Genomic DNA, 143,494 nt, shown 5'->3' with positions numbered 1-143,494 from the left:
AGTGCAAAGCTCCACACTAGAAAAATTGCGCACACACATAAAACCAACTGAAAACCTCCACCCACCTGCAGAAGCTTGGAAGTAAGAAGGGGTGAAAATAATAAAAAAATTTAAATGGTGCAAGATAAGTCTCTTTCCACATAGCCATGCTGTGTTGTCAAGCTGCTCTGCTGGATCCCTGGCAGAAGGAGGGAGATCTTTCTCCCAACACCTGCTGCCAGGTCCTTCAAAATCAGGGTTTCCTAAACTTGGTTCATCAGTTGCTTTTGGACTACAACACCCATCATCCCTAGCTAGCAGGGCCAGTGATCAGGGATAATGGGAATTGTAGTCCAAAAACAGCTGGGGACCCAAGTTTGGGAAGCCCTGCTTTAAAAGGCGAGGCTAGGGACCAAGCCCAGGCCCTTCTACATGCAAGGCATGTGCTCTACTAGTGACCTTAAATCCCTTCCCTTGAGGCCTAAGAACAAAAGGAAGCTGTTTTATACAGGGTCAAACCATTAGGTCCATCAAATTCAGTACTGCCTGCAATGACTGGCAGTGGCTCTCCAGGGTTTTAGGCAGCGAATCTTTCCCAGCCCTACCTGGAAACACCGATGGGTCATTCTGCTTGCAAAGAAGATGCTCTACCACTGAGCTCAGAGCCCTCCTGGGTCCAAACCATCCTAGGCCCAGATTGTGCAAAATGCTACAGCCAAACTGTTGGTAGGGGCTGATGGCTGCCAGAACTTAACTCCGGTGCTTAAAAGCTTGTACCGGCTGCATGACAGCTACTGGTTCAAATTTGAGGTTCTTCTACTAACTTATAAAGCCCTTCACAATTTGGGCCCAATGGGCTGCTTATACCCCTTGTATCCCTGCCTGATTACTGAGCCCTTCCGGGAAGTCACTGTCTGTGGTCCCCCACAAGGCTCAAGATGCATGGCTCACATCTGTGTGTTTGGTTTTGGGAAAACACTTCTGAGGAGCAACCTCCCAGCAGAGATCACACAGACCCGCTCTCCCATTGATCTTCCGACTCCTGATAAAGAACCGTATTATTCCAACAGGCCTTGTGAGTTCCCCGATTTGATGTTTTAAAACAGCATCTTGGGCTGTTTAAAAACACGTTTTTCATCTTTGTCCGGTCCTGGGCAGTATAAACTGCTGAAATCGGCAAGAAGAAATCAGCCCACTCTGAGCGAGCGCAAGCTCTGGTGCGATCTAAAGTACCCCCTTGTGTCAGCAACGGGAAATCCTTTTCAGCCCAGGGGCCACATTGCCTCCTAGACAACCTTTCAGGGGCCACATGCCAGTGGTGGGCAGGACCAGAAGCAAGAGGGGGGCGGAGCCACACGTGGTAAATTTACTCTAGCTTCGCTCCAGGCAAGTGAGAGGCATTATCCATTCAGCAACACATTCTAGCCAGGAGGATGCAAACCAGAGTTGCTGATGGGTGTGGCCTGAGAAGGGGTGTGGCCTAGGGAGAGTTCCGAGGGGGTCTGGAGGGCCACATCCAGCTCCTTGCCCGAGGATCCCCAGCCCTGCCTTACCTGACTTTTGCCAGGATGACACTGGGGTTCAAGGGAGACTGAAGGTTGGAGAGAGCTTCCAGGTAGGTCTCTTGCCGCAAACAGGTGTGCATGAACTCCTTGGTTTGAGGCTTGGGGTTCTTTAGGGCACTTAATTTGACGATGCCATTCAAGGCCTTCATCTTGTTGAGGGCTTCACTCTGAATCGGGAGGCAGGGTGAAAAATTAAATAATCTAAAACACAACCAGAGCCAAGTCAACTCATTTTGTTCTATTCAAAATATTTAAGGCGTCCAAATAAGATCCCGCTGACAGTCCATTTGGACTCTGTATGTGAAATAAACGCACCATTTAATCCGTCGGGGAAGTATTCAGATCTTTAGAGACCCTAAACCAGGCATCCCCAAACTGCGGCCCTCCAGATATTTTGGCCTACAACTCCCATGATCCCTAGCTAACAGGACCAGTGGTCGGGGAAGATGGGAATTGTAGTCCAAAACATCTGGAGGGCCGAAGTTTGGGGATGCCTGCCCTAAAAACACTTAAAAGATTTTGGTACCTTCAATAAATAATTCAAAATATAAACCCACAAAATAAAATTTTATTCTTCGGAATGAAACAAAACCTACAGTAAGAAGGAAAATTATATTTGAATGTTTTTATCCTACTTCTTCTAATCACAACAGGAAATTTCTGTGGTGCCCCTCAGTGTCTGAGGGACAGTGGACCGGCCCCCTGCTGAAAAAGTTTGCTAGCCCCTGTGCCTAAGCACATGCTTATTTTGCTTAATGATTAATTCAGCCCTGGGGCCTGCCCTGTACCAACCTGCTGGGTTGAAAAAAATGCAAGCATCCCCTTTGGACAAGCCAGCTGCTTACCTGCCTCATCAGAGATTTCATGTGGTGAGTGCTCCCTCGGCAATAAGCTTCCAGGATCAGGCCAAACCTTAAGGCCACAGATGGGACGTGCATTTCAGATCTAAGCGGGGATGGTGAGAGGAGGAAATTGACATCTTACGATTATGATGATCTTTTTTAAAAGAAATATCCTTCACCCAAAATGAGTTTCAGGGCAAAGTGTACAACAACAAAATATAATAAAAGCAAAATATCAGAAGACAGGTGTTTTTTTTAAAAAAAAACTAAACTAAGAAAAAACAAACACAAAGCAAGCCACAGACAAAGGTAATCCCTTTAAAATGTTCCCACGGAAATAACTTGTTGCTGAAAATGATAAGAATGTTGGTGCCAGGGATTATGGGGGTGGATATATTCTAAAGTTGGGTGGGAGCCACTACAGAAAAAGTCCCTGCCTATTTGTTCAAGCATATAAACACACCTCAGCAAATGAGGGCCCTCAGAGAAAGGCCTCTGCTGAAAATGCCGGTTAAAAGGCTAACAAAATTACTTCTTGATTAATTATAATTTATTGATAGTTTTATCCATCCTTCACCCAAAAGTCTCAAAGTGGGTTACAGCCACATTAAAAATACAATATTGAAATCAGTTGACACCGTTTGGGTCTTTAGCAACAGCAGCAGCAGCAGCAGCAACAAGCAGGTGGGGAGGAGATTTTCATTGGGACCACAGCTGGCCGGGGTGTGTGTGTGTGAGGAATAAGGAAATAATTAAACTCCGTATTCCTTCCCTGCCGCAGCCCATGCCACGCAGTTAACTTTTAACTGTACACTAAGTACTTCCTTACCTGAGGTGCCAGAACAGGAAGTGCCCTATTTTGCGATTGGATAAGGCCCGGTCCAACAGGAACTTGGTCAATTCGCAGTCTAAATAAGATTTGTACTTCAGCACTTGAACCAGCTGGAGGAGGTACTGGAACAATTCGGCATCTCTGCAGAAGGAGAGGCGGCAGAAGAGGAGTCATTTCCACACCACAAGTGCAGAGGCATCAGTTGACATGCAGCACAAGGCTATTGTAAACCAGCAAACCCACCTCTTCCTCCCTTCATCTATTTATTTTTATTTCCCCGTGGGGATTTTTCTGGGGTGGGTGAGGGAGACAGACGGCTGGGGCAGAAGGCACGGAGCCCGACAGCAGGAGGAGCCAGAGCCAATGACGGGAAAGGGTATGGCTGGCTGGTGTGCCTCGGACAGAAGCGTCCCATGCTGCAACATTCAGTTACAGTTCTCATAGGTTTCAACTTTTATTCCAGCAAATTTGTGGGCACGGCAGAGAGTTATGCAGACAGTTCCATAACCACTCATGACTCTACCCTGGGGTAGGCGTGGGTTAGCTTTCTGCCCTCTTGTTTGCTTGGCCCCAACCCCTTTGCTGGTTCCCACTGGGACTGGTAGGGCAGAAAAATGAGGCAAAGCAAGAATGAGGGCCAGCAGGAACCCACTCATTCTAGTTTTATCCCTATGCACTGGCTCTGCTGTGGCATGCCAGCCTCAGTGGGAGAGATAGGAAACAGAAGGCTCATTTCATCCACTTTGCTGGAGGCCTAGCTCCATCAGGCACCTCCCGTGCCCCCTGAACTGTGCCAACTGCTTAGAAACTGGTGCCTGAGTTTTGATTTTGATATACCCTCCCTCTCTCTTTTGCCTTGCGTGCCATCTTTTTCCAGATTGCAAGCCTGAGGGTAGTGACTGTCTTGTTTTGGTGGTATGTAAGCCACTGTAGGAGCATTTTTGGCTGAGGAAGCAAGGGTACAAATGCTGTCAATAAATAAATAAATGCGAGTGGACACTGGCTACATTCCACCTTTCATGTTATCAAATGGCATATAAATCTAGCCAAATGAGTAACATCAGGCAAACTTTCGTTTTACTCACGTCAACTTTTTCAGCGAGTTGACTGTGAAGGAACCCACGTAGCGATCGGGGAAGTTGAAATCCAGCAGCTCTAAGGCATTGAGAACGGGCAGCTCCGGCCAAGACTGCAACAAGTGGATCATCTGCAAAGTGGACATTTTTTTTTTAAAGACAGGCTGAAAGCAATAACATACTTGGGGTGGGAGGGAAAGAAGAAAGATTGACAAACTGGAACACGTCCAGGGGTTGTTGGAGGGTCCAGAACCTCTTTCTGCCCGAGGGCCGCATTCTATTTTGGGCAACCTCCCGGGGGCCACATGCCAGCAGTTGGCGGAGCCAGGGGAAAGTGGGTGGAGCAAAAATCAAAACTTTTGCCTTTGTACATTAGTTTGTTTGCCACACCAGCTCACAAACCCTTTTCCTCTCTCTAGACAAGCAAGAGGCATTGCTAGACACATTCCAGTCAGGCACAAAAAAAAGTCCTGTGAGGACCAAGTCCTACGAACAACGGTTGAAAGAGATGAGAAAGGAGCAAGGCCTTCTGGGGGGCTGAAAAGGCTGAAGCTGAAGTATCCTTCTAGCTACTGCAGCAGAGCATACCAGCTCAAGCACTCTGCTGGCTACCTTGTGCAGAAGGGGTCACCTTTGTCCCTTTCTCAGAGCTTGGAGGAAGTTGTGGGGAAAGGAAGTTGGTGTCAAAAACTCCACTGCCACAAACAGGAAGGTGGGGGATGCGGGGGGAGGAGGAGGAGGAGGGAGGGTAGCTGATCAAAGAGGATGGAGGGAATAACAGAGTTGCCACCCACCCTTGTGCAAAGGATGGGTTATTTTTAACTTGTTGGCTTTGAAGGAAAAAAAACTGTTTTTCCTAGCATGGCTTCACATATTCTGCTATTCTGTATAATTCTGCATCGTAAAAACATATACACATGCATAGATAGATAGATATTCTACAACCCATGTTTGGCTTGAACATCTGCGTGCAATACCTGAACGTTCCCTCTCTGCCAACTGCTGCCCTGGCTCCCAAGCAAGAACTTCTCACCTGAGCAACATCTTCATGCTTGTTCCATTTGGTTACAACCAGCAGCTTCGCCAGGGCACCCGGGTACTGGTCCCGCATCTGATGCCTCATCTTCCACACAAGGTCTTTCTCGTGCTCGTAGAGTTCGGTGTGAGATCGGCGCTCCAGAATCTCTTTCAGCTGTTGTTTCTGAACCGTTGGGATTGGTACACTATTGACTTAGCACATTTATGCCCTACTTTTCCCTTGGGGAGCTCCTCCTCCCTCCTCATCTTATCTTCGCGGCAACCCCGTGAGACAGGTTAGGCTGAGAGAGAGTGAATGGTCACACCCAGTGAGCTTTGTGGATGATTGAGGGATTCAAACTGTGGTCTCCAGGGTCCTAGGCCGACACTCTAACCCCTACACCACACTGCCTTCGCCTCCATGAATTTGTCTAATCCTCTTTTAAAGCCATTTGTGAGGGGGATAGCACGGTGTTGTGCATGCAGGCAACTGAAAATGCACTAGTTACAGGTAGGTAGCCGTGTTGGTCTGACGTAGTCGAAACAAAATTTAAAAATTCCTTCCAGCAGCACCTTAAAGACCAACTAAGTTTTTTATTTTGGTATGAGCTTCTGTGTGCATGCACACTTCTTCAGATACCTTCAGATATCTGAAGAAGTGTGCATGCACACGAAAGCTCATACCAAAATAAAAAACTTAGTTGGTCTTTAAGGTGCTGCTGGAAGGAATTTTTTTATTTTGAAAATGCACTGTTATGGAAACAGAGGTCTGGGCTGTATTAGTTGGGAACCTACTTGTTTTTTCATGCTCCAACACCCTAACCGACACGCCATCCAGTTTTAAAAAATAATATTGAAGATAATGTCTATCCTCAGGTTTTTGCAGTGTATCCAAGTCAGTTCTACTCAAGGCAGGCCCACAGAAATTAGTGGACCTAAATTAATCTTCCATTCACTTCAATGGGTCTACAAGCTTTGTTTTTTCTTTTGACGTGGCCTCACTCAGCCTCATTGGACAGCACTGAGCAAGTCTCCCTCTTTCACCCTAACCTACCTCACAGGGCCGTTGGGAAGATCAAACAGGATAACCCAATGGACACACTTGCCACAAGGAAGGGGATGTGCTGGCATTTCATTAATAAATCAGCAAAACACCAGCTAAACTGTATCCTGCACCCCAGATGATCCCAAGCGATTGAGATTCAAACAGGCTCCTATTTGCATAGCCCCACCCCCGGCTCCTGTTCCTTGGTCACGCTGGGGTGTGACGGAATGTTGAACTGGTTTTGAAAATGGATGCGCGGGAAGATGTGCTCACCTCTTCTGGGTCCTCCGACATGTACCGGGGGCACTGCCCATTCCTTCCATGCTCCATGATCTGAAACGCAAAGATAAAACAGAATGTATACGATGACATTTAAACACTGTGGTGATTATTATTACTGTAACGGCTCCATCATCATATTCATCATTTGCACATATTGGTCTTTTCCCCTCTACGAAAAGTAAACGCCACGTGATTTACAATAATGTATGGAACTATTATGTACAAAGGTTTATATGACTAATATATATACGGTATAAATATTTGTACTGTTACATTCTGCCCCAATCTCCAAGCGATGAGAGAATCCAGGGGTCCCAGATGCTTACATTGGAATTTAGCCCAGCAGAGACTGTGATGTCTTTAGGATATTTGGTTTTATTTACACATATATACAACCTGAGCGTAAGATGGAGGGGTTCGTAGCATTAACAGGATCTTGCCTCTCCATCAGGCACACAGCAAGCATGCCTCTGTCTCTCTAGCTCCCAGCCTGTTTCCAGCCCAGATCACACACAGTTTATTGCTGATTTTTATCTCTTTCAGTGTTTTAAAGAGTTATTTTTACTGATGTTATTGTTTTATTCCCACTGTAAGCTGCCCAGTCAAGCAGTGGGTAAATATTATGAAACAAACAAACAAACAAAATGCAAGCCTAATAAATCAGTCGAACTGGCAGCCCTATATGAAAATGGGATTCCACACTCAGTAATGAGAGGCGCACCCCTCTTAAAACTGAATGGAAGTGACCCACTTTTCCCACTGACTCAGAAAGCAGACTAGACTGGCCAGGGGCAGGGGTGCAAACTGACACCTTCTTACCTGTTCAAAGGACGGATAGTAGACCGGGTACAGCGAAATGCCAGGGAAGCGGATGACCAAGGCCGCGGCACTTTCCGTATTGGGGTTAGTCCGGACGGTGCCCGTTGGGTTCAGCAGCTCTCCTTTCTCATCTGGAAAGCAAGCAGGGTGAGGCTCCCTAAGAAACGTGGCGCCACCTAGTGGCCAATGATTTGGCAAGAACGGAACATGAATGCCATGCATTGTGATACTCGGCTAAGTCACACTCAGAGGAACCTAGGAAGCTGCCTCTTTCTTTTTTTTAAGTGTGGCAGCACCTACACTTTGGAACTCCCTGCCTATTGATCTCAGGCACAAGTACCTCTTTTCAGAGTCTGCTAAAAAAGTTTTTTAATTCTGTTTTTAGCTTACTGTTATTTTAGCTTTTCAGATGTCTTAAAAATATTGTTATTTTTTCGTATGGGCAATTTCATCACTTTATCTGTTTTCGTAAACCGCTTTCAGGTGGTGGTTGTCTTTTACAATCATGCGGTGTGTAAGTTTTATGAAATAAAGTAAATAATTTTCAGCCCAACTGGTCCATTGAACTAAGCCAAGCATCCCCAAACTGTGGCCCTCCAGATGTTTTGGCCTACAATTCCCATGATCCCTAGCTAACAGGACCAGTGGTCAGGGATGATGGGAATTGTAGTCCGAAACATCTGGATGGCCGAAGTTTGGGGATGCCTGAACTAAGCATTGTCTGCACTGATTAGCAGCAGCTCTCCAGGGTTTTACCCCCTGCTCTCTCTCACACACAGAGAGAGGTTTTTCCCTGAGACCAAACCTGAAGCTACCATGGGGGACTGAACCTGGGACCCTCTGCATTCCAAGCTGATGTTCTATCTTTGAGTTACGTCCCTTTCCCATATATTCTATCACCCAGGATGAAAACAACAGTGATATTAGGGAGCTGCCTTATGTACCTGGAAACGATGACCACATTGGCAGGCAGCACTCTCCAGTTTTCAACTGGTCTTGATAGTCAAACAGCATGATGTTCACCCAGGCAATTGGGCAATCCTGCAGGGAGGGTGAAGAAGATTTAGCGGGTCAGGTTCATGCAGCAGGAATAACATTCAATGACTCTGATCAAGCCACGCCTGCTGGCCATATACCCTTGCAGGCACCAGGGCTGAAGATAAGCTCATCTCCAGCACTTGCAAAAATCTCTGCAGTGCTTTAGAGACATTAGGTGACCTGCTTTCCGGGTGGCGCTGTAGTCTAAACTACTGAGCCTCTTGGGCCTGCTGATCGGAAGGTTGGCGGTTCAAATTTGCATGACGGGGTGAGCTCCTGTTGCTCTGTCCCAGTTTCTGTGAACCTAGTAGTTCGAAAGCATACCAGTGCAAGTAGATAAATAGGTACCGCTGCGGCGGGAAGGTAAGTGGCATTTCCATGTGCTCTGGCACTCGTCACGGTGTCCCGTTGTGCCAGAAGTGGTTTAGTCATGCTGGCCACATGACACAGAAAGCTACCTGTGGACAAACACTGGCTCCCTTGGCCTGAAGCGAGATGAGCGCCATACCCCACAGTCACCTTTGATTGGACTTAACTGTCCAGGGGTCCTTTACCTTTTACCTTTATTAGGTGACATATTTTCCTGGTGCAATGCTGCTTTGAAGGCCTGGCAATCAGCTGATAGTCGGGCCTTCAAAGCAGCGTGCACCAGGAAAACATGTCACCTGATGCTACTGTGACATCAGGTGATGGACAAGTGGGTTGTCCTGCCCACCCATCAAACATGGCCTGTAAGAAGGGGAGATAAGGAATGGGCCCACTGATCAGATCCAATTACCCACTCCACCCTTTTTTAAAGCTGCTTTTTTTGGCTCTGGTATGCTACTGGGTCTTCAACTTGTCTGCTTTCTTTTTTTTAAATGCACACAGAGAAAAAAATTCAAAACCCAGAGCCCAAAGCGGCTTTTTAAAAAATGAAAACAAACAAGTTCAAGAGTCAGAAGCAGAGCCAAAGCAGCTTTTAAAAACCCAGAAGAAAAACAAAGGCACTTCAGCTACTGATTTATTTTTTAGTTGTACAGTGTTTTATATATTTATATTTTCTTCAAGGGCGGGGTTGGTTTTTGTAGGAGTTGGTAAGCTGCCCATACAATGCATTCATTGAAAAGCAGGGCCCACATTTTCACATCAACTCAGAACGGCTACTGGGTCTTGAACTTGTTTGTTTAGATTCCCTCTGACTCTGGTGTGCTTTTGTCATTAGAAATTTGCAGCTCAGTCCCTTAACCTTGGAATGGGGGGGGGCAGTTAGAACTGTCAACTGGTCCAACTGGTCTTTTTTAAAAAACAACAACAACAAGCAAACACACACACACCCAAAAAAAGAAATTGCACAGTAAACAGGGACGAGGGATTAATCTGGCTGAAAACACCCTCCTCCGTTTTCTTTCGCAATGCTCGCTTCCAGCACATATCCAAGAAAATAAATACCCGGAAATATTGCTTCACCTCTCTACTTCGAACTGCCTCCCTTCTTTCAACTTCTAAGCCTTCTTAAGAGCCACCCAGCCAAAACAGCAGAAGGCCTGGCTCCTGACCAAGCTCGAAATGATGAGATCTTTGGTGGAGATGGTCCAAGAAGTGAATGACTCGGCATCTTCCGAGGAAGCAACAGAGAATAGCTGCAGCATGACTCAGCAGAGCATGATGCAGTCCAAGGGCTCAAGCCCAGTTCCTGTAAGCTTGTTCTCGCTGGATTTTTGTACATAAGGAATTTGCAACTCTCAAAAAACCTACACACTTTTTCATTTAAGGTTGTGTACACAGTTCTGTTCACTCTCCATCCAGTGCTGCTCCTATTGGTTTGTAAATGCCCCGATCCACATCTGTCCTGTTAGTTCCTTGAGAAACGTGGTCTTTGAAAATGGAAGCCATATGGACATCCACACACCTTCTCCAACCACTGGTGTGGATGGGAAGTGGCAACTTGGAAAGATATCCCACTGCACTGATGTATATAACAGAATGCAAGTGTGATTTGAAGCAGTGGGGGGTGAGGACTGACCTTGCTGCATTTTAAGCCTGCATTGTGAACCTAGATGTGGCACCAATAAGGCTACCTATCTTATCTATCTTGCGCCCTAACATGCTTTCTATCTGTCTGCTAACTAGCCAGTTTTCCACCTAGGGAGTTAACTTTCTATATTGCTTCCTAGCTAGCTAGCTTTCTTTGTATAGCTATCTTGTTCTCTATCTTTCTTGCTACCTAGCTAACCTTCTGTCTATCTAGCTGTCTTGCTAAATAAGATAGTTAACTTTCTATCTATCATCTAGCTAGCTACCCTGTTAGCTATCTGACTAACTTCCTAGCTATCTTGTTATCTAACTAAGTACAGTGGTACCTCGGTTTAAGTACACAATTGGTTCCGGAAGTCTGTACTTAACCTGAAGCGTACTTAACCTGAAGCGAACTTTCCCATTGAAAGTAATGGAAAGCGGATTAATCCGTTCCAGACGGGTCCGCGGAGTACTTAAACTGAAAGTACTCAAACCGAAGCGTACTGAAACCGAAGTATGACTGTATCTATCTTGCTAACTACCTATGGGCAATCATTTAGATCAAGGATATGGAACCTATGGTCCTCCAAACATTAGACCAGGATTTCAGACCAGGCTTGTAAGCCCGGGTTTTAAAGATGGAGGTAAAGGAGTGCAGAGAGAGAAGCAGGAGGGGGTGGGGGAGGGGGGAACTCAGTGAAAGGCAGCAAGAAACGTCCACTGAATCACCTCCTGCCCTTATACAACTACTCAGCTCCACCCAGCCACATCCTTTGCGGGATGCTATCACACTTTAAAGTGATCGCTGTGTCCTAACATAGATAACAGACTCAGGTTGTAAACAACCAGAGCCACACTTTGGAGAAATTGACCTGCTTCACCCTCATCTCCCGCATCCACATGGTTTGTGGCGCCCCAATTCTAAGACCTCCACGGAATGGAAGTGGAAAGAATCTTGAAGAAGAGGAAGAAGAAGAGGAAGAGGAAGAAGAAGAAGAGGAGGAGGAGGAGTTTGGATTTGATATCCCGCTTTATCACTACCCTAAGAAGTCTCAAAGCGGCTAACATTCTCCTTTCTCTTCCTCCCCCACAACAAACACTCTGTGAGGTGAGTGAGGCTGAGAGACTTCAGAGAAGTGTGACTAGCCCAAGGTCACCCAGCAGCTGCATTTGGAGGAGCGGAGACGCGAACCCGGTTCTCCAGATTACGAGTCTACCACTCTTAACTACACCACACTGCCCCACACTGGCTATGAAGACATAGCATAGAATTAACAGCTTCAGACAGTGCCTGAAGGAAGAAATACACCATTTGGGGAAGGTTCTTACATTTAAAAAATATATATCTCCTGCAAGAAGAAAGCGAATTCACCAGGGAAACAGGTTTCAGCCCTCTCCCCTGCTGATCTAGTTTTCTATTTGCAGGGTGTTTTTAAGAGGAGGAAACTCTCTCACACACAACCAGCAGTGTAGTAGTGGTACATTCCACCCTGCCACTGCAAGACTGCACCACCTCGTTTGGTTGTGTGGGGTGGATCCAGACCAGTGCAGTGAACCCTAGGAGGGACTTACAGCTTTCTTTGACTTCTTCTTGGTAGACCTTGCCTTCTTGGCTTTCTCCACCACGGCGTAGAGCGCCAGGCACAGCCGGGCCATGCGAGGTAGGTCACAGACGTTAATCTCAAATTCAAGCCTCTGCCCCCACACGGGCTCTGAGCAGACGTTGACTTCAGAGCTGGACACCATCTTGCAGAGCATCTCGTGGCCGTGGTACAGGCCCGCCTGGACCACCAGCTGAGAAAGGGAGATGTAGGAGAAGGGTGAGCCAAGCCATCCAACCTCACAGCTCTGTGCATGCGTGCGCCATGCGCTCAGCCCATGTGCGCTTCAAAAGGTAACAGGTAGAGAAAAGAGTGGACAAAGGAAAATGACACAAATCCGTCTCTGTTGCTTAGTAAACAAGGCAGGGGGAGATACTTCATCGGCCTGCATTCCAGCTGAGTTGCTGCTGGCAAAACTCAATAAACATACAGTGGTGCCTCGCTTAACGAATGCCCTGCTTAACGAAATTTCTGCTTAACGAAAGGATTTTTTTGAGCGGAGGTTGCCTCGCTAGACGAATTCGTTTTATGAAAAATTCGTCTAGCGAATCGCGGTTTCCCATAGGAATGCATTGAAATTCAATTAATGCGTTCCTCTGGGCAAAAGAAAATTCAAAAAAAATTCAATGCATTCCTATGGGATTCGCTAGACGAATTTTTCGTTATAAGAAAAGACCCGTGGAACGAATTAAATTCGTCTAGCGAGGCACCACTGTATTGCTCTATAGTGGTGATAACTGCCAGTCAATGGCATCAGGTCGGGCTCCCAGCAGAAATACAAAGCACCCCAAGGGTCATGTAGTCCAACATGCTACAACGCAGGAATCACTGCTACAGTATGTTATATGATTATGTTTCGATTGTTAATCACTTCAACTTGGGGACAGACCATAGTAGCTCAGTGCGTAGAGCATCTGCTTACATGCAGAAGGTCCCAAGTTCAGTCCCCAGCATCTCCATGGAGAGCTGCTGCCAGCCAGTGTAGACAGCACTGAGCTAGATGAACTAATGGCCTGATTCCGGACAAGGCAGCTGCCTATGTTTTATAGAAATGGAAATAAATAAGTAACAACCGGTTGTGTCCAGTGCTCGTCCAACTCAAAGCCGATCCAATTACATTAATGGCCATGGCGAACTTTGGCACATGGGTCTACTCTAACTTAAGCTGAACAAAACCCGACATAAATAAACAATAGTACTCTTTGTAAAGTACTCTTTGCAGGCAATGCTGATCAACGGGCAAACTGGGTTTTAACTACTGGTTTTAAGAGGTGTTCTGATATATTTTTAATTAATGTTTTCAGCCAGCTAGTTTGGTTTTATTCCTTTGTATTGTATAATGTCATTTTAAATGTTGGTAGCCACTTTGAATCCCAGCCTTGGAGGAAGATGGGTAATAAATACATTAAATAATCACCATCATAATACGGTAATGCCATTTTTGACTGCTCTTCAACCTAATAAAAAGAACTACAACCCTCCCTGCTAGCAGAAAGGTAGCACCTTCAAGAAGCAAAGTTCCAGCCTCCCCTGCACCTTGCAGAGCCAATTTTCTACATCTATGAAGGTGTCAGCATTTGTGGGTTGCTTTCTTTGGTCTTTTTTTTTTTGGCTTTGTATCATGCAGGAGCACATTTTTTTAAAAAACAAACAAACACCCAAAAACCAGTGATCTCCCACGCAGCCAGAAATTTCTAAGAACTCTCCTTCTGCAGAATGCTGATCAGCAACCCTCCCCTTTCCTGTAGTGGGAAGCCACTGACACCGTCTGAAGAGCTGAATGAAAAAGTCTCATGTAGGCTGGTGGTGGCTGAGAGGAGAAGTCAGCACATGACTTCTGCCTTTTGATCTCAGCATTTTTAAAACAACAAGCAGTAAACAACAAGGCAGGAAGAGGAAAAAGCAGTCACAGAAAGTCTAGCAGAAAGAAAGAGGGGGAGAGTACCTTCATCCGTTCATCAGCATTCACCTTACTGCCCTGCACCAAGTCGATATAGTAAGGCTGCTCAAGTGACCACAGAGAGATGGAGTTGGGCTAGCATGTGGGGTTGGGGAGGGGGGAGAAAAGGGAGAGAGGTAAACATCACCACTAAAGCATAGGAGGCAACTATCAGCCAATTTATTTAGCTAAGCTGGGAAAGCTATACACCAAGCATTGAGATATATTTAATTTCTGTTATTCTGTCCAGACTTTATTACTCTGATCGCTACCCCAACCCTTCCGTCGAGCTATCACGGGATGGCTTACAGGAGGCGGTGGGGAAACTTTTGCTGTCCAGGGGCCACATTCTCCTGGGCAAGTATCTGTGGGCCACATGCCAGTGGTGGGCGGGGCCTGAGGCAAAAGTGGGTGGAGCAACAACTGTGAATTTTACTTTTCTGGATTCGGCTGGTTTCTGCACACATCCCACTCTGGCCTCCCATCAAGGCAAGAAAGAGGCATTGTCAGAGTCCAAGAACTGACTCCAGGTATACCCAAGAGAGATGCGGGCAAGGAGGGAGGTGTGGCCTGGGAAGAGGTCTGAGGGCCACAGGCTGAGGCATGGAGGGCCACATCCAACACCCAAGACTGAACTTCGCCACTCCTAGCTTACAATGATTTTCTTTAACCTAACAACTACCCTGTGAGGTAGGTCAAAGCTTCAAAACTTCCTGCAAACGCTGCATCATTTCCACGAGTAAAAAATTAAACCCAGGTAATCCAGGCCAGTGAAAATGTCATATGGACTACAAACTTCGCATGTTCCGTTTCAAAGACGGGAAAACCACAGTGTCTGGACATGCCTTTCTCGCTTGTTTGTTTATTACGGCTTACAGCGGGTGGCGCTGTGGGTTAAACCACAGAGCCTAGAGCTTGCTGATCAGAAGGTCGGCAGTTCGAATCCCCGTGACGAGGTGAGCTCCCATTGCTCGGTTCCTGCCCCTGCCAACCTAGCAGTTTGAAAGCACGTCAAGTGCAAGTAGATAAATAGGTACCGCTCCAGTGGGAAGGTAAACAGCGTTTCCGTGTGCTGCTCTGGTTCGCCAGAAGCGGCTTAGTCATGCTGGCCACATGACCTGGAAGCTGTACGCCGGCTCCCTCGGCCAATAACGCGAGATGAGCGCCACAACCCCAGAGTCGGTCACGACTGACCCTAATGGTCTGGGGTCCCTTTACCTTTTTCTTGGGGACCGGAGGAGGTTTGGGGGACGCTTTTGAGGGATGAGTGATCCCATTGGTTTGTTCTTCGCACAGAGCCATGATGGAAGCGGAGTGCACCATTGTGAGATGTGGCAGGAGGCCACGGTGCAAACAGTCACGGATGTACTGCGGGAATGGATCAAAGGAGATTAGCATATATACGTAGCAGGAGCTCAAAACGCTAAATGTATGAGAGGAGAAAAGGAGTTGCAAGGCTACAGGAATTGGGAACGGCGGCCAAGTCAGGGTGGGAGGCCCAGATTATGTTCTCAGAGAAAAGATATAGTAATTACAGAATCCTGAGAATCTCATTTTTTAAATAAAAAACAACAACCACATTTCTAGCCCATATGAGAAAAATGCTGAATTCCAATCCACTACCCCCCCCCCTGAAATGACAGAATGGTGGGTACCTGTGCACAGGTATCCCTAGCACAGAAAGAGCTTGCACTCCTCTCTATGGTCTCCTTCCCAGTGTCCCCCAGTGAACTAAATGGTTCTCCTTGTGATCACTTTGGTGCACATGTCAAAATAAATAATGTCAAAATAAAATAAAATAAATTTTTAAAATAGATAGAGTATAGGAATAAATCAGAGGCTTGCCTTGCTATAAAAATAAAATAAACTGGACATGTATATTTTTAAAGGCAGGCCAAGTGGAGCTGGGAAAGATTCCTATATTAAATCTGAGAGAGCTGCTGCCAGTCCGTGCAAACTGCACTGAGCTCAATGGTCTGAGTCAGTAAAAGGCAGCTTCCTGGGTCTTAAGATAGGGGTTGTAGCTTAGGGATACAGCATCTGCCTTGTGTGCAAGATGTCCTCGGTTCAATCCCTGGAATCGCCAGATAGGGCTGGGAAAGTATGGAGAGTCTCTGTACACAGTACAGAGCTAGATAAACCACTGGTCTGGCCCAGTGGCTTCCCAAACAGGGTCCTCCCAGAAAGCGAAAAGCCCATTCTGCTCAGGGAACTAATATCCTTTGCCTTCTCTGCCCTTTCCCAGCTAGTCAGTGAGACAAAAGGTAGGGGAGGGGAGCACACACCTGGAACTGGTAGAGAGGGTAGTTCCCGTACAGATATTCACATTTCCCGTTAACCTGCAGGGTGTATTCCTCCGGGCTATTCATTCTTTGGTGCCGAAAAATTGTGGCTTGCTTCTTGACAGCATAGCTCATCAGTGTCACGGGGAATTCCTTGGGAGAGATCTGGAAGGTGAAACTTTCCTGCAGGGAAGGAAATATAATGAGCAAAACACAGGAAGCTGCTCTACCAGGGAGTTATGGCCTATTCCCCTGCAAAAAAAAAAATTATGACTCTAGTCCTCATGGTTCTCAGTAAAATTCCAGAATTAAATAGTATATTAGTAGTAATATTAATTAAATTTGTATACTGCCCTTCATCCATAGATCTCAAGGCAGTTCAGAACATAAAATTACAATATAAAAAACACAAAATACGTAATAAAAATAAGTACAAAACGAAACCAATAATCTTATGATTTGTCAGTATATAGACAGCACTATCAATCCATATTTTATACATTGTTTTATATTTTTTATTTTTTATTGTTATTTGCTGGTGCATTTTATAATGCTAAGTTGCTCTGAGAGGCTTTTTTTCTTTGTAAAGTTACTAACAAATAAATATGATAATAAAAAAACTGTTGTCTATATGCTTATCTATAGATTCCACACAGGGAGTCTCTCCCAGCCCGACCTGGAGATGCTGGGGATTGAACCTGGGACCTTCTGCATGCAAAAGCAGATGCCTGACCACTTATGACATAGGAAGCTGCCTTATGCCGCACATTTTCCTCACTGTTTAGGCCCTGCTTCCCCCTCTCTGTTTCCCCTTATGCCAAATCTTATATTGTAAGCTCTTTGCGGGCAGAGATCTGTTCTCGTGCAAACTGCAAAAGCTGCATGCATTCCACATTAAATAAATACGAGTATTATTTTTTTTATTAAAAAAAGTTGCTAAGATTGAAAAGGCTTGTGGATTTACCCCTCCGGACTCAAACTTGACGTTGACAAAGATGTTCTTGTTGGGGACTTGGAGGGGGCTCTTTCTTCCGAGACTGCTAGACGAGGGTTCCAGTTGCACGGGGAAGCTGTACTCCATCCAGGCTTTCCAGCTCAGCAGCTGCCGCCTGGTCACTCTCTCCTCACAGAACTGGTGCATTTTGGTGCGGAAGTCGTTCACTTCCGGGTCAGACAAGGCGTCAAACTCATGCAGGCCTGACAATAGTAAATCCCCAAGAATTTTTTTTAATAATAACAACAACAACAAAAATAATAATAATAATAATAGTTTTTTGAATGTGAGGGGTGCCATCTGTGATGTAGAACCAGGCAATGCCATCACTCTAATATAATGGCATCTTTTAAATATTTCCCAACTTTTAAGTTTCCAGTCCTTATGAAAGCATTTGGGGGGTGTTGCTTAAAAATGGATGGGCAGCACCCATAGAAGAGTCATAAACTGAAATGATTTTGCAATTGGGATTCTTAGAGTTCTAAGTTGTTATTCTTGTAAATATTTTTTTCATAATGTATATAAAACAGAGCGACCAATTATAACAACACATGAAAAATAAAAGAGGAAAACAAACTACAAAGCAGGCATGCAGAATGAGTTTAATATGTTGTTTTTAAGCTTCACAGGGGTTCTGCTTCCACTGCCGTAACCCCACTATTTTCAGACAAATCATAGAATTGGAAAAAGGTTCGGAAAGGGGCAACCAAAACAATGGATGGGATTGAGCAACTTTTGAAAGTGCTCTCACATCAGTGTCTCCGTCCTAACACTCAGCCATACAGCTCTTGGCCTGAACTCCCTCACAGGGTTGTTGTGAATATTAAACTATACTGGAGTTCCTTGGAGGAAAGGTAGGATATAAGTATGACAACAACACCAGGGGCTGATGGGAGTCAATAGTCCAAACCACCTGGAAGGCGGCAAGCAGGGCAAGGCTGGGTTACTTCAACCCAAGTTACCACCCCTCGAGGTTGGGCCTCACCTTTGCCAATGAGGAGGCTGATCTGAGAGTTGATCAGCTTCTTAACTCGGTCGCCTTCACGGGCCACAAGCCGCAGGACCGGCAGGAAGGGTTGGACATCGCAGAGCCTCCGCTGTTCGTCCTCCAACTCCTGCTGCTCGGCTGTCTGGTTGACGCAGGTGAAGACGTAGGACTCTGGGCCACTGAGCATGTGGAAGAGGGGCTCAAACTGAGCATGGTGCCAGACCATCTGAAACACAGGGAGAGGAGGAGAAGGTGCCTTATTCTGGGATCAGAATATTTGACCCTCTAGAGCCAGGACTCCCCACACCAACCTGCTGCCCTCACCAACATTCCTATTCCTGCTTTACAAACTTTTTTTAAAAAAAGAAAAGAAATAGTTCCCGTTTCTTTGCACTGGGTTGTATTGAACATTAGTCCTACTCAAAGGAGAACCATTGAAATTAATGGGCATGACTAACTTAATCTCAATAGACTTACTCTGAATAGGACGAACACTGGATCCAGCCCTTTATTTCCATTTTTTTTTCTTTTTCTTTTTTAAAAAAGCAATTGTTAGGCTGCTTCTGGTGTTCACACACATAAAACGAATCATCAGCAGGTTTGATATTTAGGCTATCCACAAAAAATAAAGCAATTTTTTGCACATCTAAGGAAGGAAATGCTTTAAAAATGCTAATGTGACTGATCAATTAAACAACGATAAGTCTCTATGTCTGGGGGGAAAGAAATCTGTTCTCAGCCGTTAAAACGGATCAAATCACTTCCAGCCTCACTTCTTTCTATCATGACCACAATCTAACCTAATTAAGAGCTGCCATCCCATTTTTATTTTCAAAAACCTTAGTCATGTTTGTAGCTTATTTGTGCCTCTCTGTACAGATGCTGTGTTTCGTTGTTTGCTCTTCATTTTTGTATTGCAAAGACCTTTGGATCTGAGCAGTAGAGTTTGTATGGAAAAGCAGTTGGCAATTTGTACTCAGATCCTAGGTATTCAAAGTCCACTGAAGTTAGAATTCTTTTGACACTACGGCGCTTTTCTCTGGGCTGACACAGGGGTACACATACCCCCTAAACATTTTGTGAATCTAAGTTTGGCATCATTGAGGGGCAGTATTTCAATACGAGTAGGAAAATGAGAGAAATGAGAGTACCCCTAAAAAAAAAATTTAAGAAAAAAAGCACTGTATACACCTTATTCCCTCCCCCCTCTCCCTCCCTTGCTCCCATCCCCACTATACATTTAAAGCACTATGACACCACTTTAAACACTCATGGCTTCCCCAAAGAATACTGGGAGCTGTAGTTTGTTAAGGGTACTGAGAGTTGGGAAGAGAGACCCCCCCTATTCCCGTCACAGAGTGGCTTAACAACCTATACTCCTTTCCCAGGGAACCCTGGGAACTGCTGCTCTATGAGGGGAATGGGACCTCCTAACAAATCTCAGCACCCTTAACAAACTACAGTTCCCAGGATTCTTTGTGGAGGAAGCCATGGCTGTTTGGAGTAGTATGCTGCTGCTTCAAATGCACAGTGAAGATGAGCCCCTCGTATGAGTTGCCCCATCAACATCTGAACAGGTGCTTTCCCTAAGATGGGAGTCCAATCAAGGTAGCTAGCCGAGTTCAAGTTTGTTCACAGGGTGAATTCTGGGGAAAGGGATTGGAAACACTTAAATAATGAACTAGGAATCCTCTGTGTTTAGCAGGTGTTCTACCGGCGAGACTTCCCCTTATGATATACGAAGTTGCCTTATATCAGGCTTCCTCAACCTCGGCCCTCCAGATGTTTTTGAGACTACAATTCCCATCATCCCTGACCCCTGGTCCTGCTAGCTAGGGATCATGGGAGTTGTAGGCCAAAAACATCTGGAGGGCCAAGGTTGAGGAAGCCTGCCTTATATTGAGCCAACAGTTAAGACCCACAGGTGCATACTGTAAATATACTTGAAATGTGCTTTTAAAAAAAACCCATAAAAATAAAGCAATGAAGAATGACTACGGAATGACTACTTTTTACGTTGTTCATATTTTGAAGTACATTACAGATCACAGAATCATAGGGTTGGAAGGTTGGAAGGGATCCCCAAGGGTCATCTAGTCCAACCCCCTGCAATGCAAGAATCTTTTGCCTAGCATGGGGTTCAAACCCACAACCCTGTGATTAAGTGACTCATGCTCTACCAGCTCATTCATCTATCTATCTATCTATCTATCTATCTATCTATCTATCTATCTATCTATCTATCACTATACATTATATACATTGTAAATATGTTGATATTTTTATATAATTTATATTTCTGTGGGTCTTATTCCTGGTTGTGTTTGTTACATAAGGAACATTACAACACATATTGTACATTATACCAAGTAGGACCATTTATCTGTCTAGCTCACTACCGTCTACACTGGCTGCTCTCTGGGGTTTCAGACACCAGACACTCCCAGACACCAGGGATAGAACCTCAGACCTTCTATGTGCAAAGCAGATGCACTGACTCTGAGCTGAAACCTTTCCCTTAAGACACAGAAAGCTGTCTTATACTGAGTTCGACAACTGGTCCCTTGAGCTCAATATTACCCACACTGGCTGGCAGCAGTTCTCCAGGATTTCAGGCACAAGGACTTCCCAGCCCCACTTAGAGATGCTGGTGAATATAAGCTGGGGCGTTTTACGTACTGTTCATCCAGACTTCTCCATCCCATTACTCTACATGCATGCACATGGGGGTTCTTAAAACATCCTAGCATTTTCACGTTTGCAAAATAAATGCATTGCTTTCCATTTCTCTGGTGTGCCTTATATCATTCCTGTAATCTGCTTTGATTGTGTATGGTTGGGGTTATTTTATTTTGTTTATTTTGTCATATTGTATTGCGTAAAACCAGTGGCACGAGGAAAGAAACAATTCCTCTCCATTCAAACAATGCCAAGTGTTCTTTCTCCTGCACAGAACGTTGTTCACGAAACATACCTTCGGACAATGCCCAGATTCTGGGAAAGAACTGCTTGTGTTGTTTTGTTTGCAGGTGGTTCTGAAAACAACAGATGTATAAACATAGGAAGCCTTATGACTTCCAGAGCTTTGCGTCATGTGACAGTGGACCTTTGCTGTGGTTTTAATTTTGTTAGCTTAACCAATAACTTCAGGACCGGGGGGGGGGGGGGGGAGCCGGCCCTCAAAGCCTCTCTTATCTGGCCCTCAGAACTCTCTCCAAACCACACTCCCTCTCCCGAGGCCACACCTTCCCTGGTCCTTCTTTACTGCACTCTGAGCATCTTGCTAGCCTGGAATGTGTCCTTGGAATATGGTAAAGTTAAGCCAAATCGCCACCAAGTTGCTTTAATTTGTCCCCTGAGTAAGTTGGAGTTTTGTGGTAATTTTCCACCATGGCAACATGACACATTTCATGATAACAATGCTCAATGGTGCTCCCACCCCATGGATCTTTCTGGTGCCTCACCATAGCTAGCCAGGCCACTGGTACCCAAAATCAGGATCATACTCCTGAAATTTTTGCCCTGTCCTGTAAACTAATTCAAATGCGCTAACTGAGGTATCACAGCAAGTTTTTGACATAAAAGTCCTGGGGGCGAAGGAATCAAATTAACTGCTTGGATTGTTTTTTAACGACAGAGAAACAGGTAGGTAAGTAAAACTAAATGTGGGCATTTTCTGAAATACCGGTAGATGAGGTCTTAGACGCACCTGCAAAGGTGCAATCTTGGATCTTTTAAGAAGGGGAAGTGCAATCTCACCTCGAACAGGTTGACTGCCACTTCCTTTATTTGATAAACAGAGAGTGACTTTCTGCTTTGTCTGGGTTGCACTTCAGCTCCTGTAACAAAACAGCTGGCTTCTAAACTCCAAGGCTGGGGAAATACAAGGATTTCTGCCTTTGATGCTGGCTGCTGGGAGGGTCTGAAAGGTGCATACAGTTCTCTGCAAGGGCCAGAAGGTGGACCGGAAACCATTCTCAAATAAAGCACCACATTCCTTTCTGGGCAGCTTTCCAGGGGCCGCAATCCGATGGTGGGAGGGGCCAGAGGGGAAAGTAGGTGGGGCAATGAATGCAAATTTCATCTCTGTATAGTAGACTACAGACAGAGAGATCTGTCTCTGTCCTTCGTCCAGGAAAGCAAGCAAGAGGTTCAATGACCTATCCTAGCTGGGAATAATAAATAATAATAATAATAATAATAATAATAATAATAATAATAATAATAATAATTTTAGTAGTAGTAGCAGCAGCAGCAGTAGTACCCTGCCCATCTGACTAGGTGAGGCGGGAGTAGGGCAGGGCTGTTGAGAGGTGTGTCTTGGGAGAGAGTCCAGGGTGCCAAACGGAGAAGCTTAGAGGGCCACATTTGGCCCTTGGGTGAATACGTTGTTAGTTCTTTTCACTAACAACATTTTAGCTTCATGGAATTTTTCCAGCCCTGGCTTGGGATGCATCAGAGAACCTCAGGACCTTGCACAATCTCTTGCTTACAGAAAACATGTGGAATGAGTTTGGCAACTCCGTTGCGATGGAGAAAGATAAAAAGAGAAAGAGCCGAGTACCTGTTTGATGGTGTTAAGACTTGCATTGCAGGAAATGGAGAGGGTCAAGTAAATGCCAGTGGGTAAGAGGAAGTCGACTTGAATGCTCTGGTTCGCTTCTTTGGACCAAAATTCTACGGGGCAAGCAATCCCAGGGGGCATCCTGCTCCGGTCTCAGCTACAACCTGCCACCAAGGAGAAGCAGAGAGGACAAGTTAAACTTACGTATCTGTAAGGTCTCAAGACAGAAAGAAATGCGATGGTTTTCAGTTTTGCCCCCAAACAGGCCGCACTAGCCAGGAGTTTATAAACAAAGAATTTAGCACCTGGATCATATTTTCGTCTTTCCTGACAAACAAGTTTGCGGTCCTTATGAGAAGGAACGTAATCCTAAGGACTAGAAACTTAACCAAAAAAAAGAGAGAGCAAAAAAATACCAAGAAGTTTGGGAGGATGGATTCGCTACCTGATCATTAGTCAAAATTAATGTTAATAAAAATATCACCAGGATTGTGGCAGTTGTCGGGAGATGTCCTATTTTTTTCTGGACACATAAGTAGTAAAGGGAAGTCATTAGTTGCCTAGCACACCCAAATTCAAACTTCCACCTCCACCCCACCATAATTATTGGAAAGAGGTCTCCCTTTCAATTGGACTGGGATGGGATGGATGTAATAATAATTATGCCTCTCTGCAAGTTTCCAATGCTTAATTCTGAAAGGTAATAATAAATAAAAAAGATTAGCCATGTTTCACCCTTTCCCAAGAGAGCTACCGTGTTTCTCATATTATAAGTCATGTCTTATATTTTTTTTTACTCAAGAAAATAAGCCTATGGCTTATTTTCGGGGGCGTCTTATTTTTTGCCGAGCCCCGACTGAGCGGGAGCTGGCAAAGGCAGCAGCCCGCCGCCGGCTTGGAGCTCGAGCCGGCAAAGGCAGCAGTGGCGCTTTGCCGAGCTCCACCGAATCAGGTGAGAATTGCGTTCGTACCCCTGCCTTGCAGCCTCCGACCCTTCACCCAGGACGTTCACACATGCATCCCCACCCCCGACCCGTGTCCTCGTCTACCGGTACCTGAAAGCTGCGCACGCGGCATTCCAGCACAAAGCCGCCAGCCAGCGTCGGAAGAGGAGAAGGAGGTGTCGCCGAGAAACCCAGAAAGGGGAGGCGCAGTGGGAAGGAGGAGGAGACCGGCGGGGAGGGATCCGGAAAGTTGCGAGCGACTTCCTGCTCCCCCCCCAACGGAGCGGAAAGCAGCAAAGGCAGCAGCCCGCCGCCGGCTTGGAGCTCGGCAAAGTTTCTCGGCGACACCTCCTTCTCCTCTTCCGACGCTGGCTGGCGGCTTTGTGCTGGAATGCCGCGTGCGCAGCTTTCAGGTACCGGTAGACGAGGACGCGGGTCGGGGGTGGGGATGCATGTGTGAACGCCCTGGGTGAAGGGTCGGAGGCTGCAAGGCAGGGGTACGAACGCAATTCTCACCCGATTCGGTGGAGCTCGGCAAAGCGCCGCTGCTGCCTTTGCCGGCTCGAGCTCCAAGCCGGCGGCGGGCTGCTGCCTTTGCCAGCTCCCGCTCAGTCGGGGCTCGGCAAAGCGCGCACTGCTGCCCTTGCTGGGTCCCGCTGGGTCGGGACTTGGCGCGGCGTGCCCTGCCATACCGTACCAGCATGTCTTATTTTCAGGGTATGCCTTATATTTCACCAGGTCTGGAAAATCCTGCCATGCCTTATTTTTTAGGGATGCCTTAAAATATGAGAAACACGGTACACAAGAGGCAGAGATTCAACAGGTGAGGTTTCTTCCCAGTGCAGCATCTCCAGGTAAATCCTGACAGTGCCAGGTGCCGACTTGCTAACCACAATACACCTGCTAAAGGACTAGGAGGCACCAGAACCTTCTGGGAAAGAGGGTGTGTGTGTGTGTGTGTGAAGCAACAACCCACCCTACCCCAAATAATGCAGCTTGCAGGACCCTTGGGTGCCATTTGTCAATCTTCACCACTTTTGCATGCCAGCCCCTCAGAGTGTGCATGCCATGTCCTCATCTGTTGCTAAGCTGGGTGCAAAAATTCCCAGAAATGCAGTCTGTGGTTCTTGCTTAAAAAAAAAAGAGAGAGAAAGAAATATTATCTGTTGAGCCCTTTTGGTATCGCTTCAGGTCCAGATGCAGCCACCACAAACCACACATTCAACTTCCTAGGAAGGGAAGGAAATATAAGCACGGGGGTGGGGGTGGGGGGCTGAGGGGGGGGGCTCAGTAGAGGAAATATAAAAGAGGTTTCACTGACACCCTCCCTGTCCTCTGCAGCCGGGACACACACATCAAACCCCAGACATGTTTACAAGATGAGCTTTGGCATGCCAGAAGCATTTATGACTGTTGCTTGTTTTGAGTTACAGATGCAAAAGCTGAGCCAGGGATGACTCGGCGGGGGTGAGCGGTCGGGGGACAGGGGACGGGGGACGGGACACACACACATTTGGTGCCACCCCATGAGACTCCAGCTGTATTTGAAATATATTAGCGCAGGGTGAGAGTTAGCAATTCCTGCTCACATCACATCACCTGAAATGACTACAAATCCCTTAAGGTACATGATACTCCCCCCAACAAAGAAGAATCCTGGGAACTGTTGTTTGCTCCCACACAGAGCTACAATTCCCAGCCCTTTTAATAAACTGTGGTTCCCATGATTCTTTGGGAACTACTTTACACATACCCCCACAGAGCTACAATTCTGAGAACCTTTAACAAACGAAGGTAGCCAGGATTCTTTGGGGAAACCGTTCTTGGGAACTGTAGCTTACTTCTATGGAACTACAATTCCCACCACCCTTAGCAAACCGCAGTTCCCAGGGTTATTTTGAGGGGAGTCATGTGCTTTCATTGTGCATTAAATGTGGTTTTAAATGTGGATGCCAACTAAGCATGGTCACTGATCTATCTACCCTGGATTCGCCTGCTCTGACTGGCAGCAAATTTCCAGAGTCTCATACAGAGAGGAGTTTTTACCTGTCACCTGTCAACAAAATGATACTTTTATTTTTCACATTTTCTATCCCATCTGTCCTCCAAAGAGCTCAAGGCTTCTAGATGAAGTACTGTACCTGATTCTCTTCCTCTCTCCCACCCCCACCCCCATCCACTGCATTTCACAAATTTCACAACAGCCTTGTGAGGTAGGTAAGAAGCCCAAGAGATAGCAGAGTGGTAGATTTTGAACTTGGAAGTTCTCTCACTGCTGCACCACACTTCTAAGCAGAGATGGCAGGCTAGGAAGGCTTTGCTGGACTCCAGCACCCATTAGCCGCAACCAGCAGGGCCAGCAGTCAGAGATGGTAGGGTTGCAGTCCAGCAACATTTAGAGGAAGGCAGAGTTGAGGCTGGATAGCTCAGTCGGTAGAGCAGGAGACTCAAACTCAGGGTCATGGGTTCGAGTCCCACATTGGGTGAAAGATTCCTGCATTGCAGGGGGGTTGGAGTAGATAACCATTGTGCTCCTTTCCAACTCTACAATTCTATGATTCAAACGCAGGGCAGTGAAGTCAAGTGATGGAGGCAGGTAGGGGCAGTAAAGGAAAGTGGCAGTCTAGTTCCGGGATGGGGAACTTGCGACCCTCTAGGTGTAGTTGGGCTCCCAACTCCCACCATCCAATGGTTAGAGATGGTTAGAGCAAACTGAAAACATCTAGAGCAGTGTTTCCCAACCTTGTGCCTCCAGCTGTTTTCGGACTACAATTCCCATCATCCCTGACCACTGGTCTTGCTAGCTAGGGATGATGGGAATTGTAGTCTCAAAACATCTGGAGGCACAAGGTTGGGAAACACTGATGTAGAGGACCACTGGTTCCTCACCCCTTTGATAAGGACTGGATTTGGGACCTCCCACATGCTCCCCAAACATGCCCATCACTCAACTCAGGTGGAACAGCACTACACGTAGGTGGAACAATGGCAAGGCAGCTTCCTAGGTTCCTAACTCAGAATATTATCTTAAAAATGTTACAGCTCAATGCTGACAAAACATCCAAAGGCAGCCAATGGCACGGAAAATACTGCAGAATGAAAATTCAAAATAGCTCTGCTTTGGAGCATGCCATCCAAATGATTTTTTTGGGGGGGAGGACACAGATTGCTGCGGAATCAGATGTTCCCTCCTGACAGTAGTGTTTGTGCTGAACACTGAGTAACAAGCAGAACGCAATGCTGTTTGGGGTCACTTGAGATTTTTTTTAAATAAAAAAAAACAGACCAGGTCGTTTCCAAGCAGAGTCCACAGCCATCAATAAAATCAGTCCAGACAGTGCCTGTTCTCAGTTACGTTCCAGTTTCCCAGCACAGGCAAGATTGCCAACAACAGTTGCTGAGAAACAGGAGTTCTTGACACAGCAAGCAAATACTTTCCTCTTCCTCCCCCCCCCCCCCCGCAGGGAAGAGATGTTTTGTTCTAGCAGCACATGGAGCTAAAGGCCAGTGCCGGTGATGTCATAGCTGTGACATCATGAGTCCATGGCTGCTGACCTCCCATTCCATTTCTGGAATCTTATGCCACCTTCCTGCATTTTCCTCTTCGGCCTTCAGAGGGGGTGTGCTCAAGTGCTTCAGCGCTTAGGTGCTTGGGCGCATGAGTGCATGGCTCAATGGGGTGCGTATAGAATCCAGCTTACCCCACACACAACGGACCCCAGGAACAAAGCTAGTTTACCAGCCAGCCCTGTCCATCTACAGGTCACAGAGGCAGAAATATTACTCGGCTAGCTAAGAGAGCGAATTATTATTCCCCTTGATAACGCAGTAGCCCTACACTAAGTGCTTCGTTATTATAAATCTGACTTGCCAGGCACTTAGATGCCAGGCAAACTTGCACTTACGATAACAAAACAACATGAAAGAAAAACCTCTACAGGCCACACTGGGGGGTGGGGGGTGGGGGGAGACATCTGCAAAGATGATGCATTTATTTGCTAGGGGTATTTTCAAAGCATAACAGGAAGAGGATGACTTATTCCGGAGAGTGATAATAAAGCTGGGAGGAGACCAATACAATGCATGTTTGTATATACCGATACATAATTCAAAGGAAGATTAAACCTTTCCCAGCAGCCAAATGCTGCCCATATGTTTCACAAGCTTTCCCCACCCCCCTGTAACAATGAGGACTAGAATATTAGAAATGCAAGCCCTCTTATAAATGAATGCATACTGAAATTCTCAGAATACTGAGTCTTGCACAGGAGCTTTGTCAAGCTTCTCTCTATAGCTATGAGGACTAAAGTCTTAAAAATGCATGCCCCTTTAAAATAAAGAAAGAAATGAGAAGATCTTGCACCAAAACAGGGATTAGCTTCAAGGCTGAGATAAACAAACCAGTACAGACTCCACCCGTGGTGTTATTTATTTCTTGCCTGGGTTAAAACTGAAGAGCGTGGCATATAATACTTCTGCTTTTTTTTGTAAAAATCAAAGTAAAACTATTTTCAGAACATACCATACTTCAAAAGGTTGAGGAGAAAGAAGCAAACAGTTGGCCCCACAATGAATATTAGCAACCCCATAGCTCTTGAGCTGCAGAGAACTCAGCATCCTTAAAAAAAAAAATCAAGTCTGCTCCATACAAAGACATACACCCCCCCAGTAAGACCACTCCTCCCCTCTCCCCATAACACTGAAGCAACAATATCTACCACCCCAACTGCAAAATTGACATCCTTTATTTCAGACCTCTAAGCCCCAATTTTAACATTTTATATACTTTGCAACAGTCCTCCAGCTTTTCAGATCAAGGCCAAACCTTTAGCCCAAACATGATTTTGGGGATCCACTTTTTAATCCAATAATGTAAGTGTGTCTGCTGTGGTGACCCACCTTAGGTCAGGATGCTGAGAGGCAGGCAAATATTATTATCATTAATTTGTTTTTATTGAAAGATTCTCATGGATAACAAAGGCACATATAATGTCACAACCTTCTGACATAGACCCCTTGCATCTCTCATGGCCAAATCTGAAATGTTTAATGTCTCACAGAAACAGAAGGTCCCCACCATGACCTGCAGTTAAAATAAATCAGGCAGCATCTGCTGGGAAAGTCCTCTGCCGGAACACCAGGCTGAATGAACAGTTTGAGTTGGTGGAAGACAGTGTTCTAAGGGCACTCTGAACATGCTCAGAGGCACTGCGCTCAAGGTCTTATACGTGCACATAGCAACCGTTAGAAACTAATATAGATTCCCATTCACCTCCATTTCACATTTACCTCTCTGGGTCACAGGACTGGAATTCAGCCCAGAGAAGTCCCGTCCCCCCTCCACCTCTTCAAAAAAAAAAAGGAAAAGAAAGAGAATCACAGAGAAAAACAAGCATCATTCATGTGCTCCTAAATTGGGAGGACTGGAATGGGGTGGAATTCAAAGTCAGGATAAAAGTCAGAGGATTGCATCCCTGCTAGGTTTTACTCACAAGTACACCCATTCAAAAGTATTGCGCCTGGGCTAGCCTTGCCCATTAATCTCAACGGGTCTACTCTGAGTAAGGGCTGGATACAACCCAGAATAAACCAAGCGTTGCCGCCTGCTACGATCCATCTCAGAGTAAGGAAATTCAGGAGCCTAAACGAGCCGAGCCCATTAACTTCAATGGGTCTACTCCGAGTAGGGCCAGCTGCTGGAGAAGACTGAATTCCTGGGAGGGCAGAGGCTGAAATACAGTGTCAAATCTTTATTCATGATGCGCCCACCACCCCTTCTACTGACCTGGAGGTAGCATCCATGATCCCTTCGCCAGCAGGAAAGCAAGCGGATCTCTTAACCGGCGCCGACTGAAAATGAAAATAAAAATAAAAATAAAAATGAACTGAACTGAAAATAAAATAAAATAAACCTTGCCACCGAGAATCTGGAGAACGCCGGCCTAGGAAGTCTTCGGCACCCCCCTCCTTCCCGAAGGCTGGGCTTGGCGCTTTCCAAGGGACCGTTTGCAAAGTCTCTGCGGCAACAGGAAGCGTTTGCAGACAACTTTTTCTCGCAGGCAACACGCACAAAAGCAACACGTTAGGGTCAGCCTTCCTCAACCGGCTACCTTCCAGATGGTTCTGGACTACAACTCCCATCAGCCCTCAAGCCCAGGCAACCATCCCGGCCGGAACAGCCTCCAAGGGCAGCCCCACACAGGATGCCCTGCGGCATTGCCATTGCTTCTTGAATTTGCACCCTGCCTCCCCCCCTCGAGGAGCGCAGGGCGGCAAAGAGATGGAACGTCTGAAAACGGAAGCAAAGTCCTAAAACGGTTAAAACATTAGGAAAACCATTACGTATTAAACTTAAAAAACGTATTTCACTTAAAAACATTCTTCCAGCTGTTTTATCCAGAGTGTGGAGTGATTCGAGATGTCTGAAAAGTCCATTTAAACATCTGACTTTTCTCGGCCAATATTTGGGTTTTTTTTAAAAAAAGAAAAGTTAATGCACAATTTTAGCTGTTAAACATGTTCAATGCAGCACAATGAGCATCGGTGGCCTTTTAGATATATCTAGTAGGGCCTTTAACAAAATATTGCAATGCGGAGTCCTCTTGTTCATGGTGCCAGCTGGACAACACCACCTACTTCAGAATACTCCATTCCATCTCCCATACGAGGGGTTGCCAGTTCAGTGCCTATTACCACCATGGGGCCCACAAGGTGTCCCAGACAGACACTCAGATTTCACTGGGAAACAAAAAAGATCCATAATCACGACCCACAGAACATACCCTCAGGTATCTCTAATACCAGTGTGGTAAGAGAGCTAGTATGGTGTAGTGGTTAAGAGCGGTAGACTCGTAATCTGGGGAACCGGGTTCGCGTCTCCGCTCCTCCACATGCAGCTGCTGGGTGACCTTGGGCTAGTCACACTTCTTTGAAGTCTCTCAGCCCCACTCACCTCACAGAGTGTTTGTTGCGGGAGAGGAAGGGAAAGGAGAATGTTAGCCGCTTCGAGACTCCTTCAGGTAGTCATAAAGCGGGATATCAAATCCAAAACTCTTCTCTTCCTCTCCCATGCTCCTGTGTTATTCCCATCAGGGTGGTGGCTTTGATTCGACTTCCTGTGATTGATCCACGTACACGGCTTTGTGTTTCCATCTCAAGACCCATTGAAGAACATTCCATCCAGTTCATCTTTGATAAGCGGCTTTGAAACATTTTTCATATTCTCCTTTGTGCTACCCTCTCCGTTGTCGTGGCACGGAGTTGCCGTTCCGTTGGACTCACGCCACATGTTGAACAGGTCACTAATCCAGTCTATATAACATTTACTGTTACTAGCCTATCTCTATTCTAGCTATTAATCCTGTATTAAACCTGAAGGAGCGTCTCCACCCCCATCATTCTGCCCGGACACTGAGGTCCAGTACTGAGGGCCTTCTGGCGGTTCCCTCGTTGCGAGAAGCCAAGTTGCAGGGAACCAGGCAGAGGGCCTTCTCGGTGGTGGCGCCCGCCCTGTGGAACGCCCTCCCATCAGATGTCAAAGAGAAAAACAGCTACCAGATTTTTAGAAGACACCTGAAGGCAGCCCTGTTTAGGAAGGCTTTTAATGTTTAATAGATTATTTTATTTCATTTTTCTGTTGGAAGCCGCCCAGAGTGGCTGGGGAAATCCAGCCAGATGGGCGGGGTATAAATAATAAATTGTTGTTGTTGTTGTTGTTGTTGTTGTTGTGTATATTTGGTTTTATATTAACTAGCCAGTTTGTGGTGTTGTTGTTTTGTTTTGTTGTACTATTATTACTGTCACCACATTTGATACTTTGTGTATATAGTTCCAGGACTGTCCCTGTAAAATAGGGACACTTGGAGAGTATGCTACTGAGACCTCCCCACTCTTCCTTGGTACAGCATGGAAGATCCCCTCACTGAAAATGACCTCGCTGTAAGAATGCAGAACTGAAAAAAGGTGTAAGGCAGTGTTTAAGAAATGAAAGATTCTATTCCTTGCCAGGAGGAAATACCATTTCTGCTAGCAGGTTTCTCTTTCAGTCGGGCTGGCATTACATACGTCTGAATGAAAATAGCCTCCATTTTTATTTTTATTTCAAATGAAACTCTGTGCAATTAGCTGTTTGCCAACCAGTCCAACTTTTGCTGCCCCTCCAGGTGCTTTGGACTTGGCGAGGCTGATGAACGTTCAATGCACCTGGTGTGCACTACATTGGCACTACATTGGCAGATGCCATGCTAATCTACAGCTATAGCTGATGCATCCACTTAGTAGACCAATATAAGCTTTCGGCTCTAATCTATCCACAGTGTACAGTGGTAGCGTGGTTTTTGAATGTAATCCGTTCTGAAACGTTTCAAAACCGAAACCTCAGTAGCCGACACCTACGCCTCCAGATCTTGAAGTCGCGTAGCGTGTTCAACTTCCCGAGGCTTGTTCGAAAACCAAAGCATTTATTTCCGGGTTTTTCGGCATTCAAAAACAGAAACGTCCAACTTCCAGGACGTTCGAAAACCACTGTACAAAAATCTAACAAATCACTACATATGTATCCATGAAGAACACATTGGACTGTAAAAAAATACAATCCCCTTTCATGGTTTTATTGTCTTATGTTTTTAAGATTGCACTTGCAATCTGCTTTACTATTCCATATTCCCTTCAATCTTTGGAAGCTGCAGACAAGCAGAAAATGCCTTTAATAAGGGAATAATTGTTAGCCATCACAAACCTCTCTACAGAGCTTCTCTGAGGTGGTGGTGGTGGTGGTGGTGGTTGTATCCTGCCTTGCTATATGTGGAGATATTTCTGTAAGTCACTGTTTACCGGATGACAACTTCTGCTTATTTGAAGAAGTGTCACTTTTTCTTTTTTAGAAAAATCTCTGCGACAATTATGGCCAATTAGGCAATTTAAAAAGCTCATTGTGCATCACCCATTCCTCCTCTTTTCAACACCCTAATACCGTAGGCGAACGGGACAAAGTAAAATGTTTTTGAAGGCTGCCTGCTTAATTGCAACCACAAGACAAACAGGAAGGCTGGTTAGTCTTTGGAGACTGCCATCTTCCACAGCTGGACAGCTGTTTTCAGCACCACCTGCAACTCCTGCCTTTGTGCTACAGTTTATTAAAGGTGCACATGGGTGCATGGGTGCAGAACCAGGCCTTTCTTAAATGCTCGGCCCCATGAACCATATATAACAAGCTTATATCCCATTTAAAAAGCAAAAGCAAAATGAACATGATAAACTAATGAAAACAACACGCCCGTCCATGTAAATAACAAACAATTAGCAATGCATTTAGCAACCCGCCAAAATTACCGAGTTTAAACTAATGAAAAATTCATGGAAATCCATACAAATAGTAAACAATTAGCAATGCACCCAATAGACCAGGGATTAAAATAAAATCTGTGTCCAGGTCTTGTTAGCAGTGCCTGCCTTGATCACCCGTAATCTTAGGAACAGCTTCCCATTACACCAGAATACATCACTGTAATAAAGGCAGTGGTGGCTGGTGGCTATTGAGACTCAGCCACATTAGGAAAGAAACGACTATTTGAATGCGCTATAAACATGCAACACCAATAACGTAAAGCAGGAAGTTTTAATATGCATTTTCCCACAGGGGTTTTAAAATTTCGTTATAACGATCTAATTTCTGACTTATTTATAGCGGTTATTTCATGTGTGTAGATCCACCTTTGCAGTTGGCAGGGCAGAAGGCAGCTAAGAAGATGTAGAATGGGGCAATATTAAAGGTAAAGGTAAAGGGACCCCTGACCATTAGGTCCAGTCGTGACCGACTCTGGGGTTGCGCGCTCATCTCGCATTATTGGCCGAGGCGTATAGCTTCCAGGTCATGTGGCCAGCATGACAAAGCCGCTTCAGGCAAACCAGAGCAGCACATGGAAACACCGTTTACCTTCCCGCTGTAGCGGTTCCTATTTATCTACTTGCATTTTTGACGTGCTTTCGAACTGCTAGGTTGGCAGGGCAATATTAGGTGGTGCTAAAAGTATAGCACTGCAAGGTTACACAGCCACATGATCACACACAGGCTGTGTACACACCATCAATTTAAAATTGTTTAAAATTAAGAATCCTGAGAACTGTGGCTCGTTAACAGTGCTGGGAATCATAGCTCTGTAAGAGGTAAACTACAGTTCCCAAGATTCTTTGAGGACACCGTGTATTTTAAACATGTCGGGATGCGTTATGTAGTCTTTTTGCTAAGTAAAATGCATAGGATTGTTTCAGTAAAAGCACAGGGACTATTTATATGCTTAAGGACAAACTGGGCAATTCACTTCTCCTTGTAATTGAATTTTTACCTTCAGCGTTTTAATTAAATTTACTTTAAGCCTGATTAAAATGTTACCAGTTTTCAACAACCACCTGGGTTGTGGAGGAGAGGAAACATTTAACTCTGCAGCTATTTTCCCCCTGCAATCTAACACATTTTTTCTTTGCAGAAAAACTCAAACCTCCTTCTAGAAGGTGAGTCATTTTATTCATTGCCCTTTCCCCCAACTTAGCCTAAAACGTCTTTTGCATGTTGCAGCGAAGCCACAGAAATTATCAGGGTTGTTGTTTTTCTGCAACCAAGGTGTAATTTAGAGAGCCTTTGTGCAGCATAATCCAATTTTAGGAAGGTCTACTCACATGGGATTTACTCCTGGGTTAGTGAGCATCTCTGGGAGCAAGCCTCATTCAATAACCTGGGATTTACTTCTGCATAAAGTTGTGCAGAATTCTGCTGTTAGATAGCAGATAAAAATGCAATGTGAATTTTAACTGGTAGATCAAGCATCCCCAAACTTCGGCCCTCCAGATGTTTTGGACTACAATTACCATCTTCCCCAACCACTGGTCCTGTTAGCTAGGGGTCATGGGAGTTGTAGGCCAATAATCTGGAGGGCCGCAGTTTGGGGATGCCTGTGGTAGATTAATCAACTAACTACTGTACTGGACGATTGCTCTTGAACTGGTAGAGGCTGGTGGACTCTGCCAGCTCTGCATTTAGGGCAGGGCAGGGCAGGTGGTCCCCCAAGGGGGCACAAAATTGATAAGATCCGTTTGGGGGAGCCAAATTTTGGCCTTACACAGGGCGTCGTATTATGAAAGATTACCAAAGTCTACCCCTGACTGCTTGCCATCCCCACTAAATAGCTTTCCTGACCGCCATGCTCACTTGCCTGCTTGCCGTACCACTGGAGTCGATGTGGCCATCTGTTGGCAGCCATGCAAACTACAGCGTGACAACAGTCTTGCATTTTTATGTAAATAGGAAGATTATTCATTCTGATGCCAATGGCATTATTTGCATGCACTACAATCACTGTTACTTTTCAAGAAAAAGAGGTGCCCGAGCTCACCATGAACTTCTCCCTTGTTCTCTTCGAATGGCAATGGTATCCACCTGAGAGGTGCCAGAGCTGAGCTCTGGTGAGCTCCAGCAAAAGAAAAGCCCCGGCTACTGTATTAGCTAACTCTGAGGGCTCATACGCATCAGAAAAACTGAATGCAATCACCATAAATAAGTAAAATTAAGTTGCATTGATTTATTTCAAACCTTTCTATGCTGCCCTCCAGTTAAAAACTTCCAGAGTGATTTACAATAACTCATAAAATAAAATAGCAATAATCATTAAAATAGTTAAAAGGTAGCACCAAAGCCAACAAATCAGCAGCAGCAGCAGCATGATATAGGCTGATATTATGCAAAAGTCAGTCCAGTTTGGCTTCCCCTCCCAATTAAAATGTGCACTGTAATGTGATGCTTTCCTATATAAGTTTGAAAAATAAATAAATAAGTAAATGAATAAATACACAAGAGTTGGCTGACTTAGCTCTATAGTCCTAAAAGTTATGACAACACTTTGGTATTAGTGCATCCTGTGTTGATAATGCTTTATAATTTATGCTGTGGGTCACAGGTCCAGGTTTTGACATTTCCCATTGGCTGGGGCACGTAGCAGAGATACCCATGGTCTCTCCTGCTTTTTGCCCTGGCCATAAAACCTGGCCATGGAGCTTTGGCACTAAAAGCAGATGATGATATAAAAGGTTTTGAATTATTTGGAAAAACCCATCTTATCAATATTTTGTAGACGAAGCTGCGCTATTCCTTTCTGATCCTGAAACTTCATTACCTGCTGTTATGCACCAGCTTGCTATATATGGCACGATATCTGGGTTAACTGTTAACTTCACCTAATCTGAGTTGGTGTGTATAAACACCCGTGCCAGACCTACAACTGCATTGGCACAAAACAACTGTCCTGAAACTCTGTAATATACCTAAGAATCTTATCTAAACTAGAAGAACTGAAATTTACTCCCTTGCAAAATATTTAACAAATTTAAGCTCAAAAATTGATCAAAGCTAGCATTGTAATGGTTGGGGGAGAGTTATTCTGAGTCTTACCAATAAACATACCTAATTTTCATGTTAATAATTGGCAAAAAATATATACTAACAAGAGACCACGGCTACCTTTATAGGGTCAAGAAAGGAGATATAGCGATGCCTATGCTAAAATGATATACTGTAAAGACTCCGCTCACTTATACAATATACTTTTGATTTTACAAGGCTCAGACCAGGTCACATGGTTAAAAATGGAGGCTAATAGGGGCCAAGACTTTATGTGTTCACTCTCTTATCGGAAAATGGACAAGACATTGTTAACCTCTTTCTAAAATCAGATTTGATTGAAACATTTAACTTTTGATTCCACTTTAGTCCCAATAACTCAACACTCCTCCTTTTGCGCAGCAGCCAAATCAGGCTCATTAATCAAATGATGGGACAATCGTTACGACCAGACCCAAAATTAGCACTACTCAGGAGTACCATTTGCGGGTGCCATAGGGCCAAAGCAAACCCCCCCCCCCAATATTCAAGGAGGGTGCTGGGCCCCCTCAATATTCTTCAGCCTACGGCAGGCCCTAGTGGGCCTTCTTGCAGCCGCAACGGGTCACATCAATTATTGTCACTTTAAATTAAAAACCTGTTTTTAAAAAAGTTATAAAACCAGTGGCATTCTGAAAAACTCGAGTTTTGGAAAAACCCACAGCAAAACAGATAACAAACAAACAAACAAACAAGGTTTACTCAGGAAAATAAGAAGAATGTAAATCTAAAAGAAGAAAAAACACATTAGCTTTACAAAAATGCTGGAGTTCCCTACAGGTGGATAAACATTAACCTCAAACAATTTCCTTACCAAAAACCAGACGTCCAGACAGACTAGTCACAATATTGCAGCTCAGGTAGTTTAGATGCAGCTGCTACCGCTGACTAAAAAGCAGAGGATTCTGCTAGTATATTTATATTACATTACTATGCTTTTTGGAAAGTGGTGATTTAGGCAAAAATCTGCCTTTATTCCCTTATTGGGTTCTCCATCGGTTGGAGAATATAACAGAGGCCAACCAGAGAAGTTTGAGAAGCAAAGCCTTTATTTTCGCTGTTGCAACAGGGTCCTTCCTCTCACACAGGAGAACAAGGAAGGAACCCCAAACAAAGATGTCTTGCCCTTAAAAAGAGATTTGAAATTGGTTTCAGCCCACCCCCCAGAAGCATCATCCATATGTCACAGAAGGGGTGTAGCCCAAGACCCCCCCTCCCTAGATTCATCATAGGTACATCATGAAAGGGGAGGTCTGGTGGCAGTAATCTGAGCACCCTGGACCCTGCCCCCTGCCCCCAAAACCTAATCAACAAAATTGAGAGATATTTACATTTCCCTGTTTCCCAGCCAAGTTAATCACACCCTTTTGTCTGGCAGTCAGGTATCAGGATGCCAGGGATTATCACTTTAATTCCTGAGACAATGAGAAGGTTCCCCCCACCCCACTTCTTCCTTGCAGAGGAACACCTGGTCAGAGAGAGTCAAAATGGTGTCAGTCAGGCCTGTTCTCCTGTGCTGCTTCAGACATGTTTCTGTACATTCATGTACATGTTTTATGAACAATTATTATATATATATATATGACCTCAAAATTCTTATAACAATATCCCCCATTTGGGGCTATAATTTTTCTTAAAAATTGTTGCCCCACAAAAGAATAACCAGATGTGTTGTTTCAGTACTTTGGGAGAAGCATTTCTCAAAAATGGTCTATGTATTACACTTAACAGGATGGTCCACCAATATTGACTGGAAAGTGCAGTTTGTTACTAAAATTACTTGTGACATTCTAGCACTTTGTGATAAGCATTTTCTCGGTAGTGGTTTATGCTTTAGAGTTATGAGGAAGGTTCAGCAAAGACTGAAAAATACATTCTGCTTTGTTTCTGTCTTTTTTGTGTGTGTCTCAGGTGTCAAAAGCTAGCTCTCCTCTGGTTGCACACCTCCATCGTGGCACAACAGCAACAATCCCTGGTGAATCCCCTTAGGGCTTTCATATTGACCATGTCGCCTGGCACCCCCCATAGCTGCCACAGGTTTGGACATGTCATGAGAGAGATGCCTTTGCCTTGGGCTTCCTATGGGCCTTTTTATAGGCTCTGGCCTTGCACTGTAGGGAGTTGCCCAGTTGCTCTTAAAGGAAGAAAGCTACTTGCACCTTGGATACACTTGCCCAATTAGAACTGAAGCCAAATTAAAATTTATACAGCCCCATAAAACATGTCCAAATTAGTCAAATTTAACTCTAAAAGGGATCATTCCTGTTAAATCAAGACATAAATACCTTCATTTATCTGGTGTTTCATGGATCTTGGAGCTTATTCTTGGTAAAATGAGTAAAAACAATTTTAAAAAATGTGTAGAGAAGGTTGGCACACTGCAGAGTGCCAGGTGGGACAAGAAAACATGGTCATAAGTTGATCTAATCTAAATACTGGACTATGCAATATCCTGATCCTTTAAAAGGCATACAATGCATGGCAATAATACAAAAAAAACATTGGGACACTATACATTAAACATAAAAACAATTAAACACAAAATTGGGTCACACACCCCCTCCTTGTGGAAATAACATACTGTCAGACATAGTTAAATGTTTCTGTCGAATATCACACAACATAAAACATAATCATATATCAGTTGCGTATCTTGAGGCCAATTCTTAATAGGGCACAGAGTTTGAAGTCAAAAGAGAGCGTATGTCCTTGCAATTCACTTTCCCTTGCCCCTCTTCAGTCTGTTTCCTTTGGAAGGAGATTTTGAAGATGCTGTGGCTACTTTGGAAAATCTGATGTCTGTTGTTGTTGCAGATAATAAACAGTCTTATAGTCAAAATCCTTAAAACTTTTCAACAATAGTTCCCCCCTTTCTCCCCCCTCCCTTAAGTCCCAAAAAGTCCCAAAAAAGTCATTTATGGAAACAATGGCTGTGGGCTTTCTCATGCTGTTCAGCTGCTGTAGGTTCATTATTCAGTCTTCAGAAATACAGTCTGCAGAGGGACAGGAGTGCTTGGAACTAAAAGACAGTTACGTAGGAAGGAAGGAGTGGGAAAACAAAAGGGGAGAATATCCTACAGTATTTCTAAAAAAATTGTCGGGAAGCTGTAAATGATACACATCCTTTTGAAAATAGGCCTGCAGGGGGTTGGGGCCTGAAGATATAATTAGTTAAAAAATAATAATGATAAATAGTATAATAATGATCAATAGTCAAGAAGGGGGAGAATATTCTAGAAATTTCTTCTTGGGAAGCTGCAAAGAATATAAGATCATAGTTATTTAATTACTGCTGTTATTGTCTACTCAGTCTGTTTAATTTACTTCACCTAGTTTGGCTGTGGAGGAAACAAAGGACAAAAATTTTGTTAATTAGGACCCAATCGATAAGTTATTAACATTTTCCTTATGTGGTTCTGAATTCTCTTTGAGGTTCACGTATCTTGTTTGAAAGGGATTAATATTATTATTATTTACAGGAAAGAATGACTTAGATGCTACATTTGTATGTACAGAAAGAAAAAGTAGAAATACCAAAAAAGATACAAAAATAAAATAATAAAATTTAGATTACCACTCACACAACAATTTTTACCTGGTTATTGTTAGAATAATTTCATAGACATAATGGAAAAACTGATATAATAAATGGAAGCAGATTATTTATAAGCTAAAGAGAAGCGCCAAAGAGAAATGAAATTACTGTTTGTATCTCCTCGCTCCTCACTTTTTTTTTTTTGCTGTGGAAGAAAAGAATTGGCAAAACACTCAATCATTGCTACATTAGAAAAGGGAGGGTTATATTAACATAGGGTAATGCTTCGGGGTGAAATGCAAATGAGAGATAAGTATCCATCCTGAGTACCTGCTAGGAAAGAAATGGAGCCTTTTGTTTGCATAGTCTGTCAACTGGTTGGATCAGACCAAAGGTACACATCAGGGCAGTATGAAGAGAAGACCGCAATTTCCTATGAATTTCCAAGTGTGGGGGGGCTTGTTTAGGTGGCGTCTGCCCCCCCCCATTGGGAGATAATTTTGCATTAAGGTTCTGAAAGAATTTCTCCACACCCTGAATCTCAGTATTCTGCTGGAAAGGGAAAATTATTTCATGTGAAAATCAGTCAGGAAATGTTCCTAAAATGTACAGAGTTTTGCATGTTGAACTGGAATTGGCAGCTTCTAAACAGTTGATGGTTCTCAATGGTTCTTTATTTATTTATTTATTTATTTTTACATAAGGAAATTTAAATTTAAGTTTCATGTGCAAAGCATAACCTTGAACCTCTTAATTTATAAACTACTCAAGAGACAGACTTATAGTAGTACTCTGTTATTTATACCTGTGGAAAGAATCTGGCATGTTAAGATTTTGAAACTTGGCAACCATTTAACTTTGATGGACCAGTAACATACATGAGGTTGTTTTCCCTCAGTGGTTCAAAGCTTTACATTAAGAAATTTGAATAATATTTCATGAGCAGATTATAACCTTTTCGCCCCTTAGTTAAAACCTCCTTTTTCTCCTCTATTTTCCTCTTCAAGCTGACATAGCCTCTGTGCATGTACAGAGTTCATGATTCGGCAGTCTATTGTACCATTTTTTAAAGTGCTGCACCTCTTGACAAAATTACCATCTGAATAAAGGAGGGGAAGGGGAAAGAGTAGATTTTAAAATAGGGTTAGATTTTACACAGAAACCCAGCAATTTACACTTCCACCAAACCAGCAACAAAAGTGGTGAAATTAAATTCTTTGGTCAGTTTAAATCCATTTCTTTAGCTTTTGTGTCCTGAGATATTTCTGACACCTCTTATTTCCTGTTCCTTGCTGCTTAGGAAGCAGGCTTATAAATCTTAAACTTTAAATATATAAAACTTCAATATCCAGGCAACCCAATATTTTTACCAGAAAGCTGCAAGAAAAGTTTGGTCAAATTAAACTCCTTAATGAAGTCATGGCACTAATTAGCCATGTTTACTGTACTATATAAACATCTCATACCCCAGGCAAAATAAATCTTGATTTGCCCCCTTTATCTACAGGGTTCGGGGTGAATTCGTAATTGCAAATGTTTTCGTTTGTTTGTTTGTTTTTAATTAATTTATTACAGCCATGGCAGACTAAATTCTCTGCCCCCTTATCTATGGGTAATATGGTCATAGAGCCAGAATTCATAAAATCCTTTGCATTCTCATTGATTTTCAGCCTTACCAATTCCAGACAAAATTTTCTGGCCCTTTATTTACAGGGATGGTCAAGGCTCATTCTGCTTGATTATGAATTTGTATGTGCTTGAACTGTTGGCTGGAGTTTTGCAGTTAAAAAAAATAGCTGACAATATGGTGGAAAAAATAACACCAGACATTCATTTTCAATGCATGATATACCATCTCTACCTCTTTCTGAATGGCACCTCAAACTCTTCATGCCAAACTTTAAAAATCTATCTTTCCATCCTTCTCCACCAAAGAGTAATGCTTGACTGAATTCAGGCCATTTCACTATACCACCAGGGTTTAAACTCACTTTTCAGTGCTTACAAACACATTTTCTCTCCCTCCTTTTTGCAAGTTTGGAAAGGGTTGGAAGGGATCTTGAGTAATCTAGTCCACCCCTTCTGAAATATGGGGATCTCAACACTATCACTGCCCTTAGGATACACATACATTTGAGTACAGACGCCTGACTGGGAAGGAAACACAGGCTATGCCCTATCACGGAAGCACATGTGTGTACTAAGGGAAAAATAAGGAAGGGGAAGATTAAAAGTACCAACGTTATATAGAAGCCTTTAGCAAACCTTAAGATTGGATAAAGATTGGGAAATGTTCAAGACTTTCATATGTGCTTAAGCTTTAACCCTTAATAGACAAAGTGATAAAAACTTATATAATCACTCCATATAAAAACAACAATGACACTCTTGTTCCAACTCTGAAAACCAATAATCTTTCCTTGCCAGAAAGCAGAGCTGGGCTGAATTTCAACCCATCACCACATCAGACACATTGCCTTTCACATAGCTCTAAAATGGGAGTTAGAAGGGACCCTGAGGTCATTTAGTCTAACCCTCTAAGATACAGGATTCACAAGATTTGAATGAAAATACCAACTTTATACAGAACCCTTGAGCAGATGAGTTGTTTTTTTCTTAAGAGACTGATATGGGGAGCCCAACAATAACCCTTCTGTCCAACACAATTGAAGTTAAAACTAGACTCAGATAGACAATTCCTGGCTATGAAAGCTCTACTTTTGACAAACAAATCACCTTTATTGGAATAGCTGTTCAATTTTCCTTTAGTCAATATTCATCTAGTCACTTGGAGAAAGACTCCCCTTTGGAGCCTCTCTCAATAACAAACATTTGCACACCTCATTCTCATATTTATAATGTTTAAGATTGATCGGTTCAACATTGTTTCTATACTAGAAATTTAAAGAAGTTGGCAGTTTTAACTATGCACACTTAAGAAGGCAGTCTATGGATGTTGTAGCCAATTTAAACACACCCCATAACATTCTAAACCTTGAGCACATCTCTTATCCACTTATAGCTGGAGTTTATGAAGTGAACATTTTCAAGTTTAAAATATTTTCAAGGCATTGAGCAAGCATTTATTTTCCTTCATCCTGCCCCCTCTTTTTACTTTTGGAAAGGAAAAAATGGCCTTCTACAGCCTCTTTAAAACAAACCTTTACACACTATCTATAGCAGACACAAGGAACAGACGCACATACACGTAACAGACAACACAGACAACATGTAACATGCAAACATTCTGAGGGGGGTACTGGTCTTCCAGGGTCAATTTTAAAGTGGAGATTCTCTGTATGTTAAAGGAACCTCCTGGTAGCCATTTCCCCTCATCTGGGTGGTCCATGGTAAAGCAGACCCAGTGTTTTTTTGCAAAGTTTTTGCAAGCGATTTCTGTCTAGCTTGTCCGCTCCAGGGATATCACTCCAACTTTGGAGGACAAATTGTAAAGGGGTTTCTCCCTCAAAGTCCCTACCAGAGCCAAGCTTCCACTGTGCTTTGCTCCGGTTGGGAGTTTGGGGTAGGAATTCCTTAGAAGATTGGGCGCCCATGTTTAACTCTCTGGCCTATTTATACTGCAGTGCGGGTAGAAGACCCTCCAATCCGGGACACTCTATACCTTAAACTCCTGAGTCTAAGACTCACTCAACAGACGATACCGTCTCCTGCCTACCTGTTGCGTGCACTTGCTAACTAGGTGGCTGGTGTGGCTAGATACCTAAGGACCCCCTCCTGGTCATTAATTGCCTAGGGTCCTGCAGCAACTTTCCTGCCTCTTACACACTAGGCTCAGATCCTACTGAACGCTTGCCTACGCAATGTCAGGTCGGAACTGAGGAATACAGAGTAGGAAAGGAACAGGCGCACTTGCATTCCCTGGTCACGGGTCCTACCCAACAAGGGTCGCCGTGGCAGGGGGGCGTCTTCACCTGAAGATTAAGAGCAGAGGAATACGGAATAAGGTTGGGTAGATTGCTCAGAACTCCTGCGCAGATTGGCAGGAGCGAGCTGGGTCCGTCCTTCTAGGGATTTCGTTTTAACGAAAGGACGGATCCCAAAAGGCTCCAATTCTTCTTTATCCCTTATGCCTTTACAGCTTAGCTGCAACTGGAGCCCAAGATAAGAAACAGAAAAGGAGAGAACAGTGAAGAGTGAAGTTTTAGATTTTTAGTTGCTGCAGTAATAGCCCACCTGAGTGTCCCTATTAACCTATTAATACTATACTCACTTCCGCCATCACACTCTGTTTCTGATGATTCCTTCTTGATTCTTGATTCCTTCTTGATTGGTTGTTTTAAGGCCGGCCTGATAAAACTTTGCTTCCTCTGGTTAGCCCCGCCAGAACTCCAGTTATTTCCAGACCCTGGGATCGCTGCAGGAGTGCTGCTCCTCCTGGCAAAATGCCTGGTGCGCGCTGGAGCATCATTCCCTCCTCGCCCCCAGAATCCGGGTAACCGAAAAGTCCCTCAAGTGGTCGCCATCTGATTTAGGCAAAAATCTGCCTTTATTCCCTTATTGGGTTCTCCATCGGTTGGAGAATATAACAGAGGCCAACCAGAGAAGTTTGAGAAGCAAAGCCTTTATTTTCGCTGTTGCAACAGGGTCCTTCCTCTCACACAGGAGAACAAGGAAGGAACCCCAAACAAAGATGTCTTGCCCTTAAAAAGAGATTTGAAATTGGTTTCAGCCCACCCCCCAGAAGCATCATCCATATGTCACAGAAGGGGTGTAGCCCAAGACCCCCCCTCCCTAGATTCATCATAGGTACATCATGAAAGGGGAGGTCTGGTGGCAGTAATCTGAGCACCCTGGACCCTGCCCCCTGCCCCCAAAACCTAATCAACAAAATTGAGAGATATTTACATTTCCCTGTTTCCCAGCCAAGTTAATCACACCCTTTTGTCTGGCAGTCAGGTATCAGGATGCCAGGGATTATCACTTTAATTCCTGAGACAATGAGAAGGTTCCCCCCACCCCACTTCTTCCTTGCAGAGGAACACCTGGTCAGAGAGAGTCAAAATGGTGTCAGTCAGGCCTGTTCTCCTGTGCTGCTTCAGACATGTTTCTGTACATTCATGTACATGTTTTATGAACAACTAGTGTATTTCAGCCCGTTCAATAACGGGCGCTAGAACATCCTGGGGTTTGGAGAAGCGCTTGCGCAGCGCTTCTCCGAACCCTGGGACCTGTCCTTACTGTCGGCGGCAGGGGGACAGGAACGGAGGAGGAGAAAGCGCTGCTTTCTCCTCCTCCGTTCCTCTCTCCCAGCCGCCGACAGCAAGGAGACATCCTGGGGTTTGGAGAAGCGCTTGTGCAGCGCTTCTCCGAACCCTGGGACCTGTCCTTGCTGTCGGCGGCAGGGGGACAGGAACGGAGGAGGAGAAAGCGCTGCTTTCTCCTCCTCCGTTCCTCTCTCCCAGCCGCCGACAGCAAGGAGACATCCTGGGGTTTGGAGAAGCGCTTGCGCAGCGCTTCTCCGAACCCTGGGACCTGTCCTTACTGTCGGCGGCAGGGGGACAGGAACGGAGGAGGAGAAAGCGCTGCTTTCTCCTCCTCCGTTCCTCTCTCCCAGCCGCCGACAGCAAGGAGACATCCTGGGGTTTGGAGAAGCGCTTGTGCAGCGCTTCTCCGAACCCTGGGACCTGTCCTTGCTGTCGGCGGCAGGGGGACAGGAACGGAGGAGGAGAAAGCGCTGCTTTCTCCTCCTCCGTTCCTCTCTCCCAGCCGCCGACAGCAAGGAGACATCCTGGGGTTTGGAGAAGCGCTTGCGCAGCGCTTCTCCGAACCCTGGGACCTGTCCTTACTGTCGGCGGCAGGGGGACAGGAACGGAGGAGGAGAAAGCGCTGCTTTCTCCTCCTCCGTTCCTCTCTCCCAGCCGCCGACAGGAAGCAGACATCCCGGGGTTCGGAGAAGCGCTTGCGCAGCGCTTCTCCGAACCCTGGGACCTGTCCTTGCTGTCGGCGGCAGGGGGACAGGAACGGAGGAGGAGAAAGCGCTGCTTTCTCCTCCTCCGTTCCTCTCTCCCAGCCGCCGACAGCAAGGAGACATCCTGGGGTTTGGAGAAGCGCTTGCGCAGCGCTTCTCCGAACCCTGGGACCTGTCCTTACTGTCGGCGGCAGGGGGACAGGAACGGAGGAGGAGAAAGCGCTGCTTTCTCCTCCTCCGTTCCTCTCTCCCAGCCGCCGACAGCAAGGAGACATCCTGGGGTTTGGAGAAGCGCTTGTGCAGCGCTTCTCCGAACCCTGGGACCTGTCCTTGCTGTCGGCGGCAGGGGGACAGGAACGGAGGAGGAGAAAGCGCTGCTTTCTCCTCCTCCGTTCCTCTCTCCCAGCCGCCGACAGCAAGGAGACATCCTGGGGTTTGGAGAAGCGCTTGCGCAGCGCTTCTCCGAACCCTGGGACCTGTCCTTACTGTCGGCGGCAGGGGGACAGGAACGGAGGAGGAGAAAGCGCTGCTTTCTCCTCCTCCGTTCCTCTCTCCCAGCCGCCGACAGCAAGGAGACATCCTGGGGTTTGGAGAAGCGCTTGTGCAGCGCTTCTCCGAACCCTGGGACCTGTCCTTGCTGTCGGCGGCAGGGGGACAGGAACGGAGGAGGAGAAAGCGCTGCTTTCTCCTCCTCCGTTCCTCTCTCCCAGCCGCCGACAGCAAGGAGACATCCTGGGGTTTGGAGAAGCGCTTGCGCAGCGCTTCTCCGAACCCTGGGACCTGTCCTTACTGTCGGCGGCAGGGGGACAGGAACGGAGGAGGAGAAAGCGCTGCTTTCTCCTCCTCCGTTCCTCTCTCCCAGCCGCCGACAGGAAGCAGACATCCCGGGGTTCGGAGAAGCGCTTGCGCAGCGCTTCTCCGAACCCTGGGACCTGTCCTTGCTGTCGGCGGCAGGGGGACAGGAACGGAGGAGGAGAAAGCGCTGCTTTCTCCTCCTCCGTTCCTCTCTCCCAGCCGCCGACAGCAAGGAGACATCCTGGGGTTTGGAGAAGCGCTTGCGCAGCGCTTCTCCGAACCCTGGGACCTGTCCTTACTGTCGGCGGCAGGGGGACAGGAACGGAGGAGGAGAAAGCGCTGCTTTCTCCTCCTCCGTTCCTCTCTCCCAGCCGCCGACAGCAAGGAGACATCCTGGGGTTTGGAGAAGCGCTTGTGCAGCGCTTCTCCGAACCCTGGGACCTGTCCTTGCTGTCGGCGGCAGGGGGACAGGAACGGAGGAGGAGAAAGCGCTGCTTTCTCCTCCTCCGTTCCTCTCTCCCAGCCGCCGACAGCAAGGAGACATCCTGGGGTTTGGAGAAGCGCTTGCGCAGCGCTTCTCCGAACCCTGGGACCTGTCCTTACTGTCGGCGGCAGGGGGACAGGAACGGAGGAGGAGAAAGCGCTGCTTTCTCCTCCTCCGTTCCTCTCTCCCAGCCGCCGACAGGAAGCAGACATCCCGGGGTTCGGAGAAGCGCTTGCGCAGCGCTTCTCCGAACCCTGGGACCCGTCCTTACTGTCGGCGGCAGGGGGACAGGAACGGAGGAGGAGAAAGCGCTGCTTTCTCCTCCTCCGTTCCTCTCTCCCAGCCGCCGACAGGAAGCAGACATCCCGGGGTTCGGAGAAGCGCTTGCGCAGCGCTTCTCCGAACCCTGGGACCCGTCCTTACTGTCGGCGGCAGGGGGACAGGAACGGAGGAGGAGAAAGCGGCGCTTTCTCCTCCTTCCTTCCTCTCCCCCAGCCGCCGACAGGAAGGACGCGCGCACTCTCCCCCCCCCCGCCTCCTCCAACCGCCGCTCCTCACGGCCAGGGAGGGTTGTGAGGAGGCCTTCGCCGGCCTCCACCCCGGCGGGAGCGGCGGTTGGAGGAGGCAGAGTGGGGGGAGAGTGCGCGCGCGCGCAGTCTCTGCTGTCCAATCCCTGTATCCCTGGGGCACATGCGCAGTGACCCAGGGACACACGGGACATCTGGACGCAGGGACAACATGGACATTATTATATAGGATTATTATATATATATATATGACCTCAAAATTCTTATAACAGTGGTTTGTCTGTTTCCTATGCATTTTGTCACCTCTTATCACCTCCAAATTTTGCACGATGGTTGCTGAGATGAAGGAGAAGTTTTTTTGTCTATGTTTGGATACAGTTGGACACCATTTTGAACAAAGATGGCGGACTACCCCCTTGAAACGCACTGATTTTCACCAAATTTTGGGTAACATTTTTTTACCAAAATTTTAATCAAATTTAGCGGAATGGTTCCTGAGATCAAGGATAAGCTTTTCGCCTATATTTGGATACAGTTGACCAACATGTTGATGCAAAATTGCACCGATTTTAACCATTATTTCAAATCTGCCTTTTGATTTTTGTTTGCTTCGTTTTTTTTATAATAATCAATGCCTGGTGTGAGGAGAATAAAGCTCTCGGTTACAAGTTTAGGGTGCAGCAATATCCCTACTTACCTGGGACTGGAGTAAGCCTCACTGAATTCAGCAGCACTTGCTTCTGAGTAGACACAATCAGGAATGCACCGTTAAGTGAGATTTCCAATGATCCGGAATTTTAACCAAACTCACTTTTTCCAGTTATATTTCCAATGGTTGTAAGGGATGACCAAGGAAAGAGGCTAATCCAAAGTGAGTATAGACTACGGTCAACAGGGCCGGCCCTCTCCTTAGCCAGAGCGAGGCAGCCACCTCAGGCAGCCGATTTGAGATGTCGTGAGAGGGCAGCAAAATATTTAGTCCATTATTATTGTACTTTTATAGTTGGGGAGAGGTTATTGTGGGGTTTTCTATGCACTCTGACTTGTCAGGTGTTATTTACTGGTCCGCCTCAGGCAACAGATTGTATTGACCTACCAATTGTTGAGCTCTTCACATCCTGCATGCTGGGTTTCTTCTAAGGCAACTTTTAAACCATATCCTTCTGTCCCTCAAAGAATTTTGGCCAATGTCGTTTTACCCAGTGTTGTTTTTGTTTCTTTCTAGAAAAAGAAGTTCCGGGGGGAAATCACTAGGAACACCTTCCTCGTTCTCTTAGAATGGCAATGGCACCCCCCAGCGAGGTGCCAGAACAGAGTTCCGGCAAGTTATGGCCGAGAAACAGTTCCAATTTCACGTTACCCTTAAACTACAGTTCCCAGAATTCTTTGAGGGAAAGTATGTGCTCCAAATATAATCTAAAGCTACAGTGTGTGCACGGCCTAAAAGTGGGCCTGGGGGGGGGGCTTTTTCTTCCACCCAGGAGCCGCATTCCCTCACATTCAAAAGTGGGTGGTGCAAATGATGTGACCTTTATGTGCAGTAGGGGTCAGACATGCAGCTATCATAAGGTTGTGTTTGTTTGGTTTTACACACATCCACCCAGGAAAGCAAGAGGCGTTACCACCATTCAAAAGGGCACCTGCCAGCCACTCAAAAGCATGCAAGGAAGGGTCCTGAGAGGAGGGGTGAGAGAACCACAGGAAGGCTTACCAGAGGACTAGGGGGTCACAATGGATAGATTAGAGCCGAAAGCTTATATTGGTCTACTAAGTGGGTGCATCAGCTATAGCTGTAGATTAGCATGGCATCTGCCAATGTAGTGCCCACCAGGTGCATGAAACTTTCATCAGCCTCACCAAGTCCAAAACACCTGGAGGGGCAGCAAAAGTTGGACTGGTTGGCAGACAGCTAATTGCACAGAGTTTCATTTGAAATAAAAATAAAAATGGAGGCTATTTTCATTCAGGCGTATGTAATGCCAGCCCGACTGAAAGAGAAACCTGCTAGCAGAAATGGTGTTTCCTCCTGACAAGGAATAGAATCTTTCATTTCTTAAACACTGCCTTACACCTTTTTTCAGTTCTGCATTCTTACAGCGAGGTCATTTTCAGTGAGGGGATCTTCCATGCTGTACCAAGGAAGAGTGGGGAGGTCTCAGTAGCATACTCTCCAAGTGTCCCTATTTTCCAGGGACAGTCCTGTAATTATAGAAGCCATCCCAGTTTCTGATTTGACCCCAAAATGTCCCACTTTTCCTTCGGACATCCTTATTTTCATCGGAGAAATATTAGACAGTATGGAGTTATATGCGACGCCGAAGCCAAACAAATAAGTACCGGTAACTATACAGTATAACCTTTAGAAGACATCTGAAGGCAGCCCTGTATAGTTTTATTATGTTTTCATATGCATTGGAAGCCACTCAGAGTGGCTGGGGCAACCCAGTCGGATGGGTGCGGTATAAATAATAGTAATAATAATTTTATTATTATGGAGTAGGACATCCCTATTTTCATTGGAGAAAAGTTGGAAGGTTTGGAATTAGGCCCCTGCCTGAGCGTCCTCACCAAAGGTCGCTGGGACCCCTGCCCACCCACCGAGAAGTTTCTCAACTGGTGCACAGCTGACCTGAGAATAATCTACCCCTTCATACCCTCCATCCAGGCCAGCAAAAGACATTATTGGACATATTCCAGCCAGGCAAAGAAAAGTTAGTGATGAGTGTGGCCTGAGCAGGTGTGTCCCTATGGAGCAGATGCTTTACCAGGTGAACCTCCGCCTGCCACAAGTCAGTGGCACACTTTTCTGCCAAGGAGGAAATTGAAGTTAAGAAGTGAAGAGGCAAATAAGGAACCCTGACTAAGTGGATGCAAAATAACCAGTTGAGCCGTGGGAGGGAGGGCACTTCAATCCTGATGCGCAAGGGGAAATGTTCAGAGGCGCAAATGCTCCTGCAGGTCTGGTGAGAAGAAGACATCTTCGCCCACCCACTTCCTTTGCAACTGATCAGCCTGGGTATGGCGGAGAGAGCTGCCTTATCTCTGCTTTGCTCTGCCCTCTTGTCGATTTGGAAAGGCAGAGCTGATGAGTCCCCCCGCCCCATCCTTTTTAGAAGTATAAAAGGAAGTTAGACAAGTGAGGAAGAGAGAGAGAAAATAGCATCTTCCCCCCCCCCACATATTACCACAAGCCTCAGGGGGTGGGGGGGTGGAGAGAAATTAACCAGCCCTGCTGGGAAACAGTCAGCCAAAGAAACCCCAAAGAGAGGGAAACCAGCAGCTTGAGAGGAAACGGCTGCTCACCACCAGCACAAAATGAGGTTTCAGGGTTTTGTTCTGAGTTTTCAGCATGATAAACAAGTCAAAGCGGGTGCCACAGGGCCTTTGAGGTCAGGGCTACATGGTGTGTACATGTACCCCCCCCCCATATCATGCTATGCTACTTATCACCCAGCAATCGCAATGCTCTGAGAATCTCAGCCGTTTCTTACAAAGAAAAAAGGTTGCTAGTCCTCAAGGCGTTAAAAAAATAAAAAAATAAATGGCAAGTCCTCAGGGCTGAAAACACACTACTTATATAAAGCAGTCCTCAACCATTTTTTTGTGGGCAGGGGGATGCTGAGGACATAACCAGAATCACAGAATTGTAGAGTAGGCAGGGACCACCCAGGGCAACTCCCTGCAATGCAGGAATCCTTTGCCGAACATGCAGCTCAAACTCACAACCATGAGATTAAGATAAAAAAAATCCTTCAGTAGCACCTTAAAGACCAACTAAGTTTTTATTTTGGTATGAGCTTTCGTGTGCATGCACACTTCTTCAGATACACTTATTCTATCTGAAGAAGTGTGCATGCACACGAAAGCTCATACCAAAATAAAAACTTAGTTGGTCTTTAAGGTGCTACTGAAGGAATTTTTTTATTTTGCTACGACTCAGACCAACACGGCTACCTACCTGTAATGAGATTAAGAGTCTCCTACTTTGCTAAGTGAGCTATCCAGCAACTAACCTAATAAACGTTTGCTTCAGGGGCTATTTTATTTTATATTATTACACTTGTATCCCAACTTTTCCCCAAAGAATTCAAGGTGGCATACATACTTCTCTCCCTCTCCGATTCCTCCTGACAACAACCTTGTGAGGTAGGCTAGGCTGAGAAACAGTGACTGACACAAAGTCACCCAGTGAGCTTCATGGCTGAGTGAGGATTTGAGCCCTGGACTCCCAAGGTCTTGGCTATGACTCAAACCAATACTCCACACTGGCTCCCTATGTACATTAGTAGTAGCTTGAAATGCAGTGAGGTGTTATGCTACTTATCAGCTGGCAATCACAATGGTGTGAGAATCTCAGCTTTTAAAAATACAGTACAATGACTCACTGGAGGGGGGAAAATGTGCTTTAATGCAAGAGTTCTCTGGCACTGGAAGCAAATTGCACTTGGAGAGGGTGGGGAGAGGAGAGAATAGTAGAATTTTAGAGTTGGAAGTGACCCAAAGGGTCATCTGTGCAATGAAGGAATATGTGGTGCAACTATTGTGATTTAAAGGCATTTGCAAAAGTGTTCCTATGGGCTGATCCACACATGCACACATTCATCGCCCAAGAACTACAAGCTGAGTGTAGTGACGAAGCTTGATCTCAGATCTAAAAAACACTGAATTTTTTTCTCTCTCCAAAGGTTTCTGCAATTGGAGGGGTAGGTGGGGCTTGTCAACCTAGGAAGGCAGCCAGGAGGGAAAACTCTTGATCCTAAACTTCCGCTGCCTTGCAGGGTATAGCTTCCAGGAGCTATTGGGGGTGTGGCACGGATGTGACAATTTGCAAGTGGCCAGTGTTTCACGGGAGACTGACCAAGAGGAGGAATAAATGGCTTTGATTTAGGAATCAAGCCCTGGGTGATTCGTTGGCGCCACCTGGTGGTGACAGAAGGCAAAATAAGAAAAGGCATTCATGTAGGGTTCTCAAAGAGGGTGTTCCTAACAGTGAACTGGTATCTTCTTCAGAACCCACCGTAAACCGTGTGACAGTGATTTGCTTTAAATATTGAATTTTAATTTGTTGTAGTCTCGGACTAGGACCTGGGATACCATGGCTCAAACCCCACCCCCCACCCCAAATCCAGAAAACTCACTAAATGACCTTGGGGGAGACACTGCCTCTCAGCCAAACCTACCTCACAGGGTTGTTGTGAGGATTACATGAGAAGAACCAAGTATGCTACCTTGAACAGCTTGCAGAAATCAGTCAACAGTGAAGGGCAGGTAATTAATTGATTTATAATAGTACCGTAACTAGCTGGCCCTGCCACGCGTTGCTGTGGCTAATCCCTGTGACTGCCCCCACCCTGTCCCGATCCATGACATATCCCGCCCCCTCCTCCCCCACCCCCAGCTTATCCCTGCGATTCCCCCCACCCTGTCCCGACCCATTGTATCGCACCCCCTCTTCCCCCCCCCCTCGGCTCATGCCTGTGACTGGTTCCACCGTGTCCTGACTTATCCCCTCCCCTCCTCCCCCCAACCCCCACCCAGGCAAGTCAGTACCTCCATTCGGCCTAGTATGTAAACGGGAGCTGAGATGCTGTTGAGAGGGAAGGTTCTATAGGTGTAGTACCAGTGTAGCCGCCGGTAGAGGGCACTGGTTTGCAACCTGGTTCTTTTCCCAGAATGCATTTTCATCTGAGTAGTGTGTTTTGAAACACAGGGTTTTTACCAGGGACAGGTGTGACATCTGTCTTTGAAAACAGTATGGGCTTGCTCTCATATTCACATGCGGCATTGTGTCAAAATTTGAACGCAATCGGTCAAGAGGTTTTGGTGAAACATGGATACTAACGGACATGGCCAGTTTACATTTATATATATAGATAGTCAGTGCTTTCTTTTCCTAAAAAAAAGTTTAGGGGTACTATCATTTTCCTACTCATATTAAAATACTGCCCCCATGAGGCCAAAATTAGATTCACAAAAATGTTTCGGGGTATGCGTCCCCCTGTGTCCCCCCCGGGGGGGGGGGGGAAGCACTGGTAATAGTAATAATTATTATCTGTGTATTCATTCTTACGGAACCAAATAGCAACATGTATAAATAAGCTTCAGCCAGCTTGGGGAAAACAGAAATGCAAAATATGGTATTTAGGAAAATAAATCTGAGGAGTGACTCCCACCCACCCCACCACAATAAGAACACAACACTAGAGGTTTTGAAACACAGGCTGGATGTTTAACTGCTAGTGATTCTTCAGCTGTGAATCCTGCATTGCAGGGGGTTGGGCTAGATGAACCTTGGGGGTCCCCTTACAATTCCATGATTCCATGATAAATGGGCAGAGAATGCTAACAGAGGGGCGGAACAAGGGGGAACTGAGGAATGGAATGGAGAATCCAGTAAATTGGTTCTACTTGCTATTCCCAGTTGCTCAGTACATGGGCTCTTTGATACCAGAAATGGGAACCAGTTTCAAAGCTGTCTTAATTAAGAGTAAGCCCATCAAAACCCAGTGGGTAAGACCTGCATAGGAGACTGGGAGCTCTGATCTGAGGTGACAATGGTGAAAATTGAAGCAGCTTAATGTTTATTCCTGGTTGGTTAATCCAGTGCATGGGTCTCTGGCTCCACCCACTATTGGCAAGTGGCCCCTCAAGTGATTTCCTCTGATGGAATGTGGCCCTCAGACAGAAAAATAGCAGCCCAGCCCTGCATTAAAAGGACATCACTTGCTATTAAATTTTTTTATTGTCCAGTAACCATTAAAAAACCAATAGTTCCAGTGTAACCAAACCAGAAAACTTAAACGCAAAAGGGAGGTCCATTCACATCCCTGCTCCAACAAACACTTAATTCTTCCCAGGGAAAAATGGTCTCTGATTTCTTTTAGGGTGGGTGACACATTTCCAACACTTCTTGCATTTCAAATACTGTTTTGAACACAGTAAGTGACATAAAAACAACTTTTTAAACTTTTGCACAATTTAGCTTTACAAGCAGAATTAATCCAACAATCTGAGCTGCAGAAATAAGCAAAGGGGGCCCCTTTTAACAGGATGGATGGAGATTAGTATGATCCCACCAAGACAATGTTTGCAGGATCAACCTTTTGTTAAAGGTAGAGGAGCATGAGCCAGCACAAGATGTTGGCAACCTCTTTTTCAAAAGCAAATTAGCCGCCCTTGCCTTGCAATGTTCAGACATGTCCAGGCTGGAAAAATCAGTTCTTTAGGCTCTGTCCTTCACTTTCCAACATTGCAGCAAGGATCAGTAAGTCCTAAATGTAACCAGGTGAAATGCTTTCTACTCACCAATGACCCAATAACCCCAGCACAAAAGGGGAGGGGGGAGAGAAGACACTTCAATAATCCCTCAAAGCCACAAATGTCATATGCCTGATAATAATAATAGTAATAATAATAAACAATTGGAAAAACTTTTACCAAACCCTTTCAAACTAAGAATCTAAACTTCCAAATGCTGGTCCCTGCCCCACCTAAAAGAAGTAAATACTCTTGGCAGCATTTAGCTGCTACTCAGAATAAACACATTAAAATTAATTTCAATGGCTGTACTCTGCGTAGATTAAACATTTGCTAGAACTCTATTTTAGGGGGGAAAGTGGTTACCATGCTTTGTGGAAATAGAGTCATTGTTAGGATATAGGAACCACAGACACTTTTAAATCCAAAAATCATTTACTTTAAAGTAATTTTATTCAAGTTAACAGAACTTCCCTGGAGTGTGTGTAACGAACTAAATCTGGAGTGTCCTACTTGAAAAGTAACCTAGGGAGGAGTTTCAAGATTTCTCCTCCCAAGCATTTTAAACACATGCAATATCTTGTCAATTTCTTCTGCGGGCTATTTATGCTGCCTTTGGAAACAGCTAATTCCCACATTTGAAATCATTACACAACTCCCAACTAGAAACAAAAAACAAGATCCTTCTTCTGTTTCACAAGCTGAAAATCTCCACACTTTAGTCAAACTAGGTGGTACTTTGGCCCTGAGCATTGAGCAGTGCTTGACACCAATTTTAAATGCAACATTTCACCTGTAACAACCTTTCACCTGTAACAACTTCCAGTTGATTACAAATCACCATGTCTACATGGGCCACTTACTTAGGAAGCAAGTCCCAATGCGCTAAATTGAACTTACTTCCATTTAAGTGTAATAGGACTATAATGGCCATTGCTGCCTGCCAATTTTGTTACTTTCAATTGGGCAGGGGAGATTTTAACTTCATCTAGGCAACGGTTGCCAACTTTTAAGCCTGTCCCCAGTGCTGTGCCTTGAAAAGTAGCCTGACTGTCAGGTACTGACAAATTTAGAGTTCATAGAGTAGATAAAAAGCATCGGCATCTTCTAATCCCTGCAGATCAGACTATTTTTTGAGGCACAAGCAGCAGGGACTGGTTTAAAAGTTGGCGACTGCCTTGGTAACGCCTCCCGACCTCCCTCAAAACCCAGCCAATAAAATAAAAATAAAAATGGCTGGGTTCTTCAAGGGGGTGGGGGTGGCGTGGAGAGGAAGGGACCTGATATCTCTCACCAAGGCTTTATTCTAAAGGAGTCCAAGCACAATTGCCAGCTAACCAGTTTACCTACTCCTGCTCTTTCCACAAAACATTCAGCTGCAGAAATCAGCAACTACGTCCCCCGCCCCGCATTTTCAACCAGGTGTGGTTGAAAACCACTGGAGCAGACCTGGTGTAAATATGTCGGCAGCTCTCTTTTCAGATTCGAAATAATCGTGCCCCGTTGCTTTTCAAATACCAAGCTGCTTCCCCCCCCCCAATCCTGCCCGTCCCCCACAAGCGCTGAGACCTTAAGAGGTAGCGGGTAGTTTCCTTAAGCAGGACTAGAACCTTGAGACACAACCGAGGTTGTCCATAGGTGCTGCTCCGAATCAAGTCGTCCTCTCTTTAGAAGTCCGTGCGGGCGCAGGGGATCCTCTCTTGCCAACCGCTCCAAAGGGACAGGTCGGGGGACGACTGGAAAGGAGCGACGGGCCCCCCTGCAACCGGGCTCGGCGGCTGCTGGGCCGCCCCGCCGGGAAGCAGGAATCTGGGGTAGGGTCCGTAGCCGCCGACGGGACCCATACCTGGGAGGCAGCCGCTCACCGGGTAAGTCTGGAAGGGCTGCGCCACACCTGATCCGCCCAAAAGATAGGCAGGAGGCGGAAGCGGACTCTGAGGATATGGGTGATAAGGTCGGTAAGCGGGCGCAGGTGTCTCCGGGCAGGTGAAATAAGGCGCCGTCGGCGGAGGCGCGGGGGCGAGATCCCGCGAGCGCTTCCGGGCGCACCTCCGGCGCAGGTAATTCCCCGGCTCAAACATGCCTTCGAAGGCTGGATCCAGCATCCAGTCGTTGCCCGTGAGCCCGGCTCCCTCCCGGGACACCTTCAGGAAACACTCGTTGAGGCTGAGGTTGTGCCGGATGCTGTTCTGCCAGCTCTTTTGGCTCAAATTGTAGTAAGGGAACCGCTGGGAGATGTACCGGTAAATGTCGCGCAGGGGCAAGCGCTGTTCGGGGCTGTCTCGGATGGCCATGGTGATCAGAGCGATGTAGGAATACGGGGGCTTTTGGAGAGGAGCAGGCGGCGCGGCAGCGTTGCACTCTTCGTCTGCGAGCTGCTCCTTCTTTGTCCCAGAGATCGCCTCGACGGCTCCGGCGCTCGCAGCTTCCTCCATGGAGCTTCTGCCTGAAGGACAGAGGTGGTGGCAGTGGATCGAGCCTTTTGCAATTTCGAAAATCCCATTCCCCCACCCCTGGTTGCCACCCCCAATCTGCCAAGCGCTGAGTGCGCCCCGCTCCTACCTTTCTCCAGGTTGCCGGTGCGCTTGCCTTACCTCTCCAAAAGCGCGCCTGGAGCTCCGTGCGTAATCTTCTGCCTCTCCCTCCGAAAACCAAAATTGCGCCCAAGTTTAGCGGGCAAAAAACAAATGGGAGTTTCGCAAACACTTTTGTAAGACCAAATGTGTTAGTTCATTCTCTTTTTGTTTTGACTGGAGACGGGAGTTGGATATTTGAAGTTTGCTACAATTTTTTGTGACCTGCGTGTGAACCCCGAAGAGGGCGGTAACGGCTGCCCGGGACTTGGGTGCATTTGGGCGCTGTGCCAGATTTGGCCAACAGACCCATTTTCTTGCGCGGAGCCAAAAATCCAAGAATCAAGAGGAGCGAGGGGGAGGAAATAATTCCAATACTCCCATGATTTGTGATTTGCTGATGAGAGACTGCGGAGAAGCAAGAGTCGCTCTCCAATTAGGATCATTTCAATTAAACTCTTGCTATTTTTAATGGATTTCTTCTTTTTATGACGTTGCTTTGCCTAAAAGTGCCAAGGATCCTGACTCTCCGTCCAAAATAAGTTTTTACCCATTACAGAACTCCTATGGCTTGGATGCTAATTTGTTTCCCTGCTCCGCTGGCAATTCCACTTTGTGGAAAAGCTTTAAACTTTGGTTCCAGCGCACGCGAAACAAAGGCAAAACGGCAGAACTTGATTAGAACCCGGAGCTGAGCCTAGGGTTGTTTCCATCCAAGTTCTACTCAGAGTAGAGCCCTTGAAGTGAGTGGAGCTAGGTTAGCCATGCCCATTCATTTCAATGGGTCTGCTGCTGCTCTGAGTAGGATGAATGTTGGGCTGCAACACTTTGCTTCAGGCTCTCTGTCCCCTGAGCAGCGGTTCCAGCATGCAAAGCAATAACCAAGAGAACATGTGCAGAGAGTGCTTTCCCTTTCATCTAGTCCAGTCCCCTGCAATGCAGGAATCCCAACTAGATCATACATGTCAGATGGCCATCCAACCTCTGCTCATCAACCTTTGATGAAGGAGAGCCCACCACATTTCATAAGTAGACCATTCCACAGTCAATAGCTCTTACTGTCAGAAAAGTTATTCCTGATGTTAACCAGAATCTCCTTTCTTGTAACTTGAAGGCACTGGTTCGGATCCCACCCTCTGGAGCGGGAGAAAACAAGCTTGCTCTGTCTTCTGTGTGAGAGCCCTTTCAGTGAACAGAACTGCCATTAATAAAAACATGGAACATAAAAAAATGCAGCTTCATCCTTTTCTCTATTATAATCACCGTCGTTTTAAAATAAATAAATGCATCTCCATTTGTACAAAGAGGACCAACACACAGCATACAATTTGATCCAAGTAACTCAAAATAGGCAGGTGCATTCATTTGCAGTTGTGCTTGCAGCCTAGCAGTCAGGCAAAGGTGGGATCAGAAAATGCTATGGGGAAGGGCCATAGTTCGGTGGAAGAGCACCTGCTTGGCATGCAGAAGGTCCTAGGTTCAGCCCCTAGTATCTCCAGGTAGGGCTGGGAGAGACTTCCTACCTGTTGTCCTGGAGAGCTGCTGCCAGTCAGTGCAGAAAATACTAAGCTAAATGGACCAGTGGTCTGACTCTGTATAAGACAGCATCCTATGTCCCTATATCTGGGTGGGGGAGACAGAAGACAACGAAAGGGGCAAAGTTCAGATTAGGGGGAGTGCAAACTTTGGTCCAAATATTAAAGATTCACATTAATTCCCCTGCCCTAAGCTTGGACAGGCTCTTCAGAATAGCAGGCTTGTTTTCATTGCCATTTTCATTACTATATTTTGTATGTGAAAAATGCCTTCATGTCTGCATAAAGGGCCAGAGATGTTTTTTTGTGTTGGATGTAGTGGGGTGAGCGGAGAAATTGCTCCCCCTGCCCCTATATCCCTAAGGAATGTGATGCTTTGTGAACCTTTTAAATGTGGAGATAAAAAAACAACCCCAGGTTTTTTAGCCCTTATGATTTCCACAATATGAGTAAATTCCCACTTTAACATCAAAGAACCAGTGTAGAGCAGTGGTTAGAGTGCTGGACCTGGGAGACCCATGTTCGCATCCCCACTCAGCCATGAAGCCCCTTGGGTGACTTTGGGCCAGTCACCATCTCTCAGCCTAATGCAGAGAAGTTTGCATGTGACCAGATGGCTATACCTGCACCTAGCAGAATTAAACAAGTTATGAAGTACGTAAACAAGCAGGATCACTTTACAAGTGCAAGCTGCATGCAGATGACAATTCAGCTTTATTTTTTTGGCATAGATTATGGGGAGCTTTTATTTGTTAGGAGCACAGAGTACGTACAAGCTTTGCCTACCATCCAAAATATCTCTTTCATGCACTGGCAGGATTAGGCCACTACCAAAAAGTGTATTAGTCAAATGGGTAATTAAGAGCACGTAGAACGGTGGGAGGAGGCTGTCCAACAGGTTTGCCTCTCCTAAGCATAGTGGCAAGGAGAACTTACGTTTTCTGCTTGGTACATTTCTGGAGGCATTCTAAGAAGCCAAGAGTGCTGTCTGTTAGCCGATATTACAGCTAACAGCTAACTTGTGCCCCCGCCTCCAAATGCTGCTGGAACTACAAGCCCCATTAGCCATGACCGAGGCTGATGGGAGGGTCAAAGGTTCTCCCACCCGTTTCCAATCTGTCTTAACAAAAGCTAGAGCAGCCACTCATGCAGAGTTGCAGCAGGGAGCCTCCTTCCTGGATGGGACTTCTGGTTCCCAGGGTTGGGAAACACGCATCATGCTCTGCATGGCCCTGACCGAGGGCACCTTCTTTTGTTTCTATACTCTGTTCAAGCACTTGTTATGTGGCCCTTCCAATTAAAAGGATCTCCAGGTCGCAGAGGAGAGTAAAGGCGTTCTTGCTTCAGACCCTGGAGAATTGCTGCCGGTCAGAGTAGACAATATTGGCCTATAAAAACAATCTGGCCTAAGGTAGCTACTGTGTTCCAGCTCCATACAGACTCCATTTTCACCCCTTGAACCACATTTATTTTTTTAAAAATACCCAATAGGAGAGGTTAGAACAGCAATAAACATCAACAAACATCACCATGAGCTTACCTGGCAAGGATGATCAAAAGAGCTTGGGCAACTGAATCCTCAACACACCTTATGGAACAATAAAGCAAATTGTATCTGTGACATCTATCAACAGAAAGGAGGTCTGACACAACCACACAACCCAAGAAGCAGAACCCGTATGTTTGTGTGCAAGTTGGAAGGTGGATCCCGCAAAGCTTGCTTGCGTCACCCTGGCTGATACAAAATGAGACTAACGTGCCAGGCCAAAGGATTCTCTCTCAGCGCCAAAACCAGAGCTGGTTTAGTTCACAAAGGTGGTAAACCTGTGACAAGCTGCAGGCAGGGTCCCATGACCTGTTAAAGCAATACCCTTCAACACAGTATGTCGAGAAATATTCTTGCACAGATGTTAGTTTGAACATAACATCAACCCATGGTTATTAAGCTACCGTAGGTTTAAAATTTTTTAAAAAAACATAGTTCAGCATTACAGAAGCTTAACTATGGACATATTAACTATGGTTACAAACTTGTTAACCAGAGTTTGTAGTTGGTTTTCATCTACAATACTGTCTTACTTATAGTACAGTACATTGATTATTGCCTTCATTTTATCAATGGTCTCGTTAGACAGTAAAATTTGTGTTAAATTGCTGTTTTAGGGGGTGTTTTTCATCATCTGGAACGGATTAATCCACTTTCCATTACTTTCAATGGGAAAGTTCGCTTCAGGTTAAGTACGCTTCAGGTTAAGTACGGACTTCCAGAACCAATTAAATACTTAACCTGAGGTACCACTGTATAGGTGTTTGTCGCCCTGTTTGCCTTGGGGGATAAAGGGTGGGATATAAATTCAATAAACAATAAATAAAATTGTATCTCGAACCTGCATCAAACATTAGCCTGGGACAAGAGATCTGGGTTCAAATCCCCATTTGGACTGCTCCGTTTAACTTTAATCTAATTTGCAGGGTTGTTTTGTGAGGATGATATGTCAACCATGAGCTACTTGGACGGGATAGATTTCCTCCCTTGCCTACCTGTCTAAGTTACGAAAGGAATAGAAAGTTGTTTGCAAAATGATCAAAGGGGTGAGTCGGTTTGAAATTGAACGTAAAAGCTACACCGCTTTTGCAGTTTTTCCTTCCCATTTAAGAAAGTGATGGGACAAGATGCTCAAGATTCAATTTCACTTTTATTCTCCACTTTTATAATGAAAAATAATCTCTCAAACACAGAACATAAACTCCCTGGAGGAATGGCAGGGGTGGGGGGCAAGAAGAGGGAAAAGAACAAACCCCTCGCATCCAAACCCCCAAACTAAAGACACAAATTTCTCACCGAACTGTACAAAGTTAACCCCACCCCACAGTCATATTAAGTACAAAATGTACAACTTTTCTCAGTGAAGGAAAATAAAAACCAGGACTCTGCCATTTTTCTTCTCTTATGACTCCCACCCACCAAATCCCCACCCAACCCCAAAAATTCAAGCCTCTCAGGAACACAGTGTATTTCGATAGTAAGAGTTAACTCCTGAAGGCAGTTGCTTTTACATTCACCAGGGAACTAGTCCTCATGAGGCTTCTGGACAAGCTGCTCAAAGGATGCATTCTATATGTACAGAACTATCACCACGTGCCTATAACCCCATCAGAAAAACAGTGTCAGTGGCCAATCCCCTCTCCGTCTGTTGCAAACAATGTACATGTGTGTTTTTAAATGTTTTACTGGACACGGAAGGCTGGTGGGCAAACAATAGCTATCCCCCACCCTTTGCTCCCATAAAGAAATTGGCCACTTAAACCCAGGTTCTTAGTTGAGAATTGATAGTTATTTAAACGCAGGTGACTGTGCTGCATTCAAGTTCAATAAAAGAGTGAAATGGTGGGTTTTTTTGTTTTTGCTGCCAACAGACAGGGCTCTATATATAAACATTGGCATCATCAAGCGATTTCCCCACACACCAATACTTTGTGCAAGGGGAAAGGACAATAGCAAGACAAAGAAACACATCAATTGCATTAAGGCGGAAAGGAATTAAGACACAGACGTGGTGCTTTCAAGACACCTTTACCCCATTTTAGTTGGGCGCGCTGCGATTTGAAGAATTTGCACCAGAGTGATTGCGATTGAGTGTGTTTTAGCACCATATGCAAAGGATTCTGCCTCCCTCCTCCCTTCTTAGGCAGAGAGAGCAGAATGATCGCTCCCCACCTGCCCCACAGGGAGCCAAAGGTGGTTTGAAAGATGGAAAGATATTTACAGTGTGGTGTGTAACCAGTGGCCTTCTCTTCAGATGTTGCTGGAATAGAGGACTATGAAGAAATACAGCCTGCTTACAAACAACGCCCCCCCCCCACCAGGTAAGGTCTAAGATCACAGGCTTAATTTCACTGCTAGTGAGCAGTCAGTCGCGGCACAGAATTACACACCTCAAGCCTGAAATATTTTCTGCAACAAAAAAAAGCTGAGCTATTTGGCAATGGGCACATTTTCCTGGGCTGCGGCAGAAGCACTTAACTTTTGGGAATACCCCGAGGAAAGAGAAGCAATTTACTGAGAGGAATTAAATTTCGAGTTTCTGCCCATGTTAACTGGCAGTGCTTGGATGCCCACCCAAAAATACAGCATGTAGAATGTAGGACTGGATACCTGTGAAGCGAGACGTTTTGGAATTACTCTTAGGAGAGGGATAATTTTTTGGACCTAGCACCTGTGATCTGGTTCTCTAAAACAGATGACGAGCAGGAAGTGGTTGACGTGTGACTAGACTCTACCACCAGACAGCAGGTGGCAACATAATACCTGATTGATTTATATAAAAAATAAAAATAAAATAAAATCCCTGCACACAGATAACTAGTGTGTCAGTTCAAACTTCCCTGATTTGCTAGCTTTTTAAGTGCAGGGATTTACTTGTTTGTTGCTCAGAGGTACAGTCACACAAGTCGTTCCACCTAACAGTTTTTATGCATACAATCCAAGCACAGAGTCTGACTGATATAGCAAGCACCAATTTCATTTTTGAGTTTTGCAGCACAGGGCAGAATTTCTTAACCTGACCTACTTCAGCTTTTGGCTAGTTAAGAAGATATATATAAGTTTTGAACAAAGAAATCCACACGTCACAGATGCAGTGGGAGACAGACCTCTGAAGCTGCAAACAGTGGCCAGTTTCTACAACTCCCTGCCTCCCAGTTCTGGCATTTCTAGTACGTCACATTGAGAGCAAATTTCTCAAAAATCCAACTCAGAAACACCCAGCAAACACCCTGGCCATCGAGAGCCAGAGTGTATATCAGTGACATCAGAACGTCTTGTTACAGTAGAAGTGGTGCCTGTACGTGAGGCAAAAATGGAGTTACGATACTGGATACTGACTTTAAAAAAAACAAAAGCTAAACAAAACCCCCACAATCCATCAATCTGCAAAACATTGCAAACAAGTACAAACAGATACGATGGCAGCACCAATAAATGAACTGCAGCTGAGTGGCAAGTGGTTAAGGAACTAAGGTGAAAAAGAACGCCACAGAATGAGTTAATGTGCTGGTCCTCTCCCCCTCCTTCTCACTAGAGAGGGAAACTGAGAGAAAGTCTTGTTAGGGATAACGAGGCCAACGAAGCAGCGAAACGTCATGGAACTACTGGAGAGCAAAACGGCATGTTTCCCGGTCCTTTGGCAAACGAGAAGTCAGCAACGCTAACGTTTCATCGTTAAACAAGGGGAGGAAGAAAGTCCCTTGGCCATGGCCACTCCATCAACGTGCCACCCCCGTAAAACAAGAACAACCCAGCATCTTCAAGCTCATCCTGATAAACCGGTTCTGTACAGAGAAAGGTGCAAAGTAACTGGAGAAGCCCAACACTGGCTGAAACAGCCCCGCCATCGCCCAGCATGGGTCACAAAAGTTCCCTAAAAAGAGAAAGTGTTCTGCTTATAGGCGAGGTCAGCAGCGATTGATTGGTGTGTGTGTGTGTTCTCTTGCGGTCAGCAGTTTGCGGCTGGCCAAGAGGCAGATATGACGACAGAAGGGCTGCACAATGGTTGGGTCCTCCTCATCCTAGAATCGCCACCCCCCCTTCTCTCTCTCTTTGGAAGGAGTGCGGCGACAAAGAGGAAGTGGCGGTGGTGGTTTGGCCATCACTCCCCAGCAACGTGGCTCAGCGCAGGTTTTGGTAGAGGTAGGCTGATGTGAAGATGGCGTTGACGGTCAGGCTCACGGCAAGGAGACCTCGGAGCACCGAGCTGCCAAGGCGGCCTGATTGGAAAAAGAAAGGAGTCCGGAGAAGGAAGAGGATTAGCAGCATGAACCAACCAGTCGGCTCATAATTATCTGCCACAGGAGGGTGGCAACAAAAGAGCAGGGGCTTTTCGGTGGTGGCACCCTGCTTGTGGAATGTTTTCCCCAGGGAAGCTCGCCTGGTGCCATTGTTACATTAATCAGGTGCCAGGCAAAAAGGTAACTTTCTAACCAGGTCTTTGACTTTAAATCAGGGCCGTCTTAAACGCCCCTGCCGCTGTGGTGCGCCGGATCTCTCTGGCGCCCTCCCGCCCCGTTTCCCAGCGCGGTGGGCGGGTGGGCGCAGCTGCGTGGTGGACCGGCGGATCGGCCGGCCAGCGGGCGGGCGCAGCTCGCGGCGCCTTTCTGGCGGGCCGGCGCCATGGTGCCCTGCGCCACCGGGGGTCTACCTAGAGCCGGGCCTGCTTTAAATGATGGCTTTTAATTTTGTGGGGTGGGGAAGGGATATTTTAATGTTCTGGTAGTTATTTTTTAAAATAAAATAAAATATTTGTTTCTTTTTTATGCTGTTTTTCTTTGCATGTCTGTTTTTGTTTTTATCTATTATCTAGGTAATGTTTTTCAATTGCTTTCATATTTTAATTATTATTAATTATATTTATTAGACACATTCTTGCCATGGCAAACCATGTTTTAAGCAAAAAAAACCACAACCCAAACCCTGCACAACACTCACCCCTCCATCCTGTTAGTTCCTCGCCTTTCGTTGTGGTGTCCACCACGCAGCTCGATGAGTGCGACGAATTCTCTCCTTTCTTGACAGTGCCGTCGCTGCAGATGCTCCCGGCTTCCGTTATGGCTCTCATATCTTAAAAAAGGAGGACAAGGCAGGGAGATAAGGGTTTGCAGAAAACGTTTCTTCTGGTCGCTGTGTGGGTTTTGGCTTTCCTCCCTCTCGCAGAACACTAGAAGTCAAAAGGTGTCAAATGAAGCTGGAAGATTCAGGGCAGATAAACAGAATGGACTTCTTTACATGGCACATGGTTAGAAAATGGAACTCACTCCCACAGGAGGCAGAGATGGTCACCAAGCTAGATGGCTTTAAGAAGAGGATTAGGACAGGCATCCCCAAACTGCGGCCCTCCAGATGTTTTGGCCTACACTCCCATGATCCCTAGCTAACAGGACCAGTGGTTGGGGAAGATGGGAACTGTAGTCCAAAACATCTGGAGGGCCGCAGTTTGGGGATGCCTGGATTAGGAAAATTCATGGAGGAGATGGCTCTCAAGAGCTACTAGTTGTGATGGCTATGCTCTAAACAACAAACATCAACAACAACAACAACAACAACATTTATATGCAACACATCTTGTTGCCCCAGCTATACTGGGCAACTCCTAACAGAATATTAAAAACACAATAAAAGTATTTAAAAAACAATAAAACATCAAACATTAAAAACTTCCCTAAACAGGGCTGCCTTCAGATGTCTTCTAAAAGAAAGATAGCTGTTTATTTCCTTGACATCTGATGGGAAGGTGTTCCACTGGGTGGGCACCACTACCGAGAAGGCCCTCTGCCTGGTTTCTCTTAACTTCACTTCCCGCAGTGAGGGAACTGCCAGAAGGCCCTTGGAGCTGGACCTCAGTGTCCGGGCTGAATGATGCAGGCCTGAGGCTGTTTAGGACCTCTTTTTCTACTTAAGAGTGGCATGCTGGATCACACCAGATCAGAAGCATTGCTGCCTCAAAGTGTGGAGGCAGAGCCAGCGGCGGAGAAAGGCTCTTGGGCAGTGGGCCGACGTGCCCAGGGGTGGGGCGGGGCACGCAATGCCCATAGGGACGGCATGGGGCACGCCATGGCAACCATAGGGACAAAACAGGGAGCGTGGCACCCATAGGGACAGGCACGTAGCCTAAGCCACCCTACAGCGGGGGGGGGGGGAGGCAGTGGGCAGACAGCACGGAGCTTGTGGGCGCTGAGACGTGTGGCTCATGCATGCTGCAGGCCCCGCAGTGATGAGTGCCGCCCGCCATTTTATCACCACCCATCAGGGTGACACCCGGGGCAGACCGCACCCCCCTTTGTATGTTCTTGGGCAGAGCACAGCCACCCTGGCTAGGGTAAATAGCTGAGGCATTAGCATTCCTGAACGCCAGTGGCTGGAAACCTCTGGTACTCAGGGCCTGTTTGTGGGATCTGGGTGGCCGCCGTGAGAACAGGATCCTGGACTTAGATGGGACCCCTCTGGCCTGATCCAGCAGGTTCTTCCTCTGCTGAAAAACAAACAGAGTTGGCTGGAACCAGCAGCACTTTGCCAATAGCTCCAGGGAGTTTTACTCTATTCCAGCTTTACCCAAGTCACTAGGGTACTGTTATGCTCAGGTCCTGCCCGCACCTGGTTGGCTACTGTGTGGACAGGATGCTGGACTAGACGGGCGCAATGCGAGCCCATCATGGCAGCCACTGTTGCACACTTCGTGCCCGAAGGGACTGCTCAGTTTTCCAGGCACAGCCACCGGTGCCTCAACTAGGATAAACCGCAACCTTGGCACAGACGATTCAAGTCCCACCTCCTGGTTGCGTACGTACCATGCAGTCCCCGCTCGCTTAGGTTCCTTTTTGGGAAGGCGGGCTGCTCCGTGGCGAAAATGTTGCTCTCTGAGTGGGCCAGGTCCTCCTGCTGCTGGGCCTCGCTGTGAGCTGAGAACAGCATCAGCCGCTGGCCCTTCAGGTTGAGTCGGGCAGGGCTGATGAGGGGCCGCCGGTAACGCAGGGAGCCAGAGCTGGAAGCCACGGAGCCAGCCACGGATGGTGCCGGCGAAGGGACAGGGGAGGAGACACAGCTCCCCGAGAGGAGGGAAAAATATTCTGAGAGGGGAAATGGGAGTAGGAAACAGAGAGAGAGAGGGAGGGAGGGACAGCGTTTCAGTATATGTAGAAATCAGGAAATGGGGATTTTGGGTGCGTAGGCGCCAAACTGTTTGTTAAAAGATTTGTTTATATATAGTGAAGTCATACAAATATATATTGAAGAGGTTTACATCAAAAAGATGAAAACCATGCATGAAGCAATTAAAAGCAAATTCGAGAGCAAAGAAGTTAAAAGCAAGCAGCACTAAACCACTGTGGAAGGACAAAGCATGTTCCCTTCCCCTGAAAAGAAAGAAACCCTGGGAACTGCAGTTTGTTCAATGGCGCTGGGAATTGTAGCTCTGCAAGGAGTAAACCACTGTTCCCAGGTTTCATTAGGTGAAGCTGTGTGCTTTGAATGTAATGGTGTGTATGCAGCCTTTATTTATGATATTATTATTATTATTAGTAGTAGTAGTAGTAGTAAATCTAGATAGATGCCCTTTAATAATTATTCCTTGTGCGGCTTACAACAAAACAGTATCAAAGGTAATGTAATATATGATAAATTAGAATCAGTAACAGACATAAAGGACAGATAATAAATAATAATAATAATAATATTTATACCCCACCCATCTGGCTGGGTTTCCCCAGCCACTCTGGGCGGCTTCCAACCAAATATTAAAAACAGTACAGCATCAAACATTAAAAACTTCCCTAAACAGGGCCGCCTTCAGTTGTCTTCTGAAAGTAGAATAGTTACTTATTGCCTTCACATGTGATGGGAGGGCGTTCCACAGGGCGGGTGCCACTACCGAGAAGGCCCTCTGTCTGGTTCCCTGTAACCTCACTTCTCGCAATGAGGGAACCGCCAGAAGGCCCTCGGTGCTGGATCCCAGTGTCTAGATCAAAAACGAACTTATTTGTTGCAAACCACCCTGGGACCCTGCTGCTATAATTTTTTAATTCTGAATTTTAAAATTGTTGCAACCTGTGCTAGGATTTGCTAGTGAAATCCTATAAATTTAATCATAAATGATAATATTACATGATAAGCTGCTTTAAAACGTATTAAAATGTAATTCTGGTCACATCTACACTGGACCTTGAAAGCACATGACTTCCCCCAAAGGATCCTGGGAACTGTAGTTTGTTAAGTGTGCTAACCCTGCAAGGAGGAACTGCGGTTCCCAGGATTTTTCGGGATGGGGCGGATATGGTGCTGCTAGTAATAGAAGTCTTGGCACTCTTCAGCCACGTTGCTCAGAATGTTGTTCTGTGTGGGTTATCTGAAGAGGCGATAGCAAAACCGGTTTAGAACCAGTGCAGATCTGTTCCTTTGGTGGCTCCTGCCACCGAAGCGTTTCCAAATTCGGCAGGTCACAATAGCTTGCTCACACTGGTGACCTGTCTGTCACCCTTCTGAACCCTGTCCGGTTCTCTTCCCCACCAGACAGGGTTCAGAAGGGTGACAGACAGGTCACTGGTGTGAGCAAGCTATTGTGACCTGCCGAATTTGGAAACGCTGTTGCAATATAGGACCACAAAGGTTTCTCCCTCTGTCTTTCGTGTGTGTGATTTGTTCAAAAAAGAGATCAGTTTCTCTGCTCGTTCTGGAACTTCCTCGCAAGTTCAAGCACCCCAGAACAATGTCCTGGCCCTTCTCACCTGATGTAGGAGACTCTTTGGAGTGAGAGGTCTGGGATGGTGGCCGGCTCCCGCTGAAGAGGTAGCCAGAATCTAAAAAAATAAAAATAAAATGAAATTACATGCAGCTACAGCAATCCCCAACGACATAGGAGAATGCTAAATGAATGATAAGTGCCAAATAATGCATTTCTGAGGGTCTGGAGGTCCAAGGCTGTCGTGAGAATTATAGGTAGGTAAAGGGACCCCTGACAGTTAGGTCCAGTCGTGACTGACTCTGGGGTTGCGGCACTCATCTCGCTCTATAGGCCGAGGGAGCCGGCATTTGTCTGCAGACAGCTTCCGGGTCATCTGGCCAGCATGACAAAGCTGCTTCTGGCGAACCAGAGCAGCGCACGGAAAGGCCATTTACCTTCCCGCCGGAGCGGTCCCTATTTATCTACTTGCACTTTGACGTGCTTTCGAACTGCTAGGTGGGCAGGAGCAGGGACCGAGCAACGGGAGCTCACCCCGTCGCAGGGATTCGAACCGCCGACCTTCTGATCAGCAAGCCCTAGGCTCTGTGGTTTAGCCCACAGCGCCACCTGCATCCCGGGTGCTAAAATAACAAGGAAGCTGCTTTATAATTAAAGTTATTTCCATGGTCCACCTTGCTCAATACTGTCTACACCGATGGGCAGCAGCTCTCCGAGATTTCAGGGAAGGTTCTCTCCAGGCCCAAGTGCAGATGCCACTGGCCTATGCCCCTTCCCACTATAGGAAAGTAAGAGTCCTGTTGGGCTGGCTCAAAAGCCCATCTCAGTCTAGGATCCCATCTCCTGCATGGCCAGAAAGCCCCAAATCAGGATAGGAAGGCATCTGGCACTTTGTCTCCCCAGTTCCTAGTGCTGAGGTAGACTGCGCCTGAAAATGGAAGTTCAACTTAAGATGACATAGCTGTTCTGCAGACCCCACCCAATGAAGTTGGGTCTTTCCAGACAGGGATGAGATGACTGTATCGATTTTATCCAGAGAAGCTTTCCGCAGAGGGTGGTTGTGCAGTATACACACACACACACACACACACACACACACACACACACACACGTTGAGAGAAGATGTTGCGTCAAGCCAGGAGTAAGAAAATCAAACCCAGCAACTACGAAAAGGAATCCCATTAAGCTGCCGGTTTCCGAAAAGCGTTAGGAGCGCTTCTCGTTCCGTATCCATCTTGCATTTCTCCCTCGGCCCACCCCCAGCTCCCTCCTGTTTTTCTCCTAAAGCCCTTTTGCTCAAAAGATCCTTCTGTTTTCCTTCTCCTACCCACAGCCCCGAAGCTTGTCCCAAGCTGCCAGGAAAACATTACAGGATTATAGAACGTTAAAAGTTGGAAGGGACCACAAGGATAATCTGGCCCAACCCCTTACAATGCAGGAACCGCAGCTAAAGAGCATGTCGAAGGTGCCCATCCCTTTGTGGATCTGCATCTGTACTGTCATGCACCGAGCAGACGTCTTCTGACACACACCTGCAGCTGCATCAGTCCTGTGGTCTCTGTAGTCAGTTATTAGCTAGCAGGGCAATCTCAAGGTTCTGGTGCACAAACCCCTTATGCAACTCAAGACCAGGATACCCGAAAGATCCTCTCACCCCTTTATATGCCTAGCCGATGATAGAACTCTGCAGGCGAGGGCGTCCTGCAGATACGGTACCACCTTATGAGGAGTCCCGTTCTGCACAAAGTAGGAAGCAGGCCTTTAGTGTGGAGGCTTCTGCCATCTGGAATCTCCTCCCCTTGAATATTAGACAAGTGCCATCTCTTAGGCCCTATGAAAAGCCTTCCTCTTCTTCCAGCAAGGTTTTTAAGGTGGAAGATCTTTCCCGGTTTGCATCTGTCTTGGAACTGCCTTGAAAGATATTTTGGGGGGGGCAATGTTTTACTCATTTTTGAAGCTGTTGTTAATGATCTGCGGGGGCTGCCTTGGGCTCAACTTCCATCGCTGCAAAAGTGGGGTGCAACTGCGAAATCAAATAAAGAAATGCTTTGGCTTGTGGCTATTGCCTTGCCTCTTTTATGATCTTACCGGTTCGGGCCAGAGAAGGGATGGTGCCCAGAGATAGGGCCCGGTTCAGCCTTCCAGGGAGAGAGGAAGAGGAAGTTCGGCGCGGTGAGCGGAACAGTGCCTGGCTGGTCAGTGGAAGCATGCTGGGAGGAGTCGGGATGAAGATGGAGGGAGAAGAAGGAGGTGACGGAAAGCCAAGATCAACGCCGTATGGAAATGGAGAGAAACCATCCCCAGAGAGGTACCTGTGGACGAGAGACCCGAAAGGGCTATTCACTTGGTAGGCTCAGTCCACTGCAAAACCATTTTCACAGAGCAGTTTAGTACACAGTTGAAATTATTGCCATGTCAGTATATTATCAGCCCACAGAGACAGTATTCTGAAGAACTAGGGTCATAATCCAACAAAGGTATCCTCGGCGCAGGTTCAATGAAACTGATGAACTGAAGTCAGCTATGCCTATTGGCTTCATTGGGTCTACTCTTGAGTAGGGACACATTCACAGCATACTATTTAAAGCTGTATGGTACCACTTTAAATAGCCGTGGCTTCCCCCAAAAGAATCCTGGGAGCTGTAGTTTGTTTTAAGGGCGCTGTGGTGTTAGGATATACTGCAATTCCCTGCACTGTTACAATTCCCAGAGATCCCTGGGATTGAGTGTGAAGCTACTTGGGGGGGGGTCTCTCACCAGCTTTCAGCATACACAACAAATGGTAGCTCCCAGAATTCTTTGAGGGAAGCCAGGACTGTTTAAAGTGGTAACATGATGCTTGAACATGGTATAGGTGGAATATAGAGTACAAGCCTGTCAGCGACAATAGAAACTTCAGGATACAACCCTAGTCACTGTAGTTCTTCAGAGTAATGGAAGTCAGAACAGACACTCATGCAGAGACACAACATGGAGCCTTCTTTCTGGGTGGTGCTTTCAGCTCCTAGGACCCTTTAATCCAAGGATGGAGAGCCTGTGACGCTGGGGCTGATGTCCTTTAGATGGTTTTCATCACCACCATTATGTCTTTTAATCGTAAAGGGTTTCAAAAAATTGTTACGACAATGCTGGGTGGTAGGTCTGATGAGAAGCTGAGATGATTAACGGCTTGCCCAAGACCACCTTGTTAATTCTAACAAGAGATTTCCTGATTCACAACTCGAGCATTTAGCAACACCAGACCACAAAGAAACATGAGAGTTGGAAGGGACCACAAGAGTCATCTAGTCCAAGCCCCTGCAACGTAGGAATCTTTCACCCAACGTGGCTAAAACACACAACCCTGAGATTAGAGTCTCATTTTCTTACCAGCAGCTATCCCGCTGTGCTGTCATACACTTATGAAAATGGTTTGTGAAGGTGTAGAAGACAATGTTCCCAATACTGTGATCAGGAAATTTCATTTAAAGAAAGCAAATCAACACACTTAGAGGGTAAATCCTATTGGGATATTTACCTGTGTGGCACCATGAATGCCCTACTCTTATGTTAAGATCAATGCCCCTGTTAAGACCTGTCCCAGCTGCATTGAATGGTTTGAAAACAACTAGAGATTGGGAGAAAGAGGTCTAAATGTCAATACTCTCCATGCTGCTGAAAATATCAACAGAAAAGCTGCCTGATTCTAGTCTGAGAGGACTCAAAAATCTCTATCTTCCATTCTTTTAAAAGAGAGGAACATGTTGCATGTTTTTCCTAATATAATTATAGAGGTCCTAACTTCCAGAAGGCTAAATTATTAAAATGCGCACACACACACACACACGCAAATGCTTCTAGTCCTCATTATTTTGTTTTTCAAAGCTTTTAAAGTTCTTGCCCCTACACACATACATCCCCACAGTGAATGCAAAGACACTTCCTCCTCCTCTTGCCTTGATCAAAAAGTGGCTAAATAACTGAGAGTGCAGCTACTTGCAATCCTGGGGTGGGGGTGGGGGGGTGGAGTATAATGGTTGCTCCACAGCAGGGCTGGAAGACAAAATGATCCCTATTGATTTCAAGAGGCCAACAGCACCTGAGACAAAGTTCTAGATGGGGTAGAAAGGGAAAAGTTGCCATAGCAGGGTTGAAATTCAGCAAAACCACACTGAGGAGGCATTGTTGCAGGTGAGATTATTTGCCTATTAATATTTTGGGAACTGAGCCTGTGCCAACGAATCTAAGAATGTGCACCCCCTCCCGGACTCCGGCTATTGCCCTGCCTCCAATGTCAGTATGCCCCTGGATATCAGTTGCTGGGAGTCACAAGTGGGGAAGAGATCCTGTTGCACCCAGGACCTGCTTTCAGGCTTCCTATTTGGGCCATTGGCCTGATCCAGCAACCAGGCTCCTCTTAAGTTCTCAAAGTACCCTGTCATCTGTAATAGGCTCAGCAAGTGCAGCACATGCAACGGGTTCCGGGTTCAATTTCTGGCAAATGTTGCCTGGGAGAGATGCTCTGCCTGAAATCCCGGAGAGCTACTTCCGGTCTGTGAGGACAATACTGAGCTAGATGGAATCAAAGGCAATTTCCTGTGTCCCTACACTTTCAGGGAAGGTCCACAGCTCAGTGGTAGAAAACTTGCTTTGCCTTCAGAAGGTACTAGGTTCAGTCTCCTGCACAAACTCCTGCCTAAAACCCTGGAGAGTAGATAGCGGTCCATGAAGACATTACTGTACTGAGCTAGCAATGGACGGATGCTCTGACTTAGTATAAGGCAGTTTCTTATGTTCTTATACATGTGCATGCAGTATAAGAAGTTACATCATTTGCTAAGGGCTGATACAGGTAACTGAAAGCCCTCCATCACCTACCTTGTCTTTGGGGATCTCAATCATCCATCCATCCATCTGTCCAAATCCCAGACAAAGAACTACACCCACGTCCTGCAGTGTGTGCATTTCTCATGCCACAGTTCCTCCTAAAATCCCGGTGGCTCATGGGCGCTCATCGTAAGATTTCCCCTTCCCATTAATTAAAGCTTCGTGGTTACAAGGCAAAATGGCTATGACAACAAGGCATTTTTGTTGTGCTCTTCAGCTGAAAAAGGCTCCCAAATACCCACGACAGGACAGCCCTTGTGTCCCTCAGGCTCACAACCTAAGAGACATGGCACAAAAGGAAAAAAACCGACCTAGGCGCGAAGAGGGAGCCTAGGCACAGATTTTGTCTCAGTTGCATCTGCAGCAGCTAAAAATGTGTTAAAACCTAGTCAAAAATCCCAGAGCTGAACAGAGGCATCGAGCAAACTTTTTAGGATATAAAGAACTACTCTGGGAACTCTTCTCTGTAGGAGAAGATTCTTGGCTAGAATGTCTACTGCAAACGTTGGAAGCCTAAAACCAGGAAAAACTCCACTCTGCCATGAAGCTCACTGGGTGATCTTAGGCTCGTTGCATTCTTCGCACAGTCATTGGGAAGATAAAACGGAGAGGTGGAGTAGAAGAGCCACCATTTATAAGGCTGAGCCATGGGGATTGAAAAACAGTTGGGGAATTTCATCAGAATGGCTTCAAAAACAAAGCCATTACCTGCTGCTACGTATCAAAAGGATGTGTGCCAAAGAGGACTTAAAGTAATTTTATTCCCCCCCCCCCCCCCGAAAACCAAGGGTTCTTTTCATGCATGAAAAGCATTTGACTTCACATATGTGGCTTATAGATGGGTGCACCTCTGCAAATAGACTGTGACAGTAAGGTTAACATACTGTTTTGTTTTTTTAATTCTTTTTATAATTAAAGATTTTCTTGATTTACAAAAATATGTGCAATGTCTCTCGTAACATTTTTACAAATCAGGTTAACATACTGTTGGAAACTACAAGCAAATGCCCATTTACTTTGAAGTAAGTCATGCTGAATTCAATAGGATTTGCTTACCAGAAAACCTAAACAGAACTGGGTTGCCTCTATTTGTGCTTACTTCACATCAGCTCCAGTGTGGATGGTAGCTCAATCTTATCAGGACTTTAAAAAGAGAGATGAGAGCTGCCTCATATATTTTTAACAAATGCACTTTTAAATGCTGCAAAATGCTCTACTTCTCCCCCTCCCTACTCGCCAACTTGCAAGACTCTTATGACCTGCTTTGCATTCCAATTCCGGCATCATGGATAGGCCAGTCATCAGGGCTCATCTGCATGCCTCGCGGCCATTGGCTAAGAGGATCCTGGCAGGGAGGGGGGGGCGCCATTCAAAGCTGTAGAACACAGAAAGCAGCCCAGACTGTCTCCTGCTGTTGGATGCAGAAGAGAAACGTTTATGGCAATAATAGAGGTGGACTCCCCCCCCCCTTTCAGAAAGAATGTAGAAGAGACCTTATTAATCTTGAGGGATGGAGAACCATGGTTGATGAAGCCATCGCCTGTTGGGATTTCACAGGAGATAATTTGGATCATGGAAGCTGGGAAAAAGTAAATTAAGCGTGCAGAAGATTTTCTCTCTCTCTTTGGCCTTGAAAGAACTGCACCCCCCCCTAAGATTCTCAGATTCTGTGAGTCCCATATATATTCAAAGAAGGCAAAAGTGAAGTGTTTGTTAATGCCAGCCATGGATATTGGGCTGTGGGAGGATGCTTTAGTTGGGATTCCAGCATTACAGGGGTCGGACTAGATGACCCTTGGGGTCCCTTCCAACTCTTCAATTCTACGATTCGGTTGGAAGGATCATGGCCCTTCTCTTGCACACAAAAACACTCATCCTTTGCCAGACCTAGGTTTTGCAATTTGAATTCCTCTTTCTGTGTCTCATCCATGAGACTCTGGAATCCAGGGGCCCTCCAGATGTTTGGGTACTACAGCTCCCATCAGTCACAGATGGCTGATGGGAGTTGTAGTCCAAAACATCCAGAAGGTACCAGATAGACGAAGGATTGCAGCAGAACCACAAACCTCCTTGTTTAACATGCTGTGTGCACGATGCTCTGAAGGGCAGAGAAGACCGTATACAAACATTTTTTAGAGATGCAAGCATTGCCCTGAGTCAGCTCTTCCACCAGCCAGGAATCTGTAACAGCAGCTAAGCTTGGGAGGGGTTCTTAAGAAGGCAGAATATCACAAGAATGGCAAGATGGGTGGAATAAGAGGCAAGGACTAGTCAAAGCACATGTTGCAGTGACCCACAGAAGGCCATGGGCTCAGCAACAGCTACAGACATTTGGTTAAAGCAGGTCTCAAGATTCACTGCTAGGCAAATGGATCTCTCAGGGGAATCTTGAGCTTTTGGGCCTGAGAGGTTGTTTCTGGATACAAAAGTTTCTTCTTTTGAAGGGTGGAATATCTAGTACCAAGAAAAGACTTTTAACAAAACGTAAGTTTTAAGGAGCAAATTGAAGTATACCACTAAAAAAAAGCCAAATCATCCATAATGCAGATGCTAATTCTTGTCTGAAGGATGGAGCTGGATAGCTCAGTTGGTTAGAGCATGGTGCTGATAATGCCAAGGTTGCAGTTTCGATCCCCGTATGGGACAACTGCATATTCCTGCACTGCAGGTGCTGGACAAGATAATACTCAGGGTCCCTTAAAACTTCACAATTCTATGGTTCTATGAATATACAAAAAGGAGGTGGTCTTGGGTAGCCTCTGAGGGGGTTGAGGGATCCCTCAGGCTTCTTGGTCAAAAAGATTCCTTTCAAATCCCAAGAGCTTTCACTTTGGAACAAGTTGGGGAGACATTCAAATCCGAGATCAGCTAGAATGAGCAGAGGCGGAAAGAGGCAAATCTTTGGCTGAGGTTGGCCTTCGCCAGGACACCAGGGGCAAATCCAAAAGACTGATGTTTTGTGGAAGTGGGAGTTGTACCCGTTCCAAACTCCCTTCAGCTCAGTCATGTGACCTAGCAACACAGAAGTTGCACCAGAAAAAAAAGGTGGAAGAAGTCAAACTTTATTTTAAAGGCTTCCCCCCACCCTTCTGCCAGGCTTGGGCCAGCTCGGCTGCCAGTAGCTCCACTCCTGAACAGAATTTGGAACAGGCATAAAATAGACCAGCATAATTTACCTTGACGCAGATTACGCTGGCTTCCTATTGTCTGGCTTGCTCTCTGTTACTAGTCCTCATGGTGCATTGGGGGCTGGGTTTCAAGATTCATTGATTCTGTACTACAATTTCTCTGTTGGCGATTAGAACAAATTGCCCCACCTGCAGTACTGGCAGCCAAGAAAAACGGGAAAGAAGCCCTTTAAAACATCCCTGAACTCAGCAACGCAAAACTGCCAAGGAGTGGGAGCAGTGAAAGGAAGGCAACAAACAAAAAAGAAGGATGTGGAGTCAAAAGCGCTTTTTGAAAAGGTTTATGGCTAAGGAGCCCTTTATTTTTCAAAACTTGGCAGTTCAAGTAGTGTTTACAACAATGATAAGTGTGTTACTGAACAATGAGGCACAGTTATGCTACATAAAATATGAGATTTTTAAAAAAGCTAATAATAATAATAATAATAATAATAATAATAATAATAATAAAGACACATCAAGTTGATCATGGGACAGTGTACAGTGCTGAGTGAGGTATATGCTATGTGCTCACAAATCTTCTGGGTTTGCAGAGGAAGGGGAGAAAAGGAAAGCTAAACTCACACCGAAGGGGACACATGCACCTTGAGGCACAAATCAGTGTGGGGCAGCAGAATTGCACCTTTTTAGCCCAAAGGGAATCCGGACCAAATTGAGAAAGGGGAAGGAAGAAGAGAAAGACCACCCCCCGGCACCTGGCTGAGGTGTGGAAACTTTGGATGAATGGAAGTAATGTGAGTTTATATCCCCATTCCAAATCATGCAAAAAATGTCTCTGGATCATAGGTGACGCAGGATCACTCCAATACCATTCACCCGGAGAGTATCCATTTTACATTTTCTCATGTGCAAGCCTGCTCATTCTTCCCTTCCCACGATTTGATCAGTCAGGTGTGCAGAACCTTTGATCCTCCAGATATTGTTGGGTCTACAGATGTAGTTAGGAACTACGGTATAACTCCCATTCTTCCAGGCCACTGACCATACTTGCTGGTCCAGCTGATGAGGAGTTGAGAGTTCAGCTACATCTGGAGGCCCACACCTGACCTTTGCCCATAGTTATCTGGGCGAGATAACTATGTACCTTTGAAGCAAGCCAAGCTGTGAAAAACAACTTCAAGCCATGGCTTAAATATCCTTGGCTTATATTGAAGCGGGTAACCACGGTTTCCTGGTTCGAAAGGAAAAAGAAAACTAGGAAACTGTGGCTAGTAAGAGGCTTCTGACTGTGGTTTTGCTGCAGCAAAAGAGAGGAGTGAAAAGGAAGAGAGCCTGGTCAGACTTAAGAAGCCGAGGTATGGATTGTTTGAACGCTGCCACCTTCTCGGTCAGGGCCACCATGCAGCAGGTTCTCATGCCCTTCCCGGCAGCCACCAGGAAATCAGAACCTTCCAGTGTGATGGCTCAGATCCACTTGGCGAGTATAACTCAAGGAAGCCTGTTTTTCAGTTGTTTTCCTGCAACATTCACAATGTATTAAAGAGCAACTTTTAATGCACACGCGCACGCACCCACACAGACACAGGTTTTAGGGATGGGGAACCTGTGGCCCTCTTGATGTTGTTGGACTCCAACTCCCATCAGCCCCAGCAAGCACAGCCAATGGTTGAAAGCGATGAGAGCTGAAGTCCAACGACACCTGGTAGGTCTACAGCTTTCCCATAACCTCTTTTAGGGTTAGACACCACATTGCAACAGAGGTTTATGGGTGCATTCTCTTTTTTAAAAAGAGAATCTGATCACAGCAGTGAGGGGCTCCAATCCAGAATCATGTGGCACAGGAGGAGGAGAGTATTAATTCTTCCTCCTTGTGCTGTTCTCCCGATGAAACCCGCCGCTGCCCCCTCCCCCCCACCTGCTGCTTGTCCTGGTAACAAAGGTACATTTATGTCTTTGCTACTGCAGAATGTTTTTCCTTTGTGTCGGGTAAGGCTGGGGGAGAGATAAATAGCTCCCTCACTCCATGCCACAGTCCCAGGTCCATATCAGAAACCCACTTGCCTACCAGAAAGGAATTTCGAAAGAGACTGGGATGCATTCGCACATATCCACCACAAGGTGTCATTTCGTATTGCTTTGATAGCGTTCCTAGTGATAGGGCTAGCAGTCCTCCAAACAGGCCGAACCATTTTCCTGAATGGATATGCTCCTGTAAATATATCCTCAAAATACAAGGGTGACATATGCCTTCTGTCACTCAACCTGCGCTGGGGAGCCAGGAAGGAAGGGGCTGGAGTGATGTTCCTGTCCTACGTGAAGCAATGACATCTAATTTGCATAAGGACCTGCCCAGTGGAGCAAGTGGGAGAGGTAACCATTCAAGGATGCCCTCCTCTCTTCAGGCAAAGTGATAGAATTGTAGAGTTGGGAGGAATCCCCAAGGGTCATCTAGTCCAACCCCACAGCTACATTAAACAGGGCTGCTTTCCAAGAGTATGAAACACGCTAGAAGGCTTGAGCCAGCCCATAATTCACATTTCACGTTTCCATTGAAGTTTAGACCATACTAGAACTCCCCTGCTGAGGTTACTCAGAGGGCTGCAACACATGTTCAACAGCAAGAACACATTAAGACCACAGAAAGCATGTGGCTAGCATGCCCTTTTTAGCCTTAGGTCTTCTCATCTCAGTAATGGATTGCAGGATGCTCTTTATCAGTCATGGGCCAGGGAGCTTGATGATGGTTTAGCAGGGCTCTGAATGGACACTTTGCAATGTCCTGGCAGCCCAGAACTGCAAACCATGATTTGCCATAGCTCAGCGGTAAAGAATCTGCTTTGCATGCAGAAGGTCCCGTGTTCAATCCCTGGATCAAGGGTCTGACTCTGTATAAGGCAGCTTCCTTTGCAATTACTGAAAGAAAAATGCACACACCGGGGTCCCCATTCCATCATAAAGGGACCCCTGTCCATTACGTCCAGTCGCGGATGACTCTGGGGTTGCGGCGCTCATCTCGCTTTACTGGCCGAGGGAGCCAGCGTACAGCTTCCGGCTCATGTAGCCAGCATGATTAAGCCGCTTCCGGCGAACCAGAGCAGTGCATGGAAACGCCGTTTACCTTCCCGCCAGTGGTACCTATTTAACTACTTGGACTTTGATGTGCTTTCGAACTGCTAGGTTGGCAGGAGCTGGGACCGAGCAACGGGAACTCACCCCGTCGTAGGGATTCGAACTGCCGACCTTCTGATTGGCAAGCCCTAGGCTCAGTGGTTTAACCCATAGTGCCATTCCATCATAGAACCTAGCGAATTTCACAGAAGACAGATTGATATTCACACATATACACCCTTCAGAACTAGACACTGTTCCTTCAAAGTCAGGTTTTATCAAGCTTTTTTTTTCCAGGGGGAACAAGGCAATAACGGCTACACTTTTCCTTACCGTAAGTAGTATTCAGAGAAGGAAAAACTGTTTATATGACACACACCCCATTCCCCTATAACCTACCTTCTATTTTTGTGACTTTAAAAAAAGAAGAGCTTTTAAAAGAAAGGAAGCTATTTGCCTCTGTTAAATACGCTTTTAATATAATAATATTAGAGAATAAATAATCATGTTGGCTAATGAGGCTAAATTCAATCGCCAGCCTTCATGCAATGGCAAAAGAAATAAAAAAATGTTTCCTGTTTGCAAAAGCAGGCTATTTTTAAAAAAACACAACAACCAAAGTTAAAGCGGTTTTTAAAAAGCAAAGGGAAGCACCATCCATTGAGCCACAAATACACACTGCCGGAAAGAAGGGAGAGAAAGAAAGTAGAGATAGAGGATAACGTGTTTAGGGTAAAGTATAATAGCAGCCCCCACACCAACCACACACATGAAAAAAAGAGGAACATGCAAAGGTTAAAGAACAGCAATAAAGAATAAAATTCATCATGCTAGGAATAATAGCTTGAGCCCAGGCTACCTGAAAGATCCTATTTCCTTATACAAACCTGCCCAATGCTAAAATACTCAGGTGAGTGCCTTCTCTCAGACCCATCAACATCAGAAGTACGAGAAAGAGAGGGAGCCTTTCCGGTGGCTGCTTCTACAATGCAGAATTCCCTCCCAAGAGAGGTTAGCCTGGCTCCCTCTTTGTTATCATTCTGCTGGCAGGCTAAGATCCTCCTGTTCAAACAGGTCTTTGGAAGCTAAGTGCAGGGGATCCTGCTGTCAGGGCAAACTAGATTTCAGTGCATGGTGCTAAAAGTGTTCTGATGTATTTTGATTATTGTTTTTCAATAGTGGAAGACAAGCTTCCCTCTAGGATGGCCACTCCAATCTATTACCCCTTCTTCCCTTGCAACACGAAGCCATGGAGAATGGTGTTAAGTCTCATGCAATCACAGCACAGCTGGCGTAAAGAAGCCCTAACCGGCTCCCGCCTCAATGAATGGTGTGCGCATATCGCAGAATATTTTCTATGATCCCCTGCAGCCAGCCACAGACAAACGAGATTGCTTAGAAGACAAATTTCAGATTTGGAACAAGTCTGGAAATCTCTGCCTTAAGCGTGTTCTGTGGAAGGTAAACAACACGCCTGAGTTCTGTGGCAGATAAAAAGGGGAACACTGTGTGAGTGTTCCTTCAAGGGAGAAAGCTAAAATATTATAAATAGAAAGACTGTAAAACGCGTGCAGAGCCTTCCCACTCAAGCTGTGAACCAATCTGGTAATAAACAACCACAAATACGACATTAAAGGTCATCAGTCTATCGAGGGCGCGGTCCACAATTAAAAATAAAAACCCTGGAAGGTTTTCAGAACAAGCACTGCAGCAACTTCATACAGAGTTGCAATGGGCACTTTCCTCGCTTTCAGCGTAGGCCGACAATGCACCTCCTCACCCTGGCCTCTGACACCAGATACTATTTGGAAGAAATATAGCAATTAAAGCATCAAATGGCACTTCAGACAAGTTTGTCCTGGTGGGATGCAGCTAGTCACTGAAACTACACATCTATTATAGTGACAGAAAAACCCAGAAACCTTACATTCTAATAGCAAATGAAGGCCTTCTGAGCATTCTATCTTCAAGGCTCTGTAGCCACCACCTTTGGAAATAGCATCACTTATCAGAGCAACTGATGGGAAGGAGAAAGCTGAAATAGTCTACTGTAAGAATTTAAAACTTGTTCTGTAAGTTGCTGCAACAAATATATATTTAGGGTCCACACTCTCTTTCCGACTGTAAATTATTTCAACCAATTTCAATCTTGTTATTTTAAAAAAACAATTGTTTTAACCCCACCTGGGGTCACCTTACGGTGAAGGAATCAAATAACAATGATAATAAACATCCCTAGAGATCCTTCTTTGTTGTCTTACAGGATTAGGAACATCACTACTTTAGCAGGAAAAGCTGCCAAGAGACAACTCATGAGGGTCACAGGAGTGCTCTGATGTAGCTTTGCTAAAGGCAAACAGCAGAGGGCTGATCAAGCCCTTGGATTGGGTGGGTGCCACAGAGACTCCATCCCTGGGAGTTTGTGTGTGATGTGTGCTGTAAAGTATAGTTTTTTTAAAAGCAAGGTTATATTTAAAAATGCCAGTGCAGAACTGGCACTGCTCCAGGTGCCACATAATACCCGTTCTGTATTTGCAAGAAACTCATCTTTTAGTTTCGCGGCACCCACTTTGGAACTCCCTGCCTATTGACACCAAACAGACGCCTTCGCTGCAGTCTTTTCAGCACTTGTTAAACATGTTTCTATTTAGACAAGCCTACCCAGATTGCTGCCAGGTGTTTAATCTGTTTTTAGCTCATCACTGATTATTTCGTAGGTTTTAAATAGTTTTAACTCTTTTTACCTTTTTGTAAGCTGTTTTGAGCCTTTTTATTTTACAATCAGGCAGTGTATAAACGTTATGAAATAAAAAATATATATTTAAAAAAGAATGACGTACAACTCCATACCAGCAAATAAGGCAGAGATATGTTCAATAAAGAGACGCAGGACTTTCAGTGAATGGAAGAGACTCAGCCAGGCACCCTATTGTTTGAGCACTGAATTCTTGGCAGACATCATTGTAGACGGGAATAAGAAGCAGAAAGGAAGGGTTCTTGGCTCATTTCGGCTGGCTCAGCGTACAGGAAGCTGCCAACATCACTGCGCCCTTTCCCCCTTTAAAAATCAGCATCACAGTGTGGCTGATGTCACTGTCTTTGACAGAACGACAAGCATCCTGATCCACTTTGGATCCCAGGATGGCTGGAACTAAGGCTTAAGGGCAGGGCTTTTCGGGGGGGGAGGGGAGAAGACTGGGGGGGGGGAGAGAGGCTAAAGTGGCCATGCATTAAACAAATATTAGCACAACGCAACTTGAACTGAAATCAAAAGAGGGTGTTTTGTTGCTGTTTGCTAATTAAGTCACACACGCCCCATTATCTCAGAAATTAAAAAGACACAAGCAGCAACATGCTGTTAATTGAGAATAAGGAAGGCGGGGGGAGTCCAGTTTAGAGCCACTTCAAGTCCACTCCACTATTTATGTAGCATTGTTATGTAAATGTACATCAGTATAAAAATTAGAAACTCCAAAACACCAAGCAGACCTAACCCCTTAAAGCATGCCTACACTATACATTTAAACTAGTTTCAATCAAGTTGGAACCATCACAGCTCCCAACCAAACAAGGAATCCTGGGAAATACGATTTGGTTCTAAAGGGTCGCCAACTACTGATTCTCGACACTCGCAAAAATTTCAAAAAGAAAATGCATGTGCACACAAAATTCTTCAGAGTATTGAGGGAAGACATAACAGCAAAACCCATTTCAAACTGGTTTAGAGTCTGCAGCACTGATGGCAAGTAAGTTGAGTTGAGATAACACACGGGGATTCTCACTGTGAATAGCTGGTGGTACACACACCACAAAAAAGGAAATAAGAGAGCCTTCCCACCTCCAAATAAAAACAAAAACCAAGATGGACGACATGTTATGGGGCAATTCACACAGAGCGGAGCAATTCACAGAGTGTGATTTGTTTTGGAAGCGTCTGGGATTTAGATGGAGGAGGATGAAGGAGTACTGGTGCAACTGGGAGAGGTCTGCAATTGTGCTAAAGCCAGCTGGGAGAAGGAAGACGCTTCACAGTTTCTTAAAGGTATAATAAGAAAGGAGGGAAGAAAGTGTGTGGGGGAGAGAAGCAACCTAAAACAAAATTAAAAGGGGGTGGGGAGGAAGAGAGAGGAAGGGAGAGAAAAGAGGAGCGCCAGCAGCAGTGAATTTGAAGGCTTGGATTTTTCAGGGTATTTGTCCCACCCCCGACAGTCACTGTTCTGGCTCTGACCTTCGGGGCCGGGGTCTCCGCTGGCCCGTTGGTTTCCGGGTGGCCACAGCAGCCGCAAAGCCCACCAGGCAGCACAGCGAGGTGGTGCCGAACTTGGCTGTGTCGAGCCAGCTGGGGGTGTCTGCCTGCAGGTAGCGCTCTGCCAAGTGGAAGCCCATCACCAGGAGCCACAGGATGGAGGCAAAGGCATCGATCCGGCGAAGCCTGAAACATTGGGGGGGGGGAAAGAGTTTAAAAACCAGCCTCCATTGGCTACAACATGCAGTAAGAACCAAGGTTGGAAGGAGGGGGAAGAGACCATTCAGGCCTACTCCATAGCAACTCGGAGCAGGACCTTCTGGGTGGCTGCCCCAATCTGTGGAACAGCACCTGTTGAGATACAGCAGGCACCCCTTTATCTGTACATTTCAGAAACAATAACACTTCTGTTTCTACAAGCTTTTCCAGCTGCATGCAGTGTGCAAAATTAGGCAAGAGCCAAGCACATTTTGCACCTGTCTTTTGACCTCTTGTGACCACTTGAAGATAACTGGGTGCCAGGATGGAGCCTGAAATCCACTGTCTGGGGATCATTGAATCTGGACTGTTTTCACACGTTAATGCCCCATCCTGTAGAATTCTATCAGTTATGTTTTATCTGTACAATCAGAATGAATTTCTGGAACCAAAATGCTTTTTCTAGGCAGCCTGAGCAGGAGCAGTCACCATTAAGAAAAAGAGGTTGGAACAGGCCAATATATATGTGGGCTGTCCCTGGATCAAGTGACTTTTCTTTACATTCTCAAAGCTCTTAATCTAGCTGAAGATTGCCATCTGAACTAGCCAGATGTTTAACTGAGAATCAATCAGAGCCAGTTCATTGTTTGAAAAATAAGACTTCAGAGCCGCCTTACCCCAAAATGGAAACTAGACATTCCATTTTGGCGACTGTTACCATGGTTTAAGGACCTATTTGGCGCCTAGATTATATATCTGAGTTTCGTACTCAAGCTGTTTTTTTAAGTTGTTCCTTTAGCTGTTTTTGGTTTAAGTCAACTTGAAACATATGTGAAAGGCAACCCGTAAATTAATACATCATATAATACACACATATATTGAACAGAAACACTCACAGGGAGGTGCTGGATTGTATCCAACACTGGTCCTACTCAAAGACCCACTAAAATCAACGGCCGTGGCTAAGGTCCATGCATTTCAATGGGTCCACTCTGAGCAGGTAGAGTGTTGGCCACAATCCTAAGACTCCACCATCCTTTTAGAAGTGGGGTGGGGAACCTGTGCCCCCTAGATGTTGCTGGTCTCCCAATTCCCATGGTGGGGGAAGGGTTCCTTTAACCAGCAGCCCCCTTTCTTTTGCTTTCTAAATCCCCAGTGTTTGATTAACAGATGGGTTTCCTCTTTTGAACGTAATTAACATGCCAACTAAATGCAAAAGTCAGTTTTGACTGCAGCTGCAAAGACACACAGCCAGGTAGAAAATCTAGTAAAAAAGGACTGTACAAGCTGCAATGCAGAGAAGAAAATAAACCTGTTTCCAATTAAAAAAGTTAAGGATCTTCAGGAAATGTGACTGTCTTACTCCAGCAAGGATTTTAAAAGGTGAGCATTTTATGGTTTTTATGGTGATTTTGTTATCGTTGCTTTCTTCTCTGTATGGCTTCTACATACAATGCTTAGAAACGTTAATAATTTATTTCATAAAGTTTACACACACCGCTTACAAAACCGTCAAACCGGTTTATGAAGAGAATAAAACAATAAAATTATCAGTAAAGAAAACAATTTGAAAATATTCAAAAGATAAAAACCGGCAATAAACTTTTTAAAAAAGATTAAAACACACATCAACAGTCTACATGTCTGGGACATTTTTATTTCATAAAATGTATAATTCATAATTAAGCAGTACATAAGTGCCACGAATAAAATAATTAACCCCCCCAAATCCCCCATACCTAATCCGTCCTGCCAGCAGCATGGCTAAGGAGCACGTCAGAAGCCCAAGGACGACCACCGCGATCTGGTGGTTCTTCCCGTAAGACCAAGCCACTCTCAGAGTCTCCACGACTTGCTCTGGCAACAGCCGGGTCACTTCCTGCCAGCTGAGGACTTCCAGGAGAGTGCCGTTGCCCGGTGGCGGCACTGCTGGTGGCGATGAGCCAGTGTCGTTCCTCACTGGCCCGGGGCTTGCCGGAGCAGGAGTTGTTGCATGCTCAGGGGAGAACGGGTTGCCCGACCCGTACAAGGCCATCATGACGAGAACAACACAGCTGAGGAAGGCCAGGAACCGGAGAGCAATCACTTGGGCCGGCGTGGTTGTGGCTGTGGTGGTGGATGAAGCCGCAGCATAAAAACTCTGCAGGGGAAGAGAAGAACCTTCAGAATCACAAGATTACAGCACAGGCTGTGTGAGTCGTCTTTATACCTACATGGAAGGGAACGCAACTGTGCGGGATCAAGCTGGTTCTCTTGGCAACTTCTGAGCTAACAGGCAAGAAATGCTTGCATTCTAGGTAGGCTTCTAAACCACTGGAAAGGTGATGTGACCCAAGTCGCATGTAATGCTAAACTGTGATGTACCATATGACCCAGGTCCCATGTAACACTGAACTGTGGCATAGCATAGGAAACAGGTCACATATGACCCTAAAATGTGATGTAGCGTAATGGTTGGCAACTTGCAGCCTCACCCCTAATTTCATGCAGCCCTTGGTCCAATTTTCACATGGGTGGCAAAATAAGCGCAAGAGAAAATTCAGTGGCAGAAAAATGGGGAGAAGAGAGAAGGCCTGGTGTAAAGAAACAGAGAATGAGAAAAGTGTGCTGGATCGGAAAGCCCTACTTAAGAGAAAATATGACGATTTAAAAATAAATGCATGATTCAGATTCCACCATCGCTGTGTTTCCATCCTCTTCTGGGTTCAAACATGATGCCCTGCCCAATGAACAGCTGTCACTTCCTGCCCAAGTGCTGTGCCCCGCCCACCCCCAATCAACAGACGTTCCTTCATGTTCCTTCTCCCTCACCTGCATGTAGGTCTTGTCTGTCTTCCGGTGGCTGAAGTGGTGCCGAAGCAGCAGGGCGCGGAGCTGCCGGTTCTGGTGCTTGATGTAGTACTCCACTGCGGCCTGGCAAGGGCGGCAGAGCTTGTAGGTCTGCTCCAGGTGATGCTTGTACACCTCAATCTCCTCGTCGTACTTGCCCTGCCCGGAAGAAGGAGCAGAAGCTTAGCTGGGACAGGAGATGCTCTGCAAGCGGAGACACTTCCGGCTTCAATCCCCACCAGAAAAAGAGCACCCTACACATGCTCCCATTTCAGGAGTTATCTCTGCTACCTCATTGTTAGAGAAGAAGCAGAAGAGAGGAACATAGGTACCAGGCAGAAAACATCATCACCAGTACTATTTTTCTAGAACAAGAGGTGCCGGAACTCACCACGAACGCCTCCCTTGTTCTCTTATAATGGCAATGGTGAGTTCCAACTGGGGGAAAAAGCCTTGATCCCCACCATCTCAGGCTTTTAAAACTCCTATGCCAGTGGTTCTCAAAAGGTGTGGCACACCACATTGGTGTGGGCAGGGAGATTCAAAGACACTCAAGGAAACATTTAAACATTTCAGTGTAGTGAAGTATGGTATAGTATAAAAATATTATTTTCTTGCAGAAAAGGGATAGCTATCTTTTCAAAAAGAAAGCAAGAGTATCAAGTGAAACTGAAGGACATTCAAGTGAAACTGAGGACATTCCTTAGTGGTGATCCAGAACATGACTAAATAAGTATGAATTTCATGTATACATTATTATGATACATGTGTAAGAGGCTCATTTAAAATTATATTTTGGGAATAATCCATATTCTTATTTAGCTGCATTAATTTATATTTTCTGGGTGTTCCGTGTTATTAATCAATCAGTGCTAAGAGTTGTTTCTTTTCGTTTTCCAATGTATTTCTTATCAATAAAAAAATTCAGTGTGGTACGAGCAAATTTTTATTCTGAAAGTGTGGCCCAGAGAAAAAGTTTGTGAACCACTGTCCTGGGCCATTTTAAATTTCACTGATGGATCAATATTTTTCTGCTGGGTCTTATTGTATACAACACAGGGAACAACATCCTACCAAGTCAGAGCATGACCACATTCAGACCACACATTTAAACCACTATGATACCACTTGAAACAGCCAAGGTTTCTCCCAAAGAATTATGGGAGCTGTTGCTTATTAAAGAGTTCTGAGAGATGTTAAGAGACTCCTGTCCCGCTCCCAGAGGGACAATTCCCAGAATGGCTTAACAATAAAACCCTCTTCCTGAGGAACTCTGGGAATTTTTGCTCTGTGAGGGGAACGGGGGTCTCCTAACAACTCTCAACTCCCTTAACAAATGGATTCTTTGGATTCAGCTGTTTAAAGCGGCATAATAGTGCTTTAAAATGTGTTGTGTGAATGTGGCCTAAGAACTACCAGCATTAGATTCAATTCCCTCTCAATCATACGTCCCCCAGAAACTCAACTAAGGGGAAAAAGGTTCCCCATGCGCTTAGCCATGCAAGCCCACTTTCCCCGCAAGGCACCCTCCAACCAGACAAAAAGCTTCTTGTGTTAAGTCGTGGATGGGGAAAGCCTGCCCGTGTCTTGCCATTGCTACCCTGGTTGCCATGGCACCTGAAATAAGTGGGGCAGGCATTTTCAAAGATGTCACCACCTGGAGTTTACTGGCTGGAGTGGGGAAGGCAGTGACACATGAAAGCAGGGGGGGGGGGAAGGTAAGAGAGACAAAGGGGGTAGGACGAGAAGGCAGCAGCAGAAGATACTTCCAGGGCATTCCAAATTCAGACTGTGGCTGTATACACACACCATGCATTTAAAGAACATGGCTTCCTCCCTCCCCAAGAGTCCTGGTCTTGGGAACTGTAGTTCAAGCATGCAGGGAGTCGCAGCTCTGATAGGAAGAACACATTCCCTAAGATTTTTTATATGATTTTTTTTAGGGTTGGTGCTGGCCTTTAAAGCCCTTAATGGCCTCGGTCCTGTATACCTGAAGGTGCGTCTCCACCCCCATTGTTCAGCCGAGGGCCTTCTGGCGGTTCCCTCGCTGCAAAAAGTGAGGTTAGTACAGGGAACCAGACAAGAGGGCCTTCTCGGTAGTGGCGCCCGCCCTGTGGAACACCCTCCCATCAGATGTCAAGGAAATAAGCAGCTATCCTATTTTTAAAAGACATCTGAAGGCAGCCCTGTTTAGGAAAGTTTTTAATATTTAATGCTGTATTGTTTTCAACACTCGATTGGGAGTCGCCTAGAGTGGTGGGGGAAACTCAGCCAGATGAGCGGGGTATAAATAATACCGGTAAATAATAATAATAATAATAATAATAATAATAATAATAATAATAATAATATTTTTGGGTGGGGAAGCTTGAAATGTATGGTGCAGATGTATGCAGTCAGAGTTTAGATTCATAAACTAAAATTCATTTTAGATAAAATGATAACTGTCACAGAGGTGCGCTGCGACTACTCTAAAGTAACCCCCTCACAATAACAATATTCAAAAGCCTCCTGTGAAATGGGCTACTCTTTGTTCTTAATAACTTTTCAACTTCAAGTGAGAATACCGTAAGACATTGAGGACAACATCTTGATAGTTATTAACAAAGCAAATCTTTAGGAAAAAAGAAAAGCAAGGAAAGGGCATGTTGCTACCTCCACCCCAATATCCATAATAATTATTTTTCCGAGGGAGTGTGAATGCAGCAATGTAAAGCTGCATCCTTTTGTGTGTAATTTTAATGCAACTGTATTGTTTCCTCTTTATTTTAATCGGTCGCTGAATTATAAGTTTTCCATGAAAGAAATCACACACAAACTACAGCTCCCACAATTTTTGGTGGGGATGTTAAATGTATACAGTACATTTAAAAGTATGGTGTGTGCATGAAATAGAACAATGTGAACAACCACAAAGGATCCAGAGCAGGCATCCCCAAACTGCGGCCCTCCAGATGTTTTGGCCTACAACTCCCTAGCTAACAGGACCAGTGGTCAGGGAAGATGGGAATTGTAGTCCAAAACATCTGGAGGGCCGAAGTTTGGGGATGCCTGATCCATAGGGTTGCATTTGTCTCCTGGGTTGAGCTTCCCCTTTTGTGGGTTTATGGCCTTAAAGAAGGTTAAGTACCAGAATCTTAAAATGAAGGGCTGCTTTGAGTCCCGAGATCAGTTCATACCTCCTCCCTGGGAGTGAAGGACGCCAGCTGCTTAATCTTCATGGTCTGATGGTTGTTGCACTTCCTACAGAGAAGGACCTGGCTGCTCACCCACTGCTGGGGCTTGGTGGGGTCGTAGAAGGCGCCGGCCCCAGAGACAACGTGGTTCAGATGCTCCATGTACTGAGCTGGGATCGGCTTGTTGTAATCTCCATTCTGCCAAGAGGGATCAAAAGGGAAGGCATTGGTTACTCCAGTCTCCTTCCTGCTGCTCTACAACATTTTTATTTTATTTATTCATAAAAATATATACACACTGCGATTCATTATTTTTTTTAAAAAATGGAGCTGCTCACAACAATTGTACACTGTTTAAATTTTTATTACCTTCAGCCTGTGGTTCCAGGGCAGGTTACATTAACACCCAACATTAGAGCACAATATTACAAACACTTTAAAACAACTAAGGTGGCGCCTAAAAATTTACACCTCAAATGTCAAAAGCTGTATAATGAAGGTGACAGGTGCACCTCTGTGGGGTAGGAGCTCCACAGTTTAGGGGCTGCTACAGAGAAGACCCTTTTTGTGGGCGGCCATACAATAAAAAAACATATTAAAGAGTTAAAATCAGAAATCAGCTACGGTACTGTGAGGGACAAGGGATACAGGGAAGTCCCTCCCATCTTAAGTTCCAGCCCATCCCCAAGCGCTGGAGAGAGTAGGGAGAGCTCTGCCTCTAGCGGAGAGTCAGGAAGTGGGGTCCGAGGCTCAGGCAAGGTTGCGGAGCCCATGCACCAGGTGGGACAGGAAGTGGGGGGCCCGGGGGGAAGGCCAATCCCCCCAACTCCCGAATTGCGACGCAAACGTAGGGGGAAGAGGTTGGGTCTCCCAAAGCTTCTGTGCTGGAAGAAAACGCGCCAATCGCCATTCGGAGGTTCTGACACCTCACCTTAAGGATGCATATTTACCGCTCTGAACACTGTAAATAATCAGCACTTAATAAAAGCCTAAAAAGACCATGCTGGAGTCGTTACTCTAGAGTAGCCATATCAGGCCCCCTGACAGGTACCTACAATGAAAAGATGCATTCTTAACTGCCTGCATAAGCCTAATAGAATATAAGTTATTAATATCATTTCAAATTATTGTTTTAAGTTTATAACCCGCCCTTCTTCTTTGCTCCTCTTGCTGGTGTGAGCCAAGAAACAGTTGGGCTTAGCATCACGGCCAAACCCAGGCTTGTGGTTTGGAAAACCCACAAGTGGTATGCCACAAAACAAACCTTAATTAAAGTCCTACCAACTCTCACTGCTAGGGTTATTGGTGGTTACTTGCCATGACAGCTGTGTACTACCCTCCAGGGCATAGCTGTCAACGTTTCCCTTTTCTCGCGAGGAATCCTATTCGGAAGAATTCCCCCTTTAAAAAGGGGGAAAGTTGACAGCTATGCTCCAGGGTTAGAGGCTGTATACTTCTGAAAACCAGTTGCTGTGGTTCTCAAGTGGGGAGAGCACCTCTGCACTAATGCCTTGCTTGTGGGCTTTCCATAGGCACATGGTTGGCCACTTTGAGGATGCTGGACTAGATGGGCCTTCTGATCTGAAGATCCAGTAGGGATCTTTCAAAGTCAATTCATAAGAATAACTGGGGCATTTGGTTTCATGAGTCTCACCAACCGGAGGACCTACGGGAAAACTGGTGATATCCAATTAAGGCAGAACTGAGTGAGAGGGCAACAGTCCGCTTCTCTTGTACGGAAGATGGATAAAAATTGTACCAGAGTTTATTTGAGGAACCAATTCACAGTAAAGTGTGAAGTACGGATGGATTTTATTTCATAAAATGTATATTATACCACTTGATTGTAAAAAAACACACCCAGAGATTCAAAGTGGTTTACAAAATGAATAACACAATGAAATGATCCATCAAAAGCAACTATTTAAAATCTTCAAAAATAATTATCTTCTGCCTCCTCCGGTGTGTGGCAACACGAGAATGGGCCTTCTCTGCAGTGGCTCCCCGTCTGTGGAATGCTCTCCCCAGGGAAGTTCGCCTGGCGCCTTCATTATACACCTTTAGGCACCAGGCAAAAACATTCCTTTTTAATCAGGCCTTTGGTTGATCTGATTTACATCCTATGCCCTTTTAAAATGTGTTTTTTGTGTGTGTCAGGAGGGGCTTTTGGGTTGTTGGTTTTATTTTTATTATGTATTTTGTGGTTTTATATCTTGATTTTGTTCTGTAAACCGCCCTGGGACCCCCAGGTATAAGGAGGTATATAAATTCAATAAAGAATAATAATTAAAATCAATGATAACCTAACATCCAGGAAGGTAAAATCATGTATGGGTAGGCTGGCCTAAACAAAAACAATTTTAGCAGGCACCTAAAAGAGTGCAGTGAAGGCGGCTCCCTGGTTTCAAAAGGCAGGAAGTTCCAAAGTGTGGGTGTTGTCAAGCTAAAGGATGGATTCCTTATAAATGCAGAATGAGTACTATGTGGTGCATTGTAACATTCTGCAGAATGAAGAGGCGGAGCGAGCATATACGTACGGGGTCAGGTGAACTCACAGGTAAACTCATCTGAAGCTGTCAAGTTACCTTCTAAGCCCACTGCCATCCGATTCTCATTCAATGCTCACTCCAAATCTACCCCACTTACCTTAACATTCCACACCCCAAAACAATCTCCTCCCTTCAATCCCAAAGGTGGTTCACTCGTTACACCAAATTTTGCTTTAAAGCTCCCACCCTCGACCTCTGCCAGTAAATTCTACCAACAGGGACCCCAAAAAATAAAAAAAAATCACCCCAAAAAATCAGAAGCCCACACCATAACAACTTGGAAGCAGGGCCTTTGTTGTGGCTGCCCCTGTTCTGTGGAGCAGCAGCCCTGCTGAGATACAGCAGGCACCCACAATCTGCACTTCCCAGAAACAACCCAATTACATTTTTGCTTTGACAAGCTTTTCCAGCTGGGTGAAAAGGTCTCTTGCCTTAAGGTGTTCAAACTGTATTGCGTATCTTCAGTGCCAGTTGCTACCCGTCAGCCTTGCCTACCTCACAGGGATGCTGTGAGGATGAAACGGAGACGGGGTGTGTGTGCACCACCTTGAGCTCCTCTCGGGAGAAAAAAGGTGGGATATAAATGTAATGAAATTCAGATAGATACATGATAGATCGATGTAAAAGGGAATTCATAAATTAATACACACCAATATCGAACAGACACATGCACATGGGTTGGCACCAGGTTTGTACCCAAGGCTAGCCCTACTCAAGAGCAGACCCACGGAAAGCAATGACCATGACTAACTTAGGTCCATTCATTTCCATGGGTCTACTCTAGAGCAAAACTTAGGCCACATTCACACCATATATTTAAAGCACTATTACTGCACTTTAACAGTGATGCCCCCCCCCCAGGCAAAGAATCCTGGGAACTGTAGTTTGTTAAAGGTAAAGGGTGTTTAAGAGACCCTATTTTCCTCAAAGTTATAATTCCCAGAATGCTGGGAATTGTAGCTCCATGAGGGGAACAGGAAACCTCCTAACAGCTCTCAGCACATTTAACAAACTACAGTCATACCTCGGGTTATAGCCAATTCAGGTTGCGTCTTTTTGGGTTGCGCTCTGCGCCAAACCTACAAGTACCGGAACGGGTTACTTCTGGGTTTTGGCGCATGCGCAGAAGTGCTAAATCGCGCTTTGCGCATAAGCGCCGAATCGCAACCCGCGCGTGCACAGACACGGGTTGCGAACATGCCTCCCGCACGCATCACGTCCACAACCCGAGCATCCACTGTATATAAAAAAAATTGGGGAGGGGAAGCCATGACGGTTTAAAGTGGCATCATAGCGCTTTAAACACATGTGAATGTGGCCTTAGTTGGAGGCAACCCAGCTTGCTTTGGGAGAAGCACTGGCCCTTGACCGCCATTTCATCTCGCCATAGAGGCTTTACGAGGTGCCCCCCTTGAAACATACCTCTTGGAAGCCATTGTACTGCTCGCAGTTGGGGCAATCCCAACAGTTCCGGTTGCCGTACGGAACCACGGTGTCCTGGTTGCAGAACCAGCAATTCACGGTCATGTGGGTGGGTTTCTTCCTGTGGGGAACAGCATTTTAAAAAAGCATACATCACACTGGGCCATGGGAGGAGGCGGCCCAATGTGACACATTCCAGTCAGGCAAAAACACAGCAAGGAAGTTATGAAGCAGGGCCGGGGAGGGTTGCGGAGAGATTTCCGAGGGCCAGACAAGAGCAGCCTGGAGGGCCACATTAGTCTCCTTGGCCTAAGATTCCCCACCCCAGGCTTAGAGAATCGTACAATAATACCTGTGGTTTGATATACCCTTTTATACGCTTGTTTATATGCAAATTAGGCCACACACAACTACATTCTCCACAAACGGACCTAAAGTTACTCATGGCCATTAACCAAAAGCTTGTCCTCCTCAGAGTAGACCCATCTAAAGTTAACAGGCATGACTAACTTGGGTTCCTTATTTTCAAATGGGCCTACTCTGAGTAGGACCTAGTTAAGATACAAGCTCTTAATTCCTGCTCAAAGGTACACTGTTGGTGTTTTGCTTTTTTTAACAGCGGGAATTGCTTTAGGCCCACCTGGTGGGGGAAGAAAGTGAGATTCAAAGATTTTTAAATAAAATAAAATAATAATAATAATAATAATAGTTGTCTAGCAACCGCAAGACACTGCCTTCCAATCACTTCCTGCAGGCTTTCAAAGGTCATGCCCTGTGGTTGCTAGGCAACCTCAATTTGCTTCAACTTCCACCATGGTACACGGCAAACACAGGGCATCCCGCTTGAGCATCTGCAGCAAGCAGTCAAAGGCCTCAACTTCGGTTACCGAAGCAAGCACCTTGCGGTTGCTTGGCATACCCCCAGAAACGCTTGAAGGTTGACCTGGAAGCAATTCGGGACAGTACTGCAACCACAAGATCCTCCCACCTCTCTTTACCAGGCAACAGACCAAAATTTCCCCTTTCCCGCCAAAAAGGAAAAATAAGATGGGAGACCCAGAAAATGGACAAGCCAGAGATGTCCAATCCAGGGAGCAATGGGGCCCATGGCTGGGATTCTCCCATATTTTTCTGGGAAGGGAAGAATTCGTTGCCCGAAGCCAGAGAGCTTAACGGGGCAGCTGTAAACAGTAAAAGTGCAGAGCCACAAGTGAAAAGCAGAACTTCAATAGAAAAAGGTTGCCTGTCTATGCACTGGAATGAAACACTTCCCATCAAAATGAGCAGCTGTTGGGGCTTAACCCTTCTGGACAGAGGGAGATTCATTTGCCTTGTGTTTTTTTTTTAATAAAAAAGATAAGCAACAGTCTAAGAACAGGCTTTTGAAGACAGACTTGTTCATACAGACATTCCCTTGCTCCCTCAACCTGTTTTAATTGCTGTGTTGTTTCAAAATGACTTTTAAACTGCATAAGTTTACCCTGGATTGTCATATATAATGGAATTTTTAAATTGCATATCTTAACTGCGAGTTTATATTTTAAATGGGACTGTTTTAAGTGTTTATTTTAATTAGGTGCATTTATATTTTCATGTTTTAATGGGATTTCTTTTATTAAACTTTGGGCCATGGTGCCTTGGTGCTTGAAAAGTGCGCTTAGAAGCCTAGCTTGTGTGTGTATATAATAATGATAAAGGTTTTTTTATTTCACAGCAGCTACAGAAATGGGTGACTTGCCTCATGTGAACAAGCCATCTCAGACAGGAGCACAAGAAATTGTATTACATTGAGTCAGACTGCACTGACTAGCAGCAACTCCCAAGGATTTCACCACCCCTACCTGAAGACGCCAAGGATTGAACCTGGGACTTTCTGCATGCAAAGGAGATACTCTACCACTGGCGACCAACTAACCATCAAAGACCTGACCTGGGATGAAAGCTACCTCCCCCCCCCCCCAGTTTAAGTAGGGGGCATGTGTTTTGTATTTGGGTATGTGCATATGCAGAGCCAAAGCTGTGCAAAATAAAAATAAAAATTATGGGTGACCCAAATGCCAGTTAGTTATTGCATGAGCACAGCTTTCCTCTCTATAAACTCAAAGTGCTGCTAATGACTTATAAAGCCCAACACAGTTTAGGCCCAGTCTATAAGGACGATCATATTCTCCCATATGAACCTGCCTGGGCTGTGTGATCTTCAGTGCCATTGCCACCACCCTTATGTGCACACTTGGTATTGATGTGGAAAAGGGCCTTCTTGGTGGCTGCTCCCAGACTTTGGAACCTCCTTCCTAGAGAAGCTCGACTGGCTCCCTCCTTGTTGTCCTTCGACTGGCAGATAAAGACTGCCTTTGGGAATTGACTGGTTTTTAAGGAAAGGGCCTTTAATAGGGCTGTGCTGTTTTAATTGTATTTTAATAGATTTGTTTTCTTTAAAAAAAATTTAAATTTTTTATTAGAGATCAATTACTTTTATCTTTTATATGTTTCTAGCTTTCTGTTTTGACCTCTCATGAAGAGGAGCCTCAGATTATGATTGCAGGGTCCAGGTCAGTTCATAATCTTGTGTTTAAAGTATAATACATTTTCTAAAAAGCTGCCATCTAGCTGCTTCCACCCAAAGTGTGTCAGCGGCCAAGGTATTTCCCAAAGCATCTTTGATACGTTTCATTAGCTGCCAGGCAAAAAAATTCCTTTTCTCCTAGGCCTTTGGCTAATTAAACAATCTATGGCTTTTTAAACTGTGTGTGCAGGATGGGATGGTATTGTTTTTGGGATGTTATATATTTTTGTGTTTTTACATTGTAAAGCACCCTGCGATCCTCAGATGAAGGGCGGTGCAGAATAATAATAATTATTATTATCATCATCATCATCTCCATGTTGTTTTATTCTGTGTCAGTCGCCTTGACTTCCAATCTGGGTGGAAAGTGGGATACAAATAAATACAGCAACAGTAGTAGTACCGGTAGCAGCAATACTATAGTGCCAGGTATTGTTCCAGGCAAAACAAGACTTCAAATTCCGCCAAGCACAGCTGCCCAAGATGGGAATTCCGCTCTCCTTACCCAACACACCTCTCCACCATCTGTTTCCACATGACTTCAGCACAAGGGCTCCTTTGAACTACAGCTGTCGGAAGCACCACGGAGCACAAAGGCCCAGCTGATGCAAACAGGAGCCAAAGGAACGTTTGGGACATCCATCTGCTGCAATGCAAGCCAAGCATACCTCCTGCCTGGGCTCATGTCTTCAACTAGCAGGCTTAGGCCTCACAAACCCTTCTGTCTTGAATTAACAAACTATTTTCATTAGGGCGCACAGAATTGTAGAGTAGGGAGGGATCCCAAGGGTCATCTAGTCCAACTCCCAGCAATGCAGGAGTCACAAATAAGGAATCCCTTTTTGCCACCACAGGCATTGTTTTAGAAGAGGTATTCTTCTTCCTCTCCCTGAGACTCAGAGGAGGGAACACCCGTGTGTGTGTGTGTGTGTGTGTGTGTCTGTCTGTCTGTCTGTCTGTCTGTCATACACACTCTCTCTTAACTTTTCTTTCAAATCTGGCAACTAATCTATCAGAAGGGGGCACCTTTTAGCATCAGTAACAATCAACTTAATTTACCTGAACTATTTTTAAAACTTATTTTAAGAAGGGCTAAACAGTGTATGTGTGTATATAAAGGTAAAGGGGCCCCTGACCATCAGGTCCAGTTGTGTCCGACTCTGGGGTTGCGGCACTCATCTCGCTCTATAGGCCGAGGGAGCCAGCGTTTGTCCGCAGACAGCTTCCGGGTCATCTGGCCAGCATGACAAAGCTGTTTCTGGCGAACCAGAGCAGCGCACGGAAACGCCATTTACCTTCCCACCGGAGCGGTCCCTATTTATCTACAGTGGTACCTCTACTTACGAATTAAATGTGTTCCAAACACACATTTGTAAGTAGAAAAAATTTGCAAGTCGAATCTCATAGGAATGCATTGGGAGAAAAAATTCGTAAGTAGAAAAAATCCTATCTAAAAATTCGTAAGTAGAAAAAATCCTATCTAAACCGCATCCAAGATGGCGGACGGAGCTCCATTCGTAAGTAGAGGTACCACTGTACTTGCACTTTGATGTGCTTTCGAACTGCTAGGTTGGCAGGAGCTGGGACCGAGCAACGGGAGCTCACCCTGTTGCAGGGATTCGAACCGCCGACCTTCTGATCAGCAAGCCCTAGACTCTGTGGTTTAACTCACAGCACCACCTGGGTCTCTATGTGTGTATATATATGTGTGTGTATATAACTGTATACACACCTCTTAACCCTGAGCTTTTGACACGTGACTTCCACTTTTAGGACCCACCTTATTTTTGCAATCGCAAGTTGTTTTTAACATTGTGTTTAAATTGGGACTTTAGGGCACTTAATGAATATTATATATACACTGCTGGACTCCAATGCTTATCAGCTCCAGCCAGCATGGAGAGTGGTCAGGGCCAGCGTTCTAAATTCGCCCAGCACACTTTGCACCTGGCTACCAGGTGCCAGGATGGCACCTGATGTCTCCCCCACCTGGAGGTGCATGCCTGGGGATCCTTGCAGCGTGACTATTTTCAGACACATCCTGTGGAATTCTATCCATTATATTTTATCTGCACAATCAGAATAAACTTCATGAACCCCAAAGCGCATGGGGGGAAAATGACTTTCGAGCTGTCTGGCCCCAAACGGGCAACTAGGCATTCTATTTTGGTTGACTGTAACCCTGGTTTAAGTAGCCATTTGATGCCTAGCTTATATATCTGAGTTTCTACACTGCTCAGGGCTGATGCAGTCATGCAGTCTGACAACATCCAGAAGGCACCGCAACAGCAAAACCAGGACAGCGGTAGCCAATCTTACTGGATTCTACATGAAAGCTGTCCAGGAGATGGCTTTTCTTCCTCACAAATAGCAGAGAGCAACAAACAGGTCCAAGCAAGAGTTTCCACCGAGGTCAAGCCTTATCAGCCATTCAGGCTCCAGATGCCTCTACAGTACTCAGCTCTCTTCTGCCTTCTGCTTCCTCAAATTAAGGGTGTATGGCAAGCCTTTCATTTCAGTCAAATTGGGAGCAGCGTGGAGATTTCCTCAGCTTGTGCCTTTCTCAGACGAAGAAGCGATAATCTCGTGGCACCATTTCCATGATCCTACTCTATCTGGGGGCCACAGACGCATTAAGAACAAAAACAATGATGTTTTAGAATGCAGAAGAGGGTGGCTGGTCTGGACAAGATGGAGATTAGCAGGCAAATCACAGGCCCTGCAAATCTGTCTGCTCAAGCATTGTGTCCAGGAGAGGGCGTGAAATTCAGGAGCATTGCATACTCTCCTACACTCCTTTACTACACTCCTGCATCTGTTATCAGCATATGGGGTTCTGAGGTATGCTGCCTCTGTATATGGAGGTTCTATTTCATCAATATAATCAATAGCCATTGATAGACTGATGCCTCACATTATTATTTTCTTTAAAGCTGAAGTTAGCGCCCCCTCCCCATGTGCAATGAACCCCCAGCGAACCACATATCTTAGAACTAGGAAGGGGAAACTTTTTTCCAGCCCGAGGGCCACAATCCCTTGTTAGTAACCTTCTGGGGGCCACATGCCAGTGATGAGCACAGCCAGAGGCAGAGGTGGGCAGTTAAGGGATGTGATTCTTCCCTTTGCAAAGTAAGCTTATATTCCAGTCATGCAAAAGCCAGAGCTACACACCCACCCATTTTTATAACCAGAAAAGCAATGAGTTTTATCACAATTCAAGGACACACTGTAGAAAGGCAAAGGCGCTGATAAAAGACACATTAAACTCTTATCTGGGAAAAAGCTGCTTGCCCTACAAACGGCATTCCAGTTACTCAAAACTACGAAGGTTGGGCCTGATTCCTGGGCCACAAAGCTGAAGCAGGGAGCCAAAATTTAACGACCAGAACATAGTTCAACGAAAACCCTACTAACTTGCAGGCAGCGCAGATGATGTACGCTGATGATGTACAAGGTCAGACATATCCTGGATAAGGCAAATACACTGCAGAGCCATGAAGTTCAATGGGGGGGGGTGTCATTGGACAAATCAGACTGTCACTTAGCCTACCTGAAAAGGCTGTTGGGAGGGTAACCCTTCCTTGCCAGAATCAGCTACACCCAGATGAGAGTATCCACTGCACCTCTGCGTGACCAAAATAACAATTCATGGAGAAATACACGGAAACATATTTTTCCAGATTTAAGAGGCAAGAGTAACATGATTCCAGAAGTGGTTTGGTTTTTTTAAAAATCGGGGGTGGGGTGCATTTTAAGGATTAAAACTTTGGGGGCCACTGTTGCAGTGCAAGAAAGCAGTCATTAACTTGTCACAAAAAAGGCAGTGTACATTTTAAAATGTTCTTCCCAAGTTCTGCTCAGGCAGTGTCCGGCCACCATGACCCCTTGAGGAAGATTGAGAAAAGCGGCCTTACAAGAAAGACCTCCCCCCCAAAACGAAATGCATTCCTCACATTCCAACAGAGACATTCTCAAGGCTGATCCTTTGCCTGTAATGAATAAAAAAACCATTCACTCTTTTTTTGCCTGTCTCCTCTAATCATTCTCCCTAGGGAATTTTAACGCTCAATTGCAGCATCTGCTTAGACTGAAAACAGATTAAGCTCTGCTTTGCTAGAATTTTTTGAAATTCCCACGCAAGCCTCTGAGAGCCCAGGTTGGTGGCTAGTCCAGCATCATGTTCTCACAGCGGCCAACCAGGTGCCTGTGGGAAACCAGCAAAAGCAGGACCCTAGCACAAGAGCCCTCTCCCCTCCAGTTTCTAGCAACTGGCATTCAGAAGCATTGCTACTTCTGACTGTGGAGCCATCATGACTATCAACGGACCTCCTTTTGAGTAGACAGAAGGAGAACCTCATTCAAACCTCGCCACTTCCCTGGCTTGACTAAAGTCACCGCTCTCCCTTTCAGCCTCCAACCTACCTATGCTACCATCCCGCCTTGCAGGGCTGTTGTAAAGCTTGTAATTATCATGTATGTAAAGGGTGGCCCTCCAGGTTGCATGATTTGGTCCTTAGAAAACCCCCTCCCCAAAGTCAGAATCCTCATGAGCCTTGCTCTGCACCCTCGAGTGTTCTTGCCTGGCTGGAATGTGGCCTTGAATTCTTGATTTTGCCTGCCTGGATGGAGGATCGGGAGAGGTGTGTTTATAGAAACAAGCCTGCTGGATGAAAGGGGAGGAAATTACATTACTTGCCCTGCCCACTTTTGCCTCTAGCTCCACCCATACCAGGATGCGGCCCTCAGAAGGGAATATGGCCCTTGGGAACGTAAGGAAATAATTATTATCTTATATTTACTAGCTTCCTCGAGTCCGGACACCTCCACCATGGGAAGCAATGACAGGTGAATTAGCACAGAACCAACGCAGGTCTATAACAATAAAAATTTAAAAATGCACAGACCCAAATTGTTCTCAGGGGGCACTTTATTCAATTAGAAACATGCAACAGCAGAGGACGTGGCTTTCAATAACGTGTTTCCACACAGAGAGAATGCAAACCAGTGGAACGGACTCCCTCGGAAGGTGGTGGACTCTCCCTCAGTGGAGGCTTTTAAACAGAGGTCGGATAGATTCTTTAGCTGCGATTTCTGCATTGCAAGGGATGAACCTTGGGGTACACCTTCCAACTCTACAATCTATAAAAAACAAAACCTGACTTGGTTCCATTGAGAACGTCTTACTCTTCCTAAACCTCTGGCAGCAAAGGAACTATTATAACTGGAAAGCACATTTCAATCTTACACATCGGGTGTGTGTGTGGAAAAAGTGTTCTATTTTCCTCCCAGCACCCCATGCTTCTGTATACACTGCTCACCTTGGGATTCTAGGACTGGAAGGAGGCAAGCCCAGAACAGCAACTCATACAGAAGCACAACCCTATAAGCAAGGACACTTTGCCATGGCTCTGCAACTGGGAGTGACTGACTGACTGAAGCCTATCTAGTTCAGAAACAGCAGAATTACCAAGTCAGTTTTCACTGGAGTTCAAAGCAGGCCCCTCTAGACTGTTTTACAGTGGTGCCTCGCTAGACGAATTTAATTCGTTTCACGGGTCTTTTCTTATAACGAAAAATTCATCTAGCGAATCCCGTAGGAATGCATTGAATTTTTTTTGCCCATAGGAACGCATTAATTGAATTTCAATGCATTCCTATGGGAAACAGCGATTCGCTAGACGAATTTTTTGTAAAACGAATTCGTCTAGCGAGGCAACCTCCGCTAGAAAAAACCTTTCGTTAAGCGTAAATTTCGTTAAGCAGGGCATTCGTTAAGCGAGGCACCACTGTATTTATTTACAACATTTGTATGTCACCCCATAATGTGAAGTTCTTTAGGAAACTTTCAAGGGCATATTACTCATTTCAGGCTCATCAACTTCTTTCTCAAGGCACAGTTTGAGAATCACAGTCCTTATGGGATCAGCAAGCTTGTGTCCACCTGGACAGTTTCTTATGTCCACAGTGACCCACAGAAGCAAAATGTTACCCAAAGCATCCAACGGTTGGGCCGGGCTTTCGCCAACCTGACACCCTCCAGTGTTAGAAATTAGCCAGGCACCAGGTGTGTTTTGCTGCTGGGTCCAATTGTGACCATGTGGAGACAGATGTCTGGATGCCAGGTTGGCGACTAACACCATCTAGCTGGCCTCTCCAACTTTTTAAAGCAGGTAAGCAGAAGCACTTATTTACTGCAACTATATCCCACCTTTTTCTCCAAGGATTACATGGTCCACGCTTCTCTTCACTTAATCCCTACAACGGCCCTGTAAAGTAGGTTAAGAGGCCATGACTGACCCAAGGTCACCCAGTGAGCTTTACGGCCGAGGAGGGATTTGAACCTCCCAGGTCCTAGTCTGACATTCTAACCCAGGGGTAGGCAACCTAAGGCCCGTGGGACGGATGCGGTCCAATCGCCTTCTCAATCCAGCCCACAGACTGTCTGGGAATCAGCGTGTTTTTACACGAGTAGAATGTGTCCTTTTATATAAAATGCATCTCTGGGTTATTTGTGGCACCTGCCTGGTATTTTTACATGAGTAGAATGTGTGCTTTTATTTAAAATCCATCTCTGGGTTATTTGTGGGGTATAGGAATTTGTTCATTTCCTGCCTGCCCAAAAAATATAGTCCGGCCCACCACATGGTCTGAGGGACGGTGGACCGGCCCATGGCTGAAAAAGGTTGCTGACTCCTGCTCTAACCACTACACCACACTGGCTTCCTAGAGTCCTGCTGCTATGTGACAGGACAGCTCTATAAATTACGTAGGTAAATAAATACAGTATGGGGAAAGCAAAATGTCACCTAGAGAAGGATCTGAAATATTTTCCCGAAAGCTTGAATTTGTTTCAGTCTGGATTGTTTGGTTTGATGTTTTAATGTGTTGCAAACCACCTTGAGATTGTTTTCTAAGATGCAAAGCGGCATAGAAATGAAATTAATAAATTTTAATAACAATTCACTGGAAAAAGGTGCCCAGACATTACATTGTGGTGACCGCAACCCAGGTTTAAGGTGCTATTTGGTGATTACCTTATGTATCTGAGTTCCTAAGACTGCCTCCAGCCGCAGCCAGCATCGCCCACAGGCTGGGATGATGAGATTTGTAGTCCCATGCATCTCAAGGGCCACAGAAGGTTGGTTTAGACCCAACTTTTAAGCAGGCTTTCAAGATGCACAGCCAAGCTTATATATCTGAGTTTCTAACACTGTATTGGACATGGAACAAAGATGAGAGAACAGGGATACTGCAAGGGCACTTCTTGTGCACAACCACCCCTTATATGCTTATCCGCTCACAACTCCGGTTTAAATCCACTGAGCAACACAGGACCGTGTAAATTTCAATATACAATCAGTATGGCTAGGAAGGGCTGAAACCCTAGAAAGCTGCTTGGAATCACTGTAGAAGATTACTGAGCGAGACAGACAAAGGGTCTGACTCAAGGCAGCTTTTATGCAGCACCACGAAGACTAGAATCTTGGCTCTATTTGGGGGGGGGGGCTAGAGCACAGTGGTAAGAGCATCAGCTTTGCACGCAGAAGATCCCATGTTTAATCCCCAACGGATTCTCCAGGTAGAGCGTGGAGACACACCTGTCAGGCCGTGCTGACAACACTGAGATAGGTAGGTTGTCAGTTCCGCCTCAATTAAAAGACAGCTTCCGTCTTTCATCACTGTAAAACTTTTGTGGTCATTTTTTAATAAAGCTAACTCAGCATTCATTGAAACGCGTTCGGATTGCACCCTTTTCTACAAGCGGTTCCTGACTCCGGAAGGGGGCGGGACTTCACCTCCCCCTTCCCGAAAAAAACCCCGGACATTTAAAAATATATTCCTCTCTCCCAAAAAGAAACAAGAGAAGCAAAGAGGCGGGAGGAAAGACTCGCCCTCCCGCAGGAAGATCCCGGCATTTCAAATCAAAGGGAGGAGAGTCTCAAGCATGGTCGCTCCCCTTCCGAAGGCTTAAGGCGGCAACCCCGCCCAGCTTGCCTCGCTGGGCCTCCCAAAGCATGCTCGCCTCCTGGAGGCAGCTTAATCCGCGGTGGATCTTTTATATATATTATAATTACTATTACTGCCTCGATCGCAATTTCGTGGGACACGCTTACGTTTAAAATAATGCAAAGCTTACCTCCGAGCGATTTTGTACAGGAGGACTCCGCCGGCGGCGGCGCACACCGTCACCCCCAGGCCCCCGGCCAGGCCGGCGGTGGGGCAGCCGGCCAGCAGCGCGCCGACTCCTTCCATGGCCGCTGGGCTCTGCGGGAAAAAAGGCTTAGGGAGGAGGAGGGAAAGGGAACTGAAAAGGGAGCGGGGGGGGGGGACGGAATTGCAACGACCGCTGCTCGGATCCCTCGTGCGAGGGGGCGGTCGCGAAAGGAGAAGGGGAAAAAAATAAAAGGCTGTTTCTACCGCGCGCTCAGCAAAGAAAGAACGGCGCCTCCTCTTAGAACGCGTCGAGGGGGGGCGTTCTTAGAACGTTCAGTTGCAGCTTTCAGAGCGCGAGGAGGAGGAGGAGGAGGAGGAGAGAAGCGCCGGATGCGGATTGGAATGCTCGGCCGAGCCTTTCGGAACGCTGAGTAACGAGCAGCCGCTTTAGAACGCGGAGTGTCCAATCGCGCGCCCGGCTCCCTTCTCACCTCCACGCCTCACTCCCCCGCCGCGCGCGGCGCCCTCTGCTCCAAATGTTCCAACGCTTTGAACAATTAGAAGAAAGCGAGCCCGCGCGCGCGTCGTGTATAACACAGCAAATCCATAAAAAGCGCCAAAGGCGGAACGCGTTGATCAAGAGCGTTACCCCCCGCCCGGTTCAGTAGAAACAGCGGGAAATTGGAGCGGCTCCTTTTCTCCTCCCCTCTTTCTATAAAGCGGTATGACCTTCCCTCCACTGCCGCCGCCGCCGCTCCTCCTCTTCCAGGAGGCACCGATCCGCCCCCTTCTCGCATATACCCGCCGCTGGCTGCCTCGCCTCCAATCACCGGCACGAGGCGCGGCTAAGCATGGCTGGAGGCGGCGCGGGGAAAGAAAAAGGAATCCGAGGTGGCGATTCTTTTACGCAGCACGTGGAAGTGGGAGATTTGCACACGCGCGCACATCCAAACGATTCAGGGTACGGAGCACTGCTCACCCCATGGTGGAATAATGACGAAAATAAGCAAACCTTTTATGTGTGTTCACCCAGAGTGGCGTCAAAAATCAAGCGGATCGCCCTTTATTTATCTTTAAAAAAAAAACTTGAGCAGCTCAGTCTAATAAATTTTAAAAGGAAGCAAGAGACTTCCACGCCCCCGGCTGGCAAATCGAAAATATCCGTCACGACTCACACCTTTGAAATGCGTGATCCGTGCTTGTGGCAGGACCTTGGAGGAAGCAAGACCGTTTTTAAAGCTGGCTTTTCGTGCTTGGACAAACTCCCCTCCTCTCAAAAGCTGATTCACGCGCGCAGACTGGCACGATGCTGGCCTTTCACGCGGCGGCAGCAGAGGCGAGCACGAACACTCCCCCCCCCCCCGGTCGCCCACCTTTTCAGTCCACGACTCCCTCTCGGTGGTAACGCGGAGTCGAGGCAACCGGGAAGGAGAGAAAAAAGGAGATCGTGGGAATGACTCATAGAGGTTGTTGGCTCCCCGCACACTCAGGAGGAAGGAAATGATGTGGGCTGCATCCATTTAAGTCCTACTCAGATGAGACCCATTGAAATGAATGGACCCAGTTAGTCATGCGCATTAACTTTAGTGGGTCTACTCTGAGAAAAAGTTACTTGGGCCGTTTTGTATACAGTATATATTTACTTTATTTTTCCTGCCTTATAATGAACTGAAAGGGGGATGCATTTCCACATGGGGAAGCTTTCAAGGGCCGGCACACCAGGCATGAGGTAGAGCAACTGCACAGAGGAGGGTGGGTAGGTCAAGAAAAATTAGATGCCCCTGTCGCAACCTGACCCCCACCCAATTGACTAATTCATTCAGAATGTGTGACTAGAACCCTGACCAATGGATTCAAGTAACAAGAGATTCTGACTGGACATCAGAAAGAATTTTCTGACAGTAAGAGCTGTTTGACAGTGGAACAGACTCCCACAAGATGTGGTGGACTCTCCTTCCTTGGACGTTTTTAAGCAGAGGTTGGGTGGTCATCTGTCATGTATGCTCGTGTTGAGATTCCTGCATTGCAGGGGGTTAGACTAGAATGATTCTGTGGATGTACACCTGTTCACTCACCCAGAGACCCATCTTGTCTAGCACCTTGTTCCCACTAGCACATATGGGTGCCACTGGGAGAAGCCCCGCAAGCAGGACCTCACCCCAACCAGCAACTCTTCCCACCTGTGGTTCTCAGCCACTGGTATTCAGAAGCATTTGCTGCCTCTGGCAGTGGAGGTGGACCGTAGCCACCAGGGTGAGTAGCCATTGATATCCTCCATGAATTCATTCAATCTTCTTTCAAAGCCGTCCAAGTGGGGCACCTAGAAAACCCACAAGAAAGGGATGGAGGCAACAGTCTGCTGTAAGCTCTTAGGCAAGAGGATTTTATCCATTCTCCCCAACCCCAAACAGAATATATATTCCGTGCAGTTCGGAATAAATGAATGAAAAGTTGGGTGTGGGGAACTTTTGGCTCTTGCTGAGCTACAACTCCCATCAGCCCTGGCCAGCAAGGATGATGGGATTTTCAGTTCCACGACACCCAGAGAGCATAGCTGCCAAGTTTTCCCTTTTCTCGCGAGGAAGCCTATTCAGCATAAGGGAAAATCCCTTTAAAAAAGGGATAACTTGGCAGCTATGCCAGAGAGGTATATATTATATCTGTTAAGTGATTGGTGGGCTGCTGAGCTCGCTCAGTCCTCGCCAAGCCATTTCTGTACGCTTTTGAGTCTTCTACCCCCAATATTTTTTGGACTTTTGCAAACTAATGTCTCCTTGTTTCCCAGCCAGCCCTGTTTTGACTATAAACCAGTCCAGCTGACTTTGCTATTAGATGGGAGCGATGATGAAAATAACCCTGAACATGGGAGGGTTCCATTTAGCCATTACAAACACTATGGTGTCATAAAACGTTCCCTCCAGATGTTCTAGGATTCCAGATCCCATCTCAGCCAGCAAGGCCAATGGTCAGGGACGATGGGAATTGTATTCCAGCAACACCCACAGCTTCCCCATCCCTGCTCAATATGTTGGACTACAATGGCCAGAGATGACCTGGAGTTCCTAATCTAGGCCAGCAATATCTGGAGGGCCACAGGGTCCCCATAACGGCTTAAAGCTAATATTATTACCGTAAACATCAGGTCTAGAGACTTGATTTTTGTTTTTTAAAAAAGCAAACCCAAGACTCTCTCTGTGTGAAATCATACTAGGCACCAATTTCTATGTTTGTGAAGCCTCTTCTGAGATTACAAAATACTATTCTTCCAAGGTTCGACAAGGTTGTATATTGTCTCCCTGCTTATTTAACTTATATGCAGAATTCATCATGCGAAAGGCTGGACTAGATGAATTCCAAGCAGGAATTAAGATTGCCGGAAGAAATATCAACAACCTCAGATATGCAGATGACACAACCTTGATGGCAGAAAGCGAGGAGGAATTAAAGAACCTTTTAATGAGGGTGAAAGAGGAGAGCGCAAAATATGGTCTGAAGCTCAACATCAAAAAAACCAAGATCATGGCCACTGGTCCCATCACCTCCTGGCAAATAGAAAGGGAAGAAATGGAGGCAGTGAGAGATTTTACTTTCTTGGGCTCCTTGATCACTGCAGATGGTGACAGCAGTCACGAAATTAAAAGACGCCTGCTTCTTGGGAGAAAAGCAATGACAAACCTAGACAGCATCTTAAAAAGCAGAGACATCACCTTGCCGACAAAGGTCCGTATAGTTAAAGCTATGGTTTTCCCAGTAGTGATGTATGGAAGTGAGAGCTGGACCATAAAGAAGGCTGATCGCCGAAGAATTGATGCTTTTGAATTATGGTGCTGGAGGAGACTCTTGAGAGTCCCATGGACTGCTAGAAGATCAAACCTATCCATTCTTAAGAAAATCAGCCCTGAGTGCTCCCTGGAAGGACAGATCGTGAAGCTGAGGCTCCAATACTTTGGCCACCTCATGAGAAGAAAAGAATCCTTGGAAAAGACCCTGATGTTGGGAAAGATTGAGGGCACTAGGAGAAGGGGACGACAGAGGACGAGATGGTTGGACAGTGTTCTCGAAGCTACGACATGAGTTTGACCAAACTGCGGGAGGCAGTGCAAGACAGGAGTGCCTGGCGTGCTCTGGTCCATGGGGTCACGAAGAGTCGGACACGACTAAACGACTAAACAACAACAACAATTCTTCCAAACATCCCATCCAACAAGTTTTGCTTCATTGGGGTGGGGGGTGGAGGTAATAGATGAACGACCCAAGGTGTGTTATGTAAATTAAATAGTGATTTTAATTTAGTTTTGTCGTTTTTAATTTCTGAACCTCGTCTCTTTTAAGTTAAAAAAATGTAATAATTAACTATTAACATTTAAACATCAACACCTTTCAGAAAGCATGAATCCCCTAAGGAGGAAAATAAAGAAAGAGAGCAGAAAATAAAATTTTTAAAAGAGAGCGCGTTATCAAGCAAAATGATCCATGATTTTTCCAACTCTCCAGTCCTGTCCGACTGTTTGAAACGGCTCTTTGAGAAGAAACTGGCCTGTGGAAGTTTTAACAGTTTTTTGTTTGTTTGTCTGAGTGCTTTTTTAATTCAAGTCTTGGTCGGCTACTTAACTCGGTCTTCTAACAGGTACACTATTAACTCGTAGGTAGACAGGACAATAGCCGTGTTTGGGATCTGCCGCATGAGCTGGGCAAAGAGTCCTCTGTAGAAGGCCAAGTAGCCCTCTTCCTGAAACACCAGCCGCGCTGTCTGGACAAACGTCTTGTACTTGGTGCCTTCCTCCCGTAGTCTTGTCCGTATAACCTCTAGGGTAGGAAAGAGAGACAAATTAAAGCTGTTGGAATAACAGGAATTGAAGAGTTGGAAGGGACCTCAAGGGTCATCTAGCCCATACCCCTGCAATGCCCATTTCAAGTTTTCCTCAGAGAGTTAGCTGCTGGTATAGTGTAGTGGCAAACTGTTTTGCTTGTAAGAAACAAGTTTAGAATATGAACTTTCTGTATTTGCATAGGCTGCTGTTTTTGCAGAATTTTGTTTTGCAAGAGGGGACAAGGGCACACCTACCAAACAACCAGGTATCACGCATCCTCTTTTCTAGCATACCTCCCAGCAGGCGTTGGGAACCATTTTAGCTCCACGGGCTAGATCCTTATCAAAACTGGCAATTCCACAATAATATCTGGTGCAAGGTGCTTTCAAGTCCTGAACATGGGTCTCAAGGCAATGCTAAAACCGAGTTGGCCCCCATTGCTTTTAGGAGGGGGTTCCATGCAAACCATTTCCCAAATCAGGAAGGGGGTTGCAAGAAATTCAGCTGATCCGAAAAGGATTTAACACCCCCCATCAGTGAATAAGTGTTTGTGTGCAAGGGGTGTGTGTGTTAAATCCCACTCAGTTTTGTTCCCTGCTGTGGTTTAAATCCTGCTTAAATCCTAGGGTTAAATCCTGCTCAGTTTGGATGCCAGCCCACCCGCTCTGAGAACAGATGTTCACAGCAAATGCAGGATTCAACCCTGCCCTTCCACCGACCAAATGTCACAAGCGACATCAGCTGACAGGCAGATGGGCGTGGTTTGGGGGAAATGGCCCTGCAGTCAGTTTTGGACCCTGGCAGGCACCAGGCCTGGACCAGATTCCTCATCCCTGTTGTACAACCAACCATAAGGGCTAGCAACTTGAATATGAATGAATGAATGGGAATAAATAAATAGCTTAGGGAATCTCAGGAAGATGAACTGAAGGAGGTCAGTGCCTGGATGGAAGCCAGTCCAGCAAAGGGTGCAGCTCACGTACCATGTGGGTAAGCAATGCACGATGCGCAGCCTTTAGAAATGGCAGCAGCAACCATCAATCCGAAGAAATTTGTGGAGTTCCGCTCTGTCCCGCCAGCGGGAGAAGGGGCCAACCGGACCTCGCTCACGTGCTTCTTCAGACTCTCATAAATTGCAAAGCAGATGATGGTCTCAGAGATCCCAGCGTAGGAGGCAGTCAGGCCCCGATAGAAGCCGCGGACTCCTTCTGTCTGGTAGACATAGCGAGCACATTGCAGCGCGTTCATCTGCTTCGAACCTCTGACTCTGGAATGCAAAAAGGCAGGTGGGGTGGAGAGAGACAGCAATCAGTACCTTACGTGAATCAACATACGTGACCGATGGTCTATAGGTGTTCTAGTCCTACTCCACGAGGACTAGACTCCGAAGCCAGTCATGAATTTACTCTTGTAGAACCAGCATTAGCTGCAACCCAGAATTTCTCCCATCACCCTCCATCCCGAAAAATGAATAACCATCCATTTATTCCAATTTTAAAAGGCACTTTATATTTCTTTATTTATTTAGAGGATTTGCACCCTACTCTTCGGTCAAAACGGTTCCTAGGGTGGCTGATGCACTGTCGAAACAAGACAGTCCCCTTACTTGCAGGCTCTCAATCTTAAAAAACAAACAATCACACACAGCACACAAGGGAAAGTGGACAGGGAGGGAAGAGGAAAACCAAAATCCAAACTGTTTCTAAACAGTTTTTCCCATAAAGACCAGCTGACACCGTTCAAAGGCAAGGAGGTGATGAAAGAAGTCTTCTCCTGCCTATCTCTCCTGCTGAGGCAGCTTGGTGGAGTGGCTGCCCCTAGGTGACACAGCTGAGGGAGACAGCGGCCCAGGATGAGATGCAGCCCCCAAGCAGAAAAGCCCCCCCCCAAGCTATGCCTGTCTTTCAGAGCAACCTTTGCAAATACACCTTCCTTTCCCTTAGGTGCTGTTTTCACCAGCTCAGCCCCTGGGATTACCTCCTTTCCAGCTGCATCCTGGTTTTCACCATCCATATGGGGTTCATCAGCGAGTTTGTGATAAAGGCTGCAAAACAGATGAGGGAGAAGGAAATTGGTTAACTTGTCAAAGCACTGAGAAAAAGGAAAGGACAGCCGGGAAAAAGGCAGCCTGGTGACAGGGCACTTGCAGAAAGTCCCGGGCACATTGTCAGTTAAAGCAGATTGGTTAGCAATGAGTGGAAAGATCTCTCCCTGTCCGTGTAAGATGCCAGACACAAGTAGATGATATTGGACCAAATCAGGGACAGGGAAACTCGTTATGAGCCCCAGCTATCATGGCCAAGGTCAGAGATGTAGTTCAGAGTTGTAGTCCAGGAAAGCCCAGAGGGCCACAGGGGCCCCATCCTAGCTCTATGTACTTTGGACTACAACTCCCATTAGGTCAATGGTCAGGGATGATGGGAGTTGTAGTTCAGAAACATCCAGAGGGCCACAGCATCCCCAACCCTGGACTAAAGGCTCCTAGGACCACTATGCAGGAAGCACAAGTATCTGCTCTGGCTTTTATTTAGACTATTTAGAAATGGGAAGGGGAACCTGTGGCCCACCAGATATTGCCAGACTCCCAACTCCCATCAGCTCCAGTCAGTGCAGCTTGGGACTCAAGAGATGATGGGGGCTGCACTCCCACCACCTGGAGGGCACAGCATTGACCAACCTGGGACTACATGCACCGATGGTACAAACCTGGTTGTATATGACAGCTTACAGTGTTCCTAAGCAGATTTCTTTGTGCAAACAAAACTATTAAATATTAAATAAAAAGGGCTGTCATCGACTGCACTGACTGCCAATTACTGTAGTTTCTGGGCCCGAGTCAAAGTGCTGGTTTTGACCTATAAAGCCTTAAACGGCTCAGGATCGCAAGACCTCAGGGTCTCTGTATGAACCTACCCAGACCCTGAGATCATCCCCTGAGTTCCTTTTTTGTGTGCCTCCTCTACAAGCGGTGTCAACACAAGATGGGGCCTTTTCTGCAGCAGCAGTTTGTGCAATGCTCTCCCCAGGGAGGTTCGGCTGGCACTTTCATTACACACCTTTAGGCACCAGGCTGATTGACATCCAGTGCCCTTTTAAATGTGTTGTGGGAGGGGGGATTATGGGTTTGTTTTTGTTCTTATTTTTATTATGCATTTTGCGTGTTTTATCTACAAATAAAGGGAGGTATACAAATCTTCACAACAACAACAACACCACCAACAACAACAACACTGTAGTCTGCAAGAAGTTTGTATATGGATAAGAAGCATCAAGAAGCATCTTGGTTTTTAAGATGTGTGCCTTTTCTGCTGCAGCAGGTACCTTGCAGGAGGTACCACCTCACGTATTTCAAGTATGTATTAAATGTATTTCAAGTATGTATTAAATATGCATACTGCCCTTCATCCAAAGATCTCAGGGTGGTTCACAGCATAAAAATACAAGATAAAACACAAAATACATAGTAAGGACAAAACAAACCAATAACTACAAAGATTTAGAAAGGTTTTTATTCCGCTTAATCACAAAGCGCACGTAATAAAACTGTAGATCAGGCATCCCCAGACTTCGGCCCTCCAGATGTTTTGGACTACCAATTCCCATCTTCCCCGACCACTGGTCCTGTTAGCTAGGGATCATGGGAGTTGTAGGCCAAAACATCTGGAGGGCCGCAGTTTGGGGATGCTTGCTGTAGATAATATACAGCTCTAACTTGAGAAGAAGCATCTCTTGCACATCCAAGGAACATCACTTACAAGTAGCTCAGTGGCAAAGCCTCTGCTTTGCATGCAAAAAGATCCCAGGTAGGGCTCGGAAAGACTCCCTGCCTGAAACCCTGGAGAGGTGCTGCAAGCCAGTGCAGACAGCACTGAGCTAGATGGAGCAACAGCCTGACAGAAGCTTCCATTTTTCAAAGACGAATAACCTCCTGCAGTCCTTGTATGGAAAATAGTTTATTTAATGTTGTTTCTTTCATCTCTGCTGGGGACAGTTTTTTGAAAACCAGTTTAAAAGTAGGTATCCAAATGTCTTTGTGCGTGTGTGCTCAGCACTAAACACAAATCTAAATCCACCCTTCCAATTTTTTAAAGCACCCATTGTCATTTCCTGATTTCCTGTAGGTTTCAGTTGTGTCCAGGACAGGTGGAACATCTCAAGCTGCCATTACAAATTCAGATAACATCTATACATGAAAGTGTGTGTACCACCTATGCAGGAGCTCTAGGTGGCATTGTTGAGCCATCTGTCCACTTCTGGATGTGATCAACAGAGGTGGCTTTGGGGCAGAGGAAAAAGGGTGGGCGATAATACCTTAGATCACCTGTCCATTGGCCCATCAGGTATAACATTATCAACTCTGACTTTAGTCTGACCCAAACAATTACCGCCCAGTCAGCCTGACATCAATACCAGGAAAGATTCTAGAGCAGATCATTGAGCAAACGGTCTGTGAGCACCTAGAAAGGAACGCTGTGATCACTAAAAGTCAGCATGGGTTTCTGAAAAATAAGTCATGTCAGACTAATCTGATCTCATTTTTTGACAGAATTACAAGCCTGGTAGATGAAGGAAATGCTGTCGATATAGCCTATCTTGATTTCAGCAAGGCCTTTGACAAGGTGTCCCATGATATTCTTGTAAAGAAGCTGGTAAAATGTGGGCTAGACAATGCTACCATTCAGTGGATTTGTAACTGGCTGGCTGACCGAACCCAAAGGGTGATCATCAATGGCTCCTCTTCATCCTGGAGAGTAGTGACTAGTGGGGTGCCACAGGGTTCTGTCTTGGGCCCAGTCTTATTCAACATCTTTATCAATGACTTGGATGATGGGCTTGAGGGCATCCTGAGCAAGTTTGCAGATGACACCAATTGGGAGGGGTGGCTAATACCCCAGAGGACAGAATCACACTTCAGAATGACCTTAACAGATTAGACAACTGGGCCAAAGCAAACAAGATGAATTTTAACAAGGAGAAATGTAAAGTACTACACTTAGGCAAAAAAAAATATGAAAGGCACAAATACAGGATGGGAGACACCTGGCTTGAGAGCAGTACATGTGAAAAGGATCTAGGAGTCCTGGTAGACCACAAACTTGACATGAGTCAACAGTGTGATGCAGCAGCTAAAAAAAGCCAATGCAATTCTGGGCTGCATCAATAGGAGTATAGCATCTAGATCAAGGGAAGTAATAGTACCACTGTATTCTGCTCTGGTCAGACCTCACCTGGAGTACTGTGTCCAGTTCTGGGCACCACAGTTCAAGAAGGATACTGACAAGCTGGAACGTGTCCAGAAGAGGGCAACCAAAATGGTCAAAGGCCTGGAAACAATGCCTTATGAGGAACGGCTTAGGGAGCTGGGTATGTTTAGCCTGGAGAAGAGAAGGTTAAGGGGAGATATGATAGCCATGTTCAAATATATAAAAGGATGTCATATAGAGGAGGGTGAAAGGTTGTTTTCTGCTGCTCCAGAGAAGCGGACACGGAGCAATGGATTCAAACTACAAGAAAGAAGATTCCACCTCAACATTAGGAAGAACTTCCTGACAGTAAGAGCTGTTCGACAGTGGAATTTGCTGCCAAGAAGTGTGGTGGAGTCTCCTTCTTTGGAGGTCTTTAAGCAGAGGCTTGACAGCCATATGTCAAGAATGCTTTGATGGCATTCTTGCCATCAGGTGGCGCTGTGGTTAAACCACTGAGCCTAGGGCTTGCTGATCAGAAGGTCGGCGGTTCGAATCCCTGTGACGGGGTGAGCTCCCGTTGCCTGGTCCCAGCTCCTGCCAACCTAGCAGTTCGAAAGCACGTCAAAGTGCAAGTAGATAAATAGGAACCGCTACAGCGGGAAGGTAAACGGCGTTTCCATGTGCTGCTCTGCTTTGCCAGAAGCGGCTTTGTCATGCTGGCCACATGACCTGGAAGCTATACGCCGGCTCCCTCGGCCAATAATGCGAGATGAGCGCGCAACCCCAGAGTCGGTCACGACTGGACCTAATGGTCAGGGGTCCCTTTACCTTTAAGCAGAGGCTTGACAGCCATATGTCAAGAATGCTTTGATGGTGTTTCCTGCTTGGCAGGCGGTTGGACTGGATGGCCCTTGTGGTCTCTTCCAACTCTTATGATTCTATGATTCTAGTGTTTTTCTACAGTCTCATACAAGTGATCTCTCCCAACACCTGTTACCTGATCTTTTTTTTGGGGGGGGGAACAGACCCCAGGGATTGACAGGAAGGTGCCTTACACCAAATCAGGCTCTTAAGTCCACCTAGCACAGTACTGTTTATATGGGCTGGCAGTGGCTCTGTGGACTTGTACCCCAGCCTTTATCTGGAGATGCTGGGGGTTGGACCTGGGACCTTCTGCATGCAATGCAGGTGTTCCACCGCGGAGCTAAAGGCCCTCCTGCTAAAAAATAAAGTAGTCCTCATGGTTCTGCATAAAGGACTGATTTAAATGGGAAGCTGCCTTATACGGAGTCAGACCACTGGGTCCCTAAAGTTCAGTGTTGTCTACACTGACTGGCAGTGGCTCACCAGGGCTGCAGGTAAAAAGTCATTTCTGACCTGGAGATGACAGGGATTGAACCTGGGACCTTCTACATGCAAAACAAGTGCTCTCCCTCTGAGCAGCAGCACTCAGCTGTTAACAGGAAGCCAGGCAATTATTTGCATCAACCACTGCAAATTTGCATACACGCGGTAGAAACATGTAAAAACCAACTGAGCAGGAAAAATGGCCAGATCAAATTAATAGAGATGTATATCCGCGTTTCCCAGTAGCTTTCTGCAGAAAGGCACATGTCTCCAAAGTTATGTAAGCGGCCCATGTAACACTTGGTTTATTTCAAGCTCTGCTCTGGCTTGAGCTGGATAGCAGCTTGTGTAACTGGAGAGCGGCTGCAATACACACACAGCTGCTCTGGGCCTGGAGATCGGCACTTCTGATCCAATGCAAAAAAAAAAAAAAGACAGAAAGAAAGGAAATGGACACAGGTGAACTGGAAAGGGAGGCACCTCCCTTATTTGAGAGACAGCAGGAAACTGAGCAGTCCTCTTTGTTTGATTCTTGTTGCTCCCCTTTTCACACACTGTTGTTTTCGCAAAGAGGAAGTCAGTAGCTGGGAATCACATGTGGGGAGAACCCTGCTGTTGCACTCAGTTTCTGCTTCCTGGTTTCCCACAGACATCTAGTTGGGAACAGGATGCTGGAATAGATGGGCCACTGGACTGATCGTGCACCGTTCAAACATACATGCAATGTTCAAACAAGACTTCACTTCTCTTAAGTCACTCTCACACCAGGCAAAATTAAGGAAACATGGCTTCAGTTAGGCAAAGCCAAACTCGGTGCAATATTTAACGTACACTGCTTAGAGGTTTATTTTTTAAGCAGTTTGTTTAAAATCCTTAAATAAATAAACCTGGAAGTGATAACTAGGGAAATTAACCTCATTCGTTTCAGCACGCCTTTCCTGTTTTGAAAGGCCGACCCAAACATATGACTTGGTTACACCTGGTTCAAAAGTTTTAACATTTTTCAAATACACTTTTATTTTTAATTGTACTTTTTCATTACACAAGTGTCTACCTCCCCAGGCTCCTTTGGGAGCGTGGGCGGGATATAAATTTGAGAAATGAAATACACAGCCCACCAACACCAAGCATGATCTCATGGCTTTGTGGCAGAACGTGAGACTCTTGTTGATCTCATTGTCGTGGGTTTGAGCCCCATGTTAGGCAAAAGATTCCTGCATTGTAGTGGGATAGACTAGATGACCCTTGTGGTCCCTTCCAACTCTACAATTGTATCTAGAATTTGGCCTTGTATTTATTCACTCCTAGTTTAAAGGTGTGCCTGACTTCATTGCTGTACAGCGTCCAGCGAATGCTGAAGATGCACCTCTTTACCCTGGCTTTTGACACCTGAGACACGAGTTTTCAGAGCCCACCTTGTAGCTGTGATTTGTCGTCTATTTTAACTGTTTTAAATGTTAAATAAGTGTAACCTGCCCTGGGATCTGCTGGTGAAGAGTGAGTAATAAATTTAATGATAACAATGGACTTGCAGCCAGGCTGCTCGCCAGTCAATTCTACCTGCCTCGGCTAGCATTCTGATGTCAGATGACTGCAAGGTGGATGGTCCCACCCACCTGTCAAAGTTATCCTGTTGCGGGGAGGGGGAGGAGGTAAAGATCCAGCCTGTTGGGCCAAAAAGGTCTTCCCACCCACACCCTGAGGCTGCCAGGCTGCCAACCCCTTAGCCTGGTTGGTCCCAATAGAGGCACAGTTCAATGCATCTTGATAAAAAGCGCTGGCTGGTAAACTACATCCCTTTCGATTAGGATTACAAACCTGCAGAACCTGCTGAGCAGACATGGACGATGTTGCTGTTCGGCACAAAGATGTTATTGAACTGCTGCTTGGCTTTGGAGTAGCAGGCAAAATAGACGGCCCTGCGGGAGAGGTAAGAGGAGGGGTGGGGGAAAGGGCTCTGAGTTCTAATCATAAATTGGAGAGGCAAAGTCAGGTTGACCGAGAGTGGGTGTCCTTGTAAAGCAATGGCCTCTCACCTTTTCAAACCTCATTAAAAAGAAAAACCTCATGCAGCCCGTCTTAATAATAATAATAATAATAATAATAATAATAATAATAATAATATGGCAAACAAAAATAGGCAGAATGTTAGAATGACCATTTTTATTCAAACACTTTCCACTTGTCTGATCATCTGAGCACAGACTTCACTTTGTGGTTTGGGACTACAACTCCCAACAGCCCCACAGGATGCATTTTCCACAACAGCTCAAAAAAAGAAAAGAAAAAAGAGTCAGCTGTAGCTACGAGAAACGCAGTACATTGTGGGGAAAAGAGGCTTTGCACCCGCAGCCAGAGATGTTCTGGACTCGCCAGATCCAGAAGATGGCTTGCACTGCTCTGATTACTTGCTGTGCCCTTCTTAGCCAAAAAGAGTGGCAATATATGCCCCCCCCCACTTTTTTCTAATACAGCACACACATGAATAATACAGACTAAGCTAATACTTTATGTATTTTACTAACATCTCATTTTTCCTCCAAGGAGCTCTAGGGCAGCCTCCAATCCCATTTTGTGCTCACAACAACCCTGCAAGGTAGACAGGGGTGGCATGTCCCATTTCACCACTTAGGGCGAAACAGGAAGTTCCGCCTTACCCTGCCGCCCGTCTCGCTGGTGGTGGAGAAGTGGCATCAGAACTGGTGCCGATTTCCGGCAAGATGTTGCAGAAATCTCGTGAGATCCCGCGTGCTTCTCAAGATCTTGCGAGATTTCAGTGTTGGCGCTGGAGGCAGCAGGGAGCCTGTGGGTACACCTTGGCCTTGAGGACTTCTACCACCTGAGGCAATGGCTTCACCCCACCTCATAGGTGGGCTGGGCCTGGAGGTAGTTTAGGCCTAGATAAATAGTGACTGGGTATCAATAGTGCCTTAGGGCCTGGCAAGCAAACAGAAGGAGGTCAGCGTTTTATTTCTGCGGAGGGACAGCCACCTCTCCTCTCCTTTCTCCCCAGTTCTGGCGCCAAAGAAGGATCCCAGAGCCAGAGCCATTAGCAAAGTGTTCCAGCTTTAGAACAAGGCTGCTATTCTCATCTGAAAGGCTTTTTTTAAAAAAACGAAACAAAACCTACAAATGTATCTTTCAGCTGGGATCTCAGTATTGTTGTCAAGGAGAAAGGCTCCTTTGGCCAGGGCTAAGCTGTCAGCCTTTGCAGGAGAAGGGGAGAAATTCCCTTTCCCAATTAAATCATTACCCCTGACTGGAGAATAAAAGAGTGTGCAAGCTTGTCCAGCAAGCTGGAAGATGGCAAGATGTTGCCAGAGTGGGGCATGTACAAGAAGGAGAAAAATGAGAAACTGGGAAGTCGTTTTTAAGACACTGAAAATCCACTGCAAAATGCACACCTATTATGCAGTATCTCGCCTGTTTTAGGAGCTATGCAGGATTCTAAAGCAGTACCCCAGCCAACCCTGACTGCTGATAATCCTGTTCAGGACTCCCTTCTGGCTGAGATGTTCACCACATATTCCATGTACACTTTCAAGCCTATCTTGACAACCTTGAGGACTAGAAACCTTGCTTTAATTTTTTTTTAAAGGAAGAGAGCCGAGACTATTCAGATACTGAATTTCATATTTAGGATCAACACGATCTGGAGACATGTGTTAATCACTGGTCTGGGTCTGGTTTGTGCCTGAGAACCCCACAAATGGTGGGGTTCCATGATGGAATGAAGGCAGGATATACATCTAATAAAATAAATATAAAACCCTAGGAAAGGGCATGGACTCAGAAGGTTTTTCCAAATTTATGCCTTCAATATGCACAGAACTTCTCCAAGATTCCCTCTGTTGTGCATGTATACCACTTTAGAGGTTGTGCCCAACATTAACCCTACTCACAGTAGACTCCTTAGAATTTACAGACCTAACTTTGTCATTTTCCTTAATTTCAATGGGTCTTCTCTGAGCAGCATGAATGTTGGTTCACACCCACCCACCGCAAAGACTGAGCAGAATACACATTTCTATCAAGCAAGTGAAATAGTCCACTGTATATTTTTTAAGGCCCTGGTTTTGGCTCCCTGCAACCTTGGGCAGGTGCCCTCTGTGCCCTGCCAAGGTCTGCCAACACCAACACCTGTCCCAGAATCCTCAGCAGTAGATTTACCTGCCAGCAGGACTGTTGAGAAGCTGACTTCCCCCACAATGCTCCTGGGCCAATGATGCTATGAAGGACCGTGGGAAATTGTAGCAGTTGCCTCTTGCCGCTACCAGGTAAGTCTCTGGTGAGTTATATAACCAGAGTTATGAGGGTGGCGCTGTGGTCTAAACCACAGAGCCTAGGGCTTGCTCATAAGAAGGTCGGCAGTTCAAATCCCCACGACGGGGTGAGCTCCCGTTGCTCGGTCCCTGCTCCTGCCAACCTAGGAGTTCGAAAGCACATCAAAGTACAAGTAGATAAATAGGTACCGCTCCGGTGGGAAGGTAAATGGCGTTTCTGTGTGCTGCACTGGTTCGCCAGAAGCGGCTTAGTCATGCTGGCCACATGACCCGGAAGCTGTCCACGGACAAACGCCGGCTCTCTCGGCCTATAGAGCGAGATGAGCGCCGCAACCCCCGAGTCGTCTACGACTGGACCTAATGGTCAGGGGTCCCTTTACCTTTACCTTTTATAAGCCAAGTACATTAAAGGCTTCTGAAAGATTAAAAAGCAACATGAGAACCAGTATGGTGCTGTGGCTTGAATGCCAGACTAGGACCTGGGAGAGCAGGGTTCAAATCCCTACTTAGCCTTGAAGCTCCGTTAGGCCAGTCACTCACTCTCAGCCTAACCTACCTCACAGGGTTGTTGTTGTGAGGATAAAAAAAGAGAGAAGTATGTGCGCCACTTTGAGCTCCTTGTAGGAAAGATGGCAGGATAGGAATGCAATAAATAGATTCGTACCTTGATGGTGCAACTCCAACCAGGTTGGGCCCCAGCCCACGGAACAGCGACCGTGGCCCCTCCTTTTCCAAAATGGATCTGCAGTTTGGGGGGGGGTGAGAGAGGGGAGAGAAGATGAAGCAAAACATATCTGGACAGTCCGGGGTTAAGAACAGAAAGCAAGGACGCAGTGAAAGGAGGGGGACCCCGTTTAGCACCATGTGGAGCTGCTTAACATTTCTAGCTGGCCAAGCCCGTTATACTCACTTCAGGACCCGGATGAGGCCCGGGGAGACGGACGTCTGACGGACCACTCCTTCGCCACTGATCGTGCCCAGCTGGACTTGTGGGTAGTAGACTGTGCGGAAGGCCAGTTTTGAAGACTGCAGCCTCGTCTTGATGACTTCCAGCGGACAGGTGAAAATGGCGCCCACCGTCCCACCACACCTGGAAAAAAACAACGTAGAAGACGTCAGATGAAAGGAAAGAAACCACACGGACATCAGTCCTGAACCTGTGATCCACCACACTGGCATGCTTACATGTACTGCATTAACGGTCAGTCTTTCAGAGTGGCAGCAACTACTCTCTTGTTAGGTAGGCACTTTCACTGTACACTTTTTTGCACCTCCTAATAACTGTTTTTGTTTAGCTTATCCAGACACCTAACGTTTAATACACAGTTTTATTTTCTAAATGCGTTATTACCACCTGTCAATTCTATTTTATATACTGAAATTTTTTTGTAGGCCAACTTATTTTTAACTTCTGACTCCCATGAAATAATTACAATGCCAATTTTCGAATTTTTACAATGACGTGGTATACAGATTTAGTTAAATAAATAATAATGTTCCTCCAGAATCCTTTGCAATGTAGAAGAGGTTCCACAACTGATTTGAGAATGCACTCTTGGTGAGGGGTGGGGAAGAAAGGTCCCCTGAACTTTTGAAAACCTAGATTTTAAAAAACCACACACATATAACAACCCATTGATGGTTACGCTATCAAACAAAAGCTGCTTATCCATGGCCTTGACACAGAAAAAAAGAAACTGTCCCTTCTAAACTAACTCTTTAAAAAAGATAGGAGCAAGAATTTATTTAGTTGCACTTCATACAGCTGAGTACAAATCATAGCCACTTGCCCTAGGAAGCTGCCTTGTATACCAACCCAGACCATTGGTCCATCCAGCTCAGTGCTGTCTATGCCACAAGTGGGGACCCTGTGGCCCTCCAGATGTTGATAGACTGCAGCTCCCATCATCCCTGATCCTGGGGCTGCTGGGAGCTGGAGTTCAACAGGTTCCCCATTCCCAAACTAGAGCATCACTTGCTTTTCTTGCCCCTGTGACTCTGCTCTGAGCTGACTGCCAGGCTGTAGGCCATGGTACCCAACCACCACTGGCAAAGCAGCTTCAGAAATCGCTCCACAATCAAAAGGGCCACTTCCCAGATAAACAAGACAGGAGCCATGCAGGTCACGTCGCCACCTGCGCCCTGGACAAAGACAGGAGAGGGGCAGAACGTTTTGCCCTTTGTGCTCCAAAAGGAACTTCTTGCATGTTCCCAGGAGCCAAGGCACCAGGGAAGCCTCATTTCGCACAAATCAACAACCTGATCTGGTTATGTCCAAAAAGCATGGAGAGGGCAAGGCCTGTGTCTAAAGCAGGTGTGGGAAACCTTTGGCCTTGCATACAACTCCCACCATCCCTGGCCATTGGTCATGCTTGCTGGGGCTGATGGAAGTTGTAGTTCAGCAAAGGTGGACTGCAGCGAACTTCAGTCACAGACAGCATGACCAATGGTGAAGGATAATGGGACTCATAGTGAAACATCTGGAGAGCTGAAGGCTCCCAATCCCTGGCTGCTGTGTCACACCTGTAACCTGGGTACCAGGTCTGTGTGAGAGAGAGAGGGAGAGGGAGGGGGGGAGAGCAGAGTCCATGGAATGACAAGACACTAGGGGCCTTTGAAGACCAGCTGTTATCTGAGCTTCTCTCTGCTCTGTGTACAGAACCAGAGGTTTGACATTGGCTTTCAAGCTCTGCAAATACAGCCGAGGCCAACACAATCAGGTCGCAATCCTCCCCCTCATGGTACACAAGCCCTGTGCTGTTCACATGTCCATGGAACCTAAAAGAGGATCAGCATGGGGAGATGAAGAGAGGGAGAGGGAGAGTCTCAAGATTTAAAAAACGGAGCACCTCTAAAACGCAAACAAAGGCCCCTACCTGCCTGCCTGCCATGCCTGAGTGGTGCATGGTCTAGTTATCTCCCGCTTGGACTACTACAATGCGCTCTATGTGGGGCTACCTTTGAAGGTGACCCGGAAACTACAACTAATCCAGAATGCGGCAGCTAGACTGGTGACTGGGAGCGGCCGCCGAGACCACATAAGGTCCTGAAAGACCTACATTGGCTCCCAGTATGTTTCTGATCAGAATTCAAAGTGCTGGTGCTGACCTTTAAAGCCCTAAACGGCCTCGGCCCACTATACCTGAAGGAGCGTCTCCACCCCCATCATTCTTCCCGGACACTGAGGTCCAGTGCTGAGGGCCTTCTGGCGGTTCCCTCACTGCGAGAAGCAAAGCTATAGGGAACCAGGCAGAGGACCTTCTCAGTAGTGGCGCCCACCCTGTGGAATGCCCTCCCATAAGATGTCAAAGAGAAAAACAACTACAGTGGTACCTCTACTTACAAATAACTCTACTTATGAATTTTTCTACTTACAAATGGAGCTCTGTCCGCCATCTTGGATGCGGTTTAGATAGGATTTTTTCTACTTACAAATTTTTAGATAGGGTTTCTTCGACTTACAAATTTTTTCTCCCAATGCATTCCTATGGGATTCGACTTACAATTTTTTTCGACTTACAAATGTGTGTTTGGAACGCATTAAATTCGTAAGTAGAGGTACCAGTGTACCTGACATTTAGAAAACATCTGAAGGCAGCCCTGTTTAGGGAAGTTTTTAATGTGTGACATTTTAATCTACAGTATTTTAATCTTTGTTGGAAGCCGTCCAGAGTGGCTGGGGAAACCCAGCCAGCTGGGCGGGGTACAAATAAATAAATCATCATCATCATCATCATCATCATCTGCGGTCATCATGCACCCCACTACCTTGCAAATACACTACAGCAAGCAACTGATGGGCACACATCTAGTTGAAGAAAAGAGGGACTAGGTGCAACAAACAAACAAACAAACAAACACCCACAGAAAACATGTCCACCTAGGAATGAATGCTGGTTACTGAAATAACACTATGCATGGCTTGCATGTTTTAACACTATGCATGGCTTGCGTGCATCTCTGTGCAACAAAGAGACTAGAACCTTGGCTAAGCGGCAGCAAAAAAATCCAATTATTGGACTGCCAAGAAGGACAATTAAAACCTTGTGTGCATGACAGGAGTGGCCTGATCCCCTGGCCACGCCATTTAATCCAGTGATCACTGCGTGCTGGCATCCATTGGATGTCAGGCCATGGTATGGGGTCCTGGGTGGGCACAGGAGCACCTTCAAAAAAAGCAGGTAACATGAAGGCAGTGTATAAAATGGGCTACTCGCTTCAATGGTGCCGTCACTGTGCCCCAGTTATACAATTTTAGAAAAGGAACAAAGATGCTAAGCTTTTTCTCCAAGGGCTTTTTATAGAGCTTCTTAGCAGCTACGCCTGCTGCCAAAGGAGGCCAAGAAGAGGTCATGTGAAAATTATACGGAAAAGCCAAGAGAGAGAGAAGGGGACTGACAGTCAGATGACCCACCCACCCAGGCCAAGTCACTGGCTGGCAGGTGAAGGTTTTGAGACCCCTCTTTGCTCTTGTTCCTGGATCTCCCCCACCACCAATCATTAATTGCAGGTCTGGGGAACATTTGGATCTCCATAGGTTGCTGAATTTTAGGTGTGGAGAGGGGTGATAGGAGCTGTAGTTCAGCAACTGTTTGATAATTGGTGCACAAGTTTGCTTTCCCCACTTTTCCCTCCCTGTCCTTTTCCCCTTGTGTGTCGTGGTTGTTATTTTATTTTTAAAAAAGATTGTAAGCCTGTGGACAGAGACTGTTTTGATGGTGTGTAAGCCCCTCTAGGAGCCTTTTTGGCTGAAGAGCAGGGTGCAAAAGGTCTAGCTCAGCCTTTCTGAACCTTGGGTCCCCAGATGCTGTTGGACTACAGCTCCCATCATCCCTGATCACTGGTCCTGGTAGCTATGGATGATGGGAGCTGTAGTCAGACAGCACCTGGGGACCCAAGGTTCAGAAAGGCTGGTCTAAATAAATAATAAACACAAGATCCAGAGGGCCACATGTTCGCCACATGGTTTACTGTATACAAAAGTTTCCAGTTAGGCAGAAGAGTCCTGCTGAATCAGGCCAAAGGCCCATCTAGTTCAACATCCTGTTCCCACAATGGCCACCCAGATGCCCCAATGGGAAACATTTTTCACCTGGCTATCAGCCACTTATGACCAAGTGAAGATGCCCAGGCGCCATCCTGTCATCTCCACCATCTGGAGGTGTATGCCTGGGGATCCTTGGCTCTTGACTATTTTCACACACCAGCAAAACATCCTGTAGAATTCTATCCGGTATATTTTATCTGCACAATCAGAATGAATTTAAGGAATCAAACGGCTGTATTGAAAAACAATTTCAGAGCTGTCGGACCCAAAAATGGCACCTAGGCATTCTGTTTTGGTGACTAACTCTGGTTTAAGGAGCCGTTTGACATGTAGCTTATATATCTGAGTTTCTAGCATTGTCCAGAAACATACAGTGCTCACCAGAGGATAGAGGCAGAACATAGTCATTGTGGCTAGTAGTCACTGAGAGCCTTTCCCATGAACTTGTCTAATCCTCTTTGACAAAGCCATCTCAACTGGTGGCCCTCACTGCCTCTTGTAGGGATGGATTCCATTGTTTTGCAGAAATGCTATAACTTTTGTCTGTCCTGAGCCTTCCCTTCCATTTCTTTATTTAATGCAGTAATAAATTGCAAAACAAACTGAGCCCAGCATCAGGTTAGCAAATGACAGCAAGACAGATGTCTCCCAAAAGCCCACAAGACAGGGCATGAAAGCAACAGATGTCTCCCCGTTATTTATCCTAAGCACCCTGAAAGATAGACTTCCTCTGTAAATGGAGGCTCCATAAAGCTAATTTGTTCAAATAAGCTCCTGCTGCTAAGCTTCCCACCCTCCACAAACTAGCTGAACTGCATCTTAATTCTGAAATTCCGCAATGTAGGATCTGTAATAGCTTGTTTTTTGTATATATATATATATATTATGTACACAGAAACATAAGACAGGACACAAGCGTATCAGATTACAGTACACTTAAAACAAAACAAACTCAAAACACCCACTGATTACTGTACAATTCAAGCCATCTACTGTAAACACGCACACTAATATTTTCAGGTATTGCATTACTCGCTTTCCTTCCTCTTTCCGCAGCAACACTGTCAACTGAAAGCACAGCATGGCATTCAGATACGGCAAATCCCAGTGCAGATGAGATTAGGCATATTAAAAAAAAGGAAGTGGGGGCTACCTTTGGCAGATGAAGCAACAGCAAATGACGCGTTCCATAACTGAACATGACCGGGGGAGGAATACAATTGTGGCCTTATATTTGTATGCACCATACTAGAGGCTGTGCTCCAACTCGCTCTACTCATCAACTCCACTGCCATTCCCTAACCTTCACTCCCTAGAGTGTCCCCTTCCCATCCCATGCAACCACTAAGCTTTCTTTTCTTGACCTCTTGGATTGTTCTTCATGCAAATCCCGGTTTGTGATACGGCTCTACAAATCCTCCAGTGGGGGCTGCGTGATGACAGCCTTACATTTTTTATGTATAGAGGAAGAAAGTCAAACCCTTCCCTAGCAAAAATCAGCAACCGGCTCATTCACATGTGCGCACACAGAGACGGCATCATGGTGCGTCAACCAGTAAGTTGGCCTTCTGTGGGCTTCCTTCTAAAAGTAAGACACAAGGTTACCAGGCGTGTTGGCATGCTCCTCTAGCCGCCCTGTTTAGTGTGAAGAATGTTTTGATTGCACGCACACTCACACACCCTCCGACGAGCCCCCCGCGAGTGATATCATGTTTTGCAAAACATTCCAACTTCTCCCCAAGACTTGGCAGGCATCCTCAGAGCACCAGCTGTTTACCTCTTCTGCCAGGCTCAAACTCTTTTAAACCTTCTCCACAGATACTGCTCCCCACGCCTAGTTTATATATCGAAAGGGAGCATTGCAGATGGATGGCCTCATAGTTCAATGGAAGCGGCATAAGCTGTACATTCAGAAGGTGCCAGGTTTGATCCCTGGCATCTACAAGTAGAGGTGATAAAAGTGCTATGGTTTGGGAGAGACTTAGCCCCCAAGCCTATTGGAGGTCTGCTTGCATCCTGGGCAAAAGTGGTCGCAGAATGATAGAACTGCAAAGTTGGAAGGGGTCCTAAGGGTAACCTAATCCCCTGTACGCAAGTTCCAGGAAGCATGGGTATAGTTCAATAAACTGCATACCTTTTCGTGCACTCAAATCAGTTTCCATATGGTAGGAGGTAGGGAGAAGGGTTGTGGCTCACTGTGGCTTTGAGCAAGCTGCTGGCTTTCAGTCTCAATTTACCCCATCTGTTAAATGGGGAAGTGGACCTCAGCAACCACACAAAAGCTTTTCAAGTGCTTTGCAAAAGAGAAGTATAAACTACAAGACCGATTTAAAGCAGCCATTGACAACCTGGTGCCCTCCAGATGTTTTGCACAAAGCCTCCCATGGTCACAGCTCAGTGACAAGAGTGTCAGCTCTGCATGCCAAAGTTTCCAGCCTCAACCCCGAAATGCATCTCCAGGCAGTGTTGGGAATACAGAGTTAGATGGACCCAATGGCTTGCCTCTCTATAAAGCACCTTACTATGCTTCTAGATTAAGCTAACAATTACCCAATAGGACCATTAAAAAAAATGCCAACAAAGACTCACATCATTCACTCAACCAAGGAGAGGGTAACAACGTTTAGATTTCTAGGCATTGAGTTACAGGAGGATCTGTCCTGGAGTGTTAATACAAGGGGGCTTGTGAAGAAGGCGCAGCAGAGACTGTATTTTTTGAGAATTTTAAGGAAAAACCATCTTCCACAAAAGCTGCTACTTGCCTTCTATCACTGTGCCATACAGAGCGTGCTCACGTACGGTTTATGTGTGTGGTACGGAAGCTGTACTTCCCAGGACAGAGCAGGGCTGTGTAGAATTATTAAAACAGCAGAGAGCATTATTGGCTGCTCACTCACCACCTTAGAACAAATTTACACCACCAGGTGCCATAGAAAAGCACTAGATATATCAAGAGATCCAACGCACCCTGGTCACCATTTCTTTCAGCTCCTGCCATCAGGACGGAGATATAGAACAATGCAGGCAAGAACGAGCCGTCTCAGGAACAGTTTCTTCTCTAGAGCAATTTTGGCCTTAAATGGAAAGCCCGGACTTTGAAGTCATCTTATTTTACTTGTCATTTTGTAGTATAATTACTGTTTTTAATTAGCTTTTTGTAATTTTGGATTATGCGGAATGCTTTATCTGAGTGGATGTAGCAACCGAGTAATTTCGTTGTTCCCGCAAGGGGACAATGACAATAAAGATATCTTATCTTAGCCAATGTATTAAATCAAAGAGCTGTCCTGGGCACGCAAGCCGTTCCCTCTGCTGTACACCTGCAACCCCATGCGCCACCGCATTAATTGCTGCACCGTCAGCATGAACGGTTCACAGATGTCACTGTGGATTTCAACAAAGCACACTGAGCAACTCTGGAGGCCTGGAACAGCCGGTGCAAACCGGCTCTGCAGAATAATTATCCTTTGCGGCAACCACTTCTGCAGGCACTGGGGGTGGGGTTGTTCCTTTTTCCACATTTCTGCCCCCAAACCAGGAAAGCTACTGAAAATCAGCCTGCTGCGGATCCAAGGGAAACATTTTGCATCATTCCAAAGAAGAGCCAAACATCTCAGATGTGCAGAGGAATGGAGGAGGACTTCAGAAAAGCAAAAAAGTGGGGGGGGGTCAAAAAGAGGGTTTTTGCAGCAGGTACAGGGAGACATCCATCACAAGCTGACATCTCGTGTCACTGACAATCACTGCAAGCAATACTGAGCTACATGGACCAATGGCCTAATCAGTATAAGGCAGCGTCCTTTGTTCATATATTTTAAGGGAACAGCTGTAGCTCAGTGGTAGAGAATCTGCTTTGTGCACAGAACCTCCCAGGTTCCATTCCTAGGTACGGCTGGGAATTGTCCCCTGCCTGAAACCCTGGAAAGCTGATGCCAACCAGTAGGCATCTAGGCTGAGCTAGATGGATCAATGGTCCAACTTGCTGTAAGGCAGCTTTCTATGTTCCTATTTGTCCCAGGTGTTGTTGGAAGGGATGGATGCTTTTACTACCGGGGTGGGCAACCTGTGGGCCTCGGCCTCCTTTCAAAAGCCATCCACAAACGATCAGTTCTAGCCATCTTCAAATATCTAAAGGGCTGTCAAATGGAGGATGGAACAAGCTTGTTTTCTCCTGCTCCAGAGGGTTGGACCAGAACCAATGGATTCAAGTTACAAGAAAGGAGATTCTGACTTAACATCAGGAAGAGCTTTCTAACAGCAAGAGCTGTTTGACAGTGGAACAGTCTCCTAGGAGACGCAGTGGATTCCCCTTCATTGGAGGCTTTTGAGCAGAGGTTGGATGGACACCTGTCACGGTTGCTTTAGTGGAGCCTCCTACATTGCAGGGAGATAGGACTAGATGACCCTCACTGTGCCTTCCAGCTCTACAATTCTATGATTCTAGGATCTCCTGAGCCCCCAGTGGCTTGCTGCATGGGATGGGAGAAAGAAAAAGGAAGTGGGGTGAGCCAGAGAGAGAGAAAAGGGGGGTGACCCAGAGAGAGGAGGGAGGAAAATTAAGGACTGCAGAACAGGGGGTGAACCAAGGAAATGAAAAAGGGGGCCCCTGATTCTGGCCCCATCCATCACTTTTATTTACACCCACTCATGCAGGAATGTGGCTCTCAAGAAGATAAAAGAGGCTGCTAACCTCCCCCCCCCCATTCAGTAAAACAATACAGTAAAACAATAAAGAGTAATACAGTAAAACAATAAAGAGTAAAATAAAACAAACTCTTTGCCACTCAGGTTGATTAGTGTTTAAGCTGGGCCAAGGGAGGCCCAGACAGGTCTCCCTCTTGCCCCACAAGCTCAACTTGAAAGGGGGGGGAGGGGGAACTGACTTTTTTCCTGCTGCTTTGTTTGCTGCCAGATATATATTAAAGCAAAGGGAAACTGCTAACACCAGCTCCCTTCAGCACTATAATGCAAGCAACGCCATGAATTTAGCAAAGACAATGGCCTGCAGCCAACGTTACTCCTACTCAGAGTAGTCTAACTAAAATTAGCGAGCCTAAGTTCACCCATGTGGGACTAACATGCGAGGCAACACGTTCATTTCAGTGGGCCACCTCTGAGCAGAACCTAGCAGGACACAAGCCAATGCTTTTTGCACAAATAATGCACAAGCAGCTCATGGAACTTATTGCAAATAAGACTGATGGCTTTTGACAGCATTTTGAGTGGGGAGAGGTCCCATAACAACCAGCAGTCATGCTAACTGAATGGATCACCCTGGGTCAGAGGCAGTCTACCTTTAAATGCTAGGGACCAAGGACAAATGGCAGGGAAGAAGCATTTGCCTTCGGACTTCCCAGAAGCATCGGGAGGACCACTGCTGGGCAGCAGGGTGGTGGGCTGGAGAAAAGAGAAAGCCTGGCTCAGCCCAAGGGTCATGTACAAGCGATGGTCAGAGGGGGGGGGTTAAAGATTGGCGGAACAACAATACCCTCCATTCACCATTAATAGACCCTCTCTTTAAGGCAGTGTCAAAAATTTGCCAGGTGCGTTTTATGACAGGCACAGGTCCAATTGCAACCACACGGAGGTCTCTGGGTGCCAGGTTGGCAACTGACCTCTCCATCTGGCTGGCCCCTCCAGCTTTTGTAAGCAGAACAACTTATTTATTACATTTATATACCACCTTTTCCTCCAACGAGTACATGGTTCCCCCCCTTCCTCAGTTAATCCCTACAATGACCCTGTGAGGTAGGTTAAGGGGCTGTGACTGACCCAAGGTCACCCAGTGAGCTTCATGACTGAGTGGGGATTTGAACCTTGATCTCCCAGTTCCTAGTCTGACACTCTAACCACTACACCACACTGGTTTCCTTATGCTATGGGGCAGCTATATAGGTTTAAGGTGCCATTTGGTGATTAGCTAATATATCTGAGTTCCTAACACTGCTTAAAGGAACTTTGCCCAAGGATCTTCTCTGCTTAAGTGAAGGAGAAACCATTTAGCTTGGAACAGCAATTATTGACTGTACTGCAGAGCTAGAAAACCCCATGTGTCTGGTTGCCTAGACATCTTAAAATAATGTTGGCACCTAGAGAACTATTTTTTTATTTATTTATTCCCTCAACAGATTCCCATGGCTAAGGGAAGGAATAACTTCAAGGCACACTTTTGAGCATTTATTTACATTACATTAAGAGACTGCCTTGCAATATGAATGGATTATGATGATGGTCTGATTTTTTAAAAACACTGCATGAAGTCCACACAAAATAACTGAAGAAACACAAAAGAGATAAAGATGGTGAGGATTTGCAAATGCTTTGATGGGATGGAACAGTTTTCACCCACAAATGAGAGATGATGCAGGAAAGATGCAGACCTCTGAGAGGAGGAGCCACCACAACAAAAGGCCCTGCACTGAGGCAATTATGACCAAGCCTACCCCAAAGGACAAAAACCAGGGTGACATTCATGTCATGCCATACATTTAAAGCACGATGTCACCATTTTAAACAGTCATGGCTTCCCCACAAAAGAATTATGGGAGCTGTAGTTTGTTCAGGGTGCTGGGAGTTCCTTAGGAGACCCCTGCCTGCTCTCAGAGCTGCAACTCCCAGTGTTCCCTGTGAAGAGGGACCGATTGTCCAACCATTCTGAGAATTGTAGCCCTGGGAGGATAGAGACACCATGTCTAGTAGCTGTCGATAGCCATATCCTCCACAGATTTGTTTAATTCTCTTTTATAGCCATCCAAGCTGGTGGCCATCATTGGCTCGACCTGCAGGAGCGAGTTCCATAGTTTAACTATGTGCTGCATGAACAAAGGCTTTGTCTTACCTGTCCTGAATCGTTCAACATTCAGCTTCATGGGATGTCCACGGGTCCCAGTGTTATGAGAGGGGAAGAAAACCTTTTCCTCTATCCACTTTCTCCAGACCATGTATCACTTTAGACACCTGTCACCTCTTGCCTTGCTTTTTCTCTAGACTAAAAAGCCCCAAATGCTGCAACCTTTCCTCTCACAAGGGAGTTTCTCCATCCCCTCGATCATTCTGGTTGCCCTTTTTTGAACCTTTCAAACTCTGCAGCACCCTTGCTGAGGTGGGGCGATCTGCTTCCAAAATAGATCTTGGCAACTCACACCAGTCAGTGAGCCAAGCTGCATATTCAGGAGCTAGTGCTTAATTTGGGGGGGGGGGGGCAGAGTCCAGACCCAATACAACTCCCTCAAATGATGGCTCTGAAGATACATACTGAACACACACAGATATATAAATATATGCAAGCAGAATTCTGCAAAATAGCAAAAAGGTAGTGTGGGGGGGACTGGACTAATTGTTTTAACAACCACAACCTATTAAGGGTTTCCACATGCAGGTCCAAGTCTCAAGACCTCACCAGGGAGAAAGTGCTGCTATACTGGCATTCCGCCTTGGCAAGGACAGCTTTATATAAAGGAAGGCAAGAAGCCCTTTAGCTAATTAAGTCCCTTTCATCCTGGATTCCATCATCTTGCAGTGGAGAGAATCTAAGCCATAAGTAATTATTTATACAGATTTGCAAAGGAGGGAGAGGGTGGGAAAATAAAAGCTTGCAAAGGAATGCAGATACTGAGAAAACTGCCTCCTGTATTTCAAAAGTGTGATCCTAAGCACACTTCCCAGGAAGGAAGGTCTATCGAACTCACACAATCATAGAACTGTAGAGTTGGAACGGGCCTGAGGGTCCTTGCAATGCAGGAATCTCAACTCAATGGACCCTCCTTGGGTGCAATGATGTCTTGGATTAAACTAAAATAAAAGAGTCTTTGTTACAAAGGCTTCATCCCTGTGGGTCCCCTGAAACCAAATCCAAACCTCTGGGGGTTGCATCCAATGTCCGTCCTACACTGAGTAGACACACTGAAATTAAAGAACATGGCTAACACAAGTCCATCAATTCAGCGGGTCTACACTGAGTAACAGTATATTTTATTACATTTATATCCCACCTCAAGGTGAAGTACATAGTCTTCCTCCTTATTTTATCCTCACAACAATCCTGTGAGGTAGGCTAGGCTGAGAGGCAGCGACTGGCAGAGGGTCACACCTAAGGCCAAGTGGGGATTTGAACCCTGGTCTCTCCCAGGTCTTAGTCTAACACTCTCTGGGGTTTATCAAACTTGGGCTTCCAAGTTGTTGGACTCCCATCATCCATAGCTAGCAGTGGCAAGGGAGGGTGAAGTTTGAGAAATGAAGCACTATGCCGCACTGGCTCCACATTTTATAAAGCATCACACACAGTATGTGAAAGAATAACATGAATAAGGAATCACTTAGCTGTGATTCCTGCATTGCAAGGGGTTGGACTAGATGACCCTTGAGGTCCTGTACAAATCTACGATTCTATGAATTTCAGAAGGGTTAGCCATGTTCATCAATGTCACAGCTTTGAATGCATGGTATTGATGTGACTGTGTATACCTGGCCAGGTGGGAGGAGCATAAAAGCGAAGTCAGAGGGAGATGAAACACAGGAAGTTACAGAAAGTGCTAATTACTGTATGTACTGAATGCTGACAATTCACAAAACAGTCTCTGATGACACAGACAGATAACCTGTCATTAGAAAGCCAGTTAATGCATACAATGCGGGGAAATAATCCTCTGTCTTAGTTCAGTCTGCAAGTAACAGCACTGAAACTCCTGAGGCACTGATGTAATAACAAAGGAAGAGTTACCATTTTAAGAAGACAGTCATTGCACACAAGAGGAGAAAACACAGCATTTACACACACACAAACAACAACAACAACAACAACCACCACCACCACAGTTCAGGGATTAAGTGTCAGTCTGTAATTCCCTCCCCATACAGAGGGCACATTTTCTAAAAACAGAACACAGATCCATCCCAAATGATATTGAGGCTGGCATGGCATCCTATGTGCATCTATATGGGAGAAAGCACTAATGCAGACTTCCTTCTGTGTAGACACAGGAAAGTTCCCTTATTCAGAGTCAGACCATTGCTCCATCTAACGCAGTACTGCCTACACTGACAGGCAGCCACTCTCCAGGGTTTCAGGCAGGGTATCTCCAACCCCTAACCTGGGGATTGGGGTCGAATCAGGGACCTTCTGAGCTACGTCCCTTCCTCATAAATATTCATGGGAATGTGCTCTGCTTACTTAGAAGTTGGTTCTATTTTTAAAAGCTGAGTTTACTTCCCATGTAAGAAGAGACCTAGATCTGAGATCCAGGGTCCTTCCTCCGTCACCATGGATCAAAACACCACACGCACAGCGTGCTGCACAAAAAGATACCCAGACAGCACTCTTGCTTACAAAACACAAAGGTGCCTCAGTTCTGCTCCATCCTGGAATGATGCAACACTTGGACAGATATATCCGTATAACATCCCTCTTTGCCCAAGAACCAGTGCAGAGCAGACAAGGCAGCGTGGGACTTGCAGCCAGGAAGCAACAATTTATAATGCAGTATTTGCCTAAAGCATGACAAATGAAAAGAAAAGGGGGAGCCGAAAGCCAAGATTAAGCTACCGGTAGCTAGCTGGGGTTTTTTTGGGTAGTGGTGGAGGGGAGAGCAGGATTTCCCTGCACTTTGCTAACCACAAATAAGCAGATGCATGAAGCAGACTTGGGAGGGAGGGAGGGAGGGATGGATCACACACAATTTAGTGTTTCTGCACTCCCAGATTAGTTGTCTATAAAAAGCAAGCTGGGAAACCCACATCTACAGAACGTGGAAGTCCTTTCTGAATAGAACAATGACTTAAAATAATAGAAATGCTTTTATTTTCACTTTCAAGACAATTAAAAAAGATAGGATACGGTACCTCCAAACCAACCAACCACAGACACATTCTAAAATCTCCCCAGATTCCTGCCCAAGATCTGGTCATGCCTGTTCAGGTATCCATTAGGCCCAGGGTGGCAAGAGGAATGGGCCTGCCCCAACCTTGCAATGCATGCAATAAACCTGCCTTGGGAAATAATAGAAGCAGACTTTGCCAACCTGGTGCCCCCCAGAAGTCTTAGACTACAACTGCATTGGGAGTTGTAGTCCATAGGAAGCTGCCTTATACAGAGTAATACAACTGTCCCATTGTTTGCACTGACTGGCAGCAGCTCTCCAGGGTTTCAGGCACAAATTCTCTCCCAGTCCTACCTCCATCAGAGATTGAACCAGGAGGCTTCTGCATGCAAAGCAGACACCCCACCAGTGAGTTGTGGCTGCAGGTGTAGCCCAAAACCACTTTAGACCATTGTTCTTATAATGTACACTTTTCATTTGTGAAGCACTTGAAAAGCTCTACTGTTCACTGAGATATGTTGGTCCCATTTTACAGATGGGGGTAGTGGTGGCTGAGAGAGCCAGCAGCTTGCTGAAAGCCACACAATGAGCTGACTACTCACAGGTCTGATCTTGCTCCACTGGGAAAGTAAATGACAAAAAATTAAAAGGGCCTTGCTGGATCAGAGATCCATCTAGCCCAGAGTCCAATCACAACCTTCTGGAAAGCTAACAAAAAGGACAGAGTCCTGCATTTATACATGGATGCTCATGACAAACAGCAATGAAATGGCACACCCTGCATAATTTTTTCCAACGTTCTGGAAAGCCATTTAAGGCACTAGCCATGAGGGAATAAGTAAACTGGCCTACCTCACAGGACTGCTGTAAGTGCATTATTATTTTTATTACATTTGTAGCCTGCCTTTCCTTCAAGGAGCTCAACGCAGTGCTGATTCTCATTGACAAATGTGCATATTTGACCATTACAATAATCCTGAGAGGTAGATCAAGCTGATGGGAAGGCAAACTGGCTCAAGGGCACCTGCTGAGGTTCATGGTCCAATTGGGGGATTTGAACCCAGATCTCCCTGCTTGCAGTCTGACACTCAAACCCAAGAAAGGGGAACCCGCAGGCTTCCAGATGACCCCTGACTATTGGACATGCTGGATGATGGGAGATGGAACCCAAACGCACCTGGAGGGCCTCAGGCTCTTGTACCCCTGCCCTAACCACTAGGCCACATGTGTACAAACACAACAGACAGTTTAAAGCAATATATGAATGCCACAAGCTATCACCAGCAAGGGGTTATGAAGTGTGTGGGGAGCACATGTGTATGTTTGTGTTTCCTTATAAATAAACAAGGCCTACTAGGTTTGATGGAAGGTTCATTTATCCAAGCATTTTGCTTCCAATAGAATGTGCACTGCTGGGCACTCCTTAGCAGGCATTCTCAGGACCTCAGAGGTAGGCTGCGCCTGTATATGGATGTACCATTTTGAAGTCACGGAAGAGAAAAGCAAACTAGAGGAAAGGTAGGAAGAAAGAAGAGGAGAATGTGGAAAGGGGTAAATGGAGGAAAACGTAAGAAAAGCCTTGCTGGATTAGGCCAGTGGCCCATCTAGTCCAGGCACCCCCAAACTGCGGCCCTCCAGATGTTTTGGCTTACAACTCCCATGATCCCTAGCTAACAGGACCAGTGGTCAGGGATGATGGGAATTGTAGTCCAAAACATCTGGAGGGCCGAAGTTTGGGGATGCCTGATCTAGTCCATCATCCTGTTTTCACTGTGGTCAATCAGGTGCCCATTATGGGAAGCCTGCAAGCAGGAACAAGAACCCTCTACCCTTCTGTGGTTTCTGGCAAGTGGTATTCAGAAGCGTTAGCTTTTTACTGCTTCTGACCATGGAAGCACAGCATAGCCATGGTGTGCAGTAGCCACTGACAGCGCTATTTTATCCCCTCCCCACCCCCTTTGAAAGAGGAGGATGAGAAAATAGGTAGGAAGACGATAATGACATAAAAGACAGCAGGGTAATATATAAAGAGAGACAGAATGAAGTCCTTGCGACAACAAATAAATGGAAATTCAGTGAGGAAAAGGAGAGTAGTGGTCAAAAGGGCGGGTACGAAATCAATAAAGAAGAGATGAATGGGGAGAAGGGGTGCATGTGAGAGAAATAAATAGAGGGAATAATTTATTTATTTATTATTTATTTCATAAAAATTTACACACCGATTGATCGTAAAAACAAATAAATTCAAAGCGGTTTACAAAAGATTGATGAATGGAGGAAGAAGGGGATGGATGGGGGAGATTAATGAATAAAGTATGGGAGGGGGAATAATGAATGAGGGTGGGGGAGAAGGATGAATGGGGAGAGAAAACCTAACGCTTTAAGGTTGAGCCCAGAAAGATGAATAAAATGAGGGAGAAGGACTCACCCTCCAGCGAAGAGATGTAGCAGCGTGCTGTTCTCCTGCGTGGGTCCGGCCATGCCTGCCTAACTGCCTGCCTGCCTGCCTGCCGGGCCGGCCTGTCCGGTCACCACAATCCCCGCAGTTCCTACTGCTGCTTCCAATGCCGAGGACGGCCAGGCAGAACTGGGCCTGCGCCAACACAGCCAGCCAGGTCACGCGACGCCGGCAGCCAGCTCCACGTGCATAACGAGCCAACCGCGAGGCAGCCTGGCCGGCTGCGAGGTTAAAACTAAAAAAAAAAAAAGAAGGCGTGACGCCGGCTCTGACGTCGTCCCCTTCCGGAAGCGGCGATAGGCTCCCTGCGACGCAGGCAAGGGGGCGCGGCGGCTGGCGCAATAGAGTTCAGCCCACGATGACTTAAGAAAGGGAGGTGGGGCCAGCGCACAGTTTGCTTCAATGTTAATTTTATGAATGGAGCGGGAAGGGGATTGGCGCATTCTGAGAGAGGTGGGTGGGGCGATGCTGGGGTTTGTAAGAGGTTTGAAGGTTGTGTTCCTAGGCGCGTTTACTTGCGAGTAAGAAGCACCCTCCATCTCTCATAGTTTAGCACAGGATCTGTCTGCAACTCTGCAGAGTCCGATGCAGTAAAAACACAACAAAGGGTTATAGCTAACTAAGTTTTACTCAAATGCAGGCTCATTGAGTGATATCCAATGGCCAATTGCTAATTCGATTTAGAGTAGACCCACTGAAGTTAATGGTCATAACTCACTTAGGGTTCATTCTCTTCAATGGACTTGGCGGGGCATTACCAATTTTTAAATTTTTTTTATTTTTTTTCATTTTTTTTTCACCCTTCTCCAAAGGCACATCACAACATAAATTAACTGATACAGCTAAAAAGCACAACCATCAGTTATAAACATATTTATAAAACACATTAATAAGTTACCATATTAAAAAAACAGCACTGAATCAAAACAATGTAATTTAAGAGCACAAGAGGAGAAGAAAATATACAACACTATGGCATTTGCTCCCACAAGATGCAGTGCTGGCTATCAACCTGGATGGCTTTAAGAGAGGACTAGACAAAAGGGGACGTGGGTGGCACTGTAGTCTAAACCACAGAGCCTAGGACTTGCCGATCAGAATTTCTGCAACAGGGTGAGCTCCCATTGTTTGGTCCCAGCTCCTGCCCACCTAGCAGTTCGAAAGCATGTCAAGTCCAAGTAGATAAATAGGCACTGCTACAGCGGGAAGTTAAATGGTGTTTCAATGCGCTGCTCTGGTTCACCAGAAGCGGCTTAGTCATGCTGGCCACATGACCCAGAAGCTGTCTGCGGACAAACGTCGGCTCCTGCGGACTATAGAGCGAGATGAGCGCCGCAACCCCAGAGACGTCCGTGACTGGACCTAATGGTCAGGAGTACCTTTAAAAGGTAAAGGTAAAGGGGCCCCTGACCATTAGGTCCAGTCGTGACCGACTCTGGGGTTGCGCACTCATCTCGCATTATTGGCTGAGGGAGCCGGCGTACAGCTTCCAGGTCATGTGGCCAGCATGACAAAGCTGCTTCTGGCGAACCAGAGCAGCACACAGAAACGACGTTTATCGCCCCGCTGTAGCGGTCCCTATTTATCTACTTGCACTTTGACACGCTTTCGAACTGCTAGGTTGGCAGGGGTACCTTTACCTTTAGACAAAAAGAGGCAGTGATGAATTTGAATGTACATCTAAGGAGGGTTAAGGACATTGCAGTTGTTTTCTTTCATTTTATTGTTGTTTGTTAGCCACTTTGAGTCTCTTAGGAGAAATGGGTGGGATAGAATTATATAAAACAGCAACAACAATTGGGGCAGAGATTGCTTTGGATGCTATTTTGGGCCTCCTCCAAGCCTGTGGTGGAGCCAGTCTCCTTGTTCAGTTCATGGCCCTAGCCAAGTCTGTTAAGCATCTCTCCGCATGACTAAAGAGTTAGTCTTTAGTGCAGGTGCGTTGCCATAGAAATGCCCCCCTCCCCAGCCTGGGGGCGAGGATCTGTGGGTATAGGAGAGCAATAGCCCAGGGGTCAGTTTTATCTTGGCTCATGGTCAACTGGAGAGAGCTTTGCTTGGGGGAAGTGCCATAGCTCAGTGGTAGAGCACCTCTTTCACATGCAGAAGCTCCCAGTTTCAATCTCTGGCATCTCCAGGTAGGGCTTGGAAAAGATCCTGCCTATAAGCAGAGAGCTGCTGCCAGCCAGTATTGACAAGACTGAGCCAAGACTTGGGATATGGCAGCTTCCTATGTTTCTGTGATAACCCCCCACCAAAAAAAATCTAATGGGAGAGCAAGATCTGCAGGAGTGTTAATGCTCTGACTGGAAGAGTTTCCCCACCCCTGTGCTGAACAAAGCCCAACTTTTTAAATTGTTGCTGCTGTCTGGGAAAGTCTCCTTCAAAACCTCCCTCTTTGTATTTCCAGAAAGCGACAAGTGCATGGACTCTGATTCCAGAGGGAGGCTTCTGAAGTTGGATCTTTTTTGTGAGAGGCTGAGCAAACACGCCCCCCTCCTTTCACCCTTCTTATAGGAGCCTTGCCAAAGAGACAGCTGTCAGTCACAGGACAAGATGGGATAATTTTGGAAGGGGTTACATTTGAAAAGCGAGAGGCTGAGGGAGAAGGCTGTGGTCTGAAGGATTAGATGCATTAGATGCTTTGCATGCAGAAGGTCCTAGTTCAATCCCCAGTGGACTGTCCAGGGAGGGCTTGGAGAGACAACCCCTGCTTGAGACGCTGGAGAGCTGCTGCCAGCCAGTGTAGACCATACTGAGCTAGATGGGCCCGCACTGACTGGCAGCAGCTCTACAGGATTTCAGGCTGCGTTTTCTTCCCAAACCTACCTGGAGATGCAATTGGGGATTGAACCTGAGACCTTCTGCATGCAAAGCAGATGCTCTACAAGTGAGCTGTGCTCTTCCCATAATTCCTTGGCATCTCTGGGAGAGAAAGAGAGACCCCTTTCTGAAACCCTGGAGAGCTGCTGCTGGTCGGTGTATTGACCTAGATAGACCAATGGCCTGACTCTGTTATAAGGCAGCTTCCTATGTTCCTATACGACAGTGGTATGGGAGGAAATCAATAGAAATGATTGACTCAAAGAAGAATGAGATGCATTTTTAAGCCCAGGGGAGGCAATGGGAACTGTCTGAATCTAACCCCACCCCATAACACCCATCATTATATACACAGCCTTCGTCTCCTGCCTGTGGGGGGGGGATGACCCCTGCATGCCGCGTGACTTTCCTGATTTGCTTTATTTCATTTTCTGCATCCCTCCAGCCTTTTGCTCAACTTTACCCTCAAAGCAGCAGATGGAAAGTGTTAGGGAATTTTATAGGGGGGGGCACCCAAACGAGGCTTCATTTGGGAATCAAGATTGGCACAAATGCCCTCAAGGGGACCCTGTCTGATTCTACAACACCACCTTAGTATTGCACCAACACGATCAAGCCCTGTGTAATAAAGGCTCCCTTTCCTACCCTTTCTCTGTTGCCTGAGACTCTATGTAACCCTATTTCTTTATGAATGAATACTGTGTATTTTTATTTCTAAATGAAACCCCCTTTTGCTACTCTGGCCAAGGGCTCTCAGGGATGCAGGGAACAGCCATAATCCTTTAAGCAAGAGGTCAGGTAGCCAGGGTGGTGCTCCTCTGCATATCCATAATCCATTCAGGTACCATCTCCTGCCATTCCCGACCCTCCGAAGCCAGAGGCAATACACACACCTGGACCCATTGTTTTTCCCCGCCAGGTACTCAAGGATCCCCTCCCAGATACTTACTGGTACCTGCTTATCAATGTCCTGGGACATCATGCATTGTTACCTTATGTTAATCCTGTTTGCCTCCTGTTTACCTGTATGCTAATGCCCCTTGCACCTTCCCCTTTTCTGACGTTTTACCCTGTCACAAGTGATGTATGTATGATGCTTTCGATGTGCATTATGGGATGGTGGTGGGAACTTTGAAAAGTTCTTGCAGCCCTGTTCACGGTGTTCAGTCTGGCATTGAACCTGCTGCGCAGTAATAAACCTTGCTGTTTGCTCTGGATCATGGCTGGACTCCTTCCTTTTATACTCCGCAACGACCACAGGCCCTTGCCTGATGAGCTGGATGGCTGAGCATTCTCGCACCCAGAATTTTTCCCTAACAGAAAGAGACAGATCATAGACAAACAAGACCTGCAACCTTTTGCAATCCAAAGAAAAAGCCATGAGGCGATGCACTAGGAAATTGGTCGATAAGAAAACATCAGCAGCCAGAAGCCTACTTATAAAAAAAAACAGGCATCTCTTAGAACTGGGATGAGGCTGCATTATTGATCCATCTAGCTGTTGTCAATGGCCAAGTGGCAGCAGCTCTCCAAGAAAGAGCACGTGTCTGGCATGCAGAGGGTCCCTGATTCAGTCCCTGATGGCATCTCCAGGTATGGATGAGAAAGACTCTCTGAAACCTTGGAGAGTTACTGCCAGTCAGTGTAGGGAATACTGAGTGAGATGGGTCAGTGGTCTGAGTTAGTAGAAAGCAGTTTGCTGTATACATTGCTTAAAATAATAGCTTCTGTTAATTATTCCGTGTGTGTGTTTGTGGGTAAACCGGTTGCTTCATGGAATTTCAGTATTGACCTTTTGCTCCTGGGAAGTTCATCAGAGTTTACACTTGATAAGACATTCCCTGTCTTGTTTGCAGACATAGTGGCCCAACAACCATGTGATTTATATGGGTTTTGAGGGCCCAGCAGCAGGTAAACAATCCTCTGTCCTGGTGATTAACCTTTACCTTTCTCCCTGTTTCAACATCTATTCTTTATCATTTTCTTTATTAAATTTGTATACCACTGCCCTTCATCCAAAGATCACAGAACAGTTCACAACACAAAAATACAAAATGAGAACACAAAATGCACAAAACACAAAACAAGTCAATAACCCTGTTCCCACAAACACATTTTCCCCAGACCTTGAGTGTAAAACTGTCAGAATACCAGGCTTTTGCGCTCTACCTGCAAGGCAATCAATGCATGCCCAACATTTTTTGCATTGCAAATTTATAAATTTCCCTGGACAGTGAGTTCTTGTTGTGTCTAGGGCAGGTAAGAGGGATGGGACCTGGTTCTTTTAGGTCAGGGCCAAGGTCAGGGCCAAGTGAAGTGGAATGGGGGAACTCAATGACATTACAGCCTGCATTTTGTAATACCTGTTTAACTATATAAATTAAAACTG

The 143,494-nt window shown here is 46.0% G+C and overlaps 4 protein-coding genes across 6 annotated transcripts in view; all 4 read right to left on the bottom strand.

Moving 5' to 3' along the window:
- The window catches only part of PIK3CD (phosphatidylinositol-4,5-bisphosphate 3-kinase catalytic subunit delta), a 38,097-nt gene extending 8,051 nt beyond the window's left edge, over positions 1 to 30,046 (bottom strand). Inside the window, exons 1-17 of one of the 3 annotated variants that reach the window (XM_035119821.2) lie at positions 29,591 to 30,046; positions 22,862 to 23,025; positions 18,295 to 18,523; positions 17,280 to 17,512; positions 16,319 to 16,498; positions 15,252 to 15,401; positions 14,040 to 14,129; positions 12,066 to 12,287; positions 8,402 to 8,498; positions 7,458 to 7,588; positions 6,630 to 6,689; positions 5,328 to 5,495; positions 4,304 to 4,425; positions 3,216 to 3,359; positions 2,390 to 2,489; positions 1,533 to 1,711; positions 1 to 16 (exon numbers count right to left, since the gene is read on the bottom strand). The exon at positions 1 to 16 is cut by the window's left edge and continues 97 nt beyond it. In XM_035119821.2, coding sequence (XP_034975712.1) covers positions 1 to 16; positions 1,533 to 1,711; positions 2,390 to 2,489; positions 3,216 to 3,359; positions 4,304 to 4,425; positions 5,328 to 5,495; positions 6,630 to 6,689; positions 7,458 to 7,588; positions 8,402 to 8,498; positions 12,066 to 12,287; positions 14,040 to 14,129; positions 15,252 to 15,401; positions 16,319 to 16,498; positions 17,280 to 17,512; positions 18,295 to 18,523; positions 22,862 to 23,002 — 2,262 coding nt within the window. In that variant the 5' untranslated portion in view covers positions 23,003 to 23,025; positions 29,591 to 30,046. Of the gene's footprint in view, positions 17 to 1,532; positions 1,712 to 2,389; positions 2,490 to 3,215; positions 3,360 to 4,303; positions 4,426 to 5,327; positions 5,496 to 6,629; positions 6,690 to 7,457; positions 7,589 to 8,401; positions 8,499 to 9,944; positions 11,035 to 12,065; positions 12,288 to 14,039; positions 14,130 to 15,251; positions 15,402 to 16,318; positions 16,499 to 17,279; positions 17,513 to 18,294; positions 18,524 to 22,861; positions 23,026 to 24,786; positions 25,028 to 29,590 lie in introns of those variants that run through there. The other 2 variants (XM_060276227.1, XM_035119824.2) reach the window with 2 other exon arrangements.
- Positions 30,047 to 56,334: 26,288 nt separating this feature from the next.
- On the bottom strand, positions 56,335 to 57,194 carry LOC132592368 (forkhead box protein L2-like). Its single transcript, XM_060276477.1, has one exon. It carries the CDS (start codon positions 57,192 to 57,194, stop codon positions 56,427 to 56,429), a length of 768 nt encoding a protein of 255 aa, XP_060132460.1. The 3' UTR covers positions 56,335 to 56,426.
- Positions 57,195 to 60,130: 2,936 nt separating this feature from the next.
- TMEM201 (transmembrane protein 201) lies at positions 60,131 to 108,869 on the bottom strand. The gene is made up of 11 exons (XM_035118993.2): positions 105,319 to 108,869; positions 94,616 to 94,736; positions 90,648 to 90,842; positions 87,451 to 87,627; positions 86,379 to 86,779; positions 84,424 to 84,627; positions 71,182 to 71,405; positions 69,140 to 69,211; positions 67,208 to 67,486; positions 65,352 to 65,483; positions 60,131 to 64,633 (listed from the first exon to the last, which is right to left on the bottom strand). The coding sequence occupies exons 1-11, from the start codon at positions 105,432 to 105,434 to the stop codon at positions 64,536 to 64,538; spliced, it is 2,019 nt and encodes a 672-aa protein (XP_034974884.2). The 5' UTR covers positions 105,435 to 108,869; the 3' UTR covers positions 60,131 to 64,535.
- Positions 108,870 to 108,947: 78 nt separating this feature from the next.
- SLC25A33 (solute carrier family 25 member 33) lies at positions 108,948 to 138,474 on the bottom strand. The gene is made up of 7 exons (XM_035120076.2): positions 138,253 to 138,474; positions 121,873 to 122,052; positions 121,627 to 121,704; positions 118,498 to 118,598; positions 112,124 to 112,190; positions 111,130 to 111,413; positions 108,948 to 110,141 (listed from the first exon to the last, which is right to left on the bottom strand). The coding sequence occupies exons 1-7, from the start codon at positions 138,303 to 138,305 to the stop codon at positions 109,939 to 109,941; spliced, it is 966 nt and encodes a 321-aa protein (XP_034975967.1). The 5' UTR covers positions 138,306 to 138,474; the 3' UTR covers positions 108,948 to 109,938.
- Positions 138,475 to 143,494: the final 5,020 nt, after the last annotated feature.

This window comes from Zootoca vivipara, chromosome 6 (assembly GCF_963506605.1).
Source record: "Zootoca vivipara chromosome 6, rZooViv1.1, whole genome shotgun sequence".
Lineage (NCBI taxonomy): Eukaryota > Metazoa > Chordata > Lepidosauria > Squamata > Lacertidae > Zootoca > Zootoca vivipara.
The sequence above is the reverse complement of the archived record's forward strand: the minus strand, read 5'-3'. Positions and strand labels throughout refer to the sequence as shown.

Coding starts and splice junctions, on each gene's coding strand:
- LOC132592368 (XM_060276477.1), bottom strand. CDS start 57,194: ATGGAGGAAGCTGCGAGCGCCGGAGCCGTCGAGGCGATCTCTGGGACA.
- TMEM201 (XM_035118993.2), bottom strand. CDS start 105,434: ATGGAAGGAGTCGGCGCGCTGCTGGCCGGCTGCCCCACCGCCGGCCTG. Junction 90,843..94,615: donor AGTACAATGGCTTCCAAGAG/GTATGTTTCAAG, acceptor CCCTCTTGGCAG/AATGGAGATTACAACAAGCC. Junction 69,212..71,181: donor CCCTTCTCTGGCCCGAACCG/GTAAGATCATAA, acceptor TTATTTTTTTAG/ATTCTGGCTACCTCTTCAGC.
- SLC25A33 (XM_035120076.2), bottom strand. CDS start 138,305: ATGGCCGGACCCACGCAGGAGAACAGCACGCTGCTACATCTCTTCGCT. Junction 122,053..138,252: donor CTACATCTCTTCGCTGGAGG/GTGAGTCCTTCT, acceptor GTTTTTTTCCAG/GTGTGGTGGGACGGTGGGCG. Junction 112,191..118,497: donor CTGCTCAGCAGGTTCTGCAG/GTTTGTAATCCT, acceptor TCTGTTTTGCAG/CCTTTATCACAAACTCGCTG.